Here is a 144179-nt window from a genome sequence, read left to right as displayed (position 1 = left end):
ACCTGAAAATGGGCTTCTGTCAAAACCCTGTAGAGCTACTGAGCCTTCAGGGAGGGAGAGATCAGTGCTCTCATATCACTCAGGATTTGTGCACAGGCCACACTAAAGTCTTCAGCAAGGAGGCACAGTGACCATGATGGCCACAGAAATGTCAGAAATGAAAAATGATGGAGTGTGACTGAGCAGAGTTCAACCAGGATGAGCGGAGTAGAGCGTGGAGAAGACCAGAAGTACTAATGCCATTATCTATAGAGAACCTCACCTCCAAGGTGGCACGGTGGTGTAGTGGTTAGCACTGTTGCCTCACAGCAAGAACGTTCTGGGTTTGAGCACAGTGGCCGACGAGGGCCTTTGTGTGTGGAGTTTGCATGTTCTCCCCATGTCTGCGTGGGTTTCCTCCGGGTGCTCCGGTTTCCCCCACAGTCCAAAGACATGCAGGTTAGGCGAATTGGTGGCTCTAAATTGACCGTAGGTGTGAATGTGAGTGTGAATGGTTGTTTGTCTCTATGTTTCAGTCCTGCGATGATCTGGCAACTTGTCCAGGGTGTTTATACACAGGATAAGCGGTTACGGATAATGGATGGAAGGAACCTCACCTCATCCAGAACACCTGCCAGGATCTGAGACAGACAGAGAGAGAGAGAGAGGTTTTCTAATAATATACATTAAACAGTTTATGCCCAAGACTCACTCTTGCTTCAGTGGGGACTCTCAACTGTAGATTTGTACCAAATAGCTGCTGCTGTAATCATCAAGACTCATTACAGCACTTTTATTCATAATGTTCTCATCCCAAACTTCCTTTCAACACAGTATTTTTTTTTGCCTTCAATCTTCTGCACCTGTACAATTCCACTATGCAGTGCCATCCAGAAGAGGATGGGTTTCACTCCAAGTCTGGTCCCTCTTCAAGTTTCTTCCTTGCGTTGTCTCAGGGAGATTTCCCTTGCTCCAATTGCTTGTGGCTTGCTTATTAGGGATCTAATTCCACATCTGGATTTCTGTAAAGCTGCTTTATGACAATGGATATTGTTAAAAGTGCTATACAAATAAAATGAGCATACTTTTTGTCTTGCTTCATGATTTCTTGTTCAGTCATATTTATGTTCTTTTCTGTTTTTAATAAAACCATTCCAGCCCTACAGTTCTGGTTCAATTAATCATAACTCATGTAACATTTTTTTCATTGGCACATTTTCACTGCAATCTGGAGCGTATTGTTGTGTAAACCCCCCCCCCCCCAAAAAAAAAAAACAGTCTTTTTTTTTTTTTCAAGGACATCCATTATTATGTCCTAAATACTCGGATAATCAGGCAAACTTCCAAACAGTGACCTCTCTCTCAAACTATTTTCCTATTCATTTTAACCAATATTATGTTTGTGGACTCAGTGTTTTTATGAAATTCAAAGTGAGTCATTGGTTCTGCTGCCAAAGACTGTCTCAGTAAAACACTTCAGTTCTCTAAATAGCAAAGAAATAAAAAGACATTGAGACACAATGAAACTCGATATTCTTTCATAACTCGGTATTCTTTCATAATCGCTTTAAGCGATGCTGCACAACCAGGTCTCAGTGACCTTCTGAATAATTTAAACCGTTATTTCTATAAAATACAATTTCAATGCGCAACCAAATTTCAATTTAATAAAAAGTGCGATCTTGTTTTCTAAAGGGCTGAGTGGATTTCAGGATAAAGTTTACAGCATTTCAGTCCAACTGTATCCATCATGTTCTAAATTGTTATCCGAGAAAGAGCTTTGTAATGCTCAAACGTTTTATGAAAATGGCTTCAAATGAAAGCGACAATTCAGTATCCAGTCAGGTTCTTTCTATTAGAGTTATGCATGATGTCTGGTTTAATCAGGCTATGATCAAAGACTGAAGCAATATGTATCTGTTCTATCAGTAGGAGATCCAGACTTCCCAGAGAGGAGAGACTGTGTGGTCTCTTTAATCGTGGTAAGGTTGGCACAGAGGTCTACTTTTCCAATACAGACCTTAATAAAACAACAAACAAAATTCAAAATTGCTACCAATTCACAGAGGATCAGAAATTAATCGTCATCTTAGGAGAGAGACACAGCAGCGTTTGCTGCAAAATTAGCTGCAGAATGTCACATCCTAATGCTCAGGTCAGATGGCAGGCTGCAACTAGTTTTCTACTACTTGTGTCTACCTGCGATAACAAAATCACAGGTAGACGCAAGACTGGTCTTGCGTCGACGCACGACGATGCAGATAATGGCAGATTGTTGCAGAGGGTCTTTAGTAGAGGCAGGTTGACGCAAGTGGATCATGATCTGTTCGCGTTTCAGCTGCGATTCGCTTCCAATAGGTGCAAATAGCAGGTTGATGCATGTAAAGGCAAGCAGTTTTTTTAAGTTGAATGAACCAGTTGGAAGCAGACGCAGCTAGACGCAGGCTGATGCATGGAAGACAAGTCTTTAGAGATGGCTCCGATGCATCACAGGTAAACACAGACTGCACCTGCAAATAGTTTACAACAACCTGCGAGCAGTCTTATGGCCTTATATTTTTTAAAGGTTTTCTGTGCGTTGCGTCAACCTGCGTCTGCTTCCAACTGGCGATTCAGCTTAAAAACTCTGCGTCTTGTAATACGTCTGACCACAACGGAGGATTTGACGCAAAACGCCTGCGATCGGTCGCCACCTGACCGATCGCAGCATGCATCTTCCTGCCGTCTGACCTGGACATTAGGGGCAGGCACAGGGCTGTTCCTGAACCTTTGTTAGCCCTAAGCAACATTCTACTTGCCCTAACATCCTCAGCCACACTAAAAATCCCACCCACCTCAATAACACCTTCACAATGGGCAGCCTGCTGAAAACCTGAACCATGGTCAAGTCAAGCCAAGTTTATTTTTATAGTGCTTTCAACAACAGACAATGTCACAAAGCAGCTTTCCAGAAAATTAAAGACTTTAAACATGAGCTAATTTTATCCCTAATCTATCCCCAATGAGCACACCTGTGGCGACAATGGCAAGGAAAACTCCTTCAGGCGACATGAGGAAGAAACCTTGAGAGGAACCAGGCTCAAAAGGGAACCCATCCTCATTTGGGTAATAACCGATAGCGTGATTATAAATAACTCGCTTCTATAAAAGTCTCCTATAGCGTCACAAAGTATAACTGTGTAACCAGGAAATTCATTATAGTTTTAACCTGAAGTCTTTGTTGAAGTTATAAACTGTTCATGACAACTGCAGTCCTAAAGTTAGCAAGTTAACTTAAGTCCTCAGCCATAAAAGCATGACTGTAAGCGTCCAGAGCATCTTCCAAGTGTGATTTTTGACTGTCCATATGGGGCTCCACAGGAGCGATGTGATGAGACTCCAGCCAGACGTAGGGCATCAGGATGGGTCAGGCAGGTCCGAGGAACAGATTAGAATAGAATAGAATAGAATAGAATAGAATACCTTTATTGTCACTATACACATGCACAATGAGATTAAAGCATCTCCAATAACAGTGCAAACAGCGTGTGGGGGGGGGGAAGGTGCACGTGAGGTGTCTGTGTTGTGTTACACATTATGGAGTGAGGTATTGCACATATAAAGTATTGCACAGAGACAGTCACATTATAAATTATTGCACGAGAGAGTCACATTATAAGATAAAATATTACACATTATAAGTATGCAAGGTAAGGTAAGGTGCACAGACTTGAGGTATATGTGTTGTGTGTAAGGTGCACAGTCCTGAGGTGTATGTGTTGCGTTTCACATTATGGAGTGAGGTATTGCACATTATAAAAGTATTGCATAGAGAGAGTCACCTTACAAAGTACTGCACATTATAAATTAGTAAATAGTAAAATAAATAGACTATAAAGTCAGAGCATATCCGAGTTCAGGGCGGTTATGGCTTTTGGAAAGAAGCTGTTTTTTAATCCATTTGTCTTTGTCCTGATGCACCTGTAGCGCCTCCCTGAGGGCAACAGGTCGAACAGATCAAAGCCAGGGTGGGAGCTGTCCTTGATAATATTCTTAGCTCTGCTAAGGCAGCGGGAGGTGTAAATGTCCATCAGGGAAGGGAGAGGGCAGCCAATGATCTTCTGTGCTGCCTTAACTACTCTCTGGAGCCTCTCCTTGTCTACAGCAGTGCAGCTGCCGTACCATACTGTAATACAGTACGCCAGCAGGCTCTCGATGGATGAGCGGTAGAAAGTCAGCAGCAGGTTGGAGTTTAGGTTGTACTTCCTGAGGACTCTCAGTAACTCTGGATGGCCATGGTGACAACCATAAAATCATGGTTTGCTATCACAATATTAATAAATTTTACAAATACACCCTTGTTCCTATTAGGCCCCGTGAAGGTTCATGTCCTAAGCTAGCTAGAAACGGCCCTGGGAAGTCCAACTGACCTATATCTGACCTACTCAGGCTGTATCCTGTCTAGCCTGGGGTTAGCCATTTTGAGTTCTCGATTTAGCTGTACTTTATATGGTTGGTTCGTTCCCTTGGCTGTTTGAGTATCGGTATGCCAACAGAAGATTACACTAGGTATTGCTGTCACTTGTTCAGCTGGCACTAGAATTTTCTTGTCTAGAAGTTCAGCACTTCGTGCACCTGACTTTTGCACTCGTTGTACGTCGCTCTGGATAAGAGTCTGCTAAATGCCATGTAATGTAATGTAATGAACTCACCTTGAAGGTTTAAGAACTATTTTGTGTGCGTAACAATGTAGTACATCACTATACACTGCATGTGTGCTTATAAGTGTGTAGATACTGTTAAAAATATTTACTTACATAAACTATATGCTTTAGCAATAAAAGAAGATGTTATTTACCAAATATACATTATAGCACAGTGAAATTTTCTCTCTTTTCTTCTCATATCCCAGCTTGTTAGAAAGTTGGGGTCAAAGCGCACCTGGAGCAGAGAGGGATAAAGGCCTTGCTCAAAGGCCCAACAGTGGCAGCTTGGCAGTGCTGGGACTTGATCCTCCAACCTTCTAATCAGTAAAACCATTGATCAGAAAAACCACTGTCTCTAATAATGTGATTTGTAACATCTATTGCAAAAACGCACTGTTGAGTTGAAAATCAATCTGTGGTCCATCCAAGAGGTTCGAGAGAGAATACATTACTACATTACTAGACATTTATTAGGGCACAGCGGACACAGAATGACCCTGTAGAACAGGATAAAGCGGCTAGAGATAATGAGATGAGAGATATTTGATGGCTAAGTAAACCATAGTTTTAGGAGACAATCGCATGATCATGAGAACTAGTTATGCATCACTCACATTAACAGTTCTTAAAAGACTTGGATGTTGTGAGCAGTTCTTTAAAACGTCTGCACGAGCAAATAAATCCTTTTCACTTACAAAATGCTTAGTATAACAAAGCCATCGTCCTCCCATGCCTGCTATACGGCAGCGAGACCTGGAGCACTCTTGCTTCCCACATCCACCTTCTTGAGATGTTTCATCAAAGATCACTGAGACAGATTTTGAACGTAAAATGGTGGCACCATGTAACTAACACTGAGGTCCTCAGGCGAGCTAAATCAACAACAATAGAGACCATGATTCGGAGCAACCGCCTCCGTTGGCTAGGCCATGTATGCCGGATGCCAGATCATAGGATACCAAAACAACTGCTCTTTAGTGAGCTCGCCAAAGGCAAAAGATCCCGCAGCCGCCCAAAGAAAAGGTGGAAAGATTGTATCAAAGAGGACCTATCCATATTTGGTTTTGATGATAAATGGTATGAAACTACAGCGGAACGACCTAAATGGACAAACCTCATTTCCGATGGCAAAATACTGTCGGAGTTGAGACTGCAAAAACGAGCTGAAGAGCGTAGAGAACGACGACATAGAAGGGTCCCCCATTCTCACACGTGAGAGGGACCATAAGTAAGTAAGTAATGCTGCTTTTCCACTACAAACGCGGCTGAGTCGGGCTGAGCCGTGCCGTGCTGAGTCGAGCTGAGCGGGGCTGTTGGAGTTGCATTTCGACTACAACCGCGCTGAACCGTGCTGGCTGGAAGTGGGTGGACACATTGGGTGGAGTTAGCGAAAGTGGGTGGACGTTACGTGATGTCGTTAAGCAGCGCAAACAGTGACATCAGTGATCTTTTAAGCGGTAGTCTCACGACCCGAATAGTAAACAATAAACATGGAGGACATGGAGTCGTTAGTGTTGCTGGTCTTGGTGCTGTGGCTTGTTGTCACCGACAACGCCAACAGATACTGGCAAGAGCGTATAGATGAGGCGAGACGCGTAAGGCTTCAGAAATTCTCGTAATTCGTAATTCTTCTTTTTCCGGGTTTACGGTGTTTACAGATCCCAGCGCACTCGCGGGGCGTGTGGGCATGTGAGGACACTCCTCCTCACCAATCAGTGCACAGGGGAGTGTCTCCTCAAGCCCCCAGCCTCACTCGGCTCGCTTTGGCTCGCTTCAGCCCCACTCCAAAACGGTGCGAGTTTTAGGGGCTAAGCAGGGCTGAAGCGAGCCGAGTCGTGCTGTTTTTTGGTAGTCGAAACGCGAGCCGTGTCGGGCTGAAGCGAGCTGAAGTGAGCTGAAAAAGGGTAGTGGAAAAGGGCCATAAGTAGTATAACAAATGTTAAAGATGTTCAGGTAATAGCACTTACCTCACACACTCAGGCCATCCCTCTCAACTCTGGAGCTAATTCTTCAAGTCCACACTCAGGAGAGCAGGTGGCAGTGAACCCCTGGTTTTAGGGGATATTTCATTTCTATCCTGGTTATTAAGAAGTATGTGGATTTTCTCGAAGTAATGACTGGAAAGCAAGTTCTAATCCCACTTTGTCCTACTTAATTTGTGCTGTGAGCTAGAGGCCTGTCCCCTGAGAGTACGTCTACCACACTCACTGCCACTCAAAGCTTCTTAGGTCTCTGTGCTTCTAGTGTTCCCACACACCTACACACTCAGGCTAAACACGTAATTAAAGAACAAAAACCCACACGTACATACAAACAGCTTTTCAGGTCTATATCTGCAACTTTGGAGTTAAAATGGAACAGAGAAGTGAGATATGCCACCTTCTAACCCAGGAACTGCACAAGACACAAATACACATGAAACAAGATACAGAACAATGAACTGATCATCCCCGGTACTTTAACACTGGATGGCAAAAAGCATCCAGAAAAAAAAACATGAATAATAATAATAACAACAATAACAACAAGAAGACGGAGTCATCTATATTCCCCGACCTATATACCAACTGCATACCAAGTTTCAAGATGATATTTGTCACATTTTTCAAGTTCTGCTGCAGGAAACCAACCCTACCTTTTTACACTGACCTCAGCAACTCATGGCATAAACCCACCGGACCTTTGGTCCAGGTGAGCTAAAAATTAAAATTTCTCACGTTTCTTAGTATCAAAAGGCACATATACATTACTTAATCAACACCGACTTTCAAGACCGTACCACTCAGTTTTCAAGTTCTGCTCCGGAAACAAAACCTACCCATAAGACTAACCTGAGAGATTAAGTCTGAAACTGTTTCTATAGAAACATGAAAAATTAAAATTTCTCAAATTTCTTAGTATGAAAAGGCACATCTACATCACCCTGTTAACATTTAAGTTTCAAATCCGTATCATGAATAGTTTTGGATATATGCTCCGGAAACAAACATTGCTCTTAGAAATTAAGTCAAAATCTATTTTATATGTTAAAATTTGAAAAATACTTTTTTCAAAAATCCAAAATAGCAAAAGGCACCAGTTCACACGTTGCTTGATATGCATACAAAGTTTCATGACGATATCTTCAGTAGTTTTAAAGATATGGCCCGGAAACGAAAACATGACGTTTTCTTCGTTTGGGTGGGGGAAAATAATGAATAATAAAATAAGACCATGCACAAAATTAACTTCCAGCTTTTTTTTTTTGCCATACTCCTCTTAGTCTAAACACCATCACTCAGCATTTTAAAATTTTCCTCAAGACAAATATGAAACAGGCTAGTATCTTTTGTCCTCACTTTTCCATCCTTATGATATTTTATGAGAAAGGAAATAATACAAAAGGAAACTAGAATTGTGCTTGATAGAGTGAATACACTACCGTTCAAAAGTTTGGGGTCACCCAGACAATTTTGTGTTTTCCATGAAAAGTTACACTTTTATTTACCACCATAAGTTGTAAAATGAATAGAAAATATAGTCAAGACATTTTTCTGGCCATTTTGAGCATTTAATCGACCCCACAAATGTGATGCTCCAGAAACTCAATCTGCTCAAAGGAAGGTCAGTTTTATAGCTTCTCTAAAGAGCTAAACTGTTTTCAGCTGTGCTAACATGATTGTACAAGGGTTTTCTAATCATCCATTAGCCTTCTGAGGCAATGAGCAAACACATTGTACCATTAGAACACTGGAGTGAGAGTTGCTGGAAATGGGCCTCTATACACCTATGGAGATATTGCACCAAAAACCAGACATTTGCAGCTAGAATAGTCATTTACCACATTAGCAATGTATAGAATGGATTTCTGATTAGTTTAAAGTGATCTTCATTGAAAAGAACAGTGCTTTTCTTTCAAAAATAAGGACATTTCAAAGTGACCCCAAACTTTTGAACGGTAGTGTACCTCCGACAAGTCACATTCAGATTCGCATCAAAACCTAAACAATTGTTCCTTGGCCCATGGCTCACCTTTCTTCAAAATTTAATCAAAACCCGTTCACTACTTTCTGAGTTATGATGGGAGCAGACGTAAAACAAACAAAAAACAGGTGAAAACATAACCTCCTCAAACAAAGTTGGCGGAGGTTAAGATTTCTAACAAAGAAGACATTTAGCTCCGTTTCCAGCTGTATCAAAGTAGATAAAGGGATCCTCCAGCGGATTTATTCTCAAACTTACTGTAAGTAAAATTAGTTGCAGATTTTAAAAATCAAACTTTCATTTTCAGAGACCAAATAGTGTTCAAGAAAAAGTGAATTTTCTTTAAAATGCCAGATGAGCTTGATGTATGCGATGAAGTCATGTAGTGGTCGCTTGGAGCAACTCAGCTGTTTATATTCTCTGTTTACATCGTAGTTTTGCTAGTTTTACAAGTATTTTACTGAATTTATGAGTTTTTAAAGAAGTGTGCTTCATTGTATAGCATATAAATGCCACAATGATGCTAAAAAGAAACCACAACCTGGAACTAGACTGCATTTCTGCAGAGAAAATCCAAATTTTGCTTACTCAGCTGTGGCAAAGTGTCACCGACAGAAACTGGATCAGACATGAGACCTCATGCTGCAAAATCTTTTTTTTAAACACGATCTAAAAAAGTCTATGGCAAAGCACGTGTGTAGTGTGTGTGGCAAAGTGTGTGTGTCTGCATGCTCTAAAATCTCATTTTAAAATGGCTCAGCTCGCAGAGCGACATGACACTTCGTGCTCCAAAATATATATATATATATATATATATATATATATATATATATATTTTTTTTACATGAGGTGGTGCTGGGTAGATTAACAGAGAGTGTGGCATGATTTAAAAGAGAGATTTTAGAGCGCGAGGCACGCAGCGTGACATGACAGTACGTTTTTCTCCCAAAACTCCATTCATTTGAATGAGGGGGAAAATGCCATACTCGCTCTGTGTTAATCTACCTAGAACCAGCTGTAGATCATGTAAAAAAAATATTTTAGAGTGCGAAGTGTCATGTCGCGCTGCGAGTTGAGCCATTTTAAACTGAGATTTTAGAGCGTGCAGGCATACAAGCACACTACACACACTTTGTTAGATCATGAAAAAAGAAAAAAAAGATTTTGCAGCGCAAGGTCTCATGTCTGATCCAGTTTCTGTTGGTGACACTTTGCCACAGCTGAGTAAGCAAACTTTGGATTTTTTTCTGCAGAAATGCAGTCTAGTTCCAGCTTGTGGTTTCTTTTTAGCATCACTGTAGCATTTATATCCTACACAATGAGGCACACTTATTTAAAAACTCATAAATTCGGTAAAATACTTGTAAAACTCTCAAAACTACGATGTAAACAAAGAACATAAACAGCTGAGTTGCTCTAAGTGACCACTACATGATGTCATTGCATACAGTACATCAAGCCCATCTGGCATTTAAAAGAAAATTAATTTTTCTCGAACACTATTTGGTCTCTGAAACTGAAGGTTTGATTTTTGAAATCTGTGACTACCTTTACTTAAAATAAGTTTGAGAATAAATCCGCTGGAGGATCCCTTTAAGAACAAACAGGTCAATATAAAAACAGTTAATCACCGACACTTTTGTTAAGAAGATTTATTGATCCAATAATATATTAATTCAGTAAATAAAAAAAACTGCTTAAAAATAGATTTAAAAAAAATATTACATCAATTTTTCCTATCGGTTATAGTAATGTCTATAGTAATATCAGTTCATTATCAGTAAATCCCACATCACTCTTACTACCAGTGACTAGTCCTGTGTCTGAAATCGCTCACTACTCCCTAGATAGGGAATTAGTATATAGAGGACTATACAGTGAGCTCATTGGTCAAATGAAAAAATGCTTTCGGACGCTACTCCGTCACGCTGGTACCGTATTTACGTCATTACTGTCGTGTTTTCAAAATAATAAATACACGCATGTATTTTTTGTAATAAATCCATATTATACTGAGCGCATTTCCCACATTAATCAATACAAAGTACCTGCATCTTTCAGTTTTTTTTTAAATCAAGGCTGAATACTTTCTTCTTTGCCGCTGCCTTTTATTAAATCAAATTTGAGACTTTTAGTTCTACTTCTTTCAGCGCAACCGCAATGCATGATGGGATATACTGCTTTGGTTAGTGACCATTGTTGTACAGTACACTGCTTTTCGTGATGCATTGTGGGATACTTTGAGTGCACTATATAGGGTGTAAATAATCCTCACTAAGGTGTCGGACAGCACTACAAAATGGCGTCCTCACTATATAGTGCCCTATATAGTGAGTAGGGAGCGATTTCAGACACAGGGTAGGTCACTGAACAGAATATGGAAATTTCCCTTTCTCCTGCATCACTATTAGTCACGTGTCTACAGATTAAAGAAAAGAACAGCACAATAATACTTTTTTTGATGTATACACTGCCAATTTTTGAACACCCTATATTTTAGCATGGCTTCATCTTAAATACTTTAAAATTTGAAAATTTCGGAAACACATTCAAGTTAATACCAGCATAGGTCTACGATCCAAGTGCTTTTGCCTTTAATAAAGGACTCACTTCGAGTCTCCTAAGTATCTAAGAGTGAGCTGTTTTTCAAGATCTACAAAGATTTAGCTGATTTATTTATATCATTTTGTATGGCTTGTGATAATAATAGAGATTAAACTGTAATAAAGCATAAGAAACGCCAGGTGCTCAAAAACTTTGGACTAGTAGTGTATGCATCTCAGTAACAGTAACAGTAACTGTAAGGAGACCGTTAACAGTACAATTCCGTTAACATGAAACATTTACGCAGCCAAGCTAAAAGGACACAAGCAGCTGCTTCATCGGGTCTTTGCATAATGACGGGGAAGTTGCATCATCTGAATTCTTAGATTTCCAGGTGTGGCTTCCTCGTGTTTCCGTACAGATTTTTCATTCATAGCTTTATGTGGAGAACAATTCCTTAGTACATGCAAGTGAGAAATAGTTATATAGATGCAACAGATACTGTATGCACACGCAGAACTGCACAAAAACACTTTAATGGCCACTTTAATAAGAATATTTGTACACCAACTGGAGAGATGATGATGGAATAAAACCAGGCAAGTTTTTCCAATCTTCATCTGTACAGTTATGGTGAGCCTGCAGCCTCAGATTTCTGTTCTTGGCTGACAAGAATGAAACCTGCCATAGTCTTCTGCTGTTGTCGTATATTGTGCATTCTGAGATGCTTTTCTGCTTACCCTGGTTGTAAATAGTGGTTATTTGAGTTACTGTAGACTTCCTGTCAACTCGATTCAGTCTAACCATTTTCCTCAGGCCCTGTCCACACGGCAACGGATTCAGGTGAATCCGATAAAATTGTTTATCGTTTCGGCCTGGCGTCCACACGGCACCGGCGTTTTGGGTGCCCCAAAACAATATTTTTTGAGAACGGTTTCCAGAGTGGAAAAATCTGGCAACGGCGCCGTTGCGAAGTTGTCTAGATGAGTAGAACAGATTTGTTTATGATGACGTCACAACCACACGACTAGAACAAGTCATCACGCCGGGTAGAAGAAGGGGTTTTTATGCGCATGCGTCCTACTTCTTCTATTGTTCTGGTGTCTCCGATGGGACTGTCTTACAGCGCAAGTAGAGGTGTGGCATGTGTATTGTATCGTTTTCAGCAAGCGTTGCGTTGCCATATGTACCTGATATTTTACTGATCCGTTGCCCATGTGGACGCGATATTTTTTTTACCCGCTAAAAAAAAAATCTCGTTGCCGTTGTCGTGTGGATGTAGCCTCAGACTTCTCATCAAAAAGGCATTTCGTCCCTCAGAACTCACTGGGTTCTTTTTTTGCATTATTTTGTACAAACCCCAGAGACTGCTGACTGTGAAAATACCAAGAGCTCAGCAGCTTCCATGGTCAGAGTCACTGAAATCACATTTTTTCCCTCCATTTGCATGAAATATCCGGGGTACTGGTGTTCCTGTTAAAGTGGCCATTGAGTATATCATGTTTATAGCAATTTTTTTTCCAGTAGTCACTCATTAACATATAACAGACAATTGCATTAACATGTCCAAATACAGACACACACATAAAGTACCAGTCAAAAGTTTTGACACCCCGACACCATCCATCCATTATCTGTAGCCACTTATCCTGTCCTACAGGGTCATGGGCGAGCTGGAGCCTATCCCAGCTGACTACGGGCGAAAGGCGGGGTACACCCTGGACAAGTCGGCAGGTCATCGCAGGGCTGACACATAGAGACAAACAACCATTCACACTCACATTCACACCTACGGTCTAAATTTAGAGCCACCAGTTAACCTAACCTGCATGTCTTTGGACTGTGGGGGGAAACTGGAGCACCCGGAGGAAACCCACACAGACATGGGGAGAACATGCAAACTCCGCACAGAAAGGCCCTCGTCGGCCGCTGGGCTCGAACCCAGGACCTTCTTGCTGTGAGGCAACAGTGCTAACTACGACACCACCGTGCCGCCCCACCCTGACACCATTCCGACACCATTCATAGGTTTTTCTGTGTTTTGACGATTTTCTACATTGTAGAACGATAATGAAGACATCCAAACTATGAAATAACATATTTAATATGAAAAAAAAATTAAATAACATATGGAATGATATGGTAAAAAAAAAAGAGTGTTTAAAAAACAAAATATGATTCATGTTTTAGATTTTTCAAAGTAGCCAGCGTTTACCTTGATGACGCTTTGCACACTATTGGCATTATCTTAACCAGCTTCATGAGGTCGTCACCTGGAATGCTTTTCAATTAACAGGTGCCTCGTCTAAAGTTATTTAGTGCAATTTCTTGCTTTCTTTATGTGTTTGAGATCAAACAGTAAATAGTAAATAATAAAAAATACAGTAAATAGCCCGACTCCACAACCGCTCAACTAAAGCCGGGTGCACACGGGCGACTTCTCGTTGCAAGCGTATTGCGATTTCTGGACGCAAGTTTCCCCTCTCGGGTAGCTGCGTGTGCGCGTTATCTGCGACCAGTGGGCAATTTGGGGAGGAGTATGCAAGTCACGTGGAAATCACTTTGCGGACAGGGATTGGCTTAGCCTTTGGAGGTGATCGCTTTGCTATAGCAAAGACACGCACACACAGCGATATCTCTGCAACAAGTCAGCGACTGGCGATTTTTTTGTCGCAGAATATCAAGCATGTTTGATACCTGCGATCTATCGTAAGCAACAACAACAATAAAAAAATCGCCGTTGCAAATATCTGCACACGATGCAATTTTTCGCTTGCGTCAAAAAGTCGCACGACCGAGCGAGGGAAAAATCGCCCGTGTGCGCCGGGCTTAAGTAAAGTGAAATGAGAGTCCATGGTTACTTTTAATTAATAAAAACAAAGAAAAAAACATTGAATTAGAAGGTGTGTCCCAATTTTTGACTGGTACTGTACATCCAAATATACAAAACATGTTAAAATTAAATTACATTCTATAACATAAAAGTAAGAAGAAAAAAAACCCCCAGCATAATATGAAAACAATGACAACTGTGAAGAGTAAATACAGTGTTGAATGCCATGTGTACAGAGGTATGAAGCATGGAATTTGTTCCTCACGGTCATTTCACTGATGCAGGCACTGAATCTACTAGCACTTTTAGACTCAGGATTTACAAACATCACATCTGAAATCATCTTTCATCCTGATTACTCTGCGATGGTCCTGATGTTCTTCAGATGTTTCTTAGGACATATGAGGCGTTTAGAAATGCACGAGACACACACCAAATGTGACATTTTCGTTTGCAGTAACTTAAAGTGCATATTCTGGACCAATTTTGTGTTTTTTTTTTAATATGAAAGAATGTCCCTTTACACACTCATCCAGAAGGGTAATTTTGCACAAGGCCATCTGTCTACAGCAGAAAAAAATAAAATAACAAAACGCGTCTGGAAAAATCCCAAGGGAGTCTGGAGCCAGATTCGTGACGTTACCTGCGGAAGCGCCAGCAGACTGCGCGAGCTTTACACGGTTTCAGTGCACAGCCTGTGTAGACCAAGCGCTCCCATTTCTCTCTCGTTGTCCGGTCTTTTGGGAAACTATGAGTACTAATCCCATCATGATTGGTGTTGCTACACCCTCCTACGATACATCTGTTAACCATTTTAATAATTACGTGATAACGTTGAAGAAATTTGCAGAAAACCACCAGGTCGTTTTCTCATAAACAAACCAGCGCTGACGTAGGATTCAGAGGGAGGCGTCCCACACGCGACGTCACGAAAATCAATGTTTGGCGGGAAATCCAAACGGCAAGTTTTTTCAGAGGCGGACCAATTCACCTCAAATGGCTTGATTTCAACTGAATTTTTCTGGTATTGCGCAAGGTAAAAGAATTGCAGAGAATGCAGAATGTTACAGATATTTGACCAAAGTTTAATATAAAATAAGAGAATTACATTGATCTTGCTCCTGAATTTACCCATGATATGCACTTTAAGCTTTGAATTAATGTCTTCCTGAACATGAACAGAGACTTTGTTCCTCTTTGGTTTTTATAAAACATTACGTCTGTAGCTCGTTTTCCAAGTCTAGAATGATACATTTCTTCTTTTTTACACCAGTATAAAAACATTTACATTATTTATTACTCTCTCTAGTTATATTCTATACAGTGCCAGTTAATAAAAATATACATTTCCTAATAAATAATTATGTTTTTGCATACAAATATAGTATTTTCTAACAATTTTAAGTCAACGAGCAATAAAGACTGTTTTAAAACAGCTACAAAGGTCCCAATTTATCCAAATTAACCACTTGATAATTGCAGGCCAGATACAAATGTAAGGGAGAGCCAGCATAATTGTAATTTTTTTTTTTTGTTAGAGTTAAATTGCTCAATTTATGATCAGCCAGTTTACCGATGGCATCAGCAAGTACAGGACAATTTCACCGAAACCAGAATAAATGCCTTGTTACTGTACCAGCAAAATGGCACAATTGTAATGTTAAATGAATCAGTTCTAACACCATTCAAAAACACTGTATACGTATATATTTCTGTCCACATTCACCAAATATGAGCAATCGCGTGCTCTGATTGGCTACTATACTACTAGAATATCAGCTCGTATACCATGAGTAGAGAAAAACAAAATGGCGGAGTGCATCAAGTCAGATATATCACTTTATCAAGTAGTTAAAAGAAACAAAAATAGCTAAATAAAAGAATATAATTCTCCCCCCCCATACGTCCTGTTCCACACTCCAGCCCAGTCGGTGATGGTAATGCACCTTTAAGTTCGTTTGCCAACCGCTAAAAAAAGAAGAAAAGAAAATGGCGGAGCATGCTGCTGAACCAACCGAGGACAAAATAAAAACTCTACTCGAAAACAAAACCCCAAAAAATAAAAAAAGAAAGAAAAATACAACCCCGATTCCAAAAAAGTTGGGACAAAATACAAATTGTAAATAAAAACGGAATGCAATGATGTGGAAGTTTCAAAATTCCATATTTTATTCAGAATAGAACATAGATGACATAGCAAATGTTTAAACTGAGAAAATGTATCATTTAAAGAGAAAAATTAGGTGATTTTAAATTTCATGACAACAACACATCTCAAAAAAGTTGGGACAAGGCCATGTTTACCACTGTGAGACATCCCCTTTTCTCTTTACAACAGTCTGTAAACGTCTGGGGACTGAGGAGACAAGTTGCTCAAGTTTAGGGATAGGAATGTTAACCCATTCTTGTCTAATGTAGGATTCTAGTTGCTCAACTGTCTTAGGTCTTTCTTGTCGTATCTTCCGTGTTATGATGCACCAAATGTTTTCTATGGGTGAAAGATCTGGACTGCAGGCTGGCCAGTTCAGTACCCGGACCCTTCTTCTATGCAGCCATGATGCTGTAATTGATGCAGTATGTGGTTTGGCATTGTCATGTTGGAAAATGCAAGGTCTTCCCTGAAAGAGACGTCGTCTGGACGGGAGCATATGTTGCTCTAGAACCTGGATATACCTTTCAGCATTGATGGTGTCTTTCCAGATGTGTAAGCTGCCCATGCCACACGCACTAATGCAACCCCATACCATCAGAGATGCAGGTTTCTGAACTGAGCGCTGATAACAACTTGGGTCGTCCTTCTCCTCTTTAGTCCGAATGACACGGCGTCCCTGATTTCCATAAAGAACTTCAAATTTTGATTCGTCTGACCACAGAACAGTTTTCCACTTTGCCACAGTCCATTTTAAATGAGCCTTGGCCCAGAGAAGACGTCTGCGCTTCTGGATCATGTTTAGATACGGCTTCTTCTTTGAACTATAGAGTTTTAGCTGCCAACGGCGGATGGCGCGGTGAATTGTGTTCACAGATAATGTTCTCTGGAAATATTCCTGAGCCCATTTTGTGATTTCCAATACAGAAGCATGCCTGTATGTGATGCAGTGCCGTCTAAGGGCCCGAAGATCACGGGCACTCAGTATGGTTTTCCGACCTTGACCATTATGCACAGAGATTCTTCCAGATTCTCTGAATCTTTTGATGATATTATGCACTGTAGATGATGATATGTTCAAACTCTTTGCAATTTTACACTGTCGAACTCCTTTCTGATATTGCTCCACTATTTGTCGGCGCAGAATTAGGGGGATTGGTGATCCTCTTCCCATCTTTACTTCTGAGAGCCGCTGCCACTCCAAGATGCTCTTTTTATACCCAGTCATGTTAATGACCTATTGCCAATTGACCTAATGAGTTGCAATTTGGTCCTCCAGCTGTTCCTTTTTTGTACCTTTAACTTTTCCAGCCTCTTATTGCCCCGTCCCAACTTTTTTGAGATGTGTTGCTGTCATGAAATTTCAAATGAGTCAATATTTGGCATGAAATTTCAAAATGTCTCACTTTCGACATTTGATATGTTGTCTATGTTCTATTGTGAATACAATATCAGTTTTTGAGGTTCGTAAATTATTGCATTCCGTTTTTATTTACAATTTGTACTTTGTCCCAACTTTTTTGGAATCGGGGTTGTATTTGATTGTAAGAATGTATCTTTTTTATTTTTCAAGAATTATTATTATAGCATTTTACACAAATTGCTATTTTCATTTTGCCGGTTTGTTTAGATTCTAAGTGGAAATGATTTTGTCGGACGTTTTGTATAAAGTTTTTTTTATTTATCGGATTTGCAAAAAGTAAAAATGCTCCATTTCTCAAAATCCAGTGAATGTGGATAGAATAAAACAGTTATTCCACTCAATCTCGTCGTACATGGCTTAACTGTTTATAAATCAGAAAAAAATCAATGTTAGACCATCAGTCCTTCTTTACTCTGTGTGATTTCTCTTGGAGAGTAGCTTGGAAAATATGAAGTAATTACGAATGATTGTGTGGTGTGTGGGACGACCATTACATACGTGTGGAGAAGTGTGTACAGAACAACCACCCATTTAAAGGTGTACTGTAACTGACTGATAATGCAGTGCTCATAAAGACATAATTAATTCTCCATTTCTTTTTGTTAGGTTACATCACAGCAGGCATGATGACTAGGTTTAACCAGAAAAATATATTACTTTAAAAGGATAACACGTCTGTGTTTTTAGCACCAACTGCATTTTACAATAATGAGGCCAGAAATAAGTGTGTGTGTCTTTTCTGTCTCAGAGCCGTCACTTTTCGCTGCACTTAACAGTCTGGGAGCCTCTAAAACAGGAAAATATACTGCTGCCATCTGGATTTAAATAAACAAATACTTAAGAGCCTGAGATTGGACAATTACTGCAGTGATTAGTGTGTTTCATCTGACAGCAATTCTTTTAACTCTGACTGATGCAGTGAGTAGCATCTCATTTCTAAGGCTACGTTTACATTACGTCGAATCAGCGGATCATCAGATTAACGTTCTTAAAACGATTCGCGTTGACACTAAAACCGTTAGCCGTGCACACAGCAACACCAATACGCGTATACGCTCGGCTCCGCAGGCATCCTGCGCTCCAAATCACTCCGCCCTGAACAGCGAGTGCCCTCTGGAGGGTGCGCACTCCGGCCCTGCGCAGCTCACAGAGCGCGCGAGTGAAGTGAACAAGCCACGATTCGGGACTGAGCCGCTGTGTGTGAGATCCCAGCGCATATCACTTATTACTTGCAAGTGGAAGGATGGCAAGCCTAAAGACAATCATAACTACACAATGGGCAGTATTTGCATCAGTATTTGCAGTATTTTCATACTTTTATACTCTTTAATGAAAGGTGATACAAGGCGGAAGTCTGCGCCGTTTTTCAGCAGTCGCGTCACATGACCAACGCCAGCGAATCAGGAAGGTGGATGTCACAGTGACGTTGTCCAATGAGACGCCAGCTAGAGCTCAGCACAGCGTATTCGCGTATTCTCAATGTTTACACAGCACCGGAGCTGATACGATCTAGATTGAATACGTGGACGCTGGCGGATTCCCGTTTCCCCGCTTTTTCAGGGGGGTTAATGTAAACGGACAGTGCGTCCGCGAAGAAAACGAGACAGATACGGTCTAGTGTAAACGTAGCCTAAAACAAGTGTTGCCAGGCAAAACAAACCTCGCCTGGCAGCACTTATTTTCTACTTATACGTTGATAATGGTAATATTTCTCGATCATCAGCTGTCAGGTTATAGTCCTATGAAAATCCATGACCTTGAGTGTGACATTTCAAAGTCATTCAAGGTCAAAGATCATGGTGCCAAATGAAAGCCCATATGGCAATTCCTATGAGTTGATAATGGTAAATATCTGTCTACCATCAACTGTTTTCAAATTACAGCCCTCTGAAAATCGATGACCTTGAGTTTGACCTTTCAAGGTCACAGATCATGGTGCCAAATGAAAGGCCATATGGGAGTTCCTGTATGCTCATAGTAGTAAACATCTGTCTATCGGAAACTGTTTTTGAGTTATAATGGAAAACGTTATTTTGACCGAAAGGTTCACCTTTCCGGTGACCTTGACCTTCACCTTGACCCAATTACCCCCAAAATTTAATCAGGTAATCTATGTACCATTGCCCACCTACCCTGAAAATTTGAAGTCAATTGGTGCAACCGTTTAGACGCTCGATTGTTAACAGACGGACACACAAACAAACAAGCAAACAAACAAACAAGGCCAAAGGTCATGGTGCCAAATGAAAGCCCATATATGACTTCCTATATGTTGATAATGATAAACATCTCTCTATCTCTAACCGTTTTCGAGTTATAATGGAAAATATGCAAATTTTAGCAATGACCTTGACACCCCCCCCCCAACTGCTAAGAAAACTATGAGAGATACCCCATCATGCAGCATATAAATGGAAGCAGAATTGAAAGATGAACATTTTGGAATTGGTTATGATGAATATGAAGGAAGATATCGTGAAAAAAAAAACGATTTTGACCTTTTTTGGTGACCTTGACTGGATGACCCTCAAAATATTGGTGGTTCTATTTGAGACCAATGCCCATCTATCCTGAAAGTTTCATGAAGCCTTTTTCCCGTGATGTTGCTAACAAACAAACAAAGAAACCTCACCGAAAACAATACCTCGCCCCCTGGTGGACTCCGTCCCCAGTGAGGTAACAACCATGTCAGAAGTCTATCTCATGGTTGTGGAAGAGATGTTATTGTATTTCAGAAGAGTCAAATTACTGGCCTGCATGAAGCAAAGAAAACAGCTGAGGAAATTACTGGAATTGGGTTAAGAACTGTCCAATGCATTATTAAAACCTGGAAGGATAGTGATGAACTGTCAACTTTACAGAAAAAATGCGGTCGGAATAAAATCTTGACAGACTCGAGATCATTTAAACTCTTGGTGAAGTCGAATCGTAAAAAAATTGACAGTAGAACTCACGGCTATGTTTAATAGTGAAAGTAAGATCATTTCCATGTGCACAATGCGACGAGAACTCACAGGATTGGGACTAAACAGACGTGTGCCCAGCAGAGGTGGACAGTAACGAAGTACATTTACTTGAGTACTGTACTTAAGTACACTTTTTGAGTATCTGTACTTAACTTGAGTGTTATTATTTTTTTGGAAACTTATGACTTTAAATTCACTACATTTGAAAGGCAAATATCGTACTTTTCACTCCACTACATTTCTATCAAGGTCCTGATCAGCTGATGGCAGAATGGAAGGAGGTGGTTCTTCTGGGGAATGCACACACTCATGGCCCATGAACCCATGTTTCAGTTTTCTGAAAGGATTAAAGATTCGTTTCGTTTTAAACATTTGCTTTGTTTGCCGAAAACGAACTACATCACGACCTACAAAATCTCGCCGTCCAGCCTACGGAAGCATATTGAGGGCTATAAACGTTTTATTCCAAGAGAAAGCTTGCAATGAAGTTGTCTGTGCTTTTAGAGCTAGCGATAACGTTGCGATAGCTATGCAGTCTGGTTAGTCAAATAACTTTCTATGGATTTGCCCTCCAAGTTGCCATCGCCTTGTCCACGGCTAACGTTAACACATAGCTAGTTAACTTGGACACTGTTAGTTAGCATGTAAAAATGGAGTTACGCTAGCAAGAATAACATTAACTTATCTGAAGTCCTTTCAGAAACATGTTTTAGCATAATCTTGCCAAATAAACAATGTAGAAATCTTTCTTTTCTAGTAGCATTAGCTACGCAATATGATTTCGAGTCTGAAAAGAGTTTGCTAGCATGTCAGGTGGAGCTTCACTGACTAGCTAGCTTAACGTTAAACCACCATGATGGCACAGCATGCGTTCATTTTGTGAATTCACATTTCTGTCTTTGGTAACGGCATTAGGTTTTGTAAGCGTTGTGGCAATAATGTAACAATGCATTGACAGAAAATGTACTTTTAATACTTAAGTATTTTTAAAAGCAAGTACTTCAGTACTTTAACTTAAGTAAAAATTTGACTGGACAACTTTCACTTGTATCGGAGTAACATTTGACCAGTGGGATCTGTACTTTGACTTAGGTAATGAATTTGGGTACTTTATCCACCTCAGAAGAAAACCACTTCTTAGAAGGCTAACCAGAAGAAAAGCCTTCAATTTGCTAGGGAGCATAAAAATTGGACTCTGGAGCAACGGAAAAAGGTCATGTGGCCAGATGAGTCCAGATTTACTCAATTCCAGAGTGATGGGCACATCAGGGTGAAAAGGGAAGCACATCAAGTGATGCATAGTCACTATACAAGCCTCTGGAGGCAGTGTTATGATCTCTGGTTGTTTCAGTTGGTCAGTTCGAGGCTCAGCAACATTATTTGGCAATAAAATGAAGTCAGCTGACAACCTGAACGTACTGAATGACGAGGTTATCACGTCAACTGATATATATTTTTTTTCTTCTCTGATGGCACAGGCATAAAATTAGGGCTCAAATGATCAAAGAGTGGTTCAGGAATCGTTTTCACACACGAATTGGCCACCACAGAGTCCTGACCTTAACTCCACTGAAAAAGTCTTTGGGATGTGCTGGAGATGATGTTACAGAGTTCAAGTCTCCTGTCATCAAGACAAGATCTCAGTGAAAAATTCATATAACTCAGCATGGAAATAAATGGTGTGATGTTGCATAAGGTTTTTGAAATAATGCCACCGCAAATGCGTGCCAAATCAAAGCGAAAGGCAATCCGACGAAATATTAGCGCGCAACCTTTTTTTGGCCTGGCAGTGTATAACGAGCGTTACAACTGTGCTGCAGGTCATACCCGAGGTTTCACACAATCTTGCAAACTGAAGGACAATGCCCAATCTCTGAAAACTAAACCGTTGATGTAGAGATAAATGTCTGAGGAAAAAGTAATATTAGAAAAATACTTAGGTTACGGTTTTTAACTTTTCTGGAACTAAATGCTATTTTTCCACAAACATCTCCTACAAGAGTGAGTAAATGCAGCTTTTTTTTTTTCCAGATGGTCACAGACAAGTGACGGGATCAGGACACTTCGTCCAATGCCATTTCGTCCAAAGCCTTTTTCATAAGCACTATCAATTATTTTATACGTGCGACAAGATCGAGATACAAACAAACCGTAATTCCAGGTCTTTGAACCAGAATTTTTTTCCTATTGGTTCGTTCCGAACAGAAACGGAATTTTAACGTTTCCGGTTTTGGGTTCCACCATTAAATAGACGTTCCCGAACCGGTTAGAACAAAAAAAATTCATTCCCGGAACGGTTAATTACGTTCCCTGTCAGCTGTTTAAGAAATGGCTATAAAATTATGTCTCTGTCTCATCCAGCTTAAGCCAAATGTAGGCTAATTCTATTACAACCTTCATTAAATAAGACAAGAAATAATTCAAAACAATTATTATTTCAAATGTTGGCGATTTGGATTCTCAGTATGTCTTCCCATCTACACAAACAGAAAAAGTGCCAAAAATGAAAGATAATTCGTTTAGTGTGTTACCAAAGGCTAGTCAGGCCCTATGCATTGATAGGCTAACAGAGGTTAACGTCATTTAATGTTCGCGAGCCTCATTAATGTGGACAAATATATTGATATCGTGTTTGAAATTGACGTTTTTGAATAACGACAGACTGCAATATTTACCTCTTATTTAAGATGTGGAGACGTGATAGTAGTCCACCCTCCCGCTCTCTCCATTCAGTCAGCGAACGTCACACAGGAAGTGAACCCCAGCGGGTCACAGAAACTTGCGCAGGAGAAGAATGACTTTTTTATTTGTAGGCTACGGAAACTGAGGAACGAAATAAAAACCGGTATTAACCGGTTACCATTATTTTTAATAAGCGTTTCTGTTCCGGAACATAAAAAATAATAAAGTTTCTGTTCCATGTGAAATAGAAAAAGTTCCCGGTTTTCGTTTTCGTTCCTTGAACCGGTGCAAAGCCCTGCGTAATTCACTGAAGGGCGTGCATTAAGCACTATCAAAAACACGCAGGCAAACAATCCAAAACGGCAGGCGATCTCGTAAACGTGAAACTAGCGAAAGGTCGGGCGAGGCACAAACAGGCTAAATCAGGCAAAGACAAAAACAGAAACTAAGAACAGGAAACAGGATTGGAAAGCCAGGGAATCTACACGGGAGAATAAGGCTCGGTAATGCGCACTGACGTGATGTAATACTTCGCGCTGAACGTGTGTTTTCTCAGTCTTTATACAGGCACGCTGATGCCTCTTGATCATGCGGAGGTGAGCCTCATTAACAGCGCGGGTGCGAGAGTCCGCTTGGCGCGTGCGCAGTCCGGAGTGCACCCGAGCGGACTCTCGCACACGCGCTGTTAATGAGGCTCACCTCCGCATGATCAAGAGGCATCAGCGTGCCCGTATAAAGACTGAGAAAATGCAAATGTAATTTGGTCTAATGTAAACGATCTCTCCCTACAAGCGGCCCCAGCCGAACGCGTCCGAAGTTGACACTCGCTGATTCCTGTCATTTCCGGTTTCGTTTTGCAAAAATGTGTTTTGCTTCAGTCAAATCCCATTGAGAGTTCCTCCTTTTTTCGAACAAACAAATACCTGAAATATAAAATGATTGATAGTGCGTCTGAAAAAGGCTATGGACGAAATGTCTTAACTATTGGACGAAATGGTCGTTGGATGAAATGACCTGTATCCCAAGTGACATATTTGTACATCCATAAAAAGAAGTCACAGTTGCAAGGGAGTAACTTTGATTTTGACATTGGTGGGGACACAAAAGTGATCCAAGGCAGTTACCAATATTCGTCTGTAGGTGGCAGTAAAGGACCATGGATTTGTTGTATCTAGCCTAGCCTAGTAGTAGTAGAAAGAGGTCTCTGTAAAACGGTGAACGCAGCAGACTCAGCAGCAGACTCAGCGGCTGTCACGCTGTTGATTCTGAAATGCAAGTCGCACATCTGCATGGCCATGCAGTAGCCTACATCTGACTACTTACATTCTGTAAAACCATTAGGTCTATAAATTTAACATTCATTCATCGAGGATATTATCTAACACCAAGTTACATTGCTCCAGCATTCCTTTTCTCTGCAGCTATGCAGTAGCCTAGCTCTGATGCGTCCTGTCACGTTGCTAAACCTGCCTAAGGAGCCGCAACAATACTTTTATGAAGGGTTTCCATACATCAAAAGGATTTTGTTGAGTTTTTAAAGCTCGACGGAAACCCTGCACTTACATTCTTGACTTTGAAGTAGAATGAACGAATGTCTCGTTTCTTGGGAGGGGGGCCGTCATCCATGATACTCAAGTCAGCATGCGAGTCGTAGGGCAAGCATGCATGGACATCGAAGTCCAGCTCAATTTGTAGGCTGACGGAGAGTGGGGGGTGCGTGGGGTAGGTCAGGTGTGTACGTGTGACATATGGGGGGTTGATGGGCGGGTAGTCACGGCTGCTGTGGGAAGTGTGCTGCTTTTACAGCAGATGGAGTGACAGCTGGGATAGCCAACCATGTAAGTTAGCGAGAAACAGGTAGCTAATCAGAGAATGATATCTACATTAGAGGGGGGATTATTAGCAGTGTCATACATTTAACCCTTTGTGTGCCATATAATCATTGCTCAGGTTAGGACATCGGTTTTATTGATCGTGATTACACAGTAGCGGCTGAATATTGGTAGGGACACGTCCCTAGCGTCCCTACCCAAAATTACGCCCTAGAACAGTTGCAAATTTGGCAAAACAAGTTTGTTACAGTTGTGCTGGCTCTACCCTAACGCATAAATAACTGTGCACTCTAGATAAAGTAAGTAGTGCTAGTTAGTACAATACAGTGTAGCAAATCCATCAACTAAAAAAAGGAAAAACACCATTCAGCACTCCAACACTAATCACGGACTACAATGTGAAATCTGACTCAGTAGTAAAAGGACGCCCTTTTCCGTCAAGTAATAAACAACCTCCACGTTCATTAAAGTCGTTCAAATCTTTGACTCGTTTAAAAGCAGCAACTAAAATCAAATAGGAGAGTGTGATGAAGGTGCTGGGGTCATGTCAGTGTTGAGTTCTCGCCTCCAAATCTGTTAAGCACGTTCCAATCTGTTGCTTTGATAATACTGTAGAAAGCGCCGCATCCAAAACACTGTCCAAACTCAAAGACTTGTCATAAGATGTGACTTACACCTGCAGAAGTTTTGCTTCTACATGCCAGTAGGCTTCTCCTTCTGAATTTGGTAGTAGCAGGCCTGCAGTCAGAATGAAAAGTACAGAGAAATTCATTAAAAATGGAATTAATACAATCAGTTCTACAACCAGTATGAAATTAACAACAACAAAAAAAGCACAATACATTTAAGCCTTTTGTCACGATGCCATTTCAAAGACTCCATTTACATTGTTTTATGAATCTTAAAGCTAGACGGCTTTTTGATTTCATAAAATTGGCGAAATTTAGTTCCTTCTGAAATTTGCCATGTGGCAGCGGGGTCGTGGCCGAGCGTCGGTCTGTGAATGGAGGGCGGAGTCAGGGAAGGTGAGTGGTCGTGTCACTACACCTGTTGTCAATTAACGTGGGTTTGTGTCTCCTTCAGTGACCGCGCCCGATAAAAGGAGAGCGAGAAGGGGAGGTCGGTGCCGAAGGCTCGTTGACAGCCTGTATATGTGTATGTGTGTGTGAGAGAGTGAGGGTTTTGTTGGAGCCCTATACTGAAAAGCTATTTGAATAAAAAAAACCTTCAACGTAAACAGCTGCCTGACGTGCTTCTGTGCTCCACCCACACTTGAATCACGCTACATGGTCATTGTGATATATGTTTATTTCTGTAATATCTCACAAAATACCATTCTGTTCTGTGGCTGAGAAGTTATTTAATTTGAGGGGATTCCCGAGCAAATAACACGCATGAAATCACTCGCTTCGCGCAGTCAAGCAGACCGAAAAAAGGGAAGTCCGTGTACAAGTGCATGTGCAGGTTTACCTTTGACCGTGTACTGACAGTTACATCGTTCTGTCGCTAATCAAACTGCTGATCACACCGAGGTGCTCACTGACCGCCGATATTTATTAGTTTGGTCCTGTGTTTCCTTTACTTCGTATATAACATAACGTCTTTTCTTCTCACTTTCTTTCCGTTACTGTGGTCGGTCTTTCACGTTTCATTCACACACTCACGTCCGCCATTATTCTCTCCTGTTTCAAATTTGTATCCCACAATGCCTTGTGCGAACAGGGAAAGCCCACCACGTGATACATGACGTAGTATCTTGTATTGTGTCATGGTGAAGCAGGAAAAAATAACGGAGAATTTAGGGCCATGTGGGGGAAACCAGAGCACCCAGAGGAAACCCACGCAGACACGGGGAGAACATGCGAACTCCACACAGAAAGGCCCTCATCAGCCACTGGGCTCGAACCCGAACCTTCTTGCTGTGAGGTGACAGTGCTAACCACTACACTGCTGTGCCATCCATTTCTGCATTTCAAGCCTGCAACACATTCCAAAAAAGTTGGGACGAGAGCAATTTATGGCTAGTAATGAGGTAAAACAATTAAAGGGGTCCAAAATATAACACATACAGTTGCTGATGTGACAAAGTAACTTATTCATAAGTATTCTATCAAATTTATGTACTAGAAAACAACGAAATATCTTGGTAATTGTAAATATAATACTTTATTAATAGTCGGTACGCTAAACCGCACAAGAGTCGCCATTTTTAAAAGACCGTGACGTCAGCGCTACCCACTGCACTAGTGGAACTCGTGTAATCATGGCGTCGGGCGCATCAAGTGAAAGCGACAGCTCTGTCGAATCGTACGAAGAGATCCCGCAAGACACACTGCAAGCAGGCTATGGCTTAGAAGGGTACCAGTTTGAACCTAGGAGAGGTACTCTCGACTCCGGTGATGACGAAATAAGAGAAGAAAGCTCGGATGACGATGAGGATGAGACCGATACTGATGCTGAGCGTGGGGCAGAGCGTCTGTGTGCAGGTGACACGGCGTGGTGCTCGTGCGGAAAATGTAACGTGGAGTTGCTCACGAGTCCAGCAGAATTTATTTGCTGCAATGAGACAGGCGCCACCCGTGGACTTGCGAAATCGTCGCAAGAGGCAGAAACCGGTATTTCCAACCTCAATGAGCCATACTGTTTATTTACAACTGGGCACATACATACGTCATAAGTGTTACGCAGAGAAAATTAAGGTGCATTCTGATTGGATAAAATTAATATCATGGCGGGCTGTTCAAACTGCGGAAATAGTTTGCTCGAGCTACTTTCAAAACACTATAACTTTCCAACCTTAGAACAAAAAACTTTTGTAAGACTTGAATAAGGTTCGTCATTGTGTGTTTTATTGTTATATTTACTCTATATATTGCCCTCTGTTCCCCTTTAAATAACGTGAGCTGAAACCGGCGATGTCAACAGGTGATTGTATTCATGATATGGTACAAAATTAACATCCAGGAAAGGCCTGGTCTTTGAGGAGCAAAGATGAGCTGAGGATCTCCAGTTTGTCAAAGAATGTGTGAAAAAATGATTGAAATGTTTAAAAACAACGTTCCTCAAAGAAAGATACAAAGGGATTTGGATATTTCACCCTCTACGGTGCACAGCATCATTAAATGATTCAAGGAATCTTGAGGAGTTTCTTTGTATAAACGGCAAGGGCGCAAGCCTAAGCTGAACACCCGTGATCTCTGATCCCTCAGACTGCGCTGTGTCAAGAACCGTCATTCATCTACAGCTGATATAACCACATGGGCTTGGGATTACTTTGGTAAACCTTTGTTAAGCTCTACGATACAGAGTTACGTCCACAAATGACAGTTAAAACTTTACTGTGCAAAAAGGAAGCCTTCTGTTAACTGTGTCCAGAAGTGCCATTGACTTCTCTGGGCTCGAAGGCATCTGGGACCATCGCAGTGTAGCCTGGGCCCGCCCATCCTAAGCGTGACGCAACACGAGGACCTGTTCCGAGCTTAGTCTGGCCAGGCAGGCTATCTACAGCATTTCCAAGCTCCCGAAAAATCGGGAACCAATCAACTTTGAGCATCTCCAACGGCCCTGGGTAGAGGTGTGTTCAAGGCAGTGACGTAGTAGAACTGCGACCGGAAGCCATAGATTGTTTACAGAATCTATGCCGGAAGCGCTTCATTCACATCACGAACATGGAACAGCGGCAAGCCTTTAACACAGCGGTAGATGCTGTATTGAAAGCATTCAACGGGAAGTTCTCATTGAAAACGGAGCAAAGAGCAGCCCTGGAGGTATTTATCTTCTTCCTGTTACTCAAGCAGTTTCCGTCGCGTCACATACGTCAGAGGAAAGAGTGATGTGATTGGTTTAAGCTTCGTCACAGCCTTTTCTGGCTTCGACCAGTAGCAAACTGAGGCATTTCAGGGAGGCGGGTCAACCACGGGCTCTGGGAAACAGTTTGGCTTAATAGCTTGGCCAGACCAAATGCTCGGAGAGCTTTGAAGTCGCGTTAGCCAGGCTAATCGCAGTGTGGAAACTGAATACAGAAGAATTAGTATTTCAGGCCTTTTTTTTTTGTAAGAAATGGACACCGTGTGCTCTGGACCAAAGATGAAAAAGACCATCCAGACTGTTACCAGCAACAAGTCTAAAAGCCAGGATCTGTCATGGTATGGGGTTGTGTCAGTGCCCTTGGCAAAGGTAACTTACACTTGTGTGGTGGCAGCATTAATGCAGAAAAGTACATTGAGATTTTGGAGCAGCATATGCTGCCTTCAAGACGACATCTTTTCCAGGGAGATTTCAGTAAGACAATGGGTAAGACCAGTAAGACCACATTCTGCACACATTACAAAGGCGTGGCTGTGGAAGAGGGTGTCTGTCTCCCCTGTCTCCGATAATGTGTGGTGAATTTTGAAATGAAAAATATGACAACGACGACCCTGTACTGTTCCACACTTTAAGACCTGTTTGCGGGAAAAATGGGAAAAAATAACACCTGAAATGCTTCATCACTTGGTGTTTTCAGTCCCTAAACATCCTTTAAGTGTTGTGAGAAGGAATGGCAACATTATAAAGTGGTAAATGCTTTACCGTCCCAACTTTTTTTGAAAAATCAAAACTGAAATAAGTGTTTATTTTGGAAAACAACAACAATAAAATTCATGAAGTAAAACATCAAATAATGTGCTGCTGTATTGTTTGAGTGCAATACGGATCAAAGATTATTTACAAATCATTATTTTCAGTTTTAATATCAATTTCAACATACTGTCCCAACCTGTTCTGATTTGGGGTTGTAAATAAATGAAATGATTTTTTTCACGATCCGGTTTCCATCAAATCGTGCGCTCCGATTGGCTCGCGAGCGGTCCGGAATCCTACGATCCGGACCCCGGTTACGGACCTTTGGCGACTCACTCGTTCACAACAACAACAACAAACGTAGCAATTTTTGTCAACATTTATTTTCACATTTCTCAGGAGAACAGCATTAATTTTACAGCATGGATAGCGATAACGACAGTGCTCATAGCGAAAGCGAGTTTTACTACCCTGAGGAAGAAGAAATAAAAGAAAACATTTCAGGAGAAAGCCGAAAACGAGCTTGTAGCAGGTTTGTTCTAAATATGGTTTCCCTTTCGGGCGCTCTCATTATCTGTTAGAATTTGGTAAAGAAAAAATAAATGTATTATTTACCAGCTTAAGGTCGGTCTGTATCATGAAATACTGTGACATCGGCCTTAAATACTGACCTTGGCCCAGAGGGCCTCAGTCAGTACTTTCAAGACCTTGGTTACGGTATTCCACGACACGGACCTCCCAGCTGGTAAATAATATATATTTATTTTTTCGCGGTCCGGTTTCCATCAAATCCTGTGCTCTGATCAGCTGGCGAGCGGGTCCGTATCCTACGATACGGACCCCGGTTATAGACCCCGGTTACGGACCTCTAGCAACTCGCTTGTTCACAGCTACAACAAACATAGTAGCAATTTTTGTCAACATTTATTTTCACATTTCTCAGGAGAATAGCATTAATTTTACAGCATGGATAGCGATAACGACAGTCTTCACAGCGAAAGCGAGTTTTACTACCCTGAGGAAGAAGAAATAAAATTTCAGGAGAAAGCTAAAAACCTCTAACTGTTGCTAACGCCAAGCAAAAACATGGCTGAATCCTGAATGACTCAATTTTGTATAAATAGGGGACTACATAGGCGGCAAAATGTAGTTTCTTTCCTGCCATGGAAGTGCACTTGTATACTGCGGAGGAAGAAATTTGCATTACAGCCGTGAATGAGGATTCAAAACCTCGGCTCGTTTTCCTTTACGGGCGCTCTCATTTTCTGTTAGAATTTGGTAAAGAAAGAAAATATTATTTACCAGCTTAAGGTCGGTCCGTATGGTGAAATACCGTGACCTCGGCCTTAAATACTGACCTCAGCCCAGAGGGCCTCGCTCAGTACTTTCAAGACTTTGGTCATGGTATTTCACGATACGGACCTCCCAGCTGGTAAATAACACACACACACACACATTATATATATATATATATATATATATATATATATATACACACACACACACAGCACACAGTGGTGTGAAAAAGTGTTTGCCCCCTTCCTGATTTTTTTTTTTTTTTTACGTTTGTCACACTTAAATGTTTCAGATCATCAAAGAATTTAAATATTAGACAAAGATAACACAAGTAAACACAAAATGCAGTTTTTAAATGAAGGTTTTTATTATTCAGGGGGAAAAAATAATCCAAACCTACATAACCCTGTGTGAAAAAGTGATTGCCCTCTAAACCTAATAACTGCTTGGGCCACCCTTAGCAGCAATAACTGCAATCAAGCATTTGCGATAACTGGCAATGAGTCTTTTACAGCGCTGTGGGGGAATTTTGGCCCACTCATCTTTGCAGAATTGTTGTAATTCAGCCACATCGGAGGGTTTTCGAGCACAAACCGCCTTTTTAAGGTCATGCCACAGCATCTCAATCGGATTCAGGTCAGGACTTTGACTAGGCCACTCCAAAGTCTTCATTTTGTTTTTCTGATCATTGTCCTGCTGCAGAACCCAAATGTGCTTCAGCTTGAGGTCACGAACAGATGGCCGGACATTCTCCTTCAGGAGTTTTTGGTAGACAGCAGAATTCATGGTTCCATTTACCACAGCAAGTCTTCCAGGTCCTGAAGCAGCAAAACAGCCCCAGACCATCACACTACCACCACCATATTTTACTGTTGGTATGATGTTCCTTTTCTGAAATGCTGTGTTACTTTTACGCCAGATGTAATGGGACATGCACCTTCCAAAACGTTCAACTTTTGTCTCGTCAGTCCACAGAGTATTTTCCCAAAAGCCTTGGGGATCATCAAGATGTTTTCTGGCAAAACTGAGACGAGCCTTTATGTTCTTTTTGCTCAGCAGTGGTTTTCATCTTGGAACTCTGCCATGCAGGCCATTTTTGCCCAGTCTCTTTCTTATGGTGGAGTCATAAACACTGACCTTAACGGAGGCAAGTGAGGCCTGCAGTTCTTTGGATGTTGTTGTGGGGTCTTTTGTGACCTCTTGAATGAGTCGTCGCTGCGCTCTTGGGGTAATTTTGGTCGGCCGGCCACTCCTGGGAAGGTTCACCATTGTTCCATGTTGTCGCCATTTGTGGATAATGGCTCTCACTGTGGTTCGCTGGAGTCCCAAAGCTTTAGAAATGGCTTTATAACTTTTTCCAGACCGATAGATCTCAATTACTTTGTTTCTCATTTGTTCCTGAATTTCTTTGGATCGCAGCATGATGTCTAGCTTTTGAGGATCTTTTGGTCTACTTCACTTTGTCAGGCAGGTCCTATTTAAGTGATTTCTTGATTGAGAACAGGTGTGGCAGTAATCAGGCCTGGGTGTGGCTCGAGAAATTGAACTCAGCTTTCCAAAGATGTGATAAACTACAGTTAAATTGTGTTTTAACGGGGGGGGGGGGAATCACTTTTTCACACAGGGTCATGTAGGTTTGGATTTTTCCCCCCTTAATAATAAAAACCTTCATTTAAAAACTGCATTTTGTGTTTACTTGTGTTATCTTTGTCTAATATTTAAATTTTTTGATGATCTGAAACATTTAAGTGTGACAAACATGCAAAAAAATAAGAAAAAAAGGAAGGGGGCAAACACCTTTTCACACCACTGTGTGTGTGTATATATATATATATATATATATATATATATATATATATATATATATATATATAGTGATTCCACGCTTATGGGTACTGAAATGGGGACATGAACTTATTTTTAAAAATTCACTTAAAACCATTTCTTTTTTTTACCATCAGGTCACAAAACATGTAATCTTTAATGAATGATATGTTAAAAGATAACTTTAATTTTCTGAGATGTAATAAAAACATATTTATATGCCAAAGTCAAGCCTATGAGTTCCAAAATGATGTCTGTTACATTACTTCTGTTACGATTGTCCATCTCGCGTCCGTTACAAATTAATTACAATCTAGCTATATACCATGTTAATCTTATTGAAAGAATGTGTATGTTTATTCTACTACATGTTTATTAATTATATTTGCTAAAACATCACCTTCCTCTGTTTCAAAAAGTAATTCTACATTGTTAAAATTGAGAATATATATGTCCACAACACTTCTGTTACGTTCTGACTTTGGCATATAAATATGTTTTTATTACATCTCAGAAAATTAAAGTTATCTTTTAACATATCATTCATTAAAGATTACATGTTTTGTGACCTGATGGTAAAAAAAGAAATGGTTTTAGGTGAATTTTTAAAAATAAGTTCATGTCCCCATTTCAGTACCCATAAGTGTGGAATCACTCATCTCATCTCATCTCATTATCTCTAGCTGCTTTATCCTTCTACAGGGTCGCAGGCAAGCTGGAGCCTATCCCAGCTGACTACGGGCGAAAGGCGGGGTACACCCTGGACAAGTTGCCAGGTCATCACAGGGCTGACACATAGACACAGACAACCATTCACACATCTTCACATTCACACCTACGGTCAATTTAGAGTCACCAGTTAACCTAACCTGCATGTCTTTGGACTGTGGGGGAAACCGGAGCACCCGGAGGAAACCCACGCGGACACGGGGAGAACATGCAAACTCCACACAGAAAGGCCCTCGCCGGCCCTGGGGCTCGAACCCAGGACCTTCTTGCTGTGAGGCGACAGCGCTAACCACTACACCACCGTGCCGCCCGGAATCACTCATATATATGTAAAATTTAACAGCTGGGAGGTCTATGATACATACTTTGAGAGTGGTGAACATGAGTCCGAGTTCTCCATGCTGTAGAGCAGGATCCATCAAGTCCTCTATGAGGCTCACTTCAGAGCCAAGGTTTCTGATCCTGAATTCACACAGAGAGATACCACAGGAAGGAAAATGCACTGAACACTATTATTTTAGTAAATCTATTTTGGTTTTAAGGACGGTTAATCTATGTACATTTTGTAAAATTTAATCAAAAGACACTCAGTTGAACCTTGTTTAAATGTTGTCTCACTATGTACAGTTGCAGCTTATAAAATATCTAACATTTCAAAATGAACACACTGTCAAATTAGAAACTGAAACTCTAGATTAAAGCTTACACAAACCAGCACATAACAGAACCCGAGGCTGTGATGTGCAAATCATACCGTGCACGGAGAACTACATAGAGGAACACTGGGAAAAGGTCATCCATGCACCACAGGAAACCCTGGCCCAACATGGCATGCACTTCCTGTGTGATGTCCTCAAAGGTCAGCTGGAGGACCTGAAGCTTATCTGCAGGAGTGAAAGTTGTGCTGAAGAAAGAGAACAAAATGGCATCCCAAATAAGAGCTGAAGTCAAACTGTTGCCCAAAAATCATGTCACACACAATATATACGCAAGTGTGGTGTGTGTCTTTGGCTACGTCCACATTAATACGTTTTAGTTGTAAAAGGACAAAGGTCTTCATCCAGACAAGGATTTTATCTCCATATCAGAAATAATCTCCGTCAATACTAGCATGCCTGACAATGCATATCGCATGACCACTCCCTTACACTGGGCATGCGTGTACCGGTATAAACCACTGATGCTGCTTTTTTTGTTCTGGAAAAGGGTCAAGTGACAGAGCGTGATGAATCAAGGAAGGATACATCATGACTGATAAGATCAGGAAGCAAAATATGGGTGTCTGCATCATCATTTTCAAACGTCTCCATTTTTGCCCTACACTACCCTGGAATTTTCAAACCACAACAGCATTTCCAAAAAAGCTGGGACGCTGTGTAAACTGGAAATAAAAACAGAAAGTGATGATTTGCAAATCATGGAAACCCTATATTTCATTGAAAATAGTACACAAACAGCATATCAAATGTTGAAACTGAGAAATCATATTGTTTTTCGAAAAATATACACTCATTTTGAATTTAATGCTAGCAACACATATTTAAACAAGAGTGCTCTGACAGTGCAATATCCCCCGCTGGTAATTATGCCATAACTCTGGTAAAATGCGACTGAATTGAACAAAATTGCAATATGTGTATTATTAACATATAACAACGAATCCTGTCAGGTTTCATGAAATTCCTCTAAAAGTTGTGAGAGGAGTTGATTTCAGAAAGTGAGTACCCTTCCAGGGACGGATGGACATCACCACGACATAATCGCCTTTTGGCCAGTGGGGGATAAAAATTGTTAGGGAAGTTGATTTCAGAAAGCAAGCACACCTTGATGAAATTGCCAAAGTAAAAGTTTGTTAATAATCAAGGGCATAACTCTGGTAAAATTTCCCCAAATTAAACGAAATGTTAATATGCGTATAACTGTCATATAACAAAGCCTTTTGCAAAGTTTGGTGAAATTCCTCCACAAATTGTGAGAGTTGATTTCAGAAGAACGTTCACCCTCATGAAATTGCCAAAGTACAAGTTATTTAATCAAGGGTCAAAACTGGTAAAATTTTCAAAAAACGAAATTAAATCGCCCCCTCCTAGAACTGCCACCTTATTGTGGTGGAGGGGTTTGTGTGCTTGAATGATCGTAGGAGCTATGTTGTCGGGGGCATTACGCCCCTGTTAGGGTTTCCCAAGGCAGACAGGTCCTAGGTGACAGGCCAGACCAACAGCAGTTCACCAAACCCCCTTATGGAAATGAAAAAATCAAGGACCGTGACGTCGCCCGGTATGGCACAGCCGGGGCCCCACCCTGGAGCCAGGCCCAGGGTTGGGGCTCGTATGCGAGCGCCTGGTGGCCGGGCCTTTGCCCACGGGGCCCGGCCGGGCTCAGCCCGAAGTGGTGACGTGGGCCTGACCTCCTGTGGGTTCACCACCTACAGAGGTAGCCGTAGGGGGCCGGTGCAGTGTGGATTGGGCGGCAGTCGAAGGCAGGGGCCTCGATGACCTGATCCCTGAACACAGTGGCTAGCTGTTGGGACATGGAATGCCACTTCGCTCGGGGGGAAAGAGCCTGAGCTTGTGCGGGAGGTTGAGAGGTACCAGCTAGAGATAGTCGGGCTCACCTCCACGCACAGCTTGGGTTCCGGAACCCAGCTCCTCGAGAGGGGCTGGACTCTCTACTTCTCTGGAGTCGCCCATGGTGAGCGGTGGCGGGCTGGTGTGGGCTTGCTTATAGCTCCCCAGCTCAGCCACCATGTGTTGGAGTTTACCCCAGTGAACGAGAGGGTCGCCTCTCTGCGCCTTCGGGTCAGGGAAAGGGCTCTTGCTGTTGTTTGTGCCTACGGGCCGAATAGTAGCATAGAGTATCCGGCCTTCTTGGAGTCCCTGGGAGAGGTACTGAGAGGTGCTCAGACTGGGGACTCCATTGTTCTACTGGGGGACTTTAACACTCACGTGGGCAACGACAGTGACACCTGGAGGGGTGTGATTGGGAGGAATGGCCTCCCCGATCTGAACCCGAGTGGTGTTTTGCTATTGGACTTCTGTGCTAGTCACGGTTTGTCCATAACGAACACCATGTTCGAGCATAGGGGTGTCCATAAGTGCACGTGGCACCAGGACACCTTAGGTCGGAGGTCGATGATCAACTTTGTTGTCATTTCATCTGATCTCCGGCCCTATGTCTTGGACACTCGGGTGAAGAGAGGGACTGAGCTGTCAACCAATCACCACCTGGTGGTGTGTTGGATCCGCTGGTGGAGGAGGAAGCCAGACAGACCTGGCAGGCCCAAACGTATGGTGAGGGTCTGCTAGGAACGTCTGTCAGGGAGGTCTTTAACTCCCACCTCCGGGAGAGTTTCTCCCAGCTTCCGAGGGAGGCGGGGGACATTGAGTCTGAGTGGACCATGTTCTCTGCCTCCATTGTCAACGCGGCTGTTCAGAGCTGTGGCCGCAAAGTCTCCGGTGCCTGTCGGGGCGGCAATCCCCGAACCCGGTGGTGGACACCGGAAGTAAGCTGAAGGAGTCCTATCGGGCCATATTGGCCTCAGGGACTCCTGAGGCAGCTGACGGGTATTGGCAGGCCAGGCGTGCCACAGCTCGGGCAGTTGCAGAGGCAAAAACTCGGAACTGGGAGGAGTTCGGTGAGGCCATGGAGGAGGACTATCGGTTGGCCTTGAGGAAATTCTGGCAAGCCATCCGGCACCTCAGGAGGGGGAAGCAGTACTCTGCCAACACTGTTTACAGTGCGGGTGGGGAGCTGTTGACCTCGACTGGGGATATTGTCGGGTGGTGGAAGGAATACTTCGAGGATCTCCTCAATCCCACCGTCACGTCTTCCATTGAGGAAGTGGAAGCTGATGACTCAGAGGTGGACTCGTCCATTACACAAGCTGAAGTCACTGAGGTGGTTTGCAAGCTCTTCGGTGGCAAGGCACCGGGGGTGGATGAGATCCGGCCTGAGTATCTCAAGTCTCTGGATGTTGTGGGGCTGTCTTGGCTGACACGCCTCTGCAACATCGCGTGGCGGTTGGGGACAGTGCCTCTGGAGTGGCAGACCGGGGTGGTGGTCCCTCTTTTTAAGAAAGGGGACCGGAGAGTGTGCTCCAATCATAGGGGAATCACACTTCTCAGCCTCCCAGGGAAGGTTTACTCCAGGGTACTGGAGAGGAGAATTCAGCCAATAGTCGAACTTTGGATCCAGGAGGAACAATGTGGTTTTTGTCCTGGTCATGGAACACTGGACCAGCTTTATACCCTTCATAGGGTGCTCGAGGGTTCATGGGAGTTTGCCCAACCAGTCCACATGTGCTTTGTGGATCTGGAGAAGGCATTCGACCGTGTCCCTCATGGTATCCTGTGGGGGGTGCTTCGGGAGTATGGGGTTCGGGGCTCTTTGTTAAGGGCTGTTCGGTCCCTGTACAAACGGAGCAGGAGTCTGGTTCGCATTGCCAGCAGTAAGTCAGACCTGTTCCCAGTGCATGTTGGACTCCGGCAGGGCTGCCCTTTTGTCACCGGTTCTGTTCATAATTTTTATGGACAGAATTTCTAGGTGCAGCCAGGGGCCGGAGGGAATTCTGTTTGGGAACCACAGGATTTCATCTCTGCATTTTGTGGATGATGTCCTGTTGGCTTCTTCAAACCAGGACCTTCAGCATGCACTGGGGCGGTTTGCAGTCGAGTGTGAAGCAGCTGGGATGAGAATCAGCACCTCCAAGTCTGAGGCCATGGTTCTCGACTGGAAAAGAGTGGCTTGCCCTCTTCAGGTTGGTGGAGAAGTCCTGCCTCAAGTGGAGGAGTTTAAGTATCTCGGGATCTTGTTCACGAGTGAAGGAAGGATGGAGCGTGAGATCGACAGGCGGATCGGTGCAGCCTCCGCTGTGATGCAGTCGCTTTACTGGTCTGTCGTGGTGAAGAAGGAGCTGAGCCCAAAGACGAAGCTCTCGATTTACCGGTCGATCTACGTTCTGACACTCACCTATGATCATGAGCTTTGGGTAATGACCGAAAGAACAAGATCACGGATACAAGCGGCCGAAATGAGTTTCCTTCGCAGGGTGGCTGGGCGCTCCCTTAGAGATAGGGTGAGAAGCACAGTCACTCGGGAGGAGCTCGGAGTAGAGCCACTGCTCCTCCACATCGAGAGGAATCAGCTGAGGTGGCTTGGGCATCTCTTTCGGATGCCTCCTGGACGCCTCCCTGGGGAGGTGTTCCAGGCATGTCCCCCCGGGAGGAGGCCCCGGGGAAGACCCAGGACATGCTGGAGGGACTATGTCTCTCGGTTGGCCTGGGAACGCCTCGGTGTTCTTCCCGAGGAGCTGACCGAGGTGTCTAGGGAGAGGGAAGTTTGGGCTTCCATGCTCAGACTGCTGCCTCCGCGACCCAGCCCCGGATAAGCGGAAGAAAATGAGATGAGATGAGATGAGAAATTAAATCGCAATATGCACATTACTGTCACATAACGAAGCCTTTTGGCAAGCTTTGAGAAATTCGTCCAAAAATTGTGACAGGAGTTGATGTCAGAAGGCAAGCACACCTTCATGAAATTATGAAAGAACAAGGTTGTTAATTAAGGGCCACAACTCTGTTAAAATGAGACCAAACTGAATAAAATAACAATATGCGTACTACTGACATATAACAAGGCCTTTTGACAAGTTTGGTTAAATTCCTCCAAAAAATGTGAGGAGTTGATTTCAGAAGACAGGCACACCTTCATGAAATTGTGAAAGTACAAGATTGTTAATCAAGGGCTGTAGCGCTGGTAAAATGTGACCCAATTTAATGAAATTACAATATGCTTTCTACCGACATATAACAAGGCCTTTTGCCAAGTTTGGTGAAATTCCTCCAAAGATTGTGTGAGAGGAGCTGATTTCAGAAGGAAAACACTCTCATGAAATTGTCAAATTATAATTTTGTTAATCAAGGCCTTAACTCTGTTAAAATGTGACCGAATTTAATGAAATTACAATATCCGTATTCCCGACGTATAAGAATCCTGCCAAGTTTCGTGAAATTCCTCCAAAAATTGTGAGTTGATTTCAGAAGGTGAGCACCCTTCCTGGGATGGACGGATGGACATCGCCACGACATAATCCTGCTTCGGGCCTTTCGGCCAGCGGGAGATAAAAACTCCAGAGTAGTGTGGATGCCAGGCGTAAACATAGCAAAAATTATGTTTTAAAACTAAAACGTGTTAATGTGAACATAGCCTTTATTTACCTGATCTGTTGCAGAGTCTCCACAGCAGTAGCAAAGCAAGCATTCATACTGCTCGGCAGCACCTGTCACATTTTTACAAAGAATACTTAGAGATGCGCAATTTTAAGCTTGCATGTCCATTATTTGTCACCATTTAAACTGGTGTTTTTTCATCTTGTAAACAAATTTTTACGTTTTAAACTCCTTTTCTATAAAACCTTATACTCACATCCTTTATCTCTCCTAACACTGAAATCGAGACTGGCCAGAATTTTCTAAAAAATGAAAAAGAAACAAAAGACCCGTTTTCATATTTGTAGTGAATGTAGTTCAGAGATAGTGGACTCTCTCTTTAAGAAGACATCATTGAGTAAGTGTGTGCTGTAATGATAGGGGAACTGCCAGTGTGTGCTAAAAGCATGTGGGTTTGTGTGTGTGTGTCTGTTTAAATCACGCACTGAGGCACCCCTAGGAAGGTGAGCAAAGACAAGTCGGGCTGTTTGTTGAGGCGTAACAAACACTCCCAGTACACCTCCTCCTCCCGCTCTCTCTCCTGCGTGTACAGTGTGAAGAGAGGAGGATAGAGACGAGGTAACAAAACAGGAAGCAGCAAAGTAGTGCTACTCACAATCCAGCTGCAACACACAAACACAAAATACACACTTGTTTAAATTTACCACATAGAACAATCAATTAATCAGAAAGGCATAGTCAGTTCTTCAACAGTGAAGATCAACTCCATCTGTGATCAAGTTCTTCTCATTGTTTAGTTATAAACTAAGGAGCCCTGGAGATCATTTAAATGCAGGTGTACTTTTTCCCCAAACAGGCTATGATAATCATCAACACCGTTGTTATGGTCTTACCCCTGCTGGCTGGAATCTGAGCGTGTGCTGCTGGTCAGAAAGTCACTGACCCTCCTCTCTGAGTCAGGGATAAAGCCACCCTCTTGGGGAAGGCCAGGAAATAGAAATCTGGCAGGCAGAAATTGATAGATTCAAGAGTTTACTGAAAACATTTTTTTATTAGGTTGGCTTTTTATTAGTTCTTATGAAGCTATCGAATAGAAGCTAAGGAATATTATTATTATTATTATTATTAGTGAATTTATTATATATTTAGTATGTTACCGGGGGGTGTCCCCCATTAGGTACATTTATCTTGAATATCTTTGTTGGATATGAGTGATTCCACGCTTATGGGTACTGAAATGGGGACATGAACTTATTTTTAAAAATTCACCTAAAACCATTTCTTTTTTTTTACCATCAGGTCACAAAACATGTAATCTTTAATGAATGATATGTTAAAAGATGACTTTAATTTTCTGAGATGTAATAAAAACATATTTATATGCCAAAGTCAGAACGTAACAGAAGTGTTGCGGACATATCTCATCTCATCATCTCTAGCCGCTTTATCCTTCTACAGGGTCGCAGGCAAGCTGGAGCCTATCCCAGCTGACTACGGGCGAAAGGCGGGGTACACCCTGGACAAGTCGCCAGGTCATCACAGGGCTGACACATAGACACAGACAACCATTCACACTCACATTCACACCTACGGTCAATTTAGAGTCACCAGTTAACCTAACCTGCATGTCTTTGGACTGTGGGGGAAACCGGAGCACCCGGAGGAAACCCACGCGGACACGGGGAGAACATGCAAACTCCGCACAGAAAGGCCCTCGCCGGCCCCGGGCCTCGAACCCAGGACCTTCTTGCTGTGAGGCGACAGCGCTAACCACTACACCACCGTGCCGCCCGTTGTGGACATATATATTCTCAATTTTAACAATGTAGAATTACTTTTTGAAACATAGGAAGGTGATGTTTTAGCAAATATAATTAATAAACATGTGTAGGAGAATAAACATACACATTCTTTCAATAAGATTAACATGGTATATAGCTAGATTGTAATTAATTTGTAACAGACGCGAGATGGACAATCGTAACAGAAGTAATGTAACAGACATCATTTTGGAACTCATAGGCTTGACTTTGGCATATAAATATGTTTTTATTACATCTCAGAAAATTAAAGTTATCTTTTAACATATCATTCATTAAAGATTACATGTTTTGTGACCTGATGGTAAAAAAAGAAATGGTTTTAGGTGAATAAGTTCATGTCCCCATTTCAGTACCCATAAGCGTAGAATCACTCATATAGGATGGTTATCATTGCTATTTTACAGTAGGATGTTTTAATATTCATAGATTTATAGTAACCATAGGGCGTTTTACCAGAGGACATTACTATGAGCTATTTTATGTCTTTGTCATATTTTATCTCATCTCATCTCATTATCTCTAGCCGCTTTATCCTTCTACAGGGTCGCAGGCAAGCTGGAGCCTATCCCAGCTGACTACGGGCGAAAGGCCTGGACAAGTCGCCAGGTCATCACAGGGCTGACACATAGACACAGACAACCATTCACACTCACATTCACACCTACGCTCAATTTAGAGTCACCAGTTAACCTAACCTGCATGTCTTTGGACTGTGGGGGAAACCGGAGCACCCGGAGGAAACCCACGCGGACACGGAGAGAACATGCAAACTCCGCACAGAAAGGCCTTCGCCGGCCACGGGGCTCGAACCCAGACCTTCTTGCTGTGAGCGCTAACCACTACACCACCGTGCCGCCCTACATTTGATCATATTGTTATATAAATTTGCACAAAAGAAACATATTTTTATTTTTATTATTATTATAGAAACTGGAACAATGATCTTGTCAGTGCTGCCTGCTGCCATTATAGAAAAAATATTTTCCACCCCCAAAGTTGATAACTTTCCAAAAACAGCACATATTTTTAGCATTTTAGACCTTTTTTTTTTAACACAGCAATCTTTCAATGCTAAGATGTTTTTTTATTTATTAAAGAACATCACTGTCATATCCATTTACAGTCACACTCAATTTTGTGGAACATTTACATCTACACATTGCATAACTTGTCATTCCTTCATCAGCCTCCCTTTTTTTTCTCTCTTGAAGTTAATACAGTAACAAAATACAGCTTGTCTTGTTGCGTTTTTTTTTTTTTAACCCTCCAAAGCTCCAGCCATCCATCATCCATAACCGCTTATTCTGTGCAGGGTTGTGGGCAAGCTGGAGCCTATCCCAGCTGACTATGGGCAAGAGGCGGGGTACACCCTGGACAAGTCGCCAGATCATCACAGGGCTGACGCATAGAAACACACAACCATTCACACTCTCACTCACACCTAAAGTCAATTTAGAGTCACCAATTAGCCTAACCTGCATGTCTTTGGGGGAAACCAGAGCACCTGAAGGAAACCCATGCAGACTCCACACAGAAAGGCCCCCGTCAGCCACTGGGCTCAAACCCAGAACCTTCTTGTTGCGAGGTGACAGTGCTAACCACTACACCACCGTGTCGCCCCTCCAAAGCTCTCCATCCTAAAGATTTTCCCATGTCAGACAAAGTAAAGAAACAGATTTACCTCTAACTGTAACAAAACACTGACACTGGAGGCTCCTTCCATAATTGTTAACATTACTAACACGGAAAGAAAAATTTCTACATATCAATTTCGTCAAATTTTGTTTCCATTCATGTGGAGTATCTGCCATATAAGTCTCTGTGAATTATCTGTTACTATAAAAATGATGACATATTAGAATGATTTTGCTAAACCTTGCAGCTGGACAAATGTTCAAATTAATCAACACCTGCTGGCCAATCAGAAAGGGGGATTTCACAGCGATGTGGTTTAAAACAAATTAAATTACACAAAGACGCACTGTATTGTGAATCAAATGAAAAACTTAAAAGTGTGACATAAATTAGAGAAACAGTACATTACATTTTATTTGCAAAAGTAAAAAAGTACTACAGGTCCACTGTTCTTAATAGGTGCTTCTACCTTAAACCTACACTTTAAGGGACATCAATTTTCAATAAACAATGCAAAACTTAAAAAAAGCTTTTGCTTTGACTCATCCCCATGAATAATTAGTACAGGCAATTATATTAAATATCTAGACAAGCCGGGCGGCACGGTGGTGTAGTGGTTAGCGCTGTCGCCTCACAGCAAGAAGGTCCGGGTTCGAGCCCCGGGGCCGGCGAGGGCCTTTCTGTGTGGAGTTTGCATGTTCTCTCCGTGTCCGCGTGGGTTTCCTCCAGGTGCTCCGGTTTCCCCCACAGTCCAAAGACATGCAGGTTAGGTTAACTGGTGACTCTAAATTGACCGTAGGTGTGAATGTGAGTGTGAATGGTTGTCTGTGTCTATGTGTCAGCCCTGTGATGACCTGGCGACTTGTCCAGGGTGTACCCCGCCTTTCGCCCGTAGTCAGCTGGGATAGGCTCCAGCTTGCCTGCGACCCTGTAGAAGGATAAAGCGGCTAGAGATAATGAGATGAGATCTAGACAAGCCCACTTCACTTTTAAAACGGAGAATGAAGAATCTGGTGTCTGGTAATCTTTAGCACACAGCAGTTACCTGACCAGTTGGAATATGCGTTTGAGGTAGGACTGGATCTCCTCCACAGCCTGCTTTAGAAGCCTTCTATTGGAGCCCACGCCAACATACGTCATCCTGTACACAGTGACCAGTGTCTCCACCAGCCAGCCCAGAGGATGCAGACGAGTATCACACGCCTGGTCAGAGTTAACACCATGTAATAATAATAATAATAATAATAAGTTAAATTTATATAGCGCCTTTCTCTAAACCCAAGGTCGCTTTACAATTATAGGAAAAAAAAAATTCCACCAAATAGAGGTCAGGATGTCATTCCAATGATGTAGCAGCCACAGTCCCACCACAAGGCACGCGAAAACAAGTCCCACACCGGCAGCACAGCCACGACACCACCGGGCAACATCACTCAGAACACCACGCCATGGATCCACAACAGAGGTGGACAGTAGAGGTCTGCGCGGGACAGAATTTTCAGTCCCGCTCCCGCCCGTCCAGCATTGTGCAGTCCCGCTCCCGCCCGCTCCCGCAAAGAATTATGATTTTCAGTCCCGCTCCCGCCTGCCATATTTTGTCCCGCTCCTGCCCGCAAATCCCACATGATGCAGACGTTCGCGTTATTTCTCACGAAAGTTCTTGTCATTGGCTTGGGGAATTAAACATGCTGAGCTTAGCTGAGCTCTCCACTGACCGATCCTTCACCTAGCGCACGTAGCAAGAGTGCGCGTTGCCAGGCGGCATGCGCAGCTGAGGCTTTACAGAGATACCCATTGTGAGCTTCACTAGAGGAGCTCTGCTCTTCTGCCATGATCGGAGATCTCAAACACGGAAGAGCGGAAAGGAATCGGAAACGTACGCGAGATTAGACCACATCCGCAAATTTAGGCATCTTAAAATGTTTTTATTAATGCCAAATAAAATATCCAGCACAAATTATATATGATAGACATAAATTAATAATTTATAAATTTTATTTTAAACACGTTTTTAGTTAGCGGGACTGCAGCGTATCACCTCTCCCGCCCGCGCCCGCATTGTGCACTCCCCCTCCCGCCCGCGCCCGCAATGAGCTTTCACAATTTGTCCCGCGCCGCACTGCTTTGCGTCGGGTCCCGCGGGACTCCCGCGGGAGTGCAGGGCTCTAGTGGACAGTAACAAAGTACATTTACTTGAGTACTGTACTTAAGTACACTTTGAGTATCTGTACTTTACTCGAGTATTCATTTTGTTGGAAACTTATGACTTTAACTTCACTACATTTGAAAGACAAATATCGTACTTTTCACTCCACTACATTTCCATCAAGGCCCTCGTTACTATGAAGCAGCTTTGAAAGTGGATGTTTTTTTTTCTTTTCTTTTCTAAAACGTGATTGGTTTTTCACAGGTGACACTGAGTCAGCCTATCAGTAATCACTAGGGTCACGTCACGTCCATAGACTGTATAAAATCAAAGTTCAGTGATTTCTCAGCAGCGTTATTTAACACAATCAGCTGATGGCAGAATGGAAGGAGGCGGTTCTTCTGGGGAATGCACGCACTCATGGCTTTACCTAGAGCCCATGTTTCAGTTTTCTGAAAGGATTAAAGTTTCGTTTCGTTTTAAACGTTTGCCAAAAATGAACCACATCATGGCCTACAAAAACTCGCCATCCAACCTACAGAAGTATATTGAGGTATATAAACATTTTATTCCAAGAGAAAGCTTGCAATGAAGTTGTCTGTGCTTTTAGAGCTAGCGATAACGTTGCAATAGCTATGCAGTCTGGTTAGTCAAATGACTTTCTATAGATTTGCCCGCCAAGTTGCCATCGCCTTGTCCACGGCTAACGTTAACACATAGCTAGTTAACTTGGACACTGTTAGTTAGCATGTAAAAACAGAGTTGCGCTAACATGAATAACGTTAACTTATCTGAAGTCCTTTCAGAAATATTTTAGCATAATCTTGCCAAATAAACAAAATGTAGAAATCTTTCTTTTCTAGTAGCGTTAGCTCCCCAATATGATGTTGAGTCTGAAAAGAGTTTGCTAGCATGTCAGGTGGCGTTTCACTGACTAGCTAGTTTAACGTTAAACCACTATGATGGCACAGCATGCGTTCATTTTGTGAATTCACATTTCTGTCTGGTAACGGCATTAGGTTTTGTAAGCGTTGTGGCAATAATACAACAATGCGTTGACAGAAAATGTACTTTTAATACTTAAGTATTTTTAAAAGCAAGTACTTCAGTACTTTAACTTAAGACTGAACAACTTTCACTTGTATCGGAGTAACATTTGACCAGCGGGATCTGTACTTTGACTTAAGTAATGAAGTTATGTCCCAAACCGCCTGCACAGCTGCCGCGACACCACCGAGCAGCATTGCTCGAAACATCACGCCAAGCACGAAAGCACTACTGCACAGAGCGCTGGATAACCACGATGTTAAAATGAGCAACGAGCTTACTGCAGTCCATAGCTAGGAGCACAGGCATCACCTACAGCGAACCAAGGCCTGGAGGGAATCGATGCCTAAAACTGGGCCCGGAGCTACACCACAACCGGCGGACAAAAACACTCAAACAAAAACGAAACACCAAACTACACAAACACAAAAATAAATAAATAAAGAAGAGAAAATAAAATAAAGCGCTCCGGTGAGAAGCGGCAGCCAGAATGCGCACGACGTACTCTCAACCGGAAACGGAAAAAAAAAGTGAGTGTAGAAGTCATGGATAAATATAACTAATTCAATAGCCTAAGAAATCCCAAAGAAATTTGGGAGATGTTTATAATGTGAATTATGTGCAGGTCCATTTATTTCCTCACTGTAACCAGTGCAATGCATTAAGATAAAATAACATGGCTGCTTTTAAAACTGTACTATGAACACACTTGCATTTCCTTTTATGAAGAAAACGTTCACCTCGCAATGAAGTTAATGTACTTTAAATAAACATGCCTCAGTTTCTTTATTAAACAATCTACAATCAGACACTGAAGCTGTGGTTTTGTAAAAGGACTGGTCTAACCTTAATGATGTAGCGGCGGATGATGTCATAGGCTTCAGCGGTAACAGGACCGACATGCTGAGGGATCACCTCCAGAATCTTACACTGGGAGCGACTCAAAGTCGTTGGACTGCAGGTAAAACAAACACACACGCATACAGATACACACCACCTGTATGAATACTTCAGTACAGCTATATGACAACCAAGTGTATGCTTATATATTCTTAAGAACAAAATAGTCATTATAAAATGGTCTTACTCATGTAATCTAACCTAACAGGGTGTGTGTGTGTGTGTGTGTGTACCTGTCTCTTTGCTCTCTGCGGCTAGATGTCAGTATGACTGCTATGTTCTCCCAGGCTCTCTCTTTCTCTCCCACTCCTGGGGTTTCACAACCCAAATGGCTCCAGCACTCCTCAAACACAACCGTCCATTTCTGCTCAGCAGGGACTGCATAACGACCGACCTCACTACACACACACACACACACACACACGTTAGAGAAAACAGACCCACAGTGAATGTTGCCCAGACAGGGTTTATCTCATCTCATTATCTCTAGCCGCTTTATCCTTCTACAGGGTCGCAGGCAAGCTGGAGCCTATCCCAGCTGACTACGGGCAAAAGGCGGGGTACACCCTGGACAAGTCGCCAGGTCATCACAGGGCTGACGCATATGGCCCTTTTCCACTACCCTTTTTCAGCTCACTTCAGCTCACTTCAGCCCGACACGGCTCGCGTTTTGACTACCTCAGAGCAGCACGACTCAGCTCGCTTCAGCCCTACTCAGCACCCAAAACTCGCACGGTTTTGGAGTAGGGCTGAAGCGAGCCAAACCGAGCCGAGTGGGGCTAGGGGCGTGAGGAGACACTCTCCTGTGCACTGATTGGTGAGGAGGAGTGTCCTCACATGCCCACACACGCCCCGCGAGCACGCTGGGATCTGTAAACACCGTAAACCCGGAAGAAGAATAATTACGAATTACGAGAATTTCTGAAGCCTTATGCGCCTCGCCTCATCTATACGCTCTTGCCAGTATCTGTTGGCGTTGTCGGTGACAACAAGCCACAGCACCAAGACCAGCAACACTAACGACTCCATGTCCTCCATGTTTATTGTTTACTATCCGGGTCGTGAGACTACCGCTTAAAAGGTCACTGATGTCACTGTTTGCGCCGCCTAACGACATCACGTGACGTCCACCCACTTTCGCTAACTCCACCCAATGTGTCCACCCACTTCCAGCCAGCACGGTTCAGCGCGGTTGTAGTCGAAATGCAACTCCAACAGCCCCACTCAGCTCGACTCGGCCCAACTCAGCACGGCACGGCTCAGCCCAACTCAGCCGCGTTGGTAGTGGAAAAGCGGCAATAGACAGAGACAACCATTCACGCTCACATTCACACCTACGGTCAATTTAGAGTCACCAGTTAACCTAACCTGCATGTCTTTGGACTGTGGGGGAAACCGGAGCACCCGGAGGAAACTCACGCAGACACGGGGAGAACATGCAAACTCCGCACAGAAAGGCCCTCGCCGGCCACGGGGCTCGAACCCAGGACCTTCTTGCTGTGAGGCGACAGCGCTAACCACTACACCACCGTGCCGCCCAGACAGGGTTATATACAGAGTTAATAAGGCGTTCATTCTGAAGCTATGCACATTAGACCCCAGAATTGTCTTTGGATTAAGTGTTGTTCGGACAGTAATAAGAGCATTTTCTCTGCTCCCCTCCCTACAAGTCATATTTTACAGGGACATCTTTCGAAGCTTTATGTACACTGTCAACCTTTATCACAATTGTGAGGCTTCTAGTTTCATTCATGGTGGCACGGTGGTGTAGTGGTTAGCACTGTTGCCTCACAGCAAGAAGGTTCTGGGTTTGAGCCCAGCGGCTGACGGGGGCCTTTCTGTGTGGAGTTTGCATGTTCTCTCCGTGTCTGTGTGGGTTTCCTCCGGGTGCTCCGGTTTCCCCCACAGTCCAAGGACGTGCAGTTAGGTTAACACGGCTCAGCCATGGCCTGAGGTTGGGCTGAAGTGCTCAACCCACAACTGCTCCCTGGGTGCTGTAGCATAGCTGCCCACTGCTCTGGGTATGTGTGTGCTCAGTGCTCACTGCTTCAGACGGGTTACATTTCACTGTGTACTTGAGTGTACGTGGGACAAATAAAAGCTTCTTGGCTTCAATTATTGGATTCTCTATATATAATTATATAATATATGCATATTATCATAGGATTTTTTGAGGCTTGCTTCAAGGCGACACTGTACTGCACATTTTCCCTAGAGGTTTAACTGCTTTGTCAGTTTATATTTTTATCCCAGCTTTGGGCTTTAAAGCTTCTTGTGCTTGGGCTTGTAAACAATCTTAAATAAATAAATAATCAATAAAACATGGCAAGTTCAAAGTCATCATCCCCACACAGGTCATTTCAGGTAAGCACAGAAAAGCAAGTTTAATGTATGGATAATTAATAGATAATTTCCCTGCATATCTATTGATGTAGCTTTTGAATACAACCCTTTAAACTCTTCTTAATTTCCCTCTAGTTACTAATTCATTTAAAGCAGGACTGAACATCATGCTTTAATATGACTAAATATGGTCAAATGTTACTCCGATACAAGTGAAAGTTGTCCAGTCAATTTTTTTTGCTTAAGTACTTTAGTGCTTGCTTTTAAAAATACTTAAGTATTAAAATTTATTACTTATTATTAATTTATTACTTATTTATTAAAAATTAATTATTTAATATTTAATATGACTAAATATGGTCAAATGTTACTCCGATACAAGTGAAAGTTGTCCAGTCAATTTTTTTTGCTTAAGTACTTTAGTGCTTGCTTTTAAAAATACTTAAGTATTAAAATTTATTACTTATTATTAATTTATTACTTATTTATTAAAAATTAATTATTTAATATTTAATATGACTAAATATGGTCAAATGTTACTCCGATACAAGTGAAAGTTGTCCAGTCAATTTTTTTTGCTTAAGTACTTTAGTGCTTGCTTTTAAAAATACTTAAGTATTAAAAGTACATTTTCTGCCAACGCATCGTTGTATTATTGCCACAACGCTTACAAAACCTAATGCCGTTACCAAAGACAGAAATGTGAATCCACAAAATGAACGCATGCTGTGCATCATGGTGGTTTAACGTTAAACTAGCTAGTCAGTGAAACTCCACCTGACATGCTAGCAAACTCTTTTCAAACTCGAAATCATATTGGGTAGCTAATGCTACTAGAAAAGAAAGATTTCTACATTCTGTTTATTTGGCAAGGTTATGCTAAAACACATTTCTGAAAGGACTTCAGATAAGTTAACGTTATTCATGTTAGCGTAACTCCATTTTTACATGCTAACTAACAGTGTCCACGTTAACTAGCTATGTGTAACTGTTAGCCGTGGTCAAGGCGACGGCAACTTGGCGGGCAAATCCATAGAAAGTCATTTGACTAACCAGACTGCATAGCTATTGCAATGTTATCGCTAGTTCTAAAAGCACAGGCAACTTCATTGCAAGCTTTCTCTTGGAATAAAACGTTTATGTACTTCAACGTGCTTCCGCAGGTCGGACGGCGAGTTTTTGTAGGCTGTGATGTGGTTCGTTTTTGGCAAACATTTTAAACGAAATGTATCTTTAATCCTTTCAGAAAACTGAAACATGGGCTCTAGGTAAAGCCATGAGTGCGTGCGTTCCCCAGAAGAACCGCCTCCTTCTATTCTGCCATCAGCTGATTGTGTTAAATAACGCTGCTGAGAAATGACTGAACTTGATTTTATCCAGTCTATGGACGTGACATGACCCTAGTGATTACTGATAGGCTGCCTCAGTGTCACCTGCGAAAAAACCAATCACGTTTTAGAAAAGAAAAGAAAAAAAAACATCCACTTTCAAAGCTGCTTTATAGTAACTAGTAACGAGGACCTTGATAGAAATGTAGTGGAGTGAAAAGTATGACAGATACTCACAGTGTACTTAAGTACAGTCTACCTCTGCTAAATATTAAAGGCCAACGTATTTAAATAACCATTTATTTGAAGAAGTACCACAGAGTGGTTAAGATAAAAGATAAAAAGTGTTAGCTGCATACTTACAAGGTCTGCTTCTCCGCCTTCTCAGTCTCAAACAGGCAGAGCTTTGTAAAGGTGCCAGCCACTTTCAGTTCAGATCCCCACTCACCCACAAAGATCCCATCAAAAGAGTCGCCGTTAGGTATGGACAGGACACCCTGCATCCAATCACATTACAGCAGATGAATCACACAAATCAGAAATGTATGGAGCACTTGCATGTGACGTCACATCCGATCCAGATTGTAAACAGACGCCACCTTGTCGGTCAAACGCCATATTTCTGCCTTCTACTTCTGCTTCTACCTTTTCTTCTGGAAAACCCTACTATATACAATTCTACTACAACGTCAACTCCACTGAAAATCAATAAAACATAAGACGAGTGGAATCCTGTGTCCGAGTCCTTCCCTTTCAAGTGTGGGAAACCCATGATGCTCACATACACTTGACAGTAGGCTGCCACGGGACCCTGACAGGCGTGCAAAATGGATTGCTGCTATCAGGTATACTATATATACAGTAATAGTGATAGACTACTGATACTTGATCTAACTGATAATATAAAATATTCAACCATAATAGTGGATATGGCGGCGCATGACGGGGATGCTGCGGCTACAAGCTCTCCCTACCTGTGCATGTTTTTTATGTTTTTTGTGTGTATTTTTGCGTGTTGTTCGTCTGTACCGGACTTCAATATCCACTACAACCGTATGGACTTACCGGACATTGGTTTCCAGCAGAAAATGACGGTTTGTAGCGATTTCCATCGCATGCACAACATTCCGGACGAGATAGCGAGACCAGCGGGGTCTCAATACTTAAGTGACTTACCCGTCCAATGAGGATTGTTATTTTCTTGTTTACAAGATGCCACGTCTGAGGGCGGCTGAGAGCAATTCCAGCATTATGGACGTGACACTTGAACTCAAAATGGCAACAAATGACCCAGTGCATGTTTTATTGTCTCCCAGTATTTAAACAGGTGTTGCATATTTTAAGGCTGTACCATACTGGAGAAGTGATAGAACAAGAACAATTCCCATAGTACATCTAGGGCATGCCAGAAAACGCCAATAAAAGATGCGTTATGGACGTGACAGAAAAAGTATCACTTTTCTTGGGTGACTGTACATTTTTATCAAACTCTGTGAAAGTGTAAACCTAATGTCGAAATGGAGATATCCATTTGATAGAGGGGTCCAAGGTGAATATTAAAAAATCTTTGTTTAAAATATTTTGTATTTCATGCAGAGTTTCGGAAGGAAAAGTCAGCGTTATGGATGTGACGAAATTCCGTTATGGATGTGACGCGTCTGAAATAGACATGGCATATGTTTAGAAAATCAGCAATTTAACCACCATAACCCTTTGAAAAACTCTAAATATCAGCTAAAACTATCAAAGTTCTTAAATAATATTTAGGATGGCTATTGTTTTGCTGTTTTGTGGATTTTAGCATACATTTCTGTGGCTTGTGGCAATAATATAGAATTGTACATCATCAAAGTTGATTTTAGCTTGGGTTTTACATTATAAGAAAGAAAGACTGACAGTGACACATTAGGTTGGTTACAAATTGGTTCAACTTATTCACATCTGTAAAATACAGGCCTAGGTGATATCTCTGGGAGTGGTTTTGATGTATTACATGTTGCTTTATTTTTGCATGGTGAGGTTGACATTTACATGGAATTGCCCCTGACAAATCCTGAATTTCTGTAAAGATAACTGTCCAGAGATTTATAAGCACGCAGTGCTTCACCACTGAACAGCGAGGGAAAGTTAATGAGGTAATTATACACATCTGGGTATTCCGCTGGCGGTTCAATATCCACTGACACGGTCGTGAAAACTCCGTCCGGTAAGCCATAAGGGTCACTAATCTGTAGATCGTTTATTTTAGACATATATCTAGTTATCTGTTCATTAGAAAAATGAGCCGTGTAGTCCGTCGATTGAAATTGATCCATTTTGTACACGAGTGCAGCAGTATTCAGCTGTGTTTTTTACCGACAAGATGACGGCTGTTTACATTCCGGTCACGTGACTGCAAGAGGTCTATAGTATTGCGCAATTCTTCAGAACTACTTTGTGATATTCTGCTAAATCAGTTGTACCTTGCCGTTCAACATCCAGTCTTCTGAAAACTCTCCCTCGAAGGAAGTGTCATCATCACAGAGCAGAAACCCAGTCCCCTGGTGACAAATAACAGTTACGTTTCATTCAACCGTCGAACCAGTGTTAAATGTCACGGCGAATGCTTAGCACTCACCATCATTTTGTTATTACTAAACTCTCCTTCGTAATATAGGCCAAACTGGGTGACCACAACCCCAGCCCCCTGCCTTTGGTCCTCCAGCCACATGCCCATGTATTTTTCTCCTCTGAAAGGGGAGGGGGAATTAAAGTTTAATAAAAAAATAAATAAAATCTCAGCACAAAAGCATGCAACAGTCCTTTTCATGTCACATATTAAAAGTGATTAAAAGGTATAGTCAGTTTGCGTGAACTGAGCTAAAGCTGGCTGTTGAACTCAAAATTAAAAATCCTGAGATACAGATTCTCTGCAGTGTTCCCTCCAAAACAAACATATGCTTATGCTTGAATGCTTTAAAAGAAAACATGACTGACATTCCATTAAAGGACCCATGGCATGGTGGTTTGTTGATGCTTTAAACGGGCTCGTGGAGGTTTCCGGATGTTATATCCGCAGCCTTTCTCGAAATGAACCCTCGGCACATAGATATAGCCTCCTGGGAGAAAGCCCCATTTCAGCGCTTTTCCCAGTGCGTCGTTTTGCTAATGAGAAGCATGGAGGCGGGGAAGGGTAGAGGGTGGGGGCGGGCCATGGGGGAGGGGCTTGACCAAGCTGCGGGCATGCTACCTGTGTTACAGTCAATTTCCAGACTAAACTCAGTTTAACAGAGCATGCTGTATGCTTTTTGGTTTTGTAGCGCAGAGTACCTGGCTAACTGCAGGAAGCGGTTAGCTGCACAGCTAATGTAGCCATTGCAAGGCTAACGCACCGATTTTAAAACACGGAAAAACGACTTAAAGGGATAGTTTGGGATTTTTGACATGAATCTGTACGGCATCCCCATCAATAGTGTCGTGCAAACACACTGACTTACCCCTGACAGCATCCTGTGAGTCCAGTTCTTGTCCAGTTTTGGTCCAGACGAAAGTAGTCCGGCAAGTTTGTTGGGGTCACGAAAGTAAAACGTTTTTCGTCTCAAAACAGTATGTGTTCAAAAGAGTGATATATTTGCATCACAAAACCGTTGCCAAATAAAAAGTCAGACCTCGAAATCGCTTGGCACTATTTTCTCTCCCTTCTTATCACTGCGCGCTGCCGCCAGGTGACAGCGAAACGCAGACCCACTAAGCTGGTGGGAGACCAAGGCTGCACTCTATCCACGGCTTACACACGTGATGGCACGGAGGATGTGTATAGTGGCAGCATCTGTCCCCCCAGAGAGGATCTTTTCAAAAGCAGGACAGATTATAACTGAGAGGAGAAATAGAATCAGAATTAACTAGTTAATTGCAGCAATTAAAGGAATAGGTAGGAAAAGGAAGGCGCAAAGACACCGCGCAGCGCCTGAAAACGGGTTTTCAGGCGCTGCGCACCCGTTTTCAGGTGCTGTGCGGTGTCTTTGTGCCTGCAGCGGTGCTTTGCCTGTGCTGTGGCTGAAAATAGTTCCAGATATAAATTGGTCTAGTAAATCCCTTCGTGTTCATTTGCATCGATGTGTACTCGATGTGAATGTACAGGTCATGAGAAATAATTATAAAAAATCTTCCGAAAGAGCCGGCTCCTTATAGTAAAAAGAGCCAAAAGAGCCGAAATTCCCATCACTAAAACAATGAATGAAACAGCCGTGGCTGTCACCTGGCGGCAGCGTGCAGTGATAAGAAGGGAGAGAAAATAGTGCCAAGCGATTTCGAGGTCTGACTTTTTATTTGACAACGGTTTTGTGATGCAAATATATCACTCTTTTGAACACATACTGTTTTGAGACGAAAAACGTTTTACTTTCGTGACCCCAACAAACTTGCCGGACTACTTTCGTCTGGACCAAAACTGGACAAGAACTGGACTCACAGGATGCTGTCAGGGGTAAGTCAGTGTGTTTGCACGACACTATTGATGGGGATGCCATACAGATTCATGTCAAAAATCCCAAACTATCCCTTTAACAGTTATACACTTACTTGTTCGCTGTTTGTGGCTGATGCGGCAGGGATGCTTGGTACGGACCCAGGCTTCAGTGACAGTTGATGTGCAAAACCTGCCCTGTACTGTCCCAAGTTGTGGAAACATTCATCAGGAAAATGCTTCCGACAAACATACACCGTCTTAGGTAGACTCGACGGCGTATTATTGGAGTAAATAAAATTAAGCCACTGCGTCTTCAGGGGCTCTCCCGTCGGCAGTAAAAACAGACTCTTTTCTGTGTTGTCACATCCATGTACAGCGCAATTTCCATGTTTCGCTCGCTTAGGTGGTGCCATGTTGTTGTGTCCTCTATGGTCTCCTCACTACAAAATTGAAGTGACGTATCTATGGTGGCAACTTTTGAGCTGGGCGGGCAATCCATACAGCGGGTGGGAATCCAGAGGGGGGGCGTGGGGATCATCTCCATTGCTGACGTAGTAAAGGGAAGAGCCTATCAACGCGCCATTTTGACACGCCATTCTCAAATGTTGACAAAGGGTGGGCATAGTTTGGTTTACACATTATGACATTTCTAGCCACTGGGGTGACTTAAGAAGGTCAGAGGAACTCATTTTAACGTTAAAAAACATCAGAAAGTGAAAATTTCATGCCATGGGACCTTTAAAGAAGCCTCTTTGTCCAAGCTCATGTTATGTTGGCAGTCTACATCATGAGGGTTTTAACAAAATCAAAAGAGGAAAATCACAAAACCATGTAAGAGTCACAAACTGTGTGATGTTGTCAAGTACGCCATAGCCGGTTTTCTTGTCATGGACCCACTGGCCAACAAACACACTGCTGGACGAAGAGGCCAGCCTGCCACTGCTCATCATTCCATGGCCATGACGCAGGTTCTCCTGAAATGAGCCCTCATACACCTCACCGGTAGCATACCTGAGCACAGGAAGCACACAGGGTCAGCAACACAGGACAGAAACAGACTAGCAGCACAGGCTACAGAACTCAAAATAATAGTCATATTACCAATATGTCCCAAATCCGTGCATTTTGCCCTCCTTCCAGTGGCCCTTGTAACGATCATACCTGTTGAAAGACTTGTTGGGCATCATACAGTCTCCAAACCTAGAAACAGAAAATATATGACAATGGAGAATGATGGAACATCCATTTTCAAAATTTTGCGTATTATTTATCTACAGACCCATCTTCCAGGCCATTTTTAAATGTCCCATAGTAAACTCTGCCATCAGGCCACTTCAAGGTGCCGCTGTTGGAAGAGAAATGAAACAGTGCTTACTAATAGCAGAAGACGGTCGTTTAGTGGACGGCTCCAATTTGTATGTTTTTCTTGCGCGATATAATGGCTTGCTAAACAAGTAATGGATTGCTCTGACAAGCGCAATATTTTTTGTTATTTGAAAATTTTTTTTTAAAAATTATCAAAAATAATCATAGGAGGCTTATTTTTGCAATTCAACTCCAGAAATATAAAATGAACTGAAGATACATTGAGACAAATAATTCCAGTATGTTCTAATGAGACTGTTGCATGGACTCACCTGCCATGAGGCTTGCCTGAGAGCCAGCGGCCGGTGTATGTCGCATCTTTGAGTCTGCCCTCTTTAGTAAATGTATAAGTGGCAGTGCGTGAAATAGGAGGCTCTGCCCTCTGACTGCCACTCAAACTGAAAGGCTGTCCGTCTTGGTCCACTCCGAGCACGTTTTCCACAGCCTGGTTAATGGCCCTCAGCCACTTCCCCTGAACAGAGAGAGAGAGAGAGACAGTGCAATACAAAATATTAATTTAGCAAATTCTATATTATTAATATAATAATATTTAAATTTTTTTAACCAAAGAATGATTTGATCTTGCTTATAAAATGACTAAAAGCTTTTTGGATAAAAGACTGTGTGACTGAGATCAAAAATTAATCAAATACTGAATAGCCTGAATATTTGTGGATTATAATAAACAGGATAGAAATGGTCATAATACTGAGAGACTTGTACCTTCTCCAGAGGTGAAGATGCCAACAAAGTTAAGTTTTCTTCAGGCGTCGTTAGCTTCAGTCCCAACCTGACAATGTTATTGTAGGAAAACTCATCGTACACATTACTCCAGATTGATCAAACTGCTGTCTTGGAGGACCACAGAACAGCCCAGGGACTCTGGTCTTACAGGTCAGATTCAGGTTATCAGCTTAATTATCAGCAAAGTTAAATGTGCAGTGCTGTGATCCTTCAAGAACTAAATACAAGAACCTTACAATACTCATACGCTGGCTCTATTCACACTGAAAAATATCCAAATTATCCAAAAATATAGGAATCATATATATGTAAACTAAGATGTTAATCTGAAGACTTTAACAGACGTTTATTATTCTTTAATTTACCCATATTTATCTTACGGTATTCTGGCATGGGGTAGTACCTGTAAATCCAACCTCACTAGGATTTCAACAATACAAAATAAGTGTATTAGAAACATTTTCTTTGCCAGTGCAAGGGAACATGCTGCTCCTTTCTATAATATCCTTGGAATCTTAACTTTTGAGACTATTTTCGCATTGAATACATCTGTACTGGTGTATAAAATTGAAAATAATACCTTACTAGTTCGTAAAACATTTAGAAATCTGCTCAAGATGGCTAACGAACAACATTCTTACAACACCAGATTTTCAGCTAAGGGGAATATACCACCTACCAAGACAAATTATGGTAAATTTTCCTTTCAATTTGCCGCCTCCGAACTCTGGGAAGGAACTCCCACGAGAATCAACAAGAGTGCTCTGAGAGCACAATATCCCCCGCTGGCAACTATGCCATAACTCTGGCAAAATGTGACTGAAGTGAACGAAATTGCAATATGCGTATTACCGACATATAACAAAAAATCCTGACAAGTTTCATGAAATTCCTCCAAAAATTGAGAGGAGTTGATTTCAGAAGGCGAGTACCCTTTCCAGGATGGATGGACAAACGGACATCGCAATGACATAATCCCCCTTCGGGCCTTTCGGCCAGCGGGGGATAAAAACTTAGGATCACTTCCATTATTTAAATCAGCCTTAAAATCATCTCATCTCATTATCTCTAGCCGCTTTATCCTGTTCTATAGGGTCGTAGGCAAGCTGGAGCCTATCCCAGCTGACTACGGGCGAAAGGCGGGGTACACCCTGGACAAGTCGCCAGGTCATCACAGGGCTGACACATAGACACAGACAACCATTCACACTCACATTCACACCTACGGTCAATTTAGAGTCACCAGTTAACCTAACCTGCATGTCTTTGGACTGTGGGGGAAGCCGGAGCACCCGGAGGAAACCCACGCGGACACGGGGAGAACATGCAAACTCCACGCAGAAAGGCCCTCGCCGGCCACGGGGCTCGAACCCGGACCTTCTTGCTGTGAGGCGACAGCGCTAACCACTACACCACGGTGCCGCCCCGCCTTAAAATCATATCTTATTTAAATCAACAACAAGAAGACAGAGTCATCTATATGCCCCGCCCTATATACCAACTTTCAAGATATTATTTGTCACAGTTTTCAAGTTCTGCTGCAGGAAACCAACCCGACCTCTTTACACCGACCTCAGCAGCTCATGGCATAAACCCACCGGACCTTTGGTCCAGGTGAGCTAAAAATTACAATTTCTCACATTTCTTAGTATCAAAAGGCACATATACATTACTTAATCAACACATATACCGACTTTCAAGACCGTACCACTCATAGTTTTCAAGTTCTGCTCCGGAAACAAAACCTAACCCAAAGACTAGCCTGAGAGACCAGGTCTGAAACTGTTTCCATGGAAACATGAAAAATTTAAATTTCTCAAACTTCTTAGTATGAAAAGGCACATATACATCACATTGTTAACATGTATACCAAGTTTCAAATCCGTATCATGAATAGTTTTGGATATATGCTCCGGAAATGAACATTGCTCTTAGAAACTACGTCAAAATCTATGTATGTAAAAAAATTGAAAAATACTTTTTCTCATCTCATTATCTGTCGCCGCTTTATCCTGTTCTACAGGGTCGCAGGCAAGCTGGAGCCTATCCCAGCTGACTACGGGCGAAAGGCGGGGTACACCCGTCAGTAGTTTTAAAGATATGGCCCGGAAACGAAAACGTGACCGGACAGCCAGCCACAATGTATATTTGTATAGTTCTCTTATTCTAACCAAAAAAAAAAAAGATTGCAATATGACATGGGTGGCTGTTGACACGAAAGTTTATATTATTTCAACAACCACACACACACCTTATATCAATAACTGTAGTAACTATTGTTTGCAAATTCTTTTTCTATTATACATCATAGAAAAACTAAGCCTTTTAGTATATTTTCTCTCTTATATTATACACTGTGTGTGAATAAAATTTTCATTCATTAATACCTCATACAGTATGAATGCCATGTGTATGGGCATTATTATCAACAGTTTATCTGAATAGTCCAACCCAGTGAACTCTCGGTTTTTCATATGTTTATTCACCCTAATGCTTATTATTCAGCAACGACAGTAAAGGTAGATACAGTAGTTATGAACATGAGCAATGCAAGTCTGTGATTTAAGTGGTGAACGCCCACATATGACCTGGTACTAGTGCAAATATGAACAAACATTTGGAAGCGTTGGAAATGAAGCTATTATTGTAGTGGTTAAAGATGAGTGAATGAGTAACTTACAATCCAATATTCTCGTCGGAGATGGGTTCCACCCAGAGCGTGGCCAGCATATAGACATGGTAAGAGGAAAACTGAGAAAAAGACAAACACCATTGATATATACACGGTTCACAAAAATTCATTCAGAGAATTTCAGTCATGTCTCCTGTCTCTGACGCTTTGGAAAACAATACTCAAACCCAAAATATCTGATTGAGTACCATGAGTTTTTGAGTTACAAATAGTAGGAGAATAGCAAATCGAAAATATAATTTCAATACAATGCAGAGGAAATAATAGAAGACACAAAGCAAAATGCATTTGAATTGTCTGAAAATCCAGGTTCAGAAACACTCAGTAAAATGACAAAGTGAAAAAAACTGGTTAACCAGTCAAAAGGAACCGGGACTTAAGCATGAAAATGACAGACTGCCTAATCCTGCTTTACACACACCAACTAGAAGAGGAACAGAAATGATGAAGTGATAAACAAAAGACTTCATTTAGGAGAGCAAAAAGTAATCTTCATGGGCAGAATTATGTTTCCACAATGGACCAGTAAAAAGAAAAATGCAGACTAGCTTGCAAACACAAACTCAAACTGGAATGAGTCACCCATCAATCAGGATTAAGGTCTGAGAAAAACAAATAAGTTGGGAAGATTAAGTGCCTCCAGTGTGTACATAATGATCAAGGACATTCGGTATGGCTAGAGACGAGAGCAGACCTTGACTTCTGACAGTTTTGGAATGGTATAAATTCTGGGCAATTACAACCCCGATTCCAAAAAAGTTGGGACAAAGTACAAATTGTAAATAAAAACGGAATGCAATGATGTGGAAGTTTCAAAATTCCATATTTTATTCAGAATAGAACATAGATGACATATGAAATGTTTAAACTGAGAAAATGTATCATTTAAAGAGAAAAATTAGGTGATTTTAAATTTCATGACAACAACACATCTCAAAAAAGTTGGGACAAGGCCATGTTTACCACTGTGAGACATCCCCTTTTCTCTTTACAACAGTCTGTAAACGTCTGGGGACTGAGGAAACAAGTTGCTCAAGTTTAGGGATAGGAATGTTAACCCATTCTTGTCTAATGTAGGATTCTAGTTGCTCAACTGTCTTAGGTCTTTTTTGTCGTATCTTCCGTTTTATGATGCGCCAAATGTTTTCTACGGGTGAAAGATCTGGACTGCAGGCTGGCCAGTTCAGTACCCGGACCCTTCTTCTACGCAGCCATGATGCTGTAATTGATGCAGTATGTGGTTTGGCATTGTCATGTTGGAAAATGCAAGGTCTTCCCTGAAAGAGACGTCGCCTGGATGGGAGCATATGTTGCTCTAGAACCTGGATATACCTTTCAGCATTGATGGTGTCTTTCCAGATGTGTAAGCTGCCCATGCCACACGCACTAATGCAACCCCATACCATCAGAGATGCAGGTTTCTGAACTGAGCGCTGATAACAACTTGGGTCGTCCTTCTCCTCTTCAGTCCGAATGACACGGCGTCCCTGATTTCCATAAAGAACTTCAAATTTTGATTCGTCTGACCACAGAACAGTTTTCCACTTTGCCACAGTCCATTTTAAATGAGCCTTGGCCCAGAGAAGACGTCTGCGCTTTTGGATCATGTTTAGATACGACTTCTTCTTTGAATTATAGAGTTTTAGCTGCCAACGGCGGATGGCACGGTGAATTGTGTTCATAGATAATGTTCTCTGGAAATATTCCTGAGCCCATTTTGTGATTTCCAATACAGAAGCATGCCTGTATGTGATGCAGTGCCGTCTAAGGGCCCGAAGATCACGGGCACCCAGTATGGTTTTCCGGCCTTGACCCTTACGCACAGAGATTCTTCCAGATTCTCTGAATCTTTTGATGATATTGTGCACTGTAGATGATGATATGTTCAAACTCTTTGCAATTTTACACTGTCAAACTCCTTTCTGATATTGCTCCACTATTTGTCGGCGCAGAATTAGGGGGATTGGTGATCCTCTTCCCATCTTTACTTCTGAGAGCCGCTGCCACTCCAAGATGCTCTTTTTATACCCAGTCATGTTAATGACCTATTGCCAATTGACCTAATGAGTTGCAATTTGGTCCTCCAGCTGTTCCTTTTTTGTACCTTTAACTTTTCCAGCCTCTTATTGCCCCGTCCCAACTTTTTTGAGATGTGTTGCTGTCATGAAATTTCAAATGAGTCAATATTTGGCATGAAATTTCAAAATGTCTCACTTTCGACATTTGATATGTTGTCTATGTTCTATTGTGAATACAATATCAGTTTTTGAGATTTGTAAATTATTGCATTCCGTTTTTATTTACAATTTGTACTTTGTCCTAACTTTTTTGGACTCAGGGTTGTATAAACCTTTTATAAAATACAGTGCAAAAGTCTAAGACAGGCTTTTTATCCAAATTTAGTCTTGACTAGTTTATGCATAATACATTCGTATTTAATTAGAAAACTATTAGATTTCCAAACGTAGTATTTTTTGTTCATTCATTCTCTGTTTCTTTCTTGCTTGCTTATTTGTTAGTTACAGTTCTATACTGTTAAGTAACGTAAGCCTGAAACTACCTACCAGCCAATTTGAAGTCATCTATGTGTTAAAGAATTTCCAATTTAGATGTACCTAAGACTTTGCACTGTATTGTCCTTTAATATATATGGTATATCTCTTGGTACAGCAAAGCCAATCATTTATTTTTGCGATACTTTGAAGACATTTGGTTTTGAGATCAAAAGATGAATTTCAGCTTTCATTTCCTGACATTATTTACACCTAGATGTGTTAAACATGGCACCTTGGGTGGCACAGCACCCAATTTTTGTGAGCAAAAGTATAGGAACAGATAGTCTTAAAATAAATTGAAGTAAATAGTACTTAATATTTGGTTGCGTATCCTTTTCGTGCCATAACTCCATCATGCCTGCGACCCACTGACATCACCAAACTGTTGCATTATTCTTCTGTGATGCTTTTCCTGGCTTGTACCACAGTATCCTTCGGGTTTTTTTTTTTGGTGTTGGGTTCTCCTTTCAGTCTCCTCTTCAGTCAGGAGATTGACTTGGCCAGTCTAAAACCTTCCACTGTTTCCCTTGAAGTCCTCTGTTGTGCTGGCAGTGTGTTTTGGGTCCCTGTCTTGCTGCAGGGTGAAGTTTTTCCCAAATAGACTGATTGCATTTCAGTGTAAATTGGCAGACAGAATGTTTCTGCAGTCTCCTGAATTCATTCTGCTGCTACCATCATGAGTTACATCATCAATAAAGATTCAGGAACCTGTTCCAGAAGCAGCCATGCAAGCCCAAGCCAAGACACTCAGTGCGTTTACATGCACATAGAGAAAATCGAATTTCTGCCGTTGCTCGACTGAAATCGAAGCTCTAAATGGCATGTAAACACCTTAGCTAGGCTGAAATTTAACCGAACTTGATTTCTCGCAATCGAGCTACACGACCTAGATTACGTGATTGTAGCCGAGCTACTTAGTGCATGTAAACCCTATCGAGCTACGGAGTCGAGCCGCTTACTTCAGCACTGCACCTTCTGGAAGTGACGAGTGACGAGACCAAAAGCGGGAAAAACAACAGCCTCGGTCGGCATGACAACGAATCATGACAACGGCATGAATCTTTTCTTTTTGTGGCATTGTTTGCACTGTTGAAATTTAGCTCACTTACTGTATCACCAAATACATCTGTACAGCTGTTGCATAGCTGTGAATTGTGTACATAAACAAGTCATTGTATTTGTGTGTGTGTGTGTGTGTGTGTGTGTGTGTGTGTGTGTGTGTGTGTGTGTGTGTATGTCCAACATCTGAAGAATGTCAATAAAAACAATTGAACTTTTTGTGTGTTTATTAAGACATAAGTTAAATTGTAAGCAAAAAAAAATATTTTTTTGTAAGCAAAAAATGGACTTTAGAAAAATATTATTGTGCAAAATAAGTTGTCTTACAAAACAGTGGTCTGCGCTGGACAGTTTGTAGCCATACAGTCTGTTAGAGCAAGCCTAACAGCTTGAACACGGAACTGCCAGTGTTGCCAGATTGGGGGTTTTAAGTGCATTTTAGCGGATTTGAACATGTTTTGGGCTGGAATACGTCAGCAGTATCTGGCAACACTATAGCTCTTCTTCATGACGACAACCGGAAGTGTACCAACACGATGGGGCGTGTAGCGCCACGTGTGGCTCGGGTGCACAATGCACCTTGCACAATAGCCCGATTTCACTTGTGCATGTAGGATTGGATTTCTCTGGCACCCCTGCTGGGACCCTTTGCTCGATTACCGACAGTAGCTCGATTTGGATGTGCATGTAAACGTACTGAGTACCTCCACTGTGCTTGACCAATGAGCTTGTGTGTTTTGGATCACGAGCAGATCCTTTCTTTCTCCACACTTTCCATCACTTTGGTAGAAGTTAATTTGGGTTACAGAACTTTTTTTGGCTCATCTCTGTATTTCTTTGTGTGTTAGAATCTGGCTTTCTGATTCTTACTGCTGATGGGAGATTTTCGTCTTGTGGTACAGCCTCCCTCTATAGTTCTGCTCTTGAGGTCTTCTTCAAATGGTGGATTGTGATATGTGAAGGGGTGACGCCCTGCCCTGTGGAAATTGTTGGTGATCACTGTGAACAATCACTGACTGCTGTTTATGGGTTTTTCTTTACAGCTCTCGCAGTGTTTCCGTCATCAGCTGCTATTGTTTTCCTTGTTCCTGTTCAGTGTCTGGTTGTTAGTACACCAGTGGTTTCTTTCATTTTCAAGACAGTCCAAATTGCTGCAGTGGTTATATCCAATGCTTGTGCAATGGCTCTGATCAATTTTCACTCTTTTCACCCACAGACAGCTCTCTGGTCTTCATGTTGGTTTATTTGTTAAAAAAAATGTATTCTTCAGATGTAAAACCCAGGGATCAATCCAACAGTAAAAATCCATCCATCCATTATCTGTAGCTGCTTATCCTGTTCTACAGGGTTGCAGGCAAGCTGGAGCCTATCCCAGCTGACTATGGGCGAGAGGTAGGGTACACCCTAGACAAGTCGCCAGGTTATGGCAGCAAGAGTAAGCATTCAGAGCTATTAACTGATCAATTATTAATTGTTGATCAGTTTAACAGGGCACATCTAGGCAACAAGAAATACCTGTCAGGAGCGTGTTCCAATATTTTGGATCACTTGAAAAATGGGTGGGACTTTTAAGCAAAAGGTGCCATGTTCTAAATTGTTTAACACATCTAGATGTAAATGTCACGACATAAAAGTTGAAATTCTGATCTACTGTCTCATATTCATCTTTTCATCTTCAACCCAAGTGTTTTCAGTGTGTAGCAAAAACAAACAAACAAACAAACAAACAAACAAACAAACAAACAAAAAAATAGGCCTTCTGTTCCAATACTTTCAGAGGACACTGAATGTATAGTTATTTATTAACTAACAACAGGTCAGTTTACTGTATAGCAAATGAGAAATTTTCATTTAAAGATGTTTTTATTACATTGCTCAGCCTGAAAAAGCAGAAATACAGAACATGCAGTTTGAATTTTCACAGGCAAGCTAAGTTTTAACTACAACATTCGCATGGGGAAAAAAAAAAGCAACATTACTTGCTTAATAATACATCAAGGATGTTTAAATCACTTAGGTGGGGTTTACATTAGACCGTATCAGCGGATCATCAGATTAACGTTTTTAAAACGATTAGTGTGCACACAGCAACGCCAATACACGATTCGCGTGCACACAGCAACGCCAATACACGGATACGCTCGGCTCCGCAGGCATCCTGCGCTCCAGATCACTCCGCCCTGAACAGCGAGTGCCCTCTGGAGGGTGCGCAGTCCGGCCTTGCGCAGCTCACAGAGTGCGCGAGTGGAGCGCACGAGCAGTGATTCGGGACTGAGCCGCTGTGTGTGTGATCCCAGCGCATATCACTTACCACTTGCAAGTGGAAGGATGGCAAGCCTAAAGACAATCATAACTACACAATGGGCAGTATTTGCATCAGTATTTGCAGTATTTTCATACTTTTATACTCTTTAATGAAAGGTGATACAAGGCGGAAGTCCGCGCCGTTTTTCAGCAGTCGCGTCACATGACCAACGCCAGCGAATCAGGAAGGTGGATGTCACAGTGACGTTGTCCAATGACGACGCCAGCTAGAGCTCAGCACAGCATATCCACGTATTCTCAATGTTTACACAGCACCGGACCAGACACGATCTGGATTGAATACGTGGACCCTGGCGGATTCCCGTTTCCCGGCGTTTCCAGACGTTTTAATGTAAACGGACAGTGCATCCGCGAAGAAAACGAGACAGATACGGTCTAATGTAAACTTGGCCTGAAAAGTATGCATTCAGGAACGAAGGTTTGAGCCAAGTCCATCAATACAAACGATTCTGCTGATTGCCAAATTAAAACATACTTACAAACTTCTTAGTTGGAATGGCACCCTGAATAAAAAAGACAATCGTGATGTGAAATTAACTTGAATTCAAACATAGGAAGGACCACAGATGAAAAACCTTGACCGAAGCAACAGCACATATACTGACCTGTGCATGAACAAGGGCATCATTGAAGAGGATGAACCAGTTGACTGAGAATCTCCCAGCGTTCTGCAAAGTTAAGCCCTTATTGCTGCTCTCACACACCAGCCGCCGAGATGGCTTCCGCAGATACTCCTTTAAAGAAGGTGAGAAAACACACACACACACACACACAGTGAGAGACAAGAGACCTACAGGATGTGGTTGCACTCAAAATATCAGGCAAGCAGCTGAGGTCAAACAAATTAAAATGTACAGTTGATTGCAAAAGTTATCAAGCCCATAGGGTTTGAGGCGGCACGGTGGTGTAGTGGTTAGCGCTGTCGCCCCACAATAAGAAGGTTCTGGGTTCGAGCCTAGTGGCCGACGGGGGCCTTTGTGTGTGGAGTTTGCATGTTCTCCCCGTGTCTGTGTGGGTTTCCTCCGGGTGCTCTGGTTTCCCCCACAGTCCAAAGACATGCAGGTTAGGTTAACTGGTGACTCTAAATTGACCGTAGGTGTGAATGTGAGTGTGAATGGTTGTTTGTCTCTATGTATCAGCCCTGTGATGACCTGGCGACTTGTCCAGCCTCTTGTCCCCCGCCTCTCACCCATAGTCAGCTGGGATAGGCTCCAGCTTACCCGCGACCCTGCACAGGATAAGCGGTTACGGATAATGGATGGATGGATGAACCCCATAGGACAAAATGAAGACCACAAAGACATATAATTTATACCAACAATGCACTTGATGTTAGTTGGGTTTTAAAGACCTTAAGACAGGAGTCGAAATATTTGCATCATGTTTGCATTTCATTTGTTTACCCGCACTTTGCCTTTATAACTGCTTCCATATCTCTGTTTGTTGTTACATTCTTCCTGACTAATTTTGGATTACTGTCTTGCTGCAGGATACACCTACAGTACATTTTTTATTTTTTTAATCTTCTGGTAGTTCAATTTATTTATTAAAAAAAAAAAGATTTCATACTGAAACCACTGAAGAGATGCAAAGTTTTGCACTCAATTGTATACAAACTCTCTCTTAGGCCCTGTCCACATGGCAACGGATTCAGGTGAATCCGATACAATTGTTTATCGTTTCGGCCTGGCGTCCACACGGCACCAGTGTTTTGGGTGCCCCAAAACGCAATCTTTTGAGAACGGGTTCCAGAGTGGAAAGATCTGGCAACGTTGCCGTTGTGAAGTCGTCTGGATGAGTAGAATGGATTTGTTTACGATGACGTCACAACCACATGACTGTGAGTGCTTCACGCCGGGTAGAACTGTAACGAACTCGATGCGAGTTGTCAACAAATCCTATAACTTGGTTCATGAAACCCGCTTACAAAATATTTTCACTGTGAATATTTATTGTGTAATGGTGCAAAGTGAGAGAGAGAGAGAGAGAGAGAGAGAGAGAGAGAGAGAGAATAGCCCTTAGGGCAGAGTCAATCCCGCCAGCAAAAATAGGGAAAAAAAGGAGCGATCTCACCTCTTCAGATGTTGGTTTAAGTCCTACAATACATTCCTCAAAAAGGGCGTAGAAGAACAAATTAATCCATCAACGTGTAGCATTCAATTTATTCCGGACCATTGAAGACGCCGCCTTCCGCGTAGAATCATACGTCATCCTCGCCGCCATATCGGATGGGTCAAAGCGGAGAATAAAGATGCCTCATTCATGTGCTGCGTTTAACTGTACCAACAGGTTTACCGTCCAAACGAGATCACATGGGATTACCTTTCACAGGTGAGACTGGAAAAATACTTTTCATTGTATTTGGTCATTATAATGTAATTTTACGAACAGATTTTTCTGACTTTGTGGCTAATATGAAGTCTCGCGCATAACAGTTTATGCGCATGCGTCCTTACTTCTTCTATTGTTCTGGTGTCTCCGAAGGGACCGTCTTACAGCGCCCCTAGAGGTGTGGCATGTGTATTGCATCATTTTCAGCAAGCGTTGCGTTGCCATATGGACCTGATATTTTACTGATCGTTGCCCATGTGGACGCGATATTTTTTTAAATAACATCTCGTTGCCGTTGTCGTGTGGATGTAGCCTTATTTGTCTATTTGAGTATAGATCAAATCCGGAATAGTTTTTAAACTGACCGTGCTCTTTCCTGAACAGCTCTTCCAGAAACTGTATGTGCTCTCTGCCTCTTTCTTCTGTTTGCTTAGATGATGAGCCAAGACCTCATACTGCAAGCAGCCATCTTGAATCATTTGATATTCAACAGAGCTCTGAAAAAAAAAAGACTTTAGTACATGAGCCACTATAACAGCTTTAGGAGCGTCTAGTCAAGTTATTTTAGCACTGACCACATCAAAGCAAGTGGACAGCTTCAGGAGCAGACTGCTGTATTCATGCAGGTGCTGCAGTGGTATGTAAAACAGGTTTACTAGCAAATCACTCAGCGAGACGCACTTCTCCTTGAGGGCCAACAGTTTTTGGATCGGCTCCAGCTTTTTCCCGAAACATTCCCTTAAAGGGGAAACAAAACAGTTAATTCGGGTATTCCTAGAGTAATTAATAAAGAGGTAAGAGAACATGAAACATACTGCGAGGGTTTCACCAGTGATTGGAATCCTCCCATGACAAGGAAGTTTCCTACAGGACTGCTATACCTGTGAATTGTGGTTGAGGCAACATACACAATTTAAAATAAATCATCAAAACCATTCAAAATAATTATTGAAGATAAAATGATACCACAGTGCGGCTGAATCCTCAAATTTGATTGGTCAGAAGGTGTGCATTTTCATATAACAGCACAGATCAGAAAGTATTACTAGCTGTAACATGAATGATTAATGTGCTTGTTCCAATATGTTATTGTTTCTATAGTAACTATTTTTTTTAATTTTTTATTTTAACAGCTTTAATGGGCAACTTAAATACACAAAAATTACATTAAATACAAAACAAAACAAAACAAAAAAACAATAAAGTTTAACCCAAACGGGCTGGCGCGAACGGGAAACAAGTCCCATGCTAGGCGCCATCCTTGGTATTAAAAATAAATATAAAAATACATAAAAATCTAAAAAAAAAAAATTTACACATTTACCCTGTGGCAAGAACAAGTTGGCACAAGGGTCCAAGTGCAGGGCCAATCAGGGTCGAACACAGTCTCTAATGAGTTAAACATTAACGCCTTAACATAATGAAAAAAAGAAGTAAGACTTGAGAAAGCAGGAGAAGGCGCGGCTTTACGAACAAAATTCCAAAGTCTAACAATGCGAGTAAAATAAGAATCTTGGTATGTGGTTGTTTTACATGATGGAGCTTTAAGATTCAAGGAATTGCTAGCTCTTGTCCGCCTGTGAGACACAAAATTTACAAAATTACTAACATCAAGATCTATATGTTTATATAAACATTTGTAAAAAAAACCCAATGTCTTTCAGTTCACGATCTAGAACAAGTGGCAAAAGATCTAACGCCACGAGTATATTTTTGTATGACATCTCGCCCATCTTTACTTGGAAGATCCATCTTGTCGCGCGCCGCTGCACACACTCCATTTGGCCTTTCAGGATGACTCTGTCCGGTGACCAGACTTGTGTCGCATAACTCAGCATAACTCAGCGACTTTACCAGCGATAAGTAGAGTGTGCGTCTGATGGATTTATCTGTCAGCAAAGGATACGTCCGTTTTAATAGTCCAAGCAGCTTGTTTGCTTTAGCACAGATAGTATGAATGTGGGAGTTCCAAGTTAGATCGCTAGTGATGGTAACTCCGAGATCTAACAGCTCATACACAGAGGTGGCACGGTGGCATAGTGGTTAGCACTATTGCCTCACAGCAAGAAGGTTCTGGGTTCGAGCCCAGCGGCCGGTGAGGGCCTTTCTGTGTGGAGTTTGCATGTTCTCCCCGTGTCCGTGTGGGTTTCCTCCGGGTGCTCCGGTTTCCCCCACAGTCCAAAGACATGCAGGTTAGGTTAACTGGTGACTCTAAATTGACCGTAGGTGTGAATGTGAGTGTGAATGGTTGTCTGTGTCTATGTGTCAGCCCTGTGATGACCTGGCGACTTGTCCAGGGTGTACCCCGCCTTTCGCCCGTAGTCAGCTGGGATAGGCTCCAGCTTGCCTGCGACCCTGTAGAACAGGATAAAGCGGCTACAGATAATGGATGGATGGATGGATGGATGGAATGCTCAATATAATCTAAGATTAAAAATAAACAGATTTGAAAAGGAGGTGGCGTAGTGGTTAGCACTGTCGCCTCACAGCAAGAAGGTTCTTGGTTCGAGTCCAGTGGCCGACGAGGGCCTTTCTGTGTGGAGTTTGCATGTTCTTCCTGTATCTGCGTGGGTTTCCTCCACAGTCCAAAGACATGCAGTTAGATTAACTGGCTACTCTAAATTGCCCATAGGTGTGAATGTGTGTGAGTGCGCAGAAAGGAACTGGCCACTCTACTGCTGCAATTCTGGCCAAGTCAACCAAATATGGTTTGCCTCAAGCCCAGATCGGTTTGAAAAATGTGTTGTTGTTCAACAAAGTAAAACTGATAATCATGATGTGGTGACAGTTTTGTCGGAGAGTCACTTATTTAAGGTTTATGGAAGGAGACTCAACTGTAAGCGCTTTGTAACAGTCATGGTGCTTTACAAAGTCTTAGGACAGAGGCATTTACGCTATTCATGTCTCAGTCAAATCACAGGCTGCCTTTTGTTTTGTGAGAGAGAGAGAGAGAGAGAGAGAGAGAGAGAGAGAGAGAGAGAGAGAGAGAGAGATGCAACACCAACCTCCCAGAAACACATCATGTATTATTACTTACAAAACACACACACACACATATATATACACATATATATATATATATATATATATATATATATATATATATATATATACACACACACACACACACACACACACATTATTTACCAGCTGGGAGGTCCGTATCGTGAAATACCGTGACTGAGGCCCTCTGGTCCGAGGTCAGTATTTATGGCCGAGGTCACGGTATTTCACCATACGGACCGACCTTAAGCTGGTAAATAATATATTTATTTTTTTCTTTACCAAATTTTAATAGAAAACGAGAGCGCCCGAAGGGAAAACCGAGCCGAGCCGCCATTTTGAATCCTCATTCGCGTCTGTAATGCAAATTGCTTCCTCCTCGGTATACAAGTGCACTTCCATGGCAGGAAAAAAACTACATTTTGCCGCCTATGTAGTCCCCTATTTATACAAAATTGAGTCATTCAGGATTCAGCCATGTTTTTGCTCGGCGTTAGCAACAGTTTTTAGCTTTCTCCTGAAATGTTTTCTTTTATTTCTTCTTCCTCAGGGTAGTAAAACTTGCTTTCGCTGTGAACACTGTCGTTATCGCTATCCATGATGTAAAATTAATGCTATTCTCTTGAGAAATGCTGGCAAAAATTTATAAGATTTTTGATAATCTTAGAAATAAATCTTATAAAAAAAAAGATAAATGTTGACAAAAAAATACTATACTACTATGTTTGTTGTTGTTGTTGTGTACGAGCAAGTCGCCAGAGGTCTGTAACCGGGGTCCGTATCGTAGGATACGGACCTGTTCGCCAGCCAATCAGAGCGCAGGATTTGATGGAAACCGGACAGCGAAAAAAATAATTAACAGTTATTCCACGAAATCGAGTCATGCATGAGCTGATAGCTGACTATAAGCCATGTATGACCAGATTGAGTGGAATAACTGTTTTATTCTATCCACATTCACTGGATTTTGAGAAACGGAGCATTTTTATTTTTTGCAAATTTGATAAATAAAAACTTTATACAAAACGTCCAACAAAATCATTTCTGCTTTGAATGTAAACAAACTGGTGAAATGATGTTAGCTGTTTGTGAAAAATGCAATAACAATAATAATAATCTTTGAAAAATAAAAAAGATATGTTCTTACCATCAAATACTTTTATTCCATATTTTGTTGCTTTTTAAAAAAATTGTTTTTTTTTGGGGGGGGGGTACTCACGGTATATGAGCTGATAGCTGAGTTGTAGAACAGCCAGTAAGAGCGCGTGATTGCTTATACCCAGTGAATGTAGACAGAATAAAACTAGTTGTCGAAGCTTAAAATACATAGATACAGTGGTGTGAAAAAGTGTTTGCCCCCTTCCTGATTTCTTATTTTTTTGCATGTTTGTCACAATTAAAAGTTTCAGATCATCAAACAAATTTAAATATTAGACAAAGATAACACAAGTAAACACAAAATGCAGTTTTTAAATGAGGTTTTTATTATTAAGGGAAAAAAATTCCAAACCTACATGACCCTGTGTGAAAAAGTGATTGCGCCCCCCCGTTAAAACATAAATTAATTGTGGTTTATCACGTCTTTGGAAAGCTGAGTTCAATTTCTCGAGCCACACCCAGGCCTGATTACTGCCACACCTGCTCTCAATCAAGAAATCACTTAAATAGGACCTGCCTGACAAAGTGAAGTAGACCAAAAGATCCTCAAAAGCTAGACATCATGCTGCGACCCAAAGAAATTCAGGAACAAATGAGAAACAAAGTAATTGAGATCTATCGGTCTGGAAAAAGTTATAAAGCCATTTCTAAAGCTTTGGGACTCCAGCGAACCACAGTGAGAGCCATTATCCACAAATGGCGACAACATGGAACAATGGTGAACCTTCCCAGGAGTGGCCGGCCGACCAAAATTACCCCAAGAGCGCAGCGACGACTCATTCAAGAGGTCACAAAAGACCCCACAACAACATCCAAAGAACTGCAGGCCTCACTTGCCTCCGTTAAGGTCAGTGTTTATGACTCCACCATAAGAAAGAGACTGGGCAAAAATGGCCTGCATGGCAGAGTTCCAAGATGAAAACCACTGCTGAGCAAAAAGAACATAAAGGCTCGTCTCAGTTTTGCCAGAAAACATCTTGATGATCCCCAAGGCTTTTGGGAAAATACTCTGTGGACTGACGAGACAAAAGTTGAACGTTTTGGAAGGTGCATGTCCCATTACATCTGGCGTAAAAGTAACACAGCATTTCAGAAAAGGAACATCGTACCAACAGTAAAATAAGGTGGTGGTAGTGTGATGGTCTGGGGCTGTTTTGCTGCTTCAGGACCTGGAAGACTTGCTGTGGTAAATGGAACCATGAATTCTGCTGTCTACCAAAAACTCCTGAAGGAGAATATCCGGCCATCTGTTCGTGACCTCAAGCTGAAGTGCACTTGGGTTCTGCAGCAGGACAATGATCCAAAACACACCAGCAAGTCCACCTCTGGATGGCTTAAGAAAAACAAAATGAAGACTTTGGAGTGGCCTAGTCAAAGTCCTGACCTGAATCCGATTGAGATGCTGTGGCATGACCTTAAAAAGGCGGTTTGTGCTTGAAAACCCTCCGATGTGGCTGAATTACAACAATTCTGCAAATATGAGTGGGCCAAAATTCCTCCACAGCGCTGTAAAAGACTCATTGCCAGTTATCGCAAACGCTTGATTGCAGTTATTGCTGCTAAGGGTGGCCCAACCAGTTATTAGGTTTAGGGGGCAATCACTTTTTCACACAGGGTTATGTAGGTTTGGATTATTTTTTTCCCCCTGAATAATAAAAACCTTCATTTAAAAACTGCATTTTGTGTTTACTTGTGTTATCTTTGTCTAATATTTAAATTTGTCTGATGATCTGAAACATTTAAGTGTGACAAACGTAAAAAAAAAAAAGAAATCAGGAAGGGGGCAAACACTTTTTCATACCACTGTATAGTACGTATGGTACTCATTATGGTATCCGGCTGCACTGTTGGCAAATAAAGGTGCTTACTTTTTATAGGTATCTTGGAAAAGGTCTGCATTTTTCAAAATGGCCAGAGTTTTAACATCTCTCTTGTGCTGTAGGAAGCTTGTCAGAGAGGTAGCATGCTGCCCTATTAGATGGCACAAATGACTGTATCTCCCTGCCATAGTCTGGAACAGCTGCATCGAGGTCCGGCCCAAACACGAGCTCACGCTGTCTAGAAAGGGTCAAAATGAATGAAAAATATATATAATTAATAAATACTCTTCACCTGAAATAAAATAAGCACTCTAAAAAATAACATTCAACACATATCTATTATGTGAGTTAAATAACAAAAAGGAAAATGTCTATTTATAGATAATAAGGAGAAATTAATATCCTGTAACAATTTTGCCTCTCATGCCCCTTTTCCACCAAAGCAGTTCCAGGGCTGGTTCGGGGCCAGTGCTTAGTTTGGAACCGGGTTTTTTGTTTCCACTGACAAAGAACTGGCTCTGGGGCCAGAAAAAACGGTTCCAGGCTAGCACCAACTCTCTGCTGGGCCAGAGGAAAGAACCGCTTACGTCAGCGGGGGGGGCGGAGTTGTTAAGACCAACAACAATAACAAGACCGCGAAAGGTCGCCATTTTTAAGCGGCGAGAAGCCGCAGCTGTACAAACGCGAAGTCATCCATTATTATTATTGTTGTTGTTGTTGCTGCTGCTGCTTCTTCCGTGTTGTTTTTGCTTTGATATTCACGCCAAGGTTTAAGCAAACGTAGCGACGTAACTGACGTATACAGCGACGTAATGACGTGGCACCGCGAGCGATGGAAAAGCAAACTGGTTCTCAGCTGGCTCGCAAGTTGAACGAGTTGTGAACCAGCACCAGCACTGGCTCCGAACCAGCCCTGGAACTGATTTGGTGGAAAAGGGGTATGAGACTATGAATATACTAGGCATATTAATCCAATTCAGATAGAATCCATTCATAAATAAATGGTGACGGGACTTGTTGCCAAACGGCTGCTACATTCCAATCATCATTCAGTTCACCACTCCCAAACCAAACCCTCTTTCCTGGATTTGCTACACACCCCGGGCCAGTAGAGGATGTAGTAACTGTTTCTTCACTCTGTGGAGCATGCAGGAGAACTTTCTCTCTGACGATGCCATCTCATGCAGGGTGGCGATGAAACCCATGACATTCTGATCAGCCAGAGCCACACAGTTCGGTCCTCCAGCAAAAATGCTGCTCACATAGCCAAGCTGAATATGACATAAATGCACGCATGCCGTATTGTATCAAATATTAAACGTATTATATTAATACAACTCCAACAATTATGTTAGCGTAGCATTTACCGTGCAGCTATAAATTCTATAAGCTTTAACAGCTATGATTATGTTCGCAGTAACTAGCATTAGTAGAAACACTGTGCACACTAACATTCATGAAGAAGGGCAGCAGAGTTGGTGTCTTTGTGTACGCTGCAGTAAGAGAGTCCTCCCATGCCTGTACATGTTCACCACTATAATACAATAGAGGCTGTAAGCAGTCTCCGTCAGCCAGCAGCACGGTGTGTGTCTGCCCTGCAGCTGCATCCCACACTCGAACACCATCAGACATCTACAACAATTTAGGACAATTTAGGAGATAGTAATGAGTGCACTGTACGTCGTACTATTACACATATGATAGATGTTTCAAATTATCAAAAAGGTAGAGATGACAGAGTTCATACCGTCACAGACTGTGGCACGGTGTTAAGAGAGTTCAGGTGACCCAACTGACCTAATTTATTGCAACCCCAAGAATAAACCTGAAAAAGCACAGATCAGTTGCAGGATCCAGGGGTACAAAAGGTGTAACATCTCATCTCATCTCATCTCATCTCATTATCTGTAGCCGCTTTATCCTGTTCTACAGGGTCGCAGGCAAGCTGGAGCCTATCCCAGCTGACTACGGGTGAAAGGCGGGGTACACCCTGGACAAGTCGCCAGGTCATCACAGGGCTCAAAAGGTGTAACATATGAGACAAATTAACAATTTCACAAAGTCACTTATCTGTCATCAGAATATTGATTATTTATTAGATTTGATGGGCGGCACGGTGGTGTAGTGGTTAGCGCTGTCGCCTCACAGCAAGAAGGTCCTGGGTTCGAGCCCCGTGGCCAGCGAGGGCCTTTCTGTGCGGAGTTTGCATGTTCTCCCCGTGTCCGCATGGGTTTCCTCCGGGTGCTCCGGTTTCCCCCACAGTCCAAAGACATGCAGGTTAGGTTAACTGGTGACTCTAAATTGACCGTAGGTGTGAATGTGAGTGTGAATGTGTGTCTGTGTCTATGTGTCAGCCCTGTGATGACCTGGCGACTTGTCCAGGGTGTACCCCGCCTTTCGCCCGTAGTCAGCTGGGATAGGCTTCAGCTTGCCTGCGACCCTGTAGAACAGGATAAAGCGGCTAGAGATAATGAGATGAGATTAGATTTGATCATGAGAACAAATATTTTAGTCATTCTGAGAGATTATCTATTACATTATTCATTTTAACTAATACCCAGAATGCACTGCGGGTATGGACTTTTTTGATATTTTCACATTTAGTCTTTTCTTCCTTTTGTTGTTTTCCCTCCAAATCGCTATTGAATTCGTAGAATCTTCCATTGTGATATTGTTGTTTCGCAAGCGAAGCGTAAAAAGTCACGCCGTCTTCACTAGTCACACAACATTTAGCAAGGCTGTTCGTCATACTGTATCTATTGTTATTTTCGTCGGCATCCGTTCGTCTCGTGAGACGATGGTGTAGCGCTAGGGGTTGGATGTGCATCTCCTAAAGTTGCACTACTTTATCCACATCATCCATCCTGATGCCCTGTGTCTGGTTGGAGTCTCATCGCATCGCTCCTGTGGAGGACGGCCCCATACAGACAGTTGAAAGTCACACCTGGAAGACGCTCTGGACGCTTACAGTAATGCTTTTATGGCTGAGGACTACAGTTGACTTGCTAACTTTAGGACTGCGGTTGTCATGAACAGATTTGCACTCGAGTTTCCATTAATGAAGAGTTTATAGCATCAACGAAACTGACTTCATGTTAAAACTGTTAATGTTATAGTCATGTTGTCTGTTGTTGCCCAAATGAGGATGGGTTCCCTTTTGAGTCTGGTTCCTCTCGAGGTTTCTTCCTCATGTCGTCTGAGGGAGTTTTTCCTTGCCACCGTCACCACAGGCTTGCTCATTGGGGATAGATTAGGGAGAAAATTAGCTCATGTTTTAAGTTGTTCAAATTCTGTAAAACTGCTTTGCGACAATGTTTATTGCTAAAAGTGCTAAAGAAACAAACTTGACTTGACTTGTACCCTGTCCACACTAGGGATTTTGTACCGATATGAAACTACTTTCGTACCGCAACACCTGTCCACACTAGCAACTATACCGGTACTGTAGCGGTATAACTGTATCGGTACGAAACCCACAAATGTATGGGTTTCGTACCGGTACAATATCGGTACTGTAGCGCTTCGCTGTAGTGTGGGCAGATGAAGCGGTTCTGTATCGATACAAATATAATGTGCATGCGCAAAGTCACACACCTCAATTGATGTCTTCGCTGAATAAAATAGTGAAGAACGGAGATTCATTTGTTTCTTTCTCAACTGCCTCGTGCGTTTTATACGATTCGACTGAATAAATGACCACCAGAAATACAGACTGTACATTGACAACAAAAAGCACACACACGTTGTTTCATCCGTACGGAAGCCAAGAGAGGCCCTTCATATAATCCTTTTTTTTTATTCACCTTGCTATCCCGAGATAACGACATAATTAATTCAGGATCTCGAGAAAACAACACAACTAATTTGAGATCTCGAGAAAACAAAACCGTTATTTCATGATCTCGAGTAAACAGCTGAGAAATGGTTCATTCAGGTGCGCCAAGAGACTTGTGATATGCTGACTTTGGGGCTATTTCTCATTCTGTATAGACGCAACTTTGGTCATTAGAATGTCTGGAATAATCGATCGCCTAATAAGGCAATATTTTGATCAGGGGTTGACACAGGGAGAGATTGCATTAAGTCTTTTAATAAGGGATAATTTCAAAATTAGTCCGCGGCACCTCCGCAGAAGACTGGCCCGGCTTCGTCTCTACCGACGGAGATACAGTGATCCAGCTGAGATCATGAAATAATTGTTTTGTTTTCTCGAGATCTCGAAATAATGGATGCCATATATTCTCGGAAGGAAGTTACTCGGTAACCACGGAAACATTTCGCGCACGCGCATTTCAACTACCGTGAAAGAAAACCGCAAACATTTCTCGCTAGTGTGGACAGATGCACTAAACTGTACCGGTATACTTTGTATCGATACAGTTATACCACTTTCGTACCGGTATAAGTGTGAACACAGCATTAAAGTGTCTGTGGAGTCCCACTCTAGAGTGACAGTCTCTTGCACACTGGCTGCAACCAAAGGAGGATGGTTGACTGGCAGTGGCTGCTTTCCTCCTAGCTCTCTTGTCAGCAAGCTGGGTGTTTCTGGCGTTCTCTGCCCTCTCGACTCCCTCCTTAACAGAAGCCCTCCATGCTTCGACAATCTGCTGTGCTTTCCCAGGTGTTCAGGTTGATATCTGCCAACTTCATGTCGCATTTGCAGACATCTTTAAATTGGATCTGTGGTCGGTCGACAGGGCGGGAGCCCTCGCACAACTCGCCGTAAAGCATGTCCTTGGGGATGCGATCTGGATCCATGCGTCGTACGTGGCCCAGCCATCTGAGTCGTCTCTGACTAAGCAGTGCAGGCAAACTTGAGATGCTGGCGCGCTGTAGGACCTCGGTATTTGGCACTCTGTCCTGCCACCTGATGTGTAGAATGCGTCTGAGACAGCGGAAGTGGAAGCTGTTAAGCCTTCTCTCGTGTCTGGCGTACATGATCCAGGACTCACTGCCGTAGAGGAGTGTGCGGAGTACGCATGTTTGGTAGATGCATAGCTTGGTATTGTCAGTCAGCTGGCTGTTGCTCCACACTCGCTTGTTCAGTTTGGCCATGACAGCTGCGGCTTTGGCGAGCCTCGTACCCACTTCTGCATCCAAAGAGAGGGAGCTGGAGATTGTGGACCTGAGATAGGTGAAGGTGTCAACCACCTCGAGATGCGTATTGTCGATGACGATGTCTGGGGCAGAGTCAGCATCCTGGGCCATGATTTGATGAACTGTTAGAGGGGGGCTAATATAATAGTACCCCTATTGTTATTAGGGGTACTATTATATTAGCCCCCCTCTAACAGTTCATCAAAGACCTTCACACGAAGAAGAAATGGCCGCGGAGTGAGCGGAGAAGTAGTAAGTTCGAACCTTTTTGTTTACCGTGCTCGCTTGCTTTGTAAACTGATACTGCCAAAGCAATTCTTAGACATCGGTGATCGAAATATGTGTTCAGGGCTTCAGGGAATGTGTAATTTTGGGAGCTGTTTACGATGGAATCAAGAAGATTTGGTACCAAAAGAACATTTGGGATATGAGTATGACGGTTCAAGCCTTGCTGTTGTTAAGACGCATTGTACGCGATCCCAAGAAAGCATTTTTCAAAGCAAAATGGCTGAGTTTTCCTGCAATTTTTATCTGCATAAATGTGTTCGGGGTTGAAAATTCAGTGTAATTTTGGAATCGTTATTAGAAGTAGAAAGCTGAAAATTCGCAAACGGTAAGTAAATCATATGAGAACTCTTGTGTATTTTTTTGGAAGAGAACTTTAGCTGGTATGAAGTTAAAACTTAGTGATTTATTTTATATATGAGCATAATTAAAAACAGCATTACATAATGCATGTTTTGTTATTTTACTTGAAATCTTTCATTCTCGAGTTCCATATTCTCCAGTTTGGGTCTCTATCGTTAGCATAACAGTCAAAGTGTAAAATTCATTCAAAAATTGAAGAAAATTGATGCATTTTTAAAAAATAGCGAGTAAAAGTTCTATTGGTGAGCGGCTTTCATGTTAAGCGTTACATCGGAATTTAGCTCAAATTTCCAAATACTAAAATCGCTAAAAAAAAAAAAAAAAAACACGTTGGTTGTATTCCTATGACTTTTGGTGTGGAAGTAGTTTTCCCTTCTAGTAACCTGTGTGAGCAGTACCGATTTTATTGCCCTCTTCATTGTTACGTATTTTAACAATATATACACGGGATATATCTTGTACCCCTGGATCCTGCAACTGATAACAGCAAAAATAAATGAACACCATTCAGAAATGATGGATGAGATCAATACATTGTAATAAGCATCAGAATGACAAAGTCTAACAGTGGGATACTTCACTCTGCAGTTACCTGACAGTGAGCTGTCAAGGCCAAAGAATGGCATGATCCAGCAACAATCTTGATAACTTCCTTGTTGCTTAAGCTCTTAATGCATAACGGCTGTAACCTGAGGATCATGTAGGAAAATAATTGTTTTCTTGTAATATTGCCAATGACTGCTATTGACAAATACAACCCCAAATCAGAAACGGTTGGGACGGAATGGAAATGCAAATTAAACAAGAGTGCTCTGAGAGCACAATATCCCCTGCTGGTAACTATATCTATGCTATAAGGCCATAACTCTGGTAAAATGCAATTGAATTGAATGAAATTACAATATGCCTATTACCGACGTATAACAAAGAATCCTGTCAAGTTTTGTGAAATTCCTTCAAAGATTGTGAGAGGAATTGATTTCAGAAGGTGAGTACCCTTCCCGGGACGGACAGACGATGGACATCCAGCGTTCAAGACAGCCGGTATCACATCGCAAAATGCGACTCAATTTTGAAGAATTCCTAATCAATTTCCCCAGTGTATCGCACAGAAATGCGATGCAAAAAGTTGGCCAACTTCTCGAAGAAAATTATAAGCTTTCCTTATTTCCTAACACTCCCAGGGTAAATGGGTTGGTCAGTCACCAATTGTCCAGAGGGGGATGGATGGATAAATTAATAATAATAATAATAATAATAATAATAGGACGGTTTTCAGCGATCGCAGTAAATGGATGGAAAACACGGAATACAGTATTTGAAACGGAATGTCCAAAAAGTTTATTTGCACAAATTAAAAAGAAATATTTTGTATCAGTGTCGGACTTCGCCTTTAACTTCATTGGGGTATTATAACTTTTAAGCATAAATAGCATTATTCATGAAATTTAGAAGTACACCAAAACCTTTTTTAACATTACTCAGAACTCTTGATCACTAAATTAGCTTTAAAATGAGGGCTCAAATAGAGGACATTCCGAGCTGGATAGGAGTAATGCGTAATGACCAAAAATGGGTCTTAAAGCTTGCTGTAGTAGTTGTACCATTACATTTGTATATTAGCACAATGATATAAAGGATCACTGCAATAAAACATTGTTGTATTGCCATAAGACTCATGTCTTTATTTTCTATCACTCGCACATTTATTACTTAATACAGGGGTTTTCAAAGTGTGGGAGAGTCAGCCCCCCCTCGGAGAGCAAATAAACAACAGCGCCCCCCCTTACAATTTTTGTTGTTGCTATACTTAATGTTCCATTCGTATTTTTAAAAAATGGTTGTTGTACACATTATTTTTTTCTTTTTCACATTTTAAACATCTGTGCTTTTTAAAACATCTTGTTTTACACATTTTAAACATCCCATAGCATCGTTAGCTAGCACCTCTTGGCAGACAACACACTGTGGCAGTGGAGCATCTTCAGATCCAGTCCATGAAAATCCAAACTTTAAATAATCGTGGTCATACTTCCTTCGTTTTTCCAGTCCCCCAGGATTCCGCGGGCCTTTTTTGTGATTGTTGCGGGCTAAAATGTCTGATGTTGCGGGGGGTTTTCCAAAAAAATTGCGATGAAAGTTGTGGTGTTTTTTAGGTTTTTGTTGCGATTACATTGCGGGAGGAAGTGAAAGTTGCGAGAAATTGTTGCGATTTTCTCTTTTTGTGATTAAAACTGAGTGATATGTTAAATATTAAGTTATTACTGAAAAACTATTGATTAAAAAAACAAAGAGAAATGATCCTATAAACAACTTTACCAATATAAAAGATTACCAGGACTACAAAAATGCAGAAAAATAGGCTTTACTTACCCAAATGCACCTGTTGGTTCAAAAGTTAAAGTGCATAGAACCTCACAGCACAACATGAAGTTCCCTTAAAATATAATATAAATGCCTCAGCTTTTATGTAAGAAAAAAAAACCCTATTAATACTAGTTCTGTGTGCAGGCAGTCTCTCCTGAAGACTAAATTAAACAATAATTATAAACTAATAAAATAAATGGCTCAGGCTTCATAGAAGAAAAAAATAATTTGAACAGAATCTCACAGTACGATGCTGAAGCTGCCTAAACAATGGAAAATAAAATACCATTTTGGCAAAAATGTTGGCATCCATTAATTTCTTGTATTAAGGAAAAAAAAATAAAGTGCATAGTCCTTCAGTGTAAACATAACACACTCAGTGTTGCCAGATACTGCTGACGTTTTCCAGTCCAAAATATGTTCAAAACCCGCCAAAATGCACTTGAAATCGCCCAATCTGGCAACACGACGCGCATGCTGCTTCTCTTGAACACACGGAAGTAAGGCGGAAGGTAGTTTGTCGACGTCACCTCAAGACGACGCCAACGATTGGTCAAATTTGCGGGAAAGTTGCGGTGATTGGATATAATTGCAACACCGCCCTGAATTTGCGGGGATTGGTTGAATTTGCGCTGAAGTTGCAAATCGCAACATCCTGGAGGCTCTGTTTTTTTGCTTGGCCCAGACTTTGTCTCCTCACTAGCTTTAGGTACTAAAAACCGATCCATTTTGTCTCTCACGTTGCGCCCCCCCTGAAGAACTCTGGCGCCCCCCAGGGGGGGTGCGCCCCACACTTTGAAAAGCCCTGACTTAATATATATCAGGGTCGTTAGGGCAGCAGAGGAAACAATAGGCTGCCCCCTCCCCACCCTGGAACAAATTTACACCTCCAGATGCCGCAGGAAAGCAATGGACATTTCAAAAGACTCTTCACACCCCGGTCATTGTCTCTTCCAGCTTTTGCCATCAGGCAAGAGATACAGAGCAATGAAAACCAGGACAAACCGCCTAAAAACAGTCTTTATCCCAAAGCAATCATGGCTTTAGGCTACATCCACATGACAACGGCAACGAGATTTTATTAAAAAAAAATCGCGTCCACATGGGCAACAGATCAGTAAAATATCAGGTACATATACAGGTACATACAACATACAATATACAGGTACATACAACGCAACGCTTGCTGAAAACGATGCAATACACATGCCACACCTCTACGTGCGCTGTAAGACGGTCCCATCGGAGACACCAGAACAATAGAAGAAGTAGGACGCATGCGCATAAACCCCTTCTTCTACCCGGCGTGAAGCACTCTCAGGAACAAACACACAACAACAAGAAGAAGATGGCTGCGACTACGTGAGGAAATCGTGCCTTCTGTGTGTACAAATTAGTTTTATTAGTGTGCATAGTTTTATATAACTTAATTTTCTTATTGTGTGTGAACATTTTGAAAAGCATTTTTATATAATTTATATAACTTTTTATATTGTGTGTGAACATTTTGAAAAGCAGTCTTATCCAATAAAAAAAAGAAATTCAAGAAATGGTTCAGTTACTTGTTTATTTAAAAGAAAAGCTGTATACAAAAGTGCATGCAATGCAGTGGTTCATACAAAACAGCGAGAGTGCTGCTTGTTCTAGTCATGTGGTTGTGACGTCATCGTAAACAAATCCGTTCTACTCATCCAGACGACTTCGCAACGGCGCCGTTGCCAGATTTTTCCACTCTGGAACCCGTTCTCAAAAAATATCGTTTTGGGGCACCCAAAATGCCGGTGCTGTGTGGACACCAGGCCGAAACGATAAACAATTTTATCAGATTCACCTGAATCCGTTGCCGTGTGGACAGCCTCTTAAACTCAAATGTGCAATAGAACGACTCTGCAGGACGAACAGACTTAAGGCCAATTTATGCTGACAACGCAGTCCTCGCAGACGGTGTTGCAGACAGTGTCTGCGTAGCCCCCCCACCTTCGCAGACGCTCTGCGCGCACCTCCCAAAAATTGTGACCACCGCAGAAGCCTCGCAGACAGCGCCGCAGACAAGAGGGCTCTGATTGGTCCGCTGTACACGCACTTCCGCTTCTCTACTTTCCCGGTTTGGTTTGTTTTCACGACCGGCATTTTTAAAAACACGAGCGAAGATGGAGCAGCATGAAGAGCGGTTGATTGAGGAAGTACGTACATCTATACGACTCCAGTTCTAGTCATTATAAAAAAAAAAAAAAGTTCTAGTCATTATAAGTAACCGGAGGATAAACACTCCACTAACCACACCCACCAACTACTCCTAGCGACTTCGCGCCCCCTTGCGTTGTGCCGGTGAATAACATCGCGCACGCCTATTATCCCCGCTCAACAATAAATTACAACTGTCTGCGAAAAGCTATCTGCGAAAGCCTTGTCCCACGAGCATGCAGAGGCCTTTAGGTGGGGTTTACATTAGACCGTATCAGCGGATCATCAGATTAACGTTTTTAAAACGATTCGCGTGCACACAGCAACGCCAATACACGATTCGCGTGCACACAGCAACGCCAATACACGGATATGCTCGGCTCCGCAGGCATCCTGCGCTCCAAATCACTCCGCCCTGAACAGCGAGTGCCCTCTGGAGGGTGCGCACTCCCCGGCCCTGCGCAGCTCACAGAGCACGCGAGTGAAGCGCACGAGCAGTGATTCGGGACTGAGCCGCTGTGTGTGTGATCCCAGTGCATATCGGGCATGCGCGTCACTTACCACTTGCAAGTGGAAGGATGGCAAGTCTAAAGACAATCATAACTACACAATGGGCAGTATTTGCATCAGTATTTGCAGTATTTTCATACTTTTATACTCTTTAATGAAAGGTGATACAAGGCGGAAGCCCGCGCCGTTTTTCAGCAGTCGCGTCACATGACCAACGCCAGCGAATCAGGAAGGTGGATGTCACAGTGACGTTGTCCAATGACGACGCCAGCTAGAGCTCAGCACAGCGTATCCGCGTATTCTCAATGTTTACACAGCACCGGACCAGACACGATCTGAATTGAATACGTGGACCCTGGCGGATTCCCGTTTCCCGGCGTTTTAATGTAAACAGACAGTGCATCTGCGAAGAAAATGAGACAGATACGGTCTAATGTAAACTTGGCCTTAAAAACTCCTTTGTCCCTCACGCCATCAGACTGTACAACTCCTCTCTGGGGGAAGGAGGGGTAACAGGAGGACAGAGGACGGGAAGGAGCAGAAGCCTAGCCTAACAATAAGCAATACTGGACAACGTGCAATATAATATGCAATATAAAGTGCAATATCTCTCCTGCCCCCCCACCTTTTTTTTTCTTCCCCCCCCTCCTTCCCCTTCCCCCCTTCCTCTCTTCCCCATATCTTATTCTTTTTATATTTGTATATGCAAATACTTAATTTATTTTAATTTATCTAGAAGTTTTCCTCTATTTCTTTTCTCTGTTTATCTGTAATGATGCTGCTGGAATCTTAATTTCCTTGATGGAACCCGCCCAAAGGGATCAATAAAGTTTTATCTAATCTAATCTAATCTAGAACTATTCTTGGCCAATGTGCAATTTGTGCAATATGGGTGTATTTATTTTCTTATCAGTGCAATCTGTGTACATACAGAACCAAAACAATTCTGTTTGTACTATTTAAGTGCAATCCGCGTACATATAGAACCATACAATAGATTTGTTTATATTCTGTTTATACCATTTTACTAGTGCAACTCTGTATACTCGACTATTTATTTTTATACTTTATTTGTTCTCCCCTTTTTTTCTTCCTTCTTTTTTTTCTTTCTATAACTCATAATGAGTCAACAGCACCTTCAATTTCGTTGTACCTTTGGAAAAGTGACAATGACAATAAAGACTTATATATTGGGGGGTAAAAAAGCGACACAAAATTTTGGAACTGCTACACAAAATTACTATTGTGTAGCATTTTTTGTGACCAAAAAAAAAAAAGTCTCTTGAATGCTAGCGGACATCGCCACGACATAACCCCCCTTCGGGCTTTTCGGCCAGCGGGGGATATAAAGAAAGCAGTGATTTCTAAATTTGCTTTGAGTTGTATTTTGTACAATATGTATACAATACAATGTGTGTGCTCTGGATCAAAGAAGAAAAGAACCATCCAGACTGTTACCAGCAACAAGTCCAAAGCCATGTGCAAATAGTGTGCACATGATAATCCAAGACACAGTGTTAATGAACAGGCACAGGTCATACACGGAAATGGCAAACAAGCAACAGCTTGGTAATGAACAGCATGAACCAGAATAATACTTCGCAAAGTGTGTCTGAGTGCATAATCCTTAAGTTGTTTGTGTGTCTGTGTGTATGATTGAGAACAGTTGTCCATAATTAGTACTCAGCAGAGATGGGACCAAGTCACATGTGCAAGTCTCAAGTAAGTCTCAAGTCTTAACCTTCAAGTCCCAAGTAAGTCCCAAGTCTTTTTTGTCTTGGGCAAGTCAAGTCAAGTCAAGTCACAGGCTATGTCAAGTCAAGTCAAGTCCTATAATAAGTCAAGTCAAGTCACCTTAGGCGTATTGGCGTAATTTTAGCAGCAGAATATGAATTTAATACATTGAAAAGGCAATACATAAGTAAATGTCAGTAAACATCCCTGGCACATGTGCCCAACCTGTTAAATATTTGCATTTTAAATACTCGTGTTCTGTAAAATACATCATGGAATAAAACAAAACAGTAATAATGTCACAAAGTTATTTATTGATGGCAAAATTGATTGCAAGATTGAAAGCCAACTAAGTTTCTCACATTGTCATCAGCCAACAAGAAAAATAAACAGACAAAGTGTTATAAAAACATATTACGATAGGAGTCATTTTGAAGGAGTAATGTATTTTGAACTTCTTGGTTTGCTATGATAAAGTCAGAGGTATCGATGCCAGGTCCATAGTGTAAACACTCTACCATGTATTCCTATTCACAACTTAAACCTAGTTGATTGACCTTCCTGCTTTTTTTTCTTTTTTTTACTGCTTTAACTTGTTATAAGTATTATGTTTCATAGTTCACTCTCGCCTGCACAACAGATTCCATGATGCCTTGCATCACAAATTGCAGGTCTACACACTACTGCCTCATTCATTAATTTTTATATTTTATTTATTTCTGATCAGTGATGGGAATAACAGCAGCCGCTACTAACACCTTTACTTGATCCAGTAACAGGCCATCTAATTAATTATTAGGGATGCACCGAAATGAAATTTTGGGGCCGAAGTCGAACACTGTGTCTAATGCTGTACACACTATGTTTAATGTAATTGTACACCCTGAAGTTTAAGAACAGCAAAGGAAGATGAAAAATTCAGGGAGCTGTTTGTCTCATTTTTCACAATAAAATAAAACTAAACAATATATAAATAAATACATATAAATAGTAAATGCAAAAATTAATGAAAAAAACACCCCATTATGGTAGCCTACTCATGCAGAGAATTGGCATTCTGTTATGTGCGTAGTTAAAAGAGGGTAGGACGACACCTTGGGTTAACAGGGGCATGAGCTCCTCCAATCTCTAATCACGTCAGATGAGATGATTATTATTAATAAGATACACGTGGAGAAACCTGAAGTGACTTCGATGTATGTTTGTGCCAGTAAAAAAAAAAACCCAAAGGATAGAGAAATGTGTCAGACATAATTTAGGTCTCAAAAAGAAGACCTGTTCGCCCGTGCAAAAGTGACATCATCTTACCCCATATGACAAGCTACAGAGGTGTGTGCAAAAGCGCTCTCTCGCTCTCTCCCTCTCCGAGGCTGCCTCAGCCTGTGCGGAGCGGGGACATATAGAACGACTTTGGCGCGGGAGTCTTGGTTCCCGCTATAATAGATTGTTACGAAAATAAATGTTAAATGAAATATGCATCCCGCGCATTCCTTTCCACAGGAACTTTGCTCACAACGTTTCGGTCGTGGCTAACGCACTGTCCTCCTTACCACAAGTGCAATGTTTCGGGAACAATACGGAAAGGACAGTGCGCGAGATTCATCTTTCGTTGAACAATTACCCAGAGACTTTTTAAATGACCTCACTGGGAAATATCCAATGCACCTGTTCAGTTACAGAGTTGTGCTCTCTAAATTGTAGTCATTCAAACCATTGTTTTGGCGGCCTGGTAGCCTGATATACTAAATGTAAATTCATGGTTTGGATGACTGCACAATTTATTTTCGTAACACTGTTACAGCGGGAACCGAGACTCCCGCGCACAGTCAGCCTATTTTGCAGAGTTGAAGGCCCGGTCACACAGCGCTTTACGGCTTTATCACGGCCAAAACCCGTCAAAAAGTGCTCTCCCGTGAAGCAGACGATATTGTTCGTGTTGATGTCGAAGTTAAGACGTGTTACAGTCGATATACAGACGTGACAGGACGCAGGGGAAAATCGGAACGGCGTCGGACGCGGCAAAAAGTTTTGGACTGCTCAAAACTTTAGACCGCGGACAACCACGGCCGGCACACGTGGTAAAGACGTGCAACACGTGAAAAACACGTGATAATCAGTGTCCCGGCCGTTATTAAAACTTGGGGAGACGTGGTAAGACGCGAAAGTTTGGCGGTCTATCACGGGCAGAGCACGGTCATCGGACGGGTGTTACGCGTTGGTATCACGGGATATAGCGTGTGTTTAGCGGCTTATCACTGAGAAATGGATTTTTCCGCGTACATAGCACTGTCTAAGCCCGTTAAACGACGTCTCAAATAAGTTCTAAATTCGATTGATCACTGTCTAATCACTTCTGCATCACTTCTGATTTGCGGCATGTATAAATACCGTAATTTTCTGAGACCTCGGCACTTGCAGTCTAGATGTCAAGGGGTGAACATGAACCCTCAACGCTGTGATGTCCTCATGTTAATGCTCCAGCACCAACAGAACCAACTGATACAGGCTCAACATATCCTACCGCTTTTATATGCGCAGCAAGCCGCTCTTCCAACGACGCTGAGCCGCGGTTACCCGTGATTTGGCAGTGCTATGGCAGTGAAATAGCCGCCGACGGCCATACCCCGTACAAAGCACGGCAAAGCCAAAATTGACCAAAAATTACCACTTACGACCACGTCCACCAGATTTTTGTATCTTTTTGTATGTGATATAGACGCGGAGTGCTGTGTGACCGGGCCTTTAGTATTATTACTGTATTCAAACAGCGAGTGGCATGCCGGCGAATCCAAATCGTGGCGCTTTTTTCAATAGTGCATGATAGGCAGTGGGACGGAGTTTTCTTTTCTTTTTTGATCGGGTAGTGTGACGAAAAAAATGTGTAGGTTGCTGCACTGCTATTTCAAACGGCTATGATAAACTCCCCTGCCTCTATGCCCTGTGGACAGTCTGGCTAATGTACACGAACACACTTACACGAATTTGTACTGCTCATGAACGTGTACATGTTCACAAGCTGACCATTAGCTTAACCCTGAAACAGAACAACAGGGTAGGAAGCTGCTTATGTTATTCAGCATCACGACTGCAAAGTGCACAATCAGCTTACTACTACTGATATACAATATCATTAAACTTGACGTACCTACATTGCTTACCAGCATTCACATAAGAATTTCACAATAATAAACTGAATCCCTAGCTACATCTGCAACGGCTAAAATCCCCCTACCGCTCACTCTCATGGCTAACATTGGCTAACGAGGAGTTTAGCTGCTATCACCAAATAACAACACATTAATAAACTTACTGGGCAGAATGGATCTTCAAATGCCGGACGGAATTGGAGGTCGTGGTCTGGCTGTCAGAAATCGTCACGTTGCAAATCTTGCACTGCGCCGTTCGTCGTTTACCTTCTAGGCAGTAGCCCTTGAAGCCGAAAGTGATGACTCATGGGATGGCTGACATGTTGATATGATGTGAAATCTGTGAACACATCGTGGCATGGGGCGTGGTATATAGCCCACGCAGAGGGCGTGCCTGATGGACAGGGCGGTGACAACGCAACGGCAGTGCAATCAAAATTACTGAAGTATGTGCATATTACATTTTATTTTCACAATAAAAACACGATGGAAATAGCACTCAAGTCACTCAAGTCATCGTGTGTCAAGTCAAGTCAAGTCCCGAGTCTTAAACTTCCAAGTCCGAGTCAAGTCTCAAGTATTTTCATGTTTTGTCAAGTCAAGTCACAAGTCATGAAAACAGTGACTTGAGTCGACTCGAGTCCAAGTCCCCAAGTCTCAAGTCCCCACCTCTGGTACTCAGGTGACAGGGAGCGATGCGACGCGTGATGGACGTTGTAATGTGAGGTGTGTTGTGTAGTAAATGAATGTGCAGGTGATGGCGAACAGGCAGTAGATGTGACAAGTACATTGAGAATTTGCTGCCTTCAAGATGACCGCTCTTCCAGGGATATTTCAGCGAGACAATGCAAAACTACATTCTGCACACATTACAAAGGCATGGCTGTGGAAGAAGAGGGCGCCTGTCCCCTCTGTCCCCAATAGAGACTGTGTGGTGAATGTTGAAACCAAAATATGACAATGACGACCTCATACTGCTGCACACCTTAAGACCTGTTTACAGGAAGAACGGGACAAAATAACACCTGAAACACTTCATCCCTTGGTGTTTTTAGTCCCTAAACATCTTTTAAAGCTAGAAGGCCTTTCGATTTCATAAAATCGGTGAAATTTAGTTCCCTCTGAAATTTGGTCATTGTGATATATGTTTATTTCTGTTATATCTCACAAAAAAATGGCTGGGAAGTTATTTAATTTGAGGGGATTATTCCCCTACCAAATAACGTGCATGAAATCACTCGCTTTATGCAGTCAAGCAGAGGAAGGGAAGTCTGTGTGCGCATGCACAGGTTTACCTTCTTCTTCTTCTTTTCCTTCTTGTTTTGAATTTTATGACAGCTGACATCCAGTGTTGCATCTACAGGTTTACCTTTGAACGTGCACTGACAGTTAAATCATTCTTAGATTAGATTAGATAAAACTTTATTGATCCCTTTGGGAGGGTTCCCTCAGGGAAATTAAGATTCCAGCAGCATCATTACAGATAAACACATCACACACACACACATCACATTATCTCTAGCCGCTTTATCCTTCTACAGGGTCGCAGGCAAGCTGGAGCCTATCCCAGCTGACTACGGGCGAAAGGCGGGGTACACCCTGGACAAGTCGCCAGGTCATCACAGGGCTGACACATAGACACAGACAACCATTCACACTCACATTCACACCTACGGTCAATTTAGAGTCACCAGTTAACCTAACCTGCATGTCTTTGGACTGTGGGGGAAACCGGAGCACCCGGAGGAAACCCACGCGGACACGGGGAGAACATGCAAACTCCGCACAGAAAGGCCCTCGCCGGCCCCGGGGCTCGAACCCAGGACCTTCTTGCTGTGAGGCGACAGTGCTAACCACTACACCACCGTGCCGCCTACAGATAAACAGAGAAAAGAAATAGAGAAAACTTCTAGATAAATGAAAATAAATTAAGTATGTACATATACAAATATAAAAGAATAAGATATGGGGAAGAGAGGAAGGGGGGGAAGCGGGAGAGAAGTGGGGTAAGGGGAAGTGTATGTGTGTGTGTGTGTGTGTGGGGGGGGGGGGGGGGGGGGGAGATATTGCACATTATATTGCACATTATATTGCACATTGTCCGGTATTGCTTATTGTTAGGCTAGGCTACTGCTCCTTTCTGTCCTCTGTCCTCCTGTTACCCGTCCTCTGTCCTCCTGTTACCCCTCCTCCCCCCCAGAGAGGAGTTGTACAGTCTGATGGCGTGAGGGACAAAGGAGTTTTTAAGTCTGTTATGGCCCTTTTCCACTACCCTTTTTCAGCTCACTTCAGCTCGCTTCAGCTCACTTCAGCCCGACACGGCTCGCATTTCGACTACCAAAAACCAGCACGACTCAGCTCGCTTCAGCCCTGTTTAGCCCCTAAAACTCGCACCGTTTTGGAGTAGGGCTGAAGCGAGCCAAAGCGAGCCGAGTGAGGTTGGGGGCGTGAGCAGACACTCCCCTGTGCACTGATTGGTGAGGAGGAGTGTCCTCACATGCCCACACACACCCCGCGAGCGCGCTGGGATCTGTAAACACCGCAAACCCGGAAGGAGAAGAATTACGAATTACGAGAATTTCTGAAGCCTTATGCGCCTCGCCTCATCTATACGCTCTTGCCAGTATCTGTTGGCGTTGTCGGTGACAACAAGCCACAGCACCAAGACCAGCAACACTAACGACTTCATGTCCTCCATGTTTATTGTTTACTATTCGGGTCGTGAGACTACCGCTTAGAAGCTCACTGATGTCACTGTTTGCGCTGCTTAACGACATCACCTGACGTCCACCCACTTTCGCTAACTCCACCCAATGTGTCCACCCACTTCCAGCCAGCACGGTTCAGCGCGGTTGTAGTCGAAATGCAACTCCAACAGCCCCGCTCAGCCCGACTCAGCACGGCACGGCTCAGCCCGACTCAGCCGCGTTTGTAGTGGAAAAGCGGCATTAGTCCTGCACTTGGGAAGGAGCATTCTGTCACTGAACAGGCTCCTCTGGTTGCTGATGACGGTGTGCAGAGGGTGACTGGCATCGTCCATGATGTTCAATAGTTTGTCCATAGACCTCTTCTCTGCCACCGTCACCAGAGAGTCCAGCTTCATGCCGACCACAGAGCCAGCCTGCCTGATCAGTTTGTCCAGCCTGGATGTGTCCTTCTTGGATGTGCTGCCCCCCCAGCACACCACGGTGTAAAACAGGACACTGGCGACCACAGACTGATAGAACATCCACAGGAGTTTCCTGCAGATGTTAAAGGACCGCAGCCTCCTAAGGAAGTATAGCCTGCTCTGTCCCTTCCTGTATAAGTGATTGGTGTTGCAAGTCCAGTCCAGCTTGCTGTCCAGCCACAGCCCGAGGTACTTGTAGGAATCCACAGCCTCCACCTTGACTCCCTCGATCAGAACTGGTCGTGACCTTGGTCTGGACCTCCCAAAGTCAATGACCAGCTCCTTGGTCTTCGAGGTGTTGAGCTGCAGATGGTTCCTGTTGCACCACACAGCAAAGTCCCTCACCAGGCTCCTATACTCCTCCTCTCTGTTGTCACTGATACACCCAACGATGGCTGTGTCATCGGCAAACTTCTGAATGTGACACAGCTCCGAGTTGTAGCAGACGTCCGCGGTGTACAGGGTGAAGAGAAGAGGGGCCAGCACCGTGCCATGGGGTGCTCCGGTGCTGCTAATTACAGTGTCAGACATGATGTCCTTCAGCCTGATGTACTGCGGCCTGTCAGTGAGGTAGCTGGAGATCCAGGTGACCAGGCAGGGGTCCACTCGCATCCTGTTCAGTTTGTCCTGAAGCAATAGGGGCTGGATGGTGTTGAAGGCACTCGAGAAGTCCAAGAAGAGGATCCTCACTGTGCCATTTCCCTTATCCAGATGCGAGTGGGCTCGGTGTAGCAAGTAGAGGATGGCGTCTTCCACACCGACACCTGCCCAGTATGCAAACTGCAGACAGTCCTGGGCATGTTGTTCCTGGGGTCTGAGGAGGCTGAGGAAGAGCCGCTCCAACGTCTTCATCAGATGTGAAGTGAGTGCCACCGGTCGGAAGTCGTTCAGCTCGCTGGGCCGATTCTTTTTGGGAACTAGAACGATACATGATATCTTCCAGAGGCCTGGCACTCTCCCCAGCTGCAGGCTGAGGTTGAAGATGCGTTGGAGTGGTTCATCCAGTTCAGCAGCGCAGGTCTTCAGTAGTCGTGGACACACCTTGTCCGAGCCTGCTGCTTTCCTGGGGTGAAGCTTCCTCAGTTGACCTCTGACCTGGTCTGCAGTAATGCATAGAGGAGTCTGTGTTGAGGTGGGGGAGGAGGGGGCTGCTGTGATGACTGGGGGGAGGTGTGTTGAGGGAAGGAGAGATGGCTGCAGTGAGGGAGAGGGTGGGGGGGACGTGGGCTGGTTGAACCGATTGAAGAAGTCATTCAACTCATTCGCCCTCTCCACTGTCCCCTCAACGACTCTGGTCTTTGTATTGTGGCCTGTGATGGTTTTCACACCTTCTCAGACCTCCCTCATGCTGTTCTCCTTCAGCTTCTGCTCCACCTTTCTCCTGTAGCTGTCCTTAGCTTCCCTCATGCAGCGTTTCACCTCCTGCTGTGCTGCTTTCATCGCCTCCCTATCCCTGCTCCTGAAGGCGGCCTTCTTCCTGTTGAGGACAGCTTTGACTTCCTGTGTTACCCATGGCTTGTTATTAGGGTAACACCGTATAGTCTTAGCGGGGGTGACCATGTCTGCACAGAAGTTGTGGTAATCTGTCAGACAGTGTGTCAGCCCCTCTATGTCCTCACAGTGTGGGCTAAGCAGCACATCCCAGTCCGTGATGTCACAGCAGTCTCTGAGGGCATCTTCCATTTCAGGGGACCACCTGCTGATGGAGCTAGTTGTTGCAGGCTGCCTTTGAATCAGGGGGGTGTACTTCGGCTGTAGAAGAACCAGGTTGTGGTCAGTCTTCCCTAGTGGGGGGAGGGGTGTGACTCTGTATGCTTCCCTCACATTAGCATACAGCAAGTCAATTGTCCTGTTGTTCCTTGTTGGACAATCCACAGCCTGGTAAAAAGCAGCCAAAGTAGAGTCCAAAGTAGCGTGATTAAAGTCCCCAGAAATGATAATAAATGCTTCAGGGTGCTGTGTCTGCAGCCTTGCTGTGACAGAGTGAATCCTCTCACATGCAGCGGCTGCATCTGCCCTCGGAGGGATGTAAACACAGATGGTGATCACGTGACTGAACTCCCTCGGCAGATAATATGGCCGCAGGCTAATGGCTAGCAGCTCCAAGTCCGGGCAACATAAAACTGTCTTTACGGAGATATGTCCCGGGTTACACCAGCGGTTGTTAACATAAATGATGAGTCCCCCACCTTTGCTTTTCCCGCATGTGTTAGTGTCTCTGTCGGCCCTCACAGCAGTGAATCCCTGCAGGTTCACGTTAGCATCTGGTACAAGGTGTGTTAGCCATGTCTCCGTAAAGATAAATAAGCTGCTCTCCCGGTAAATCCGCTGGTTGTTCAGAGCGGAAAGCTCGTCGACTTTATTCGGCAGCGAGTTCACATTCCCCATGATAACGGAGGGAATGGATGGTTTGCAGCGCCGCCGGTTGTCCGCTAGCCTAGCCTTTAGCTTAGCTCCAGCTTTGCAGCCCCTGGGTTTCCTCCTCAGCTCGGCCGGGATGGGGTGTCGTATCCCGGCTCGTCCCATTGTTTTCAGGGCCAGCAGCTTCTCTCTCGAATAAGTGAGAAAACTGGCTCCTGGTTGCGTGTTAAAGTTAAATATATCCATGTTATATAAGTAAAACACACTATGTTTTCATAAGAAGAGCAAAAAAGTAAAAAAAAGTTGGAAAAAAAGAGGTTTAAAGAGCTAAAAACTACAGCGCTACTGGAGAGGCAGCCGTCTCACACAGCACCCAGAATGATATCCTGTTGCTAAATGAACAGCTGATCACACCGAGGTGCTCGCTGACCGCCGATATTTATTAGTTTGGTCCTGCGTTTCCTTTCCTTCGCAGCATAATGTCTTTTCTTCTCGCTTTCCGTTACTGTAGTCGGTCTTTCACGCTTCATTCGCACACTCACACTCGCCATTTTTCTCCCCTGTCTCAAATTTGTATCCCACAATGCCTTGCGCGAACGGGGAAAGCCCACCACGTGATACATGACGTAGTATCTTGAATTGGGTCATGGCGAAGCAGGAAAAAATAGCGGAGATTTAGGGCCACATGGCCTGAAATTCATTAATTGTTCTGTTTAAAAAAAAAAACCCTAATAAAATTGGAAGTCTGTGATTCGAATTAAGTAGCTTTCAGTCCACTAAACAAAAATAATTAGGTGTCGGGGAAAATTCTTTTTATGACCTACACTTGAAAAATCTGAAAGGCGGTCTACCTTTAAGTGTTGTGAGAAGGAATGGCAGCGTTACAAAGTGGTAAATACTTTACCGTCCCAACGTTTTTTTGAAATGTGTTGCATCAAAATTGAAATGTGTTTATTTTGAAAAAATAAAATCAAAATTTGTGAGGTAAAACATCAAATAATGTGCTGTTGTATTGTTACGAATGCAATACAGGTCAAAGATTATTTACCAATCATTGTTTTCAGTTTTAATAATATCAATTTCAACATACTGTCCCAACTTTTCCTGATTTGGGGTTGTAACATATAATAATTGATATAATAATCAAATAATCTCTGCCTATACCTGGGCAAGGTGTCTCCATGACCTAGCTGACCTTCCTGACCTCTGCCCCAAGTCCACACCTCTGTACAAAGAGATGGAAGGAGATACTCCTTCTCGGAGATGCCTAAAGTTGTTGAGTTGATTGCTCCAGCTTTGGCAAGGCTGCATCGAAGCAATACTGTTGGAGAAACTGCAAGGTAGAGAGCACAAAGAGGCATTTTCAGACAACTCTGTTAACTATGAGACTAATCCTGTAATTAAAGAGGAGTTATAGACCTAATCAAAGCCATTCATTGTTCATTTTACAACTAAAGAGTCTTAATATACCTGGTGACAGTAAGCCAGGTAATGATCTTCTGCGACTATGTCCATCTGTATCATCAATCCTAATGTCTGTCAGGCTGGCGCTCTTCTTGGCTTCCAGTGGCTCATGTAGACAGTGGGTTCTATCAGTTGTGAAGCTTTCATCAAAGACCTCCTCACAGTTATTACATGTTAAAGGGTCACTAGAAATGACCATGTCTTCAGATGAGTCATCTGTGACAGAGTCTTGTAATGTCATCAATGCAATATCATCTGAAAGTGTGGATTTAATATCGTTGCTCATGGTAAGTGGTGTCAATGAAGGAAATGTAGGTTTGCTGTTTTGGTCCAGTCTATAAGAATCCTTGAGTGATGTTTGACGGCTTGGAGGACACGAACCCTTACTTGAGACTGCCTCAAGCTGCTCGGAGTGGGACTGCTCAGACATCCTCTTGAGGTAGTCTTTTAGAGCCTGTTCATCAGGGTAAAGAGAGCTTTTGGTTCTTGTGAGGCATTGCTGCGGGCTTTCTGTTCTGTCAGTCATAGTCTCAGGGGCTGGATCGTTGTGATCCACTTCCTTTTTATCTGCTGCGCCATTACTGTGAGATTCATCCAGATCACTCTGACTGGGGCAGAAATCTCCAGGCAACACAACAGACCTCAGGGGGTCATGTGCTGTGGTCTCAGTTTTTGGTGTCAAGGCTGGAGATGCCTGCTTTGATTTTTGACCTTGCTTTGCATCTGATAGTTCCACCCCTAATGGGCAGTAATGGTTGTCAGAAATAACAACATGGTCGCCCTTATCAATCAAAGTGTAAAGAGGCTGCTTGCACTGGCCACATTTGTCCTCAGATTGCTGAGAGGAGTCTGGAAGGGGCAGCGAGCGAACCAAAGCCAAGCTGTGGAACTCGCCGCAGGCAATCTGGATCACGTATCTACCCGATAGATGTTCTACTTTTTGTGCTTTCCACACAGGGAACACAGTGGTCACCAGGCCCAACTGGCAGCCACTACCCCAGGCCCACACCTCATGCTTCCCTGACAGAGCTAATGTGTGCTGCGCCCCACAGGCCACATCCTGGATCCGGACCAGTTCAGGAGGGACAATTTCATCATCCACAATGCTGACAGGGGTAGGATTAGGGATAGCACTTAAACCGGAGATACCACATTGACCATAGGAGTTCTCACCCCACATGTGCACTATCCCTTCCTCTGTTAGGGCACCACAGTGAAAGCTACCCGTAGACACACGGACCACATGGTGGCCAAGTAAAGAGTTCTCCAGAACAGGCTCTACTGTCCGGGACTTCAAGTCTTGCTTCCATGGAAGCTCTCCAAAGCTGTAGACAAGGCCATCTGGACAAGAGGATATTTAACAGGTCAGTCTTAAAAACACTACTTTATTTTAAAAATAACAATGACATGCATGAGCTCACTTCATAGCCTACCTCTCAAAATTGAGTAAACCTAACTCTTAATAAATAAGACTGGCATGTACCATTTGTCAGCAGAACTCCATGACTGATCCCCAGTGCAGCCTGAAGCACAGGCTGTGGAAGGGAAACCCTCAGTGGTTTAACAGTCGATGAGTAACCCTGCCACCAGTGGGGCACACCCCGGTCATGTGAGCCTTCCTCTTCTTCAGAACTATAGAAAAAATGATAAAAGATACGCAGAGGCTTTTTTAGATGATATATAAAATGTTTTCATTTAAATTGCAGAATATCCAAACTTTCACCAGGTAGATCTAAATATACCCGGTATACTGTCTGTTTCAGTGTTCCAGCCAGTTTATTTCACCAGGGTACCATATCCTGCCCTCCAGAACTTACGCCCTTCCTTCAAATACCAACGGCATGCCCAAATTTATATGCACCCTGCTCATAATTTTCCAGAACTTTCCAAGCACCTGCCACATACATTCCACCACAGAAAGAAAGTGTGCTTTAACGAGTACTAACGAGTGTTGCTGACTTCCAGTGAAAGTAACACAGGTTGACCGATCACAGCACACTATTCGCATAGGGTCATAGTCATCCTCAGGGTTCCCGCTCACGCTCGTCACACTTGTCATTGACAAACATAATCCATTAGTGACGAAGAGAAAATTACTAGCAGTCGTCACAGTGACTAATGTATGTCATCTTTATCATAAGTCATCTTTTCTAGAAATCCCTCCACAAACCCCTTCGTTTGCCGAAACCCAACCCCAGTGAAGAGACGGTGGGAAGCCAGAGTGTAAACAATAAGCACGTGCTTGTGACCAATAAAAGTCAACTACGCATAATGACCAAATGAGCGCCAAGCGTTTGACCAATCCTGATGAATCTTAATTGGCCTGGTGTAGTGGTGTAATTATCTCTGCATGAACCAAACAATGGCACAGTCTAAGCTGATGAAGTTTATTGGGTGGGCTCCTTCAAGCACTGAAGATGATTTAAGGGCTGAAATAGCCATGGGGGAGGCACACTCAGAGCCCCTACCGCTCCTGAGCACATTGGACAGTGTCGGTAATATAGGGATCGGTAAAAAAACAATAAAGTGAAAGTGCTGTCAGCAGGCAAGACTGAAGGGAGCTATGTTTCAGGGGGCGTGGCGTGTTGAGTTGAGTTCCCGTGGGCTAATGCATGATGAAAAACATGGTGTCATTCTATGTTCGGTTCATAAATCGGGAAACTGTGATTCCTTCACTGATGGTTGTTCCCAGATTCTTCTTGACTCTGTTCAATTGTAAATCAAGTTTTGTGTTTAAGTAAAGGGTAAAGAGAGCCCTAATACCTCTTTTGAACAATTCAGTGTTAAAATAACCTTAAGTAAGCTCAAACTGAAGAGGTTTATTTGAGCTTGACTGAATTGAATTGAATTGAATTGAATGGAATGCCTTTGAATTGAATTGAATGCCACAGCTGTACAATTTCAAATTTCAGTGTAACTCCTCAGTGGTACATACAATATAAAAATAAAAGTCTAATATCAAATAAGTGTAATATAAAATATCCATCCATTATCTGTAGCCGCTTATCCTGTCCTACAGGGTCGCAGGCAAGCTGGAGCCTATCCCAGCTGACTATGGGTGAGAGGCGGGGTACACCCTGGACAAGTCGCCAGGTCATTGCAGGGCTGATACATAGAGACAAACAACCATTCACACTCACATTCACACCTACGGTCAATTTAGAGCCATCAATTAGCCTAACCTGCATGTCTTTGGGAACCCGGACCTTCTTGCTGTGAGGCGACAGCGCTAACCACTACACCACCGTGCCGCCTGCACAGAATATTGCACATAAAATTTTATTTTTAATTAATTAAATTTAAATTAAAACTTGATTTACAATTGAACAGAGTCAAGAAGAATCTGGGTGCCCCAAAACAAGTCTTTCTTATAAGCTGTTGGAGTGGAGCCCAAATTTTATAACAGAGCGGCCTAGCTGTATCTGTACAAAGATTTTAATTTTGTCAGTTTGGTTTAAATAAACCTGTATTAAGTCCACTTTGATATGTCGGTCACTAAGAAAACAATACAGACTAAGTGAAGAAAAAAGTAATAAAAAGTGAAGAATACTTCTTTGACTTGATTTTTCAAGGAAAAAAAGTGGAGAATATTTTTCAGAACCCAGGGGGAACCCTGCATCCTCTGTCAACCTTTTTGATTTATTACAATAAGAAGTCAGTGAAGCAAGGTAAATGTAAGTCTAAAAAAAAGCAGCAATGCCTACAAATGCACAAAAGAGAAAAGAACTGGTTAAAGTGGCAAGGGGCTCACAGAACTTAGTGTCTTTGTTTGCCAGAACGTAAGTAAATCTAGAAGTTTTAGGACTAAAAATTCAATCAAAATGTTAGGACCAATAGATCTAGACCAGGGGTCATCAAACTACGGCCCGCGGGCCGACTTCGGCCCACCACCCCCCTTTGACCAGCCCCCCAGCCCCCCACCACTTGAACCGGCCCTATGAGGCAATCCCCAAAAGTGGTCATGGCCTATTTTTTTTAATTGCTTTTTGGCAAATAATAACATGTCTGCATCTTGTATTTTGTTGATTTTATCAATTAAAATTGATATTTAGTTACAAAATGAACTATTCATATTTTCTGAATTTTCATCATATGCTCGTGATCAAGCAGTGACAGGCAGCGCATGCGCAGAGAACTGTCAGTGTTCAGGACAGCAAAATGGCGAGCGGTCAGCAAAAAGCTGACAGAGAGTGCAGAGTTTTTAAAGAACAGTGGACCACCGATTATTTTTTCGTTCAGTGTAAGGACCGTGCAGTTTGTCTTGTATGTAAAGAAAGTGTGTCGGTTTTCAAAGAATATAATCTGCGTCGTCACTACGAAACCCGCCACAAAGAGTATGCTAGTTTGCGAGGGCAAACAAGAGAAGACAGGATTCGGAGGATGAAATGCGGACTGGCTGCACAACAGAATGTATTCCTTCGCCAAACCCAGATCAACCAGGCTGCTGTCCGACCTGGCTATAAGGTAGCTCACCTACTAGCTACCCATGGAAAGCCGTTTACTGATGGGGACTTTGTTAAAGTATGCATGCTTGCTGTGGCCGAGGAGGTGTGTCCCGACAAGAAGGATGCGCTCAACGCGGTGAGTCTCTCCGCACCTACTATGACCAGGCGAACCGAAGATTTGGGGGACAACGTGTATGACCAGCTGAATGAGAAAGCGTCAGAATTCGAGTTTTTTGCTTTGGCCATGGATGAGAGCAATGACGTGCAGGACACAGCACAACTGCTGTGATCTATTGCTCATATTATTATAATTTCACTGTTTTTTTAAATGTATTTATTTTATAGGCCTATTTATTTGACCTTTATTAAGTGCTGCACACAATTATTATTAATATTATTAATAATATCAACAGGCCTACCTACAATTTATAATTTTTCACTCACCTTTGCCAGTGTCAATCACCTCAACTAGGCAGATGTTTCTTACCTTGACAGCTTTGATGTTATTTTTATTAGAAAATAAATAAATGGAATATCTGTGGTATTTCAAATTAAAACAAAGTGTGAAGACTCGATTACTACTTTTGCAAACCACTAGTAAAGATAAACAAATATGTGCCAGGAATCAAGTGTTGATATAGTAGTGGGGATATAGTAGTGGGGATATAGTAGTGTGGATATAGTAGTGGGGATATAGTGGGGATGGCTGTGCCAGGCTCGTAATCTCTACTACACAATGAGGCCTGCTGGTGGTCATATTTGTCTGGGTCATACAATTCTATGTTATATTGCTGACCCGACCCCAGCCCCCCATCACAGTCAGGAACGACAATGTGGCCCCCAAAGAAAAAAGTTTGGTGACCCCGATCTAAATGTTAGGTCTTTACAGTTAAGTTGCTGTACGTCAATTTGTTTGTTGTTGGCTTCCTACATTCTCGTAAGAATATGGATACTGTGCCCAGATAGGTCCCATAAAAGTAAAAATACAAAAATAGAAATTCTTATCATCAAAAATAGAAGCTCTTATAATCCCACGAAATGGTAATGACAAACGATCGCATTCTTGGTTCTTTTCCAAGAGGAATTTATGCCCTCTTTTTAGAACAGCTTTTTCTGTGACTAAAGAGGCCTATTCTTGACTTGCATAATCTTCGACAAAACTCGCATGTATGTTGTATTGCGTGTGTCAGATACTGGAATTGTTATAAGAGTGATTTTTCTCTTCTCTCTCTTTGACTCTCAGTCCTGGACTCTCTTTCCATCAGCAGTCTTTATACCCATTGAGACTGTACTTTTCCATTTGGATCTGTCTTCTGCAATCTTTTCCCAAGAGTCCATAGCTATGTTAGCAGCTCTCATATCTCTTTTGCAACAGTCTATGAAGCCTAGTTTTGGTTTTCCACAAGACCGTGTTCCCTTCTCCAACTGTCCATATAATATAACTGTCCATATAATATATCCTTCGGGATACGTCCATCAAACATTCTGGTGACATGGCCTAACCGACACAGCCTTCTTTTTGTGAGAAGAGCAAACATGATCTTGTAAGCAGAGGTCTTTTTAAGGTGCTTGAGAAGATCGGATGTCCACCTAAGCTGAAGTATTTCATCGAATCCTTCCACACTGGTATGCAAGGAACTGTCCAGTTCGATGGTTCAACTTCATTTCCATTTCCAATACTGGGTGGCGTTAAGCAAGGCTGCATTCTTGCCCCAACTCTCTTTGGGATATTTTTCTCTATAGTTCTGTCAAATGCTTTCAAGTCATCTAATGATTGGCTGATTAGCTTTTTCAAGGACAGTACTGTTTGTGATGTGATCTTTCCAGGACATGGAAAGGATGTGTCTGATACATCGAAGGTGGAAAACATTTAGTCTTTGCTCTTGGTATGTGTATGTTGACCAACTCTCTGAACCATACAGAAGAGTTGATAGAACGCATGCCTGGTAGAGCTTGGGATTTTCCCAGACTTTTTTACCGAGTCTTGACATGGTAGAGGAAGCTTTGCCTATTCTTTTGTTGATATCTAAGTCTAGTGATAAGTTACTGGTTACGGTGGCACCAAGATAAGTGAAGTCTCATCTCATCTCATTATCTGTAGCCACTTTATCCTGTTCTACAGGGTTGCAGGCAAGCTGGAGGCTATCCCAGCTGACTACGGGCGAAAGGCGGGGTACACCCTGGACAAGTCGCCAGGTCATCACAGGGCATAAGTGAAGTCATCGATGATATTGAGTTTGTAGTCACCAATCTTGATCTCCGGGACCTCGCTGAAATTTTGTCCCATAATTTCTGTTTTTCATGTTGATCTTAAGACCAAAGTCACTGCAGGCTTTGGAGAACGAATTAATGAGGCACTGGAGTCCTTCTTCACTGTGAGCAACCAGGGCATCATCATCAGCAAATAGAAGCTCGCGAATGAGAACACGCCGTACCTTGGTTGCAGCCTTCATACGCTGTAGGTTGAAAAGTTTGCCGTCAGATCTAATGTGAAGATAAACACCATCATTAGATGGCTTGAAAGCATTTGACAGAACTATAGAGAAAAATATCCCAGAGAGAGTTGGGGCAAGAATGCAGCCTTGCTTAATGCCACTCAGTATTGGAAATGGATCTGAAGTTGAACCATCGAACTGGACAGTTCCTTGCATACCAGTGTGGAGGGATCTGATGAAATACTTCAGCTTAGGTGGACATCCGATCTTCTCAAGCACCTTAAAAAGACCTTCTCTGCTCCAAGATCAAACGCCTTGGTAAGATCAATGAAGGCCATAAACAAGGGTTGCCTCTGTTTACGGCACTTCTCTTGAAGTTGTCTTAGGGAGAAAATCATATCCACAGTACAGCGTCCGGTCCTGAACCCGCATTGAGACTCAGGGTAGACATGTTCACCTAACATCTGGAGTCGTTTCAATGCAACACATGCGAAAGCTTTTCCAGCAATGCTCAAGAGTGATATTCCTCTATAGTTATTACAATCTGCTCGTTCCCCTTTGTTCTTGTATAGGGTTATGATGTTAGAATCCTTCATGTCTTGCACAACACCCTCAACCCAGCACTGGCATATAAGTTTGTGGAGTGGCTTAAGAAGAGCAGGTTTTGCACACTGAAGTACTTCTGCAGGGATGCCATCCCGTCCTGGAGATTTTCCCTGCTGAAGGGCGATCGCTTCACTGAGATCATCCTGAGTAGGGACTATGTCCAATTCTGTGAGCTCTGGGATATCAGGGATATTGTTGAGGGCATCGCTGCTGACAGTAGTGATAGTAGCAAAGAGCTCTTGATAGTGCTCTGCCCATCTTACCATTTGCATGGAACAGTCATTGATGATTTTACCGTCTTTTGACTTAATAGGGGCACTTTTGCTGATGGTGGGACCAAATGCCTGCTTGATCCCTTGGTACATGCCATGGATATTTCCTGTCTCTGCACATTGCTGGATTTTCCCACTAAGGTTTTTCCAGTAGGCACTGGCACATCGTCTTGCCTCTCATTGGGCTTCATTTCTTGCTAGTCTGAGTTTCTTTAGGTTCCTCTGACTAGGAATCTGCTTGTATGCATTCAGTGCATCTTTCTTCTTTTGGATGACTGGCTATAAGCCTAAATGTTATTGATCTATATTTGTCCCATGATCTTGTTTCAGATGATGATGATTTACAGATCTATATTCTCTAACATTTTTGCACTAATATTAATTAAAACTAACAATCCCAATGCACCATGTTATCAATGATTTGTGCAAAATACAGACATATGATAAAAGCTAAATTTATTAGATCAACACTGACAGCAGTCAGCACGACTGAATCCTTTATCATCGCTCAAACGTTTAGTTTGAATTAGTTTCATGTATTTAAAATGTTTGCACAAATTGACTATTTAAATGTGGAAACCTGTTGGTGGACTTATCAAAGCTGTCTGTCTTTGACGTAACATCAGCATTCAGCATGGTGCATTTTTCTTTAATAATACTGAGAAAAAAATATTTCTGAATGTATGCATTGTACAAAACTGTTGCAGAGACAATCACTTAAAATGCCTTTGTTGGAATTATTAGTCAACTCTGATAATGTCACTTTTAATACATACATATATACAGTTATGGTCAGAAGTTTACATAGTGACTGGAATGTCATCTTGGATATGAATGTCATGGCAATATTTCTCATCTCATCTCATCTCATTATCTCTAGCCGCTTTATCCTTCTACAGGGTCGCAGGCAAGCTGGAGCCTATCCCAGCTGACTACGGGCGAAAGGCGGGGTACACCCTGGACAAGTCGCCAGGTCATCACAGGGCTGACACACAGACAACCATTCACACTCACATTCACACCTACGGTCAATTTAGAGTCACCAGTTAACCTAACCTGCATGTCTTTGGACTGTGGGGGAAACTGGAGCACCCGGAGGAAACCCACGCGGACACGGAGAGAACATGCAAACTCCACACAGAAAGGCCCTCGCCGACCACAGGGCTCGAACCCAGACCTTCTTGCTGTGAGGCGACAGCGCTAACCACTACACCACCGTGCCGCCCGGCAATATTTGGGCTTTCAGTAATTTCTTTGAACGGTTCTTTTTCTGTGGCAGAATGATTGTACAGCATACAGTACCAGTCAAAAGTTTGGAAACACCTTCAAATTCGATGTTTTTTTCTTTATTTTAATTAACTAAAAGACACTTCGTGTCTTAAAGTAACGACGGACTGTTATTTCTCTTTACTTAGTTGAGTGGTTCTTGACATAATATGGATTACTACAGTTGTCGAACAGGGCTATTTACTGTATTTTTATTATTTACTCTTTACTGGTTGATGGTGTCAAATGCATTAAGAAGGCAAGAAATTCCATTTTTGACAAGACACACCTGTTAATTGAGAAGCATTCCAGATGACTACCCCATGAAGCTGGTTCAGATAATGCCAATAGTGTGCAAAGCTGTTATCAAGGTAAATAGTGACGACTTTGAAGAGTCTAAAAGATGAAACATTTTTTTAAACACTTTTTTGTTTACCACATAATTCCATATGTTATTTCATAGTTTTGATGAGTTCAGTATTATTCTACAATGTAGGAAAAAAAATTAAAAAATAAAAATATTGAATTTGAAGGTGTTTCCAAACTTTTGACTGGTACTGTACATCTTTAATAATAATTTAAAAAAAACACTAGAATTTGGTGCACAAGTTTTAATTTTCTTTGGGTTTTCTGAAATCAACACAGGGTCAAAATTATACATACAGGGTCAAAAATTTACATATGCTCACTTTAGATTATTAATTCAGAGGTACTGAAACTTGCAAAATGTCTTATCATGCCAAGGCCGAGGCCTCTTAACTTCCTGTTAGTGATCATGATTGACTACAGCTGGTAGCTTCTCTGCGCCTTCATAAAAAGGGTTTGTCAGGCATGCCACTGGGGATATCTAAAAAAGTGAATGTCAAGCCAGGGGGTGTGGGGGCAGGCTACGCCCCCACTGGGGTGCAGGGGCAACACCCCGCTGGGGGGTCTGGAGGCCTTTGGCCCCCAGAAGCCAAGACCTTTTCACAGAATTCATAACACATATTTTAAAATTAGAGAAACTTTTAGAATAAAATGCATGCAAACTTTCAAATTACAAGAACATAATTTTTCACACTTTCAAGAAATCTCATGACCACTGATGGGTATTTCATCTGACTGGCTCCACTCCTCTGACTAGTGGAGGGCTACTAAAACTTATTAAAAATGGTAATGATGTTTGATAAGTTTATTTTCAGTAAATATTACTGAAACAGAATAGTGTTTTTGAAAATTAGTTAATACAAAAACACAATGTACATTATTTCATAGCTCGTAACTTTATTATATTGCTGAAAAATTACACATCATAAGTTGGCAGCATGCTTTTTCTTTTTCTTGGGTGGTTCACTGTCTTTAAGAAATGACTGCCTGTCTGATTCAGTCCATTAATCAGCTTGTAAGTTGCACTACTTCTTGCCATGTGAAGTGCATCCAAGGCTTTTTTTTTTTATCTTTAGCTACTTCTTTACACAAGGCTACAAGATCTTCTACATCACTCATGGCCAGAGTTTTCTCTGCAGCAAAAGCGAAGATTAAAGCCTGAAAAAATAAGTTTTAAAAGAAGCTAAAATCACAGTACATATCTGCTAATATCAACATGTACAATATTTAAATTCGAGAAGCATTAAACCACAACATTAACAGTTTCATGCAAAAGCATATCGGCCTATAGCCTATTAGATTCACTAACTGTTCTATTGTGTATTACGAAGACTCACATGTACACTAAGCTACATTTGATTAGTTAAACTTAGCCTGCAGTAGATCTAAATATTTAATAAGTTTTATCTGTATAAAATTATTTAGTGAGGTATTTTCATGATTTTGCAATTGTAAGTAACTCAAAACTAGATCTAAATGTCAAATCAGTAGCATTTCATTCTAAATTTGAAACTTTTCTCTATAATTAGGATATATTATATTCTTTGCATTGTTTGACAGTTAAGAGGAAAGTGCCAAAAACTTCGGCAAAAAGTGGTTTCTTACCTCAGTATGTGCTTTCCTGTCCACAAATGGTGTCAGACGCTTAGACTGTGCAGCTGCAGGCTTTTCCGAGGCCTGTAAGTAAACAGGGCTAATGCCGTATGTCAAATCTTATTTTTGTGCATTTTCCCGGTGACAAGTGAAAAAATTACTCGGCAGCTGATGATTTGACCGCTTTTCATACAGTTTCCGTGCGCGTCCTTTTGTTTTGATATGGTCGACCAGGGCAATGCAACCACGACCAGCATAGTTAGTCTCTGCATCACACAAGACGCACCTGCATTTACCAGCAACGTCAACTTTCCGGTAATATTCACCCACAGTGGTGTCCATTTCTTTATCGTTATAAACAACTTAACGGTTTTGAACACCATTCCCAATTCCATTTCACTCTGCACCCACTATCAACTTCCCTTGCTTGGTTTTCTTCTTTTCAATCAAAAAATTTTGCCATTGTTCAAAATATTCGCTTTCTAACTTCGAAATGCAGTTACTACATTGTAAACAAGCAAGAACGAGCTACAATATATTCACGTCACCGATTGGCTACATTACTAACGCTGGACACATTTTCTTCCAATCACAAACCTCGTTACACACGCATAATTAGAGTCAAGGTCAGGCCTTAAAACACGGAATCGGATGCAAAATAGCAAATATTACATTTGCACATTTACCGCAAGTCAACACCTCTCCCGATTTTAGAGTATTTTGGCATTTCACAAAATTTATTCAAATCCGCAGATTTTCACGGATCTGCAACCAAATAGCATGCATGGTTTGTTTACAGCACTCATTGGCTTGACCAACACACAGTAAAATGGGAAAGTCCAAGGAGCTCAGTGCAGATCTGAGAAAGAGGATCGCAGATATACACAACTCCGGAATGTCTCTTGGAGCCATTTCTGAACAACTGCAAATTCCAAGATCAGTTCAAACAATAGTATCCAAGTTATTGTGAGGTGTAGTCACTTTGCCAAGCCTCTTTGCTTCAAGAAAACCCAAACTGTCACCCTTCGCTGAAAGGAAATTGGTTTGGATGGTCAGGAACAACCTGGGAACCACCATGGCACAGCCCTGCCATGAACTGGAAGCTGATGGATCACTGTCTATAGTTCAGATCACAATGGACTAAGGGCCAATTTATGCTGACAACCCAGTCCTTGCAGATGGCGTCTGCGAAGCCCCCCCCTTCGCAGACGCTCTGTGCGCACCTCCCAAAAATTGTGACCACCGCAGACAGCCTCGCAGACAGCGTCACAGACAAGAGGGCTCTGATTGGTCCACTCTACATCCGCTGTACATGCACTTCCGCTTCCCTACTTCCCCGGTTTGTTTTGTTTTCACGATTGCCATTTTTAAAAACACGAGCGAAGATGGAGCAGCACGAAGAGCGGTTGATCAAGGAAGTGAGGAAGTACGTACATCTATACGACTCCAGTTCTAGTCATTATACCTCGATCAAAGTGCGGACTCGTCCAGTCGCCATTGTTGTTGGTGTTGAATGACCTGTTGCTCAGTAACCGGAGGATAAACACTCCACTAACCACACCCACCAACTACTCCTAGCGACTTCGCGCCCCCTTGCGTTGTGGCAGTGAATAACATCACACACGCCTATACACGGCTATACTCCCCGCTCAACGATAAATTACAACTGTCTGCGAAAAGCTATCTGCGAAAGCCTTGTCGCAAGAGCATGCAGAGGCCTTAAGAGGCTGCTATCCAAGAAATAACTCCGCTCCAAAATTGACAACTTCAAGCTTAACTACGGTTTGAAGCTGACCACACAGACAAAGAAAAAGCCTTCTGGAGGATAGCTGTATGGTCAGATGAGGCAAAGATTGAGTTGTTTGGCCACAATGACCACCATGTACAGAGGGACACTGTACCAGCTGGTGGTGGTGGTAGGATCATCACGCTCTGGGGCTGTTTTGCTGCCAGTGGAACTGGTTCATTGCACAAAGTGGATGGAATAATGAAGGAGGAGGACGACCTCAGAATTCTTCAGCATAAAGCATCAGAAACTTGAACACGACTTGGGAGTTACAACAGGACGATGAACCCAAACACGCATCAGAGCTGGTTGTGGAGGATAAAGCAGGCTAACATTAAGCTTAAAACAAGTCCTGACTTCAACCCTATTGCTAATATATGGACCGGGCTTATAAGTGGAGTCTATGCCAAGAAAAAAAAATTTAAGTGAACTCTACCAATTCTACCATGAAGAGTCGTGAAATATCCAACCAGAATTCTGCCAGAAGCTTATTCATGGCAAATAAAAATGTTTGGTCAAGGTGAATCTTGCAATGAGATATTTTACCCAAATATTAGATGCCCTGTATGTATAATTTTGACCCTGTGTTGATTTCAGAAAACCCAAAGAAAATTAAAACTTGTGCACCAAATTCTAGCGTTTTTTTAATTAAAGATGTATGCTGTACAATCATTCTGCTACAGAAAAAGAACAGTTCAAAGAAATGACTGAAAGCCCAAATATTGCCATGACATTCATATCCAAGATGACATTCCAGTCACTGTATGTAAATTTCTGACCACAACTGTACATACACACCCACCCACATATATTATAAAAATATTTAGTAGTAATTCCACGAAATTGAATCGTACGTGAGCTGATAGCCGACAAGGTGCATGGCACCGAGTTGGCTATAAGCCATGTACGACGAGATTGAGTGGAATAACTGTTTTATTCTATCCACATTCACTGGATTTTGAGAAACAGAGCATTTTTATTTTTTGCAAATTCAGTAAATAAAAACTTTATACAAAAAGTCCAACAAAATCATTTCCGCTTTGAATGTAAACAAACTGGCAAAATGACAGTAGCAATTTGTGAAAAATGCTATAATAATAATAATTCTTGAAAAATAAAAAAAGACATATTCTTATCATCAAATACTTTTATTCCATATTTTGTTGCTTTTTTTTTTTTTTTTTGGGGGGGGGTTGTTTTGAGTCGAGTTTTTATTTCGTCCTCAGTTGGTTCAGCAACACGCGCCGCCATTTTGTTTTTCTCTACTCACGGTATATGAGCTGAGAGCCTAGTCATAGAGTAGCCCAGGGCTTTTCAAAGTGTGGGGCGCGCTTCCCCTAGGGGGCGCCAGAGTTCTTCGGGGGGGGCGCAACGTGAGGAAAAATGAACCAGAATAAGTTACTATTGCGGACATTTAGCGAACTTCAGCTAGCCTTTGCCAGAGACAAAATGGACCGATTTTTAGTACCTAAAGCTACAGTGAGTGAGGAGACAGAGTCTGGGCCAAGCAGAAAAACAGACCCTCCAGGATTTTGCGATGTTGCGATTTGCAAATTCAACCAATCCCCGCGAATTCAGGGCGGTGTTGCAATTGTATCCAATCACCGCAACTTTCCCACAAATTTGACCAATCGTTGGCGTCGTCTTGAGGTGACGTCGACAAATTAACTTCCGCCTTACTTCCGTGTATACGTTCAAGAGAAGCAGCATGTGCGCAGTGTTGCCAGATTGGGCGGTTTCAAGTGCATTTTGGCGGGTTTTGAACATATTTTGGACTGGAAAACATCAGCAGAATTTGGCAACACTGTGTGCGAGTCAGTGTTTATGTAGGCTTAAATTCTGTTACTGAAAGTGTGTTGTGTTTACAGTGAAGGACTGTGTGCACTTTACATTGTTTTTTTACTTAGTACAAGAAATTAATGGATGCCAACACTTTTGCCAAAATGGTATTTTATTTTCCATTGTTTAGGCAGCTTCAGCATCATACTGTGAGATTCTGTTCAAATTGTTTTTTTTTCTTCTATGAAGCCTGAGCCATTTATTTTATTAGTTTATAATTATTGTTTAATTTAGTCTTCAGGAGAGACTGACTGCACACAGTACTAGTATTAATAGTTTTTTTTTTTCTTACATGAAAGCTGAGGCATTTATATTATATTTTAAGGTAACTTCATGTTGTGCTGTGAGGTTCTATGCACTTTAACTTTTGAACCAACAGGTGCATTTGGATAAGTAAAGCCTATTTTTCTGCATTTTTGTAGTCCTGGTAATCTTTTATATTGGTAAAGTTGTTTATAGGACCATTTCTCAGTGTCTTTGTTTTTTAATCAACAGTTTTTCAGTAATAACTTTAATATTTAACATATCACTCAATTTTAATCACAAAAAGAGAAAATCGCAACAATTTCTCGCAACTTTCACTTCCTCCCACAATGTAATCGCAACAAAAACCTAAAAAACACCGCAACTTTCATCGCAATTTTTTGGAAAACCCCCCGCAACATCAGACATTTTAGCCCACAACAATCACAAAAAAGGCCCGCGAAATCCTGGGGGGACTGAAAAAAGAAGGAAGTATGACCACGATTATTTAAAGTTTGGATTTTCATGGACTGGATCTGAAGATGCTCCACTGCCACAGTGTGTTGTCTGCCAAGAGGTGCTAGCTAACGATGCTATGAGATGTTTAAAGGAACAGTCCACCGTACTTCCATAATGAAATATGCTCTTATCTGAATTGAGACGAGCTGCTCCGTACCTCTCCGAGCTTTGCGCGACCTCCCAGTCAGTCAGACGCAGTCAGACGCGCTGTCACTCCTGTTAGCAATGTAGCTAGGCTCAGTATGGCCAATGGTATTTTTTGGGGCTGTAGTTAGATGCGACCAAACTCTTCCGCGTTTTTCCTGTTTACATAGGTTTATATGACCAGTGATATGAAACAAGTTCAGTTACACAAATTGAAACGTGGCGATTTTCTATGCTATGGAAAGTCCGCACTATAATGACAGGCGTACTAACACCTTCTGCGCGCTTCGACAGCGCATTGATATCTGAGCTCCGTATCAATGTGCTGCCGAAGCGCGCAGAAGGTGTTAGTACGCCTGTCATTATAGTGCGGACTTTCCATAGCATAGAAAATCGCCACGTTTCAATTTGTGTAACTGAACTTGTTTCATATCACTGGTCATATAAACCTATGTAAACAGGAAAAACGCGGAAGAGTTTGGTCGCATCTAACTACAGCCCCAAAAAATACCATTGGCCATGCTCAGCCTAGCTACATTGCTAACAGGAGTGACAGCGCGTCTGACTGCGTCTGACTGACTGGGAGGTCGCGCAAAGCTCGGAGAGGTACGGAGCAGCTCGTCTCAATTCAGATAAGAGCATATTTCATTATGGAAGTACGGTGGACTGTTCCTTTAAATATCAGTGATGCTGCTCGACAGAAAAACAGTCCACCATGTAAAAATCTCCAATCAGCTAGAGTACATCTACATGATAGATATTCTAATAAAGTGGCCAGCAACTATCGTACACTGCTGCACTCTATACACTCGTTACAGTGCAGCACACACTATCATCCATCCATCCATCTTCAGTAACCATGTTATCTTGCTCAGTGCTGCAGTGAATCTGGAGCTTATCCAAGAAACACTGGGCATGAAACAGAAATACATCATGAATGGGATGCCCGTCCAATCATTCACCCCTCAGGGCAAGTTACAGCATGTTTTTGGTAAGAGGGAGGAAACTGGAGAACCCAGAGGAAACCATGCAAACATGGCGAGAACATTCAAAACCCCACATAGACATCAAGTCCAGCTCAGGATCAAACCAGTGACTGTAGAACCATGAGGCAGCTACTCCAGAGTAATATTTCACAAACATGTCAGTTTCACTGCTGTGCTCAGAAAGTGCTCCATCACCCAAATAATATCTGATCAATGGCGGTCTTGAGAGCTGATCTCATAAATTGTGCATTGAAACAAAATAGACAAGCTATGGTCAGTAATTACAAACCTCAAAATGCACATATACATGGTTATGCGTAATAATGACAATGTAATACTCATTTCCCGGCTCTCATGACTGGACATGTATTATATATTAGCTGGAACAGTACTGTGTAATAGCCTTGCAAAGAAATGCTATAGAGCAAAGGTGCCTTCAAAAATAAAGAAATTATATTTCTACATTTAAAAAAAATACTATAAATAGCAGTAAACTGTAATAAATGAAACAAAGTCAAGATTTGGTCTGACGAGTCTATGCTTTAAAAATATTGTAGTCTGAGGTATAGTTTGTGCGGTTTTATAAGGAATTGACCTGGTAAGTTTCAGCATCTTGCAGAGACAGCCACAGTTCTTCTCAAGACTTTGTTTCACTCGCTTCTTAAGGCCAATTTATGCTGACAACCCAGTCCTCGCGGATGGCGTCGCAGATGGCGTCTGCGAAGGCCCCCCCCCTTCGCAGACGCTCTGCGTGCACCTCCCAAAAATTGTGACCACCGCAGACAGCCTTGCAGACAGCGTCGCAGACAAGAGGGCTCTGATTGGTCCACTCTACATCCGCTGTACACGCACTTCCGCTTCCCTACTTTCCCGGTTTGTTTTGTTTTCACGACTGCCATTTTTAAAAACACGAGCGAAGATGGAGCAGCACGAAGAGCGGTTGATCGAGGAAGTGAGGAAGTACGTACATCTATACGACTCCAGTTCTAGTCATTATAAGTAACCGGAGGATAAACACTCCACTAACCACACCCACCAACTACTCCTAGCGATTTCACGACTTCGCGCCCCCTTGCGTTGTGGCGGTGAATAACATCGCGCACGCCTATTACTCCCCGCTCAACGATAAATTACAACTGTCTGCGAAAAGCTATCTGCGAAAGCCTTGTTGCAAGAGCATGCAGAGGCCCTTATTTTTGCAGCAAAACCCAAGTCATGTTTGGAAATCTAAAATGGACAGTGGTGGGTTTCCTGATAACGTTGCACTTTAGGGCTAAAGAATGAGTTTAAAGATGCTCTTAAGCAACAAACATTGTCTCTGTATGTAATTTTCCCAAACTCACTCGTAAGGAGTCTTTACAGCAACTCTGCTAAAAGCTTCTTTGCAGCACGCGTCCCCGAAATAGGCATTAGTAGTTGCTAAAGGCATTTGTACTGTAATTGCTAAAAGCATTAGTAAATACTAAATCCAGTCGATGAGGTCACATGGCGTTCATTTTTAACCAAAAACCAATGAAATATTAAGTGTTAAAATATGTTAATATAGGCATTAGTAGTTGCTAAAGGCATTTGTACTGTAATTGCTAAAAGCATTAGTAAATACTAAATCCAGTCGATGAGGTCACATGGCGTTCATTTTTAACCAAAAACCAATGAAATATTAAGTGTTAAAATATGTTAATATAGGCATTAGTAGTTGCTAAAGGCATTCGTACTGTAATTGCTAAAAGCATTAGTAAATACTAAATCCAGTCGATGAGGTCACATGGCGTTCATTTTTAACCACAAACCAATGAAATATTAAGTGTTAAAATATGTTAATATGTTGTGTCATTAAGCATCACATATATAATGTAGTAATTAATAACTGAAATTATTTTACATTTTTTGGACAATAACATTTTTTATTCTAAGTGTGTTTATTTGTATGTGTGTGTGTGTGTGTGTATATATCACACACACACAAAATGTTAGAGGTGCAGAAATTTGTCTCATTTCTGACACTAAATAGAATATTCACTTGTTAAATTTAATTTAGAGTTAAATTTGATTAAAATGTGGCGATATCAATGTGACATTACGATATCCATACGTAATTCCATAACACGTTGAAATATATTCATAATGTTTTGCATATTTATTTAATAACTCAATGTACTTGCAAGGTACAAGAAAAATAATTGAATACCAGCAGCAGATTCAACACCAGTTTCTGCTCATTGATTGCGAGAGTCCCTCGGAGGCGCATACGCATTCTAATGTGCATTCTGTGTATTTGGCTGTGAGAAGACGCTCTTTGTTGTGAAAAAGTGATCCAGGTACATCATAAGTTAACAGCGAACTAAAGGGCTACTTTGGCTACGATGTTGTTCGGGAAAACCATGTCAGCTTAAAGCATATACGCAGAGCCATGGACTCACTCGTTTATAAACGCCTTGAGACCTCAAGAATGGCACAGGAATAGTTTTAAGCATTAACAATAAATCTAAAATAGTAATTTTTACGATTAAAGTGATTTATATAGGTAGCAGTCTGAGTGAATGACCTTGACAGCCGTAACGTCGCAACAGGAAGTCTATCGGTCTCCTCGCCATTTCCGCTATACTAAAACACAGAGCTGACTGCAACTCCGATCCTCCATTTTGAGCTAATTTATCGCCATGCCACGTAGATGTGTTGCTGGCGGGTGCAGCAACACAACAGAAGGCGGATTTACGTTGCATTCATGGCCCAAGAATGTTCAAACTGCAAAGATTTAGACACGTTTTGTGAGTTGTTCACGGGCACATTGGGCGCCTACGAAGTGGTCTCTCCTCTGCTCTGCACGTTTTACTGAAGACTCGTATGAAACCTCTGATCTGTTGAGGAGCGTTGGCTATAAGCCCGTATTGAAAGAGGGTGCAGTACCAACAATTAAAGAAAAATAAAACAAGGAAAGTATTTATTTTATTTTTTTAAAGTGAGTTCAGTTGCACCAGTCCTCCCGGAGCTTGAGCCGAAGGTTGTTGCTAAAACCCGGGACGGGACGGGACATATCACTCGGGCAGTGACCTCCCCGCGGTTGTTGCTAAACCCGGTGACGTCCCGTTCCATCCCGGGTTTTAGTAATTGCCTGAGCCGAGCAGTAATGGTGGAGTACACAGCATGGAAAGAATGAGTGGAGCAGCCGTCTGATTTCTCCACTGGATATTGCTGCCATCTCGCTCTTACATGGAAGAAGCGAATAAACGGAGAACTGAACGAGCAACTGAAAGTCAGATTGTTTCAATACAATCGGCCACAAGATCGGCCTTCAAGAAGCGAGAACACAGACGGGTAAGCTCCGACTCTCATTTGGATACAAAACAACAAAAACACCACGTTGTTTACCTGCATTTAGATTAATACATGTAACTTGTATTGTGTGTTTAAGTTACCGGTATAAGATTATTTAATTTGCTTCAGAATGTGATTGTCTCAGTTCATCTAATTATTTAATTAGCCTTTTACGTTTTATCAGTGAAAATGCATGCATGTACATGTACGTTGCATAAGTTATAACACCTACCGGTATCCTGTTTTAATGAGAGTCAACCCACAATCAATGAAGTCAAATCAGTCTTAGTTGAGCAAGTCGGTAACGGTATTTCTTACTTTCACCAGAAATTTTTATTTATATGACTTTGGTCTGTAGCTGTCAAAGGCCTCGGCTTTAAAACCGGTTACCGCTGTGACGTCATGCACTCAGGGCTGGCTGTCTCAGCGGGGCAGCTCGAATGCCAACTTTGTAGTCGATTTTAACTCTCAAAAATAGATATTTTTTAATTCCCATTTATGCAGCATACAAGAGTCAAGGATGGAGATACTATCCACTCAGAAATGTGTTTAAAAATAAAGGTTCTGCGTATCTCCTTTAAGGTCCATTCATCCATTTTCTCTACCGCTTATCCATCAGGGTCACAGGGAAGCTGGAGGCAATCCTGACTGATTTCAGGTGAGAGGTACTGTACACACTGGACAGGCTGCCAATCTATCACTGAGCTAACACAGAGATGAACAAACACACTCGAATATGAGGTTTGAGGCGACAGTGCTAACCACTTCACTGACATGCTGCCCCAAATTTCAGATATAATCAGTGGGATTTAATATTGTACAGGGAGACCCCAATGGATTTCAAGTCCATCACTTTAACCAGTTGACCAAGACTACGGAGACGTGAAGGTGATGAGTAAATTTCTATGCAAGTTGTTTTTGAGTCTTTCAAAGAGACGATCATCTTGAAATTCCGATATGATCTCAGGGTTGGCTGGCTCAGCGGGGCAGCTCGAATGCCAACTTTGTGGTCGATTTTAACTCTCAAAAAAAAAAAAATGTATCCCCATTTATGCAGCATACAAGAGTCAAGGATGGAGATACTATCCACTCAGAAATGTATTTAAAAATAAAGGTTTAATGATGGAAATTTATTTAAAAATCTGCTTTAACGATGGATCTTCAGAGTTAGTTAAAGACGCTCTTAGAGTTAAGAGGCTTTTGGGAAACCCACCCCAGATTGGTTCGAGCTGCCAGGAAGGATATAGCAACTCTTTACAACCGTGGTGAGCAGAAAAGCATCTCAGCAGAAGACCACACTGGGTTCCACTCCTACCAGCCAAGAACGGGAATCATACTTGCCAACCCTCCCGATTTCGGCGGGAGGCTCCCGATTTTAGCCTCCGGCTCCCGATCGTATTTGTTAAAAACTGGATAATCTCCCGGTTTTGGGAAATCCCTACCGCCAAGTTAAAAATACTCCCGATTATGTCCAATCAGAATCGTATGAGAAACACTGCTGACGTCAACTGATTTTTAACCAATCAACGACCAGAACGACAGTCACTTCCGTAATGTAGGATTCACCCAGGCTGTCCAACATTTTTTACAAGCAGTCATTCATCATGGACACTAAACCCAATACCAAACGGCAAAAAGATGAGTGTAAATACCAGGTTGCATTGGAGAATGAATTTCCATGGATAAGCAAATGTTCGACCAGCCAGACGAACGCATTTTGCAAGGTAAGACTACAAAGCGATTCATTTCATCTCATCTCATCTCATTATCTCTAGCCGCTTTATCCTTCTACAGGGTCGCAGGCAAGCTGGAGCCTATCCCAGCTGACTACGGGCGAAAGGCGGGGTACACCCTGGACAAGTCGCCAGGTCATCACAGGGCTGACACATAGACACAGACAACCATTCACACTCACATTCACACCTACGGTCAATTTAGAGTCACCAGTTAACCTAACCTGCATGTCTTTGGACTGTGGGGGAAACCGGAGCACCCGGAGGAAACCCACGCGGACACGGGGAGAACATGCAAACTCCACACAGAAAGGCCCTCGCCGGCCCCGGGGCTCGAACCCAGGACCTTCTTGCTGTGAGGCGACAGCGCTAACCACTACACCACCTTGCCGCCAGCGATTCATTTATCCCAATTATTCAATTGCGATTCAATTATCCCAATCTTATGGTGGGGTAAAAGCAGATAAATTACATATTCTTCAAAACTACAAGAGGTCATTCACACCCTTTTATGTAAATTCTTAATGTTATCTTATTTTTTAATTAAAAATAGTTGATCATTTGTACATGTAACAAGTACTTATGAGACATTGAAATTAACTTAAGATTTATATTATGTTTTGTATTTTTTGTAGTAGGAAGTATAATTAAATTGCATATACAGTAGGATCTGCACCTCTGTATAAACGAAATATATTTATCATATTGAAATGTTTTTAACTCTTGAGAATTTCTTTTTGCAGTTGTGTCGCAGAAATTTTAGTATCAGCCATGGTGGAAAAAATGATGCCAAAAATGATACCATTTCAGAAACAAACTGTACAACTTCTAAAGTGTTTAGTGAAATTTTGCATGACAGAGAATTTGTTTGATGAGTGTATTTGAATAGTGCGGTAGTGTCTTAGTGCTATTTTGAATTTATGCTTGAAAGTTTTAAGTGAAAGTTTACAAGTGAAATGATAAACATTCTTCTAAAGCATCACTTGTGTTATTTTCTGTTGGTCTCTGTATGTAGACAATATTCAGGCATGAGATTTTTCAGCTAAAAATCTGATTTAAGACTTCCCTTTCATTGTTATTCTATGGAGCACTTGCATGTGACGTCACAGTCGATCCAGATTGTGACAGACGCCATCGTGTCGGTCAAACGCCATATTCCGCCTTCTACTTCTACTTTTACTTCTACCTTTTCTTCTGGAAAACCCTACTATATACAATTCTACTACAACGGCTGCGGCTACAAGCTCTCCCTACCTGTGCACGTTTATGTTTTTTGTGTGTATTTTTGCGTGTTGTTTGTCTGTACCGGACTTCAATATCCACTACAACCGTATGGACTTACTGGACATTGGTTTCCAGCAGAAAATGACGGTTTGTAGCGATTTCCATCGCATGCACAACATTCCGGACGAGAAAAAAAAAAAAAACATTCCAGACGAGACAGCGAGACCAGCGGGGTCTCCGTGGATTGTTATTGGAAGCAAAGCGAAGGAGGCGGTGCCGGGAGCCGAAGCAAAAGCGAGGCTACAGGCAGAGCCGGCCTGTTGACTAAGCTCAGAAAACAGCTACTCAAACCTCCACTGCCAAGCCTCTACCTCTCCAACGCCAGATCCATGTAAACAAGACGGACGATTTGGAATTACCTTATTCTATTCTATAATCGGCTGGTCAGTGCTATACTCAATACTTAAGTGACTTACCCATCCAATGAGGATTATTTTCTTGTTTACAAGATGCCACATCTGAGTCGCTGACAAATCCTGAATTTCTGTAAAGATAACTGTCCAGAGATTTATAAGCACGCAGTGCTTCACCACTGAACAGCGAGGGAAAGTTAATGAGGTAATCATACACGTCCGGGTATTCCGCTGGCAGTTCAAAATCCGGTCATGAAAACTCCGTCCGGAAAGCCATAAGGGTCACAAATCTGTAGATCGTTTATTTTAGACATATATCTAGTCATCTGTTCATTAGAAAAATGAGCCGTGTAGTCCGTCGGTTGAAATTGATCCATTCTGTACACGAGTGCAGCAGTATTCAGCGGTGTTTTTGACTGACAAGATGGGGGTTGTGTACTTTCCGGTCATGTGACTGCAAGATCTCTATTAATGTTCAAGACAAGAGTATTATTTCAGATTTTTTACGCTGAACTCTCTCATGCCTGATACATGAATCCCATAACCTAGAGTAACTGATAGAACAATATCAACAATTCAAAAAATCTTTAATTGTATAAATTTCAAATGGGTTGCAATTAATTGTGATCCACTGTTTTCATCGTTTCAACCGTGCATCATACCCTCGTCCAATTGAAAATGTCGTTCACGCACTTTTCATCCCCCATGAGAATTTTGGAAAGTTGGCAAGTATGGGGAATCTTAGAATCAAGAATAAGTTCCTATTAAAGTGGCCAGTGTGTGTGAGAGAGATAGTTAGTTATGGCTGGGTTCTTGCCCAAACTGATAATCACATCATCAGTTTTTCTCTGGCTAATCAGACACAAGGTACGCCACCACACTTGCCCGAGCAGTTGGGGTTAGGTGCCTTGTTCAAGGGCACTTGAGCCAGTCCTGCTGGTTCAGGGAATCAAACCAGCAACCTATTGGTCCCAAAGCTGTTTCTCTAACCATTTGGCCATATATATATATATATATATACACACACACACAGCCCAAAATTATTCATACCCCTGGCAAATTTTGACTTAAAGTTACTTTTATTCAACCAGCAAGTTTTTTCTTGATTGGAAATGACACAGGCGTCTCCCAGAAGATAATAAGACGACGTACAAGAGGCATCATTGTGGTAAAAAATATTTCTCAGCTTTTATTTACATTTGAACAAAAAGTGGCATGTCCAAAATTATTCATACCCTTCTCAATAATCAATAGAAAAGCCTTTATTGGCTATTACAGCAATCAAACACTTCCTATAATTGCTGACCAGCTTTTTGCATGTCTCCACTGGTATTTTTGCCCATTCATCTTTAGCGATGAGCTCCAACTCTTTCAGGCTGGAGGGTCTCCTTGCCATCACCTTGATCTTTAGCTCCCTCCACAGATTCTCAATTGGATTTAAGTCAGGACTCTGGCTGGGCCACTGCAAAACGTTCATGTTTTTGGCCGCTAACCATTTCTTCACTACTTTTGCTGTGTGTTTTGGGTCATTGTCGTGCTGAAATCTCCACTGGTGCCCAAGGCCAAGTTTCTCTGCAGACTGCCTGATGTTGAGAATCCTGATGTACTGGTCTTTTTTCATGGTGCCATTGACTGTGATTAGGTTCCCTGGTCCATTGGCTGAAAAACATCCCCAAAGCATTAGGTTCCCACCACCATGTTTGACAGTGGGGATGGTGTTCTTAGGGTTGAAGGCTTCTTTTTTACACCAAATGAAGGATACATCATTGTGGCCAAACAGTTCAATTTTTGTTTCATCTGACCATAAAACAGAAAACCAGAAGTCATCTTCTTTGTCCAGATAAGCATTTGCAAAGGCCAAGCAGGCTTTTGTGTGCCTTATCTGGAGAAGTGGCGTCCTCCTTGGTCTATGTCTGTGGAACGCAGCAGTGTGCAGTGTCCGTTGGACTGTCTGCCTTGAGATCTTGCCACCAGCAGAGCCCAGATTCACCAGGATGGCCTTGGTGGTGATCCTTGGATTCTTTTTCACCTCTCTCACTGTACTACTGGCCAGCACAGGTGTCACTTTTGGCTTCCGACCACGTCCTCGAAGATTTTCCACAGTACAGAATATCTTGTATTTTTTAATAATACTTTGCACTGCGGCCACTGGAACTTGAAAACATTTAGATATGGCCTTATAGCCCTTTCCTGACTTGCGAGCAGCCACAATGCACAACCGCAGGTCCCCAGTGAACTCCTTTGTCTTAGCCATGACTGTCCACAAACCAACTGTAGACAGCTGCTGTTTTTCACCTGTTGAGTTGATTAAACAGACCCTCCAGGATTTTGCGATGTTGCGATTTGCAACTTCAATGCAAATTCAACCAATCCCCGTGAATTCAGGGCAGTGTTGCAATTATATCCAATCACCGCAACTTTCCCGCAAATTTGACCAATTGTTGGCGCCGTCTTGAGGTGACGTCGACAAACTACCTTCCGCCTTACTTCCAGTGTTGCCAGACTGGGCGGTTTCCTGCCTAATTGGGTGGTTTCAAGTGCATTTTGGCGGGTTATGAACATATTTTGGCCTGGAAAACGGCAGCAGTATCTGGCAACTCTGCTTACTTCCGTGTTTCCGTTCAAGAGAAGCAGCATGTGCGAGTCAGTGTTTATATAGGCTTAAATTCTGTTACTGAAAGTGTGTTATGTTTACAGAGAAGGACTGTATGCACTTTACATTACATTATTTTTTACTTAATACAAGAAATTAATGGATGCCAACATTTTTGCCAAAATGGTATTTTATTTTCCATTGTTTAGGCAGCTTCAGCGTCATACTGTGAGATTCTGTTCAAATTATTATTTTTTTCTTCTATGAAGCCTGAGCCATTTATTGTATTAGTTTATAATTATTGCTTAATTTAGTCTTCAGGAGAGACTGCCTGCACACAGTACTAGTATTAATAGTTTTTTTTTTCTTACATGAAAGCTGAGGCATTTATATTATATTTTAAGGTAACTTGATCTTGTGCTGTGAGGTTCTGTGCACTTTAACTTTGGAACCAACAGGTGCATTTGGATAAGTAAAGCCTATTTTTCTGCATTTTTGTAGTCCTGGTAATCTTTTATATTGGTAAAGTTCTTTATAGGACCATTTCTCAGTGTCTTTGTTTTAATCAATAGTTTTTCAGTAATAACTTAGTATTTAACATATCACTCAATTTTAATCAGAAAAAGAGAAAATCGCAAGAATTTCTCGCAACTTTCACTTCCTCCCGCAATGTAATCGTGACAAAAACCTAAAAAACACTGCAACTTTCATCGCAATTTTTTGGAAAACCCCCCGCAACATCAGACATTTTAGCCCGCAACAATCACAAAAAAAGCCCACGAAATCCTGGGGGGACTGATTAAAAGAGCTGTTCCCAATTAATCAGGGTCATTAGGATGCTTTAGAACAGCTTGGACTATTTGGAATGGTATAGAACTTTGGATTTTCCCATAGACTGTAGTTTGCAAAGGGTATGAATAATGATGCCCCGGCGGCACGGTGGTGTAGTGGTTAGCGCTGTCGCCTCACAGCAAGAAGGTCCGGGTTCGAGACCCGTGGCCGGTGAGGGCCTTTCTGTGCGGAGTTTGCATGTTCTCCCCGTGTCCGCGTGGGTTTCCTCCGAGTGCTCCGGTTTCCCCCACAGTCCAAAGACATGCAGGTTAGGTTAACTGGTGACTCTGAATTGACCGTAGGTGTGAATGTGAGTGTGAATGGTTGTCTGTGTCTATGTGTCAGCCCTGTGATGACCTGGCGACTTGTCCAGGGTGTACCCCGCCTTTCGCCCGTAGTCAGCTGGGATACGCTCCAGCTTGCCTGCGACCCTGTAGAACAGGATAAAGCGGCTAGAGATAATGAGCGGAGATGAGATGATGCCTCTTGTACATCGTCTTATTATCTTCTGGGAGACACCTGTGTCATTTCCGGTCAAAAAAAAACTTTGCTGGTTGAATAAAAGTAACTTTAAGGCAAAATTTGCCAGGGGTATGAATAATTTCAGGCTCGACTCCCTCTCTCTATATATATAAATATAGGGCGGCACAGTGGTGTAGTGGTTAGCGCTGTCGCCTCACAGCAAGAAGATCCGGGTTCGAGCCTCATGGCCGGCGAGGGCCTTTCTGTGCGGAGTTTGCATGTTCTCCCCGTGTCCGCGTGGGTTTCCTCCGGGTGCTCCGGTTTCCTCCACAGGTTGTCTGTGCCTATGTGTCAGCCCTGTGATGACCTGGCGACTTGTCCAGGGTGTACCCCGCCTTTCGCCCGTAGTCAGCTGGGATAGGCTCCAGCTTGCCTGCGACCCTGTAGAACAGGATAAAGCGGCTAGAGATAATGAGATGATATATATATAAAGTTTTACCTCTTCTGGCCCTCCATCAGTGTTTCCACTCCACTGGCATCCTCTTCACACACTTCTGGCCTTCTTCATCTCCTCATGAACATGGCTGGTGTGATAAAAGTCAGTTAGTTGCTGAGATCTAATCACTAAATCTGTGTTTACTGTCGTTATAATAAACGTTATAATAAATCAGCAGTGCGCGCACACGTAGTAATCAAATAAGAAAACAAATGTAATAATAATAATAATGTCACACAGATCCTGCTGGGTTTCTCAGGGTGTAACATTTCAGCAACTGAGTTCAACTTTTCCTCAGAGAACAGAAAGTAAGTCCTGTACGTCGAACTCGGTTTTCTTTCGATACTTACACAACTTCATCACAAGCCCACCGCTATTCCGCTCCTTAAACCGACACATTTTAAAACATAAATATTCCGCATTTAAGAATACTCTGTTTTTCAGAAGCAAACAAATCAAAGTTAACACAAACTTGTCGGGCGAGAAGGCTCTGACAGCGCTGTGTTTGTTTTACAGACCAAGCCTGTGATAAATTTTACTACACAGTACCGCACTAGATAGTATGAATAAACATCACACCCCTTTAGCCAACAGTAGCATACTACAGGACTTTAACACACTATCTAGTATGGGAGTGTGCTGGGTGAAGGCAGCCACGGAAAGCACCGAGGGACAAAAGGGTTCAAATTTGATTAAAGCGTTTGATTAATCAACTGTAAGTATTGTTGGTTGGCATCTCCCATAACCCGGTATGGAACAGTACCATCACGTAATTTAATGCGGTGTCACATATTTTCGCGACCTGAGGGCAGGCGACTTCATCCCCGCAGACCTGGAGACGGCGGCCTCGGACCTCGGTCCACCACCAAGGCCGTCGTTGGGGAAGACGAGGAAAGGAGAGAGACACGGTGGGGAGAGAGGAGGTTCCGACGACAGCGGAGACTGCAGACGGCATCAACAGACACCCGACCAACTCGACAACTGATGGATGAAATACCATCCATCCATCCATCCGTCCATTATCTCTAGCCGTTTATCCTGTTCTACAGGGTCGCAGGCAAGCTGGAGCCCATCCCAGCTGACTATGGGTGAGAGGCGGGGTACACCCTGGACAAGTCACCAGGTCGTCACAGGGCTGACACAGAGACAACCATTCACACTCACATTCACACCTCAGGGTTAATTTAGAGCCACCAATTAGCCTAACATGCCTTTGGACTGTGGGGGAAAACGGAGCACACGGAGGAAACCCATGCAGACACGGGGAGAACATGCAAACTCCACACAGAAAGGCCCTCGCTGGCCGCTGGGCTTGAACCCAGGACCTTCTTGCTGTGAGGCAACAATGCTAACCATTACGCCACCGTGCTGCCCCCACAATGCCATTTATTTACATAATGTATAATCTTACCTTTTTTGTTCCAGGATGTGTCAGATAGGAGAGTTAACTCCGCCAAGGACGGTCCAAAACTTTCCTCTATACGGTATGTCAACTTTGTGGACTATCTCCCATAACCCGGTACGGAACAGAACGGGACAGAACAGTACCGTCACGTATTTTAATGTGGTGTCACGTATTTTCTTTTATTTTTTTCGTGGTCCGCTTTCCATCAGGGTGGCACGGTGGTGTAGTGGTTAGCGCTGTCGCCTCACAGCAAGAAGGTCCGAGTTCGAGCCCCGTGGCCGGCGAGGGCCTTTCTGTGCGGAGTTTGCATGTTCTCCCCGTGTCCGCGTGGGTTTCCTCCGGGTGCTCCGGTTTCCCCCACAGTCCAAAGACATGCAGGTTAGGTTAACTGGTGACTCTAAATTGACCGTAGGTGTGAATGTGAGTGTGAATGATTGTCTCTGTCTATGTGTCAGCCCTGTGTTGACCTGGCGACTTGTCCAGGGTGTACCCCGCCTTTCGCCCGTAGTCAGCTGGGATAGGCTCCAGCTTGCGTGCAACCCTGTAGAAGGATAAAGCGGCTAGAGATAATGAGATGAGATAAAATTTCCATCAAATCATGCGCTCGCGAGCAGTCTGGAATCCTACAATCCGGACCCCAGTTACGGACCTTTGGCGACTCACTCGTTCACAACAACAACAAATATAGTAGCAATTTTTTGTCAACATTTATTTTCTCATTTCTCAGTATCTTCTTCTTCTTTTGGCTGCTCCCGATTAGAGTCGCCACAGCAGATCTTTTGTCTCCATTGCTCAATTTCATGAAGGTGTGCTTGCCTTCTGACATCAACTCCTCTCACAGTTTTTGGACGAATTTCTCTAAGCTTGGCAAAAGGCCTTGTTATATGACGGTAATACACATCTTCTTCTTCTTTTGGCTGCTCCCAATTAGGGGTCACCACAGTGGTTCTTTTATCTCCATTGCTCAATTTCATGGTGTGTTTGCCTTCTGACATCAACTCCTCTCACAGTTTTTGGATGAATTTCTCTAAGCTTGGCAAAAGGCCTTGTTATATGACGGTAATACGCATCTTCTTCTTCTTCTTCTTTTGGCTGCTCCCGATTAGGGGTCGCCACAGCGGATCTTTCATCTCCGTTGCTCCCTGTCTTCCGCATCCTTCTCTACCACACCTGCCACTTTCATGTCCTCTCTCACCACATCCATGTATCTCCTCTTTGGCCTTCTTCGTTTTCGTGTGCCTGGCAGCTCCATCCTCAACATGCTCTGCATCTCTTCTCAGGATGTGTCCATACCATCTCAGTCTCATCTCTCTTAGCTTAATTCCCAAGCTCTCCACATGTGCTGTCCCTCTGATGTGCTCGTTCCTTATCCTGTCCAACCTCCCATCGCAAACCTTAACATCCTCAACTCTGCCACCTCCAACTTTGCCTCCTGTCTCTTCATTAAGGGTACGGTCTCCAATCCATACATCACAGCTGGTCTCACTACTGTCTTATACATCTTACCTTTCACTTTTGCTGGGACTTTCCTATCACAAATGACTCCCGAAATACTTCTCCAACTGCTCCACCCTGCTTGCACTCTCTTTCTCACCTCACTATCTCAGCCCCCATTTTCCTGTACAGTTGACCCCAGGTACTTGAATTCACAAGTACGTGGGGTCGCATTTCGCATGTTTCAGTATAATAGCATTAATTTTACAGCATAGATAGCGATAACGAGTGTTCACAGAGAAAGAGAGTTTTACTACCCTGATGAAGATGAAATAAAAGAAAACATTTCGGGAGAAAGCCGAAAACCTGTAACGGTTGCTAACGCTGAGCAAATCCAGCAGTTTATTGAGGAGCAAAGGGCAGAAAATACAACAAAAAAGACGACCTACGACCTCAATGTCTTTGGGAAGTTCTGTCGAAACTTAAATGAAGGTCGAAAGGTGGAAGACATACCTAGTGAAGAACTAAACATGTTGCTGTACAACTTTTTCATGTCTGCAACAAAGAAAAATGGCAATGTGTACGAGCCGTCCTTGCTCACATCTTTCCAGAGAAGCATCCAGCGCTATCTGAATCAGTCTGGCTCGAAACTAAATATCTTCACGGACCCTGAGTTCAACAAGCCAAGAGAAGTCCTTGTGGCCCGTAAATGGCAGTTGGTCGAGGTTTTTGCGAAGGGAAACTGTCCACAGGCAGCCAGGGCATGTTTTTGATGAACTTGTAGCAGGTTTGTTCTAAATATGGTTTCCCTTTCGGGCGCTCTCATTTTCTGTTAGAATTTGGTAAAGAAAAAAAATAAATATATATTTACCAGCTTAAGGTCGGTCCATATTGTGAAATACTGTGACCTCGGCCTTGAAAATACTGACCTCAGCCCAGAGGCCTCGGTCAGTATTTTCAAGACCTCGGTCACAGGATTTCATGATACGGACCGACCTTAAGCTGGTAAATAATATATATATATTTGCCTTCCGGGTTTTTATATGCTGTTCCGTCCCATGTATAACAAGTGTTCCGTCTCACAATACCATTTTTGTGACATTTATTTACATAATGTATAATCTTACCTTTTTTGTTCCAGGATGTGTCAGATAGGAGAGTTAACTCCACTAAGAACGGTCCCAAACTCTCCTCTATATGTCAACTTTATGGAGTATGAGAAGGCGTTCGACAGTTTGGACAGGAACACCCTCTGGAAGCTTCTCCGTCACTATGGTGTGCCAGCCAAGATGGTCACCATCATCAAGAACTCGTATGACGGGATGTCCTGCAGAGTAGTCCATGGAGGGCAACCCACTGATGCCTTCAAAGTGAGGACTGGAGTTCATCAGGAGTGCTTACTCTCACCTTTCGTCTTCTTGCTGGCAATCGACTGGATAATGAAGATGTCGACGACCTGCACAAGAACAGGAATCTGGTGGACACCCTTCACACAACTTGACGATCTCGACTTTGCAGATGACCTGGCACTAATGTCCTATGCCCGTCAACAGATGCAGGAAAAGACCAACAGAGTGGCAGACATCTCAGCACAAGTAGGCCTGAACATCAACAAGAAGAAGACAAAGATCCTGAGGATCAACACCACGAGCGAAGATCCCATCGAGCTGGAAGGAGAGGCCTTAGAAGAGGTAGAAGCCTTCACCTACCTGGGGAGTGTCATGGACAAGCTGGGCAGTACTGATGCTGACATCAAGGCAAGAATAGGCAAAGCAAGAGCAGCCTTCCTACAATTAAAGAACATATGGAAGCCTAAGGAGCTGACTATACAAATGAAGATCAGAATCTTCAACTCCAACATCAAGTCGGTACTGTTGTATGGAGCAGAAACCTGGAGGACAACAGTGGCCGGGGCGGCATGGGTTAGCGCTGTCGCCTCACAGCAAGAAGGTCTGGGTTTGAGCCCCGTGGCTGACGAGGGCCTTTCTGTGTGGAGTTTGCATGTTCTCCCCGTGTCCGCGTGGGTTTCCTCCGGGTGCTCCGGTTTCCCCCACAGTCCAAAGACATGCAGGTTAGGTTAACTGGTGACTCTAAATTGACAGTGGATGTGAGTGTGAATGGTTGTCTGTGTCTATGTGTCAGCCCTGTGATGACCTGGCGACTTGTCCAGAGTGTACCCCACCTTTCGCCCGTAGTCAGCTGGGATAGGCTCCAGCTTGCCTGCAACCCTGTAGAACAGTAGAAAGTGGCTAGAGATAATGAGATGAGATGAGACAACAGTGGCCGCGATGAAAAAAGTGCAAACTTTTATCAACTCGTGTCTACGGAGGATCCTATGGATCCACTGGCCGAACACCATTAGCAACCAGGACCTTTGGCATAGAACCAACCAGCTCCCTGCAGAAGAGGAGATCCTAAGAAGATACTGGAGATGGATCGGTCATACACTCCGCAAGCCAGCCTCCAACATAACCAAGCAAGCACTGACCTGGAACCCCCAAGGCAAGAGAAACAGAGGACAGCCCAGAAACACATGGCGTTGAGACCTCGATGTTGACACCAAAAGAATGGGGTACACCTGGAGTCAGCTGGAGCGAAAAGCCCAAGCCCGGGATGCCTGGAGATCTCTTGGCTGCCTATGCCCCAGGAGGGGTAGTAGGCTTAAGTAAGTAAGTAAGTATGTGTCAGATATCCTCCGTCTCATCAAGGTGAACACACACACACACACACACACACACACACACACACACACACACACACACACAGAGAACAGTACCATCACATATTTTAATGTGGTGTCACATATTTTCTTATATTTGCCTTCTGGGTTTTTATATGCTGTTCCGTCCCATGTATAACAAGTGTTCCGTCCCGCAATACCATTTTTGTGACATGTATTTACATAATGTATAATCTTACCTTTTTTGTTCCAGTTTCACAGAGACGTCTGTCACTTCCACCATTTTATTAATCAGTACTTACATTAGTCATCCCGCCTTTATAGATGAACCTGTCCCATCACGTATGATAAATAAAGTTAGAAGAAAAACAAAATATATTGTTTAGTTGTTTTATTGTCAAAACATATAACTTAACTACTATTTATTCATCTATTTTACAATTTCTTGCCTCTACCTCTAACTCTACCTTTTCGTTTCTTCAGCTGACATTGTATACATTACAAGTTCTTATCTTTTTTGATCCATGCTTCTGTTTTATGACCCACGTTTTCACAATCAGTGTGAAACCACATTTTACCCGAGATGATGCTCATTCCGCCACACGGGATTTCTTTGTGATGTAATGCCGAGGTATATTCCGTAATTGGAGTTCCGGGCTTTTAGAGTTCCGGGCTTTTAGATCAATTTCGATTGAAAATATCGTGAATATAATGTTAATACAATGTGACGGGATATAATAATACTGGATAATCAAAGAATTCATGACAGTGATACGTGTGAGTACAAGATGTTAAAGTATGAAACCCCTGAATATTTAGAAAACGTAACATTATTGTAATGTACTGTCCCGTTCCGGTTCATACTTTCCGTACCGGGTTATGGGACACACCTGTTGGTTCATTATTTTTTAATGTATTAAAATATTTGTTATTAAACTCCAATGTATACAATCACATACGCACAAAGCACTTTATTAGGAACACTATACTAATATTGGGTAGGGTAGGACAGCACGATGGTGTAGTAGCACTGGTGATTCATAGCAAGAAGGTTTTGGGTTCAAACCTCACAGCCAACGGGGGCCTTTCTGTGTGGAGATTGCATGTTCTCCCCATGTCTGTGTGGGTTTCCTCCAGGTGCTCCGGTTTCTCCCACAGTCCAAAGACATGCTTTTTTAGGTAAAATACCCAACCACTGGGGTTGCACAAGCCATACTTAGTGCCGGTCCCAAGCCCAAATAGATTGGGGAGGGTTGCGTCAGGAAGGGCATCTGGTGTAGCGGAACAGATCTGCTGTGGCAACCCCTAACGGGAGCAGCCGAAAGAATAATAATAATAAGAGAAGAGATACTAATACTGTGTAGGGCCTCCCTTTGCTCTCAAGACAGCTTCAATTCTTCATGACGTTTTTCCACAAGATGTTGGAAGCATTTCTTTGAGATTCTGGTCCAGGTTGACATGATTGTGTCCTGCAGTTCCTGTACACCGTTCATGCTGTGAATCTACTGTTCTACCACATCCCAAAGGTGCTCTATTGGATTTAGATCTAGTGGCTGGGAAGACCACTGAAGAACACTGGACTCATTGTCATGTTCATGAAACTAGTTTGAGATGACTTTTGCTTTGTGACATGGTGTATTATCATGCTGAAATTCGCCATTATTAGATGGATAAATTGTGGCCATGAACGGATGCACATGGTCAACAACGATACTTAAATAGTTAAATAGGATCGTCACATATTAAATGCCAATATTTCATGACTGTGTTTTTAATTATGTAGGATTTAGGAGTAAAAGTAGTAATGCAAGAAACTGAAAACGTTTTATCTTTTTTAACACTTTTTTTCAGAAGGTGTAGCTGTGGCGTGGACAGGGCAATGTTGTATGCCTCCTCAGCAGTCTTCATGGGATAACCCCTAGCCAAAAATCTTTGTTTCATTTCTAATGCATTCTCCTCATATTCTTCAGTGGAGTGACAGATCCGTCTAAGTCTGTAGAACTGACTCTTGGGCAGTCCGTTTTTTAGGGCACTAGGATGTGAGCTGCTTGCCAACAGGAAAGAGTTGCGGTCCGTTTCCTTTCGGTAAAGGGTTGTGGTCAGTTTCCCATCTTCTAGTCTGATCCACATATCTAAGAAATGCACATGTTTAGAGTCAGACTCCACAGTGAATTTCAGGTCAGGGCTCATTTTGTTCAAGTGTGTGGTAAATTCATTCAGCTCATTTTGAGACCCTTTAAAAACACAAAGAACATCATCTAAATATCTAAAATATCTGATGATGTTACTGTAAAATGGATTTCTGTCCTCACTGAAAATAAACTGTTGTTCAAAAAATCCCACATACAAATTAGCATAGCTGGGGCAAAGTTACTCCCCATACTTGTGCCTTTAACTTGGAGGTAATACTCTCCCTGGTGGAAGGAAAAGAAATTTAGTCTGAGGATAGATGATGCCAGATCACAGATGAAGGTATTTGGGGGGTTCTCATCCTCCGAGCGGTTCTGCAGATAATATTCAAGTGCTATAATACCTCGTTCGTGAGAAATGTTCGTATAGAGACTTTCTACATCAAAGGTGGCAAGGATGGTATCAGTAGGGAGATCTTGAAGTTCAGATATTTTATTTATGACATCAGTAGAATCTTGTACATAAGCAGGTAGCTTATGTACAAAGGGTTTGATAAAATAATCCACAAATGGCTCGATAATGGCTCAAGTAGGGACTCAATACTGGCAACTATGGGTCTGCCCTTAGGTTTAATTAGGCTTTTATGAATTTTAGGAAGCATATAAAATGCTGGGGTGACCGGATGTTGTTTATTTAGATAATTAAATTCATCTTTGGTTATCCAGTGTTGTTCCAATGCTTGAGTAATCAGCTCAACAATTATGTTTTTAAAGTCCATAGTGGGGTCAGTCTTAAGCTTCCTATAGAATGTTTCATCATTCAGTTGACGGTATGCCTCAGTTATATAGTCAGTGCTGTTCTGGATGACTATAGCCCCACCTTTATCGGCTGGTTTCCGTATCCAAAAACCACCAACAATTGGCAAAGAAAATGAAGAATTTAATCAGAAATGGTGTGAGATACTTAATAAGTATGTCAATGCAATGATTATGTCTCACTTACATTACTGTATATCAAGCTGGTCTCAGGCCAACAAGACTGCCTTAAGATCCATTGCTTCACTGTACAAGCAGGCTCTGAAGGTCTTAGACAAAAGACCATTTCAGTACCATCACTGTGCCATACTTGGCAAGTATAACATGCTTAGCCTTGAAAACCTTATACAGTACTCTGATCTGCGTCTAATACATAAAATCATTAATAATACAGCACCCCCACCTCTGAGAAAATTTGTTCAACTCTGCTCTGAACAGATGAGCAGAACCACAAGATCCACCAGTAGGGGAGATTGTAGCCTCCCAAATCGGCGCTCTGCCTTTGCTCAATCAGCCTTCTCTTTTAGAGCTACCAGAGCTTGGAATAGTCTCCCCAATGACTTAAAAAGTATTGTTGATTTCAAGGCCTTCTCAAGGAGCGTGAAAAAATGGATGTTGAGCAACCAGTCTTGTCAACATTAATCATATTATGTAATGCTGCAATTATATATCTTATGTCTTAATTCTTAACTGATTGTTTGTGTGTGTGTGTGTGTGTGTGTGTGTGTCTGCGCACATGCATTTGTGCACCTATGGCTGCTCTTATCCTCACGTATTTTGTCTGTATTTGTTTTACCTGCCTAGGGACTGCAGATGGAAATTAGCTTTTTAGCTATAATCTGGCGCAAGCCATCTTCTTACTTTTGTAACCAATGACTCTTGTGCATGGTCCCTGTTTCAACTAAACTAAACTAAACTAAACTAAACTAAACTAAACTAAACTAAACTAAACTAAACTAAACTAAACTAAACTAATAAATGCTCCATGGATTTAATGCTTTTAATTATCAAAGAGGTCACAAAGCAAAAAGAGGACATTGAGAAAGACATTGAGAAACATGAGACTTTTATGAAAGAGAAGTTGGGAGATGATTATACCCACACATGTGATTCCATTAAACAGACATTGAGAGATTTTGAAGAAGACCTGATGACCATCAAATTGAAGAAATATAGGAGAGATGCCAATGATTACCAAACTGGAAGAGTGTATAAATGGATGTATGGTGAGGAGAGGCAACGAGATCCACCACAAAGACTTCACAGACAACAGTTTGGCTTTACTTCTGAAAGTGACTTCCCGAGTGACTCCGACTCCTACCATAGTTCCCATCACTCCCAAACACGTCAGCCTCCAAAAAACGATCAAAGGGACAACGGAAAGAAGCCGCAAGGAAACAGAAGGGGACGAGGAGGACGAGGAGGGGACAGAGGAAACAGAGGAGCAATAGGGATAGTGACACGCCAACAGGCCAGAGTCCGGTTGTGAACCTGTCTGACAAGGTACTCACCCCACAACATCTGTCAGCCCTGAGTAAGGGGTTGAGCTTTGTTCCCACCAACCATACAAACTCTTTTGAAATTAAGACTGACATGCTTTATTTTTTCAGGAGAATTAAATTAAGATATATGTTTGGGACTGGAAATGAAAATCAAAATGTAAACAAAGCTAAGTTTAAGCCTAAAAGTACCTTTGTGCCCCATGTAAACCATCCCTCGATTAATACATTCTGTAGGGTTGTTGAACAGGAGATTCTTGAGAAGTTACAGAATGCACCTTACATCAGCAAAATCTGAGTCAAGATGAACGACATGCCATTCAGGAGCTTGCAAAAGACCCTGAAATTATAATAAAACCAGCCGATAAAGGTGGGGCTATAGTCATCCAGAACAGCACTGACTATATAACTGAGGCATACCGTCAACTGAATGATGAAACATTCTATAGGAAGCTTAAGACTGACCCCACTATGGACTTTAAAAACATAATTGTTGAGCTGATTACTCAAGCATTGGAACAACACTGGATAACCAAAGATGAATTTAATTATCTAAATAAACAACATCCGGTCACCCCAGCATTTTATATGCTTCCTAAAATTCATAAAAGCCTAATTAAACCTAAGGGCAGACCCATAGTTGCCAGTATTGAGTCCCTACTTGAGCCATTATCGAACTTTGTGGATTATTTTATCAAACCCTTTGTACAAAAGCTACCTGCTTATGTACAAGATTCTACTGATGTCATAAATAAAATATCTGAACTTCAAGATCTCCCTACTGATACCATCCTTGCCACCTTTGATGTAGAAAGTCTCTATACGAACATTTCTCACGAACGAGGTATTATAGCACTTGAATATTATCTGCAGAACCGCTCGGAGGATGAGAACCCCCCAAATACCTTCATCTGTGATCTGGCATCATCTATCCTCAGACTAAATTTCTTTTCCTTCCACCAGGGAGAGTATTACCTCCAAGTTAAAGGCACAAGTATGGGGAGTAACTTTGCCCTAGCTATGCTAATTTGTATGTGGGATTTTTTGAACAACAGTTTATTTTCAATGAGGACAGAAATCCATTTTACAGTAACATCATCAGATATTTTAGATATTTAGATGATGTTCTTTGTGTTTTTAAAGGGTCTCAAAATGAGCTGAATGAATTTACCACATACTTGAACAAAATGAGCCCTGACCTGAAATTCACTGTGGAGTCTGACTCTAAACATGTGCATTTCTTAGATATGTGGATCAGACTAGAAGATGGGAAACTGACCACAACCCTTTACCGAAAGGAAACGGACCGCAACTCTTTCCTGTTGGCAAGCAGCTCACATCCTAGTGCCCTAAAAAACGGACTGCCCAAGAGTCAGTTCTACAGACTTAGACGGATCTGTCACTCCACTGAAGAATATGAGGAGAATGCATTAGAAATGAAACAAAGATTTTTGGCTAGGGGTTATCCCATGAAGACTGTTGAGGAGGCATACAACATTGCCCTGTCCACGCCACGGCTACACCTTCTGAAAAAAAGTGTTAAAAAAGATAAAAAGTTTTCAGTTTCTTGCATTACTACTTTTACTCCTAAATCCTACATAATTAAAAACACAGTCATGAAATATTGGCATTTAATATGTGACGATCCTTCACTCCAGGGTAAATTTAAGGACCCCCCGTTGTTTGTCTCCAGACGGGGTCCCAACCTCAGGAATAAGCTTGTCAAAGCATGTATAAGATCTGCTCCTGCTCAAACACTCTTAGCACCCCTGAGGGATGGTACTACCCCTGTGGCAACTGTGCCCAATGTAACAGTACACATAAGACTTATACTTTTAAACACCCCAGGTCTGGTAAAAGTTACAATGTGAAGGGTTTTATTACATGCAATATAAAAAATGTTGTTTATTTGTTAAGATGTCCCTGTGATAAGGTCTATGTGGGAAAAACTACACGTAGCTTAAAACAAAGGATCAGCGAACATAAGAGTTCGATTAGACGGGCTGATCTTAATTACCCTGTGGCTTGTCACTTTGTAGAGTGTGCTCACCCTGTTTCTTCCCTACGGTTTCAGGGAATTGAGCAAGTTAAATTGTCAAGGGGTGGGAACATTGATAAAGTGCTATGTCAAAGGGAATTGTTTTGGATCCATACATTAGATGCCCTACAACCCAAAGGGTTAAATGTAGACTTTGACATGAGTGTTATGCTATGATTGGAGGTATACCATTTGTTAAGTCTTGAAACTGCAGTTTATGAAGTTCTTGCTGATGTTTATGCAGTTATCTTGAACTTACACTTGCTTATATGTGTGTGTGTACTCAAGTTTGTATGTAAAAAGATGTATGTTTTTGTGGTGGGTAATTTTATTGGTGCATTTGGGGTCAATTTAATGCCAGCTACCTTGGGTAGAGGAAATATGAAACCAGGAAGAACAGAAAAACTACAACTCCCACACTTGGACTACAACTCATCTGTGTAGGTGTGACTGAGCACCTTAATGAATCTTAATTGATTAGTTTGTTGTATGTTCCATCTGTTTGTGCCCTGAGGAAGGTCTCTGACCGAAAGCTTGGCAATTAAATGAATAAAAGGATTTAAGTGTGCAGACATTTTTTCTTGTTTTAACAGTGGGAGATTCTGAAATACTCAGACCAGCCCATTTGAGACCAACAATCATACCATGGTTAAAGTCACAGAGATCACATCCCCCCCCCCCCCAATTGTGTTTGCTGTGAACATTACCTGATGCTCTTGACCTGTATCTACATGATTTTATGAATTGTGCTGCTGTCGCATGAACGTGCTGCATAAATGCATAAGGTACATGTGTTCCTAATAAAGGGAACAGTGAGTTTACATATATGTATTATATTGAATATATACACAAGATTTGATCCGTTTTCTCTGTATTATTATTATTATTATTATTATTATTATAAATGATTCTAATTACATATTAATACATACTTAATAAACAAATCTTCCTAATTATTTAGATTAGATTAGATTAGATTAGATTGAACTTTATTGATCCCTTTGGGAGGGTTCCCTCAGGGAAATAAAAATTCCAGTAGCATCATTATAAGCTAAACAGAGAATAGAATAGAAAAAAGAGAGAACTTCTAGGTAAATTAATTCTTTAGAAAACTTCTAGATAAATAAATTAAGTATTTACATATACAAATATATTAAAAAGATATGAAAAAAAGTCCAGCAGGAGAGGTATTGCACATTTATATTGCACGTTGCCCAGTATTGCTTTTTTGTCAGGCTAGGCTACTGCTCCTTCCCGTCCTCTGTCCTCCTGTTACCCCTCCTCCCCCCCAGAGGAGGGGTAACAGGAGTTACTTGTTTAAAATTAAAGGTACCAGAAAAGGTGAGCAGTGCCATACAAACCTTTAGAGTGGCTTGTTTACTTTTTTGCAGGTGCCACAAATATCAGTAGAATATTCCCAATAATAATAATAATAATGGCGGCACGGTGGTGTAGTGGTTAGCGCTGTCGCCTCACAGCAAGAAGGTCCTGGGTTCGAGCCCCGGGGCTGGCGAGGGCCTTTCTGTGTGGAGTTTGCATGTTCTCCCCGTGTCCGCGTGGGTTTCCTCCAGGTGCTCCGGTTTCCCCCACAGTCCAAAGACATGCAGGTTAGGTTAACCGGTGACTCTAAATTGACCGTAGGTGTGAATGTGAGTGTGAATGGTTGTCTGTGTCTATGTGTCAGCCCTGTGATGACCTGGCGACTTGTCCAGGGTGTACCCCGCCTTTCGCCCGTGGTCAGCTGGGATAGGCTCCAGCTTGCCTGCGACCCTGTAGAAGGATAAAGCGGCTAGAGATAATGAGATGAGATGAGATAATAATAATGTTATTATTATTATTATTATTATTATTATTATTGTGAGGTTCACAAGCAGTGTGCTGTAATGGAGAATGTTGTGGTCATAACCAGTGAAAATGTCAGAACAGCAAATTTCAGCACTGGGCTTTGGAGTTTTACTGGACCATGACAAAAATACTTGTACAATCACATTCTTGTGATTCCAGGAATCTGTAAGAACATACCTTCCATCCATTATTCATAGCCGCTTATCCTGTTCTACAGGGTCGCAGGCAAGCTGGAGCCTATCCCAGCTGACTATGGGAGAGACAAACAACCATTCACACTCACATTCACATCTACGGTCAATTTAGAGCCACCAATTAACCTAACCTGCATGTCTTTGGACTGTGGGGGAAACCGGAGCACCCAGAGGAAACCCACACAGACACGGGGAGAACATGCAAACTCCGCACAGAAAGGCCCTCGCCAGCTGCTGGGCTCGAACCCAGGACCTTCTTGCTGTGAGGCGGCGGTGCTACACCACTGTGCCGCCCCTGTAAGAACATAATAATAATAATAATAATAATATGTTCTTACATTTAACAGTGATTCCTGGAATCACAAGAATGTGAGTGTACAAGTATTTTTGTCATGGTCCAGTAAAACTCCAAAGACCAGTGCTGAAATTTGCTGTTCTGACATTTTCACTGGTTATGACCACAACATTCTCCATTACAGCACACTGCTTGTGAACCTCACAATAATAATCTCGTCTCGTCTTCTTCCGCTTATCCAGGACCGGGTCGCGGAGGATCTCCTCAATCCCACCGTCATGTCTTCCACTGAGGAGACTGAGGCTGATGACTCAGAGGTGGACTCGTCCATTACCCAAGCCGAAGTCACTGAGGTGGTTTGCAAGCTCCTCGGTGGCAAGGCACCGGGGGTGGATGAGATCCGCCCTGAGTATCTCAAGTCTCTGGATGTTGTGGGGCTGTCTTGGTTGACACGCCTCTGCAACATCGCGTGGCGGTCGGGGACAGTGCCTCTGGAGTGGCAGACTGGGGTGGTGGTCCCTCTTTTTAAGAAAGGGGACCGGAGAGTGTGCTCCAATTATAGGGGAATCACACTTCTCAGCCTCCCAGGGAAAGTTTACTCCAGGGTACTGGAGAGGAGAATTCGACCAATAGTCAAACCTCGGATCCAGGAGGAACAATGCGGTTTTCGTCCTGGTCGCGGAACACTGGACCAGCTCTATACCCTTCATAGGGTGCTCGAGGGTTCATGGGAGTTTGCCCAACCAGTCCACATGTGCTTTGTGGATCTGGAGAAGGCATTCGACCGTGTCCCCCGTGGTATTCTGTGGGGGGTGCTTCGGGAGTATGGGGTTCGGGGCTCTTTGCTAAGGGCTGTCCGGTCCCTGTACGAACGGAGCAGGAGTCTGGTTCGCATTGCCGGCAGTAAGTCAGACCTGTTCCCGGTGCATGTTGGACTCCGTCAGGGCTGCCCTTTGTCACCGGTTCTGTTCATAATTTTTATGGACAGAATTTCTAGGCGCAGCCAGGGGCCGGAAGGAATCCTGTTTGGGAACCACAGGATTTCATCTCTGCTTTTTGCGGATGATGTTGTCCTGTTGGCTTCTTCAAACCAGGACCTTCAGCATGCACTGGGGCGGTTTGCAGTCGAGTGTGAAGCGGCTGGGATGAGAATCAGCACCTCCAAGTCCGAGGCCATGGTTCTCGACCGGAAAAGGGTGGCTTGCCCTCTCCAGGTTGGTGGAGAAGTCCTGCCTCAAGTGGAGGAGTTTAAGTATCTCGGGATCTTGTTCACGAGTGAGGGAAGGATGGAGCGTGAGATCGACAGGCGGATCGGTGCAGCCTCCGCAGTGATGCGGTCGCTTTACCAGTCCGTCGTGGTGAAGAAGGAGCTGAGCCAAAAGGCGAAGCTCTCAATTTACCGGTCGATCTACGTTCCGACTCTCACCTATGGTCATGAGCTTTGGGTAATGACAGAAAGAACAAGATCGCGGATACAAGCGGCTGAAATGAGTTTCCTTCGCAGGGTGGCTGGGCGCTCCCTTAGAGATAGGGTGAGAAGCACAGTCACTCGGGAGGAGCTCGGAGTAGAGCCGCTGCTCCTCCACATCGAGAGGAACCAGCTGAGGTGGCTCGGGCATCTTTTTCGGATGCCTCCTGGACGCCTCCCTGGGGAGGTGTTCCAGGCATGTCCCCCCGGGAGGAGGCCCCGGGGAAGACCCAGGACACGCTGGAGGGACTATGTCTCTCGGCTGGCCTGGGAACGCCTCGGTGTTCTTCCCAAGGAGCTGGCCGAGGTGTCTGGGGAAAGGGAAGTTTGGGCTTCCATGCTTAGACTGCTGCTTCCGCGACCCGGTCCGCGACACAATAATAATAATAATAATAATTATTATTATTATTATTATTATTATTATTATTACGGATAATTATTATCTGAGGTGCAGCACAGGAAGCTCTGCAGGCTAACCTTGAGCAATAAAAGCAGTAAAAAATTTACTTGAAAATAAACTGCAATAACTGGTTGGATCTAGAAACCGGTGTAGTGTCTCTGAGGCAATTTTTAAGGATGGAAGATACATCAGCGACTAGGAGAGTTTCAAAACTAAAATGGACGTAGGGCTTTGTGGTAAGGCTTCAGAAAGTGTATCTCATCTGCTCGCTGGATGTCCTGCATTGGCAGAAAACAAGTACCTCACAAGACACAACAACGCTCTCAAGGTGATGTATTTTGAAATACTTAAAGATCTCCAGTTGGTAGAGTCAGTGCCACCACGGTACTCACCAGAGAAACCCAAACCTGAGTATTGTTCAGCTGATGTGGAAGCGTATTGGGACATTCCAACTTTTGGTGAACATCAGGAGTTGCCAGCGAACAGGATAGATGTAAAGATCATGAATCATGCAAAGAAGTCGAGAACAGGGTAAGGAAAGATAAAGAAAAGACTCTGAAGTATGGATCATTGCATTGGGAGTTAAAGGAAAGGTATCCAGGATATGATGTCCAACAATATAACATCAAAATGGATGTGTTAGCAGGATGGTCAACAGATATGGAGGATTTTGTATAAGAGCTACTGGGAGCAAAGACAAAGGTTGTACTAAGGAATATGCAGAAATCTATAATATCTAGCACACTGAACATTGCTAGGATATTTAAGATCATGTCATCAGCCATTCAATTGAGATAAGCATGAATTTGCAATCATAAGCATAGTACATAGGGAGTTAAAGATAATGGTTTGCATTTTTTTGTTATTGTTTTTAAGCTTTTCTTTTTGAGATGCAATTTGGTCTTTTTTTGAAGAATCACTATAAATATAGTAGGTTAAGTTTTAGATTTTCATATTTTGGATTGTAAATTTGATATAGTTCAATAGGTTATGTTAGTCACCCTATTGGAGAGTTTTTGGATGTGTTCTGAAGTTGAATAAACTGCATAATAAATTTCCCCAAGACCGTGAAGTACCGGGTTGATGTCCGGCAGGGGCTAGTCTGTCTCATGGGGGGGAAGGCCTCTTAAACCTTGGTTGGCAACCTTCCTGGAGCTGGGACCTCGAATAAAAGCACCTCTTGGCAGTAAGGTTAAAATGCAACCTCAATATGAGTGAAAATGTTCGATAATAATTTACCAATCAACGGCGTGAATAAGACTGGAACTGAAGTTAGTGAAGGTTTCTCGCTCGGCAGATGTCCCATTGCACAGCAGGATGGGCTCTGTCGTCAACCTATGACTGCTAGAAATGATTCACAAAGCATTCCACCCACACGTAAGGGAGGAAGACTATACTGGAGTAAGCTCAACAAAACTGTAATAGAGTGTTATATTCAAAGTAACACAGAACAGATTTGATATATGGAAAGAATGCATGAAATCTGGTTCGAAAAAGGTATGTTCAATGTAAGTAAACAACGGTTGAGTGACCAAGTTAGGCAAATTAAGAAGAAGGGCTGGCTAACAGAAGTTGAAATTGAGGAGATCAGAAGAAAGGTGTCTAGAAATGCAGGTACTGAGAATGAATCAGATGTTATACATACCCAAGAGCAAAGTGATGAGGAGTTAAATGATGATAGTAATAGAGACGATGGTGGCAAAACTGTACTTGAAGAACGAGAATTAACATTCACTGAAAAAGAGTTCTCCGGTTTCCCCCACAGTCCAAAGACATGCAGGTTAGGTTAAGTGGTGACTCTAAATTGACCGTAGGTGTGAATGTGAGTGTGAATGGTTGTCTGTGTCTGTCAGCCCTGTGATGACCTGGCGACTTGTCCAGATAAAAAAGATAAAAAATTCTTTCTGCAGTTGAAAAAGTCAATCAGGTACTGCAGAAGGTTCAAAGTAGTGATATAACTATGATGGATAACTTATTGTATGCTGGCGCTGTCGTTGTGACAGAGATGCTAAGAATTAAGTGGTCAGAAAAGGAAGAAAGAAAAGAGCCATGATGGAAAAGACAACTTGAAAAGAAGGTCCAAGAGTTAAGAAAGGATACATCACTAGTAGAAACCCTCAAACATGGGGGTAAGATAAAGAGTAAAACCAAAGACCAACTACAAAAAAAAAAAAAAAAAAAGATATATATATATATATATATATATATATATATATATATATATATATATATATATATATTGGTTAAAGCAAAAGGGTTGTCAAAGAGTGCTGGAAGATTTAAAACAAAGAATAAAAGCAAAAGTTGCTAAAATAAGACGATACCAAAATAGGATTCAACAATTCAGACAAAATCGATTGTTCCAGACAGACCAAGGGCGCCTCTACAATGAGTTAAATGGCAAAGAACATGAGAATCAGATTCCAGTTAAAGAAGAAGCAAGAAAGTTTTGGAAGGGTATCTGGAGTATAGAGGTTAGGTACAATGTGGTTGAAAAGCATCAAAGTAGAAAAAAATAATCAAGAAAAACAGGTAGAAGTGACAGTTACCAGTGAGAAAGTGAAAAAGATGCTGCGCAATATCCCTAACTGGAAATCTCCTGGTCCAGACCTTGTACAAGGGTTCTGGCTTAAAAACTCACATCTCTACACGATAGGATTACCAATCAATTGAATGAATGCCTGCAGAGTGCTCATGTACCTCAGTGGATGACAAAAGGGAAGACAGTGTTAATCATGAAAGACCCTGAAAAAGGCAATGTACCAAGCAACTACAGGCCAATAACCTGTTTACCTCTTATGTGGAAGTTATTGACTGGTATCTTGGCAGAAGATATTTATGACTTTTTTGATGAGAACAATCTACTACCTGAAGAACAGAAAGGATGTCGTAAAAGATCAAGAGGCACAAATGACTTATTGTTCATTGACCAGTAGCTTTTGAGAGAGGGATAAGAGAGAAAGAACAATCTAACAACTACATGGATAGACTACCATAGCATATGGTTCTGTTCCCCATTCCTGGAGAATAGAAACCCTAAAAACCTTTGGAGTTGCAGACAATATTGTGGAGCTTCTGGAAGCAAGCATGGAAAATTGGAAAACTGAAATAACATCCAAAGCAGAAATCCTTGCTGATATTCGCAGCAAGAGGGGAATATTCCAAGGAGACACATTATCACCCCTGTTATTTGTCATTGCCTTAATACCATTCATCTCATCTCATTATCTCTAGCCGCTTTATCCTTCTACAGGGTTGCAGGCAAGCTGGAGCCTATCCCAGCTGACTACGGGCGAAAGGTGGGGTACACCCTGGACAAGTCGCCAGGTCATCACAGGGCTGACACATAGACACAGACAACCATTCACACTCACAT

General features: G+C 42.4%; 1 protein-coding gene across 2 annotated transcripts; it reads right to left on the bottom strand.

Annotated features, from left to right (window-relative positions):
• Positions 1-23900: 23900 nt before the first annotated feature.
• Positions 23901-125167, bottom strand: als2a (alsin Rho guanine nucleotide exchange factor ALS2 a). Of its 2 annotated transcripts, XM_060930152.1 has the most exons (34): positions 124951-125167; positions 124604-124688; positions 98517-98665; positions 97040-98374; positions 96734-96902; positions 80691-80787; positions 76101-76178; positions 75806-75985; positions 75453-75624; positions 74402-74591; positions 69188-69253; positions 68948-69110; positions 68738-68869; positions 66647-66775; positions 66521-66544; positions 60091-60161; positions 57390-57456; positions 56939-57138; positions 56581-56646; positions 56403-56501; positions 56148-56312; positions 53472-53583; positions 53317-53394; positions 51218-51351; positions 47417-47581; positions 47130-47238; positions 44136-44293; positions 40526-40633; positions 40118-40294; positions 39889-39934; positions 39681-39742; positions 34220-34369; positions 33831-33927; positions 23901-25794 (listed from the first exon to the last, which is right to left on the bottom strand). In XM_060930152.1, the coding sequence occupies exons 2-34, from the start codon at positions 124618-124620 to the stop codon at positions 25750-25752; spliced, it is 5010 nt and encodes a 1669-aa protein (XP_060786135.1). In that variant the 5' UTR covers positions 124621-124688; positions 124951-125167; the 3' UTR covers positions 23901-25749. The 2 variants fall into 2 exon arrangements, with proteins under 2 accessions (XP_060786135.1, XP_060786136.1); XM_060930153.1 differs by lacking the exon at positions 66521-66544.
• Between the last annotated feature and the right edge of the window lie 19012 nt (positions 125168-144179).

Source organism: Neoarius graeffei, chromosome 9 (assembly GCF_027579695.1).
Source record: "Neoarius graeffei isolate fNeoGra1 chromosome 9, fNeoGra1.pri, whole genome shotgun sequence".
In the NCBI taxonomy this organism is placed as follows: domain Eukaryota; kingdom Metazoa; phylum Chordata; class Actinopteri; order Siluriformes; family Ariidae; genus Neoarius; species Neoarius graeffei.
Note: the sequence above shows the minus strand (reverse complement) of the source record. Positions and strands in the feature narration are given on the sequence as shown.

What these genes read in the sequence shown, in the direction of transcription:
- als2a (XM_060930152.1), bottom strand. An exon ending in CGCATATTCCAACTGGTCAG is followed by an intron (nt 40,634 to 44,135) that starts GTAACTGCTGTG and finishes TCTGCCTGCCAG; the next exon opens with ATTTCTATTTCCTGGCCTTC. An exon ending in TCATGTTCACCACTCTCAAA is followed by an intron (nt 25,795 to 33,830) that starts GTATGTATCATA and finishes TTCTGACTGCAG; the next exon opens with GCCTGCTACTACCAAATTCA.